This window comes from Acomys russatus, chromosome 27, assembly GCF_903995435.1.
Source record: "Acomys russatus chromosome 27, mAcoRus1.1, whole genome shotgun sequence".
NCBI lineage: Eukaryota > Metazoa > Chordata > Mammalia > Rodentia > Muridae > Acomys > Acomys russatus.
The window spans coordinates 5,883,679-6,024,771 of NC_067163.1; the positions used below are offsets into that span (position 1 = coordinate 5,883,679).

The 141,093-nt window shown below is 50.7% G+C and overlaps 2 protein-coding genes across 8 annotated transcripts; both read left to right on the forward strand.

The window, feature by feature from the left end:
* Nucleotides 1-12,609: 12,609 nt before the first annotated feature.
* On the forward strand, nt 12,610-114,274 carry Arhgef7 (Rho guanine nucleotide exchange factor 7). 7 transcript variants are annotated; one of them, XM_051169937.1, is made up of 22 exons: nt 12,610-12,829; nt 42,350-42,436; nt 63,517-63,601; nt 64,653-64,783; nt 67,802-68,003; nt 74,375-74,463; nt 81,837-81,931; nt 82,134-82,229; nt 85,984-86,106; nt 90,581-90,719; nt 91,498-91,557; nt 92,200-92,346; nt 94,646-94,732; nt 96,791-96,869; nt 97,074-97,213; nt 99,759-99,983; nt 101,552-101,645; nt 103,896-103,985; nt 106,338-106,514; nt 112,739-112,838; nt 112,985-113,039; nt 114,083-114,274. In XM_051169937.1, the coding sequence occupies exons 1-22, from the start codon at nt 12,665-12,667 to the stop codon at nt 114,203-114,205; spliced, it is 2,589 nt and encodes an 862-aa protein (XP_051025894.1). In that variant the 5' UTR covers nt 12,610-12,664; the 3' UTR covers nt 114,206-114,274. The 7 variants fall into 7 exon arrangements, with proteins under 7 accessions (XP_051025894.1, XP_051025889.1, XP_051025892.1 ...); XM_051169932.1 differs by lacking the exon at nt 106,338-106,514 and having other exon boundaries at nt 12,611-12,829; XM_051169935.1 differs by lacking the exons at nt 99,759-99,983; nt 106,338-106,514 and having other exon boundaries at nt 12,611-12,829.
* Nucleotides 114,275-123,656: 9,382 nt separating this feature from the next.
* Tex29 (testis expressed 29) lies at nt 123,657-137,124 on the forward strand. The gene is made up of 5 exons (XM_051169447.1): nt 123,657-123,711; nt 129,237-129,347; nt 135,227-135,296; nt 136,153-136,316; nt 137,084-137,124. The coding sequence occupies exons 1-5, from the start codon at nt 123,657-123,659 to the stop codon at nt 137,122-137,124; spliced, it is 441 nt and encodes a 146-aa protein (XP_051025404.1).
* The last annotated feature ends 3,969 nt before the right edge of the window (nt 137,125-141,093 follow it).

Sequence of the window (141,093 nt, forward strand, 5' to 3'; positions counted from 1 at the left end):
TGTGGTGGCACATGCCTATAATCCCAGCACTAAGGGAGGCAGAGGCAGGCATAGATCTCTGTGAGTTCGAGGCCAGCCTGGTCTACAAAGTGAGTCTGGAACAGCCAAGGATACATAGAGAAAAACCCTGACTGAAAAAAAAAAAAAAAAAAAAAAAAAAAAACCAAACAGGACAAAACAAAAAACCAAAACCAACCAACCAACCAGCCAAACCCTCTGGTCCTTATGCTTGTGTGATCAGAAGTCATTTCCCCAATCCCAAGGAACTTAGATTCTTTCTTTCTGTTGGGGGATGGTCTGATGCATTTTAATGGTAATTACTGCTTGCTGTCTCTGTGACCCACCTTTTGATTAGTAAAAAGCCATCCCACCTGGGCAGGGCAGAGGAGATAGAGGTGTGGCTAAGCTGAGAGAGAGATAGATAGATAGAGAGAGAGAGAGAGAGAGAGAGAGAGAGAGAGGAGAGAGAATCCTGAGAGGAAAAAGAGATTGCCACAAGGAAGAAGGAGAAAGACTGGAGGAGGAGAAGGAGGTGGCCATGGGTTAGATGGAAGAGCAGCACATGGCTGGCGTGGATGGGGAATTCGGCCCAGATGAAGAACATTAACAAGTATTTGGGATTATGAATGGGAGGCAGCTTGATAGAAATTGGTAGAAATACATGACATAGGATTGGGGCAGGCATCACATACCTGCCCCACTATAGGAAGTAGTTTAGAGGATTGATGTCTGCCCTGCCCCAGGTTAACTAAGGCTATTTTAAAATATAACAAGTGTCTGTGTCTTAATTGATTGCTAGCTGGGCCTACTGATACTACTGATAATACAGGTAATTTAAAAACAATACTTTACTTTTTAAGAAATATGGATGTTGTGGTCTACCCAGAAACCACTGTGTCTCGTGTAAGGCTTTACCTCATGACTCAGGTAAGTATTTACCTGATGACTCAGGTAAACATTTTAGCTTACGAAACTTTTACTTTCCTGTTGAAACCCTCCCGGGCTCACATTCTTCCTGTTCCAAACCCCAGGGGCTGGAAGGTGAGATCCACGTCCATTTCTGGAAAGTGTGACCTGCCTGTGTGGGGCCTGGGACTCTCTGAGCTAGCATTCGCTAAGAGAGAACTACAGGAAGCAAGCCACACTCTAGCTCTGCTTCGAGCTCCACACTTGAGTCCCTTCATGTCAAGTCACCCTTATCACTCGTGCCTCTAAGTCCTCCCTCAGTCCCTAGTGTGGCCTGGAGAAACCCCAGGTCTTTCTGGTTATAAAGACATCTCCATTTTGCATCTGGTCCCGCAGCCTTAAGTGTGCTTAAGGCAAGGAACTGTCCCTTTACTGTGGTCCTTGAGTCACCAGGAAGTAGTTCCCAATTGGCCCATCACCACCCTCCTGCCTCAGAGCCTTTCCCCCCAGGACTTTCATGCTGGGGCTCCAAGTGTTAGATGTTAAAAGTCAGGTTTCTCTCAAAAGCCATTAAACAACCCTCAGGGTCAAAGGCTGTTTTCAGGCTTGGCCACTTAGAGGTCACGGTTTACCCTGCTTTCCTGTGACACAGCCTGCTGACTGGAACATCTGGGAAGGAGCGGGCTGTCACTCAAGTCTTAGCCAAGGCATCAGACACATTCTCAGGCTGGTTGATGAGGCCAGTATTTTTGTTATTGTTGTTGTTTTGTTTTTTGAGACAGGGTTTCTCTGTGTGTCTTTGCCTGTCCTGGAACTCACTCTGTAGACCACACAGGCTGGCCTCGAACTCACAGTGATCTGCCTACCTCGGTCTCCCGAGGTGCTGGGATTAAAGGGATGAGCCACCAACACTAGTTGATGAGGCCAGTCTTAAGGGAAGTGTGTGTGTGCGCGCGCGCGCGCGTGTGTGTGTGTGTGTGTGTGTGTGTGTGTGTGTGTGTGTTTACGAGCTCTCCAGTGGAGGTTGGTCACATCGCTAGCATGGATGGGAAGGGAAGAATACAGAAGTGTCTCCCTGTGCCTCTGCTGCTCTTATAGGAGACCCTAAACCCAACGAGTTTCCAAAGTCAGCACCGAGGGCCACAGCTGGTTTGATCCGCTCCACCCTTGTCACCGAGCACCTCTGGACTCTGGATGTTTTCTGATGGGACAAACAAAGTAGGAAGCATTCCTTTGTAGCTTCAGGGATGGTGCTCACCCCTAAACAGACTAGGGAAGCATGGGGGCTCTGTCAGGCTCACCCATGAGGGGCAGGGAAGTGCAGTCACTGTAGCTGGGCTCAGAGGAGCCCGAGGCCAGGAATGCCTGCAGATCTGATAGTGAGCAGTGTCCTGCTGCTGCTGCCTCTTGAGTGACTTGCTCAGAGCCACACCCAGCTGTCCTGGTCCATCTCGGCCTACGTTTTAGTCATTATAAGAATTCCAGTGCAAAGGGAATTGGAGGTAAGTAGTAAGGCCTGGTCCTCCTTGCCTAGGGTGATCCCACCCCAGTGTGAAACATATACTGTTCTCTTGGTTTTCACCTAACCTCCCTCTCAGTCTCCACAAAGTATTCCATCTGCTGGGGGTTTTAATCCTGTCATTTCCTTGGAATTTATTCAGCCTCCAGTATTGTGTTCAAAGGTCTCAGTTAGAGAGTCCGCTGCTGTGATAAACACCGTGACAGAAAGCAAGTAGGGGAGAAAAGGTTTATTTCCACAGCACACTCTATCGTCTAAGGCAGGCAGGGTGGGAGCTCAAGGCAGTAGTTGAAGCAAAGGCCATGGAGGGTGCTGCTTACTGGCTTGCTTTTCATGGCTTGTTCAGCCTGCGTTTTTATCACACCAAGGACCACCAGCTCAGGAGTGGCACTGCCTACAGTGAGGGGTGGGGGTTGGGTAGGGGTGCGGGGGTGGGTGGGGTCCTCCCATATATATCAGCAATCATGAAAATGCCCCACAGGCTTGTTTACAGGCCAATCAAGTAGGGCCACTTTCTCAGCTGAGGTTCCTTCTCCCCAAAGGACTGTAACTTGTGTCAAGCTGACGTGAAACGTGCCAGCACGGCACATAATGATTGTGTATCGCTCGTGTTTTAGTGCTTTGTAAAGGTACTATCAAAGGAGCAGAGTAGCTTTTAAAAATCCATTTTTAAGGCCAGAGTGTGGTGGTGCACGCTTTTAATCCCAGCACTTGGGAGGCAGAGGCAGGTGGATCTCTCTGAGTTTGAGGCCAGTATGGTCTACAAATCGAGTCCGGGACAGCCAGGGCTACACACAGAAACGCTGTCTCAAAAAACAAAAACAAAACAAACAAACAAGAAAAAACACTGGCTGCTCTCACAAAAGCTCCAGTTCCCAGCACTTGTGTGGTGCTCACAACTGCCTATAATCCAGTCTTGGGGTCCTAGTGCCCTCCTCTGGCCTCCTAGGGCACCAGGGACACAAGTGCACAGACATACACACACTCTCTCTCTCCCTCTCCCTCTCTCCCTCTCTCCCTCTCTCTCTCTCTTTCCCTCCCTCCCTCTCTCTCTCTCTCTCTTTCTCACACATACACACATACACAATTTCAACTTAAAAAAAAATTTTTTTTTTGAGACAGTTTCTCTGTGTGACCTTGGCTGTCCTGGACTCACTTTGTAGAGCAGGCTGGCCTCGAACTCAGAGATCCACCTGCCTCTGCTCTCCAAGTGCTGGGATTACAGGCATGCACCACCATGCCCAGCAATTTCAACTTGTTTTGTGTTGTATTTTTAATAATTTTTCATATCGTTTATACTCATTTTTATTTTAATAATGAGGACATCTTTTATTTTAGGTTGTTATTATTGGTGCTTACTAATAAAGTTGATTGTCCCTTTCTGGTTTTCCCGGCAAAGATGTCCTGTGTTTACCCTGTTGCCCTGTTGCTTTATTCATTTTCTTTGTGGGAGGAGATATTCCCATATGAAGAATCGTAGCATTTGCTTTTTTCTTTCACATCTTTTTGGTTGTTTGCTTGTCTGTTTTTGTTTTTCGAGACAAGTTTTCACTGTGTAGTTCTGTCTGTCCTCGAACTCACTCTGTAGACCAGGCTGGCCTTGAACTCACAGAGATCCGCCTGCCTCTGCCTCCCGAGTTCTGGGATTAAAGTCTGTGCCACCACCACCACCTGGCTCCTTTTACATCGTTATGCCTCTTAGCTGCCTGTGTTTTTATTTTGTAATTGCTCACAATCCCTTAATGCTGTGGGATACAGTTCCCCACAGTGAGCCTTTCCTCCTAGTCACATGGCTGCTTTGGCACGGCATCTTTCCATGTCTGTGTGATCCAGCTGGAACACAGACACGCCTTTAATCCCAGGAGACAGAGGCAAGCAGATCTCAGTCCAAGGCCAGCCTGGGATAGAGCAAGTTTCAGATGAAGAAAAGCTTAGGTCTGGGCATTGGTGGTGCACACCTTTAATGCCAGCATTTAGGAGACAGAGGCTTGAGTGTCTGAGTTCTAGTCAGTGCTGTTCAGGCAGTTTGAGAGTGAGTTGAGAGGCTGTGCAGTGGAGCTGCGTTTGTGGCAGTTCAGTTCGTGGAACTCAGAGGCAGTTTTCCTGGGACAGTTGTACGGAGATGGGCTGCAAAGAGAGAACAAGCTGGACACAGGTGAAGACAGAAGGAGCCAGAAGATTAGAACATATGCCACAGTGAGTCTGAGGCCAAGCAGAGCTATTCAGTCAGAAACTGAGAGAGAAGCCGGTTTGAACCAGTCAGCTTGGAGAGGAGTTTGAGCCAGAACAGGTCAGTTGAACCAGCCAGCCAGATTTCAGAAAGAGCTAGAAAGGGTGAGCTTAATCAGCAGTAAGTCTCAGAGGCCTGGGTTAGATTGTTCAGTGGCTAGAAGCTTCCAGGACTAGGCCTAGGTTAGGAGATGGAGGCAGTAAGCTTCCGAAATGACAATTAAATCAGGTGAAATAAAGTTACTTTAGCAGATGTGTCTGACCTCTGGGTTGAGAAAGTCGTCTCTTACTACAAAACAATAAGCACAAGAAACCCAGCACTTTCAGTGTCTCGGGCTACGCTTTCTCTTCCTAGTGGCCATCCGGCTTCCAAAGTCACCAGCTTGGAGGTGGATACTTGGGCAGTGCTGCCCGTCCTGCCCATGCCTGTCTGTGACACTTGAGAACAAGACCGAGTCCGAGGTGCACTGGCCAGGGAGGGAACATCAGAAGCGGCTGAGAGTCCACAGGGCAACACCTGATCTATCTAGGTCTCATTATTGGCCACCAGACATAAACATAGGGTCATCCTGTGGCCACTCCGCCCATGCTGAGCTGACAGGGGAGAAGGGGATGGGGTGGGGACCCTGTCAGACCACAGCGACGGCAGCTGTGGGGTTGCTCTGAGTGCTGGGGCTACAGCCCAGACCTGCAGCTTGAAGCCCACCCCCAAGAAGACAGACTGTGAAGGCCCCTTCTGCACCCCGGAAGGGTCGTACCTGGATCCTCACCTCTGTGCTGGCGTCTTCTGACCTCCAGAACTATGCGGAATAAAACACATTAAGCCCGCCCACCTGTAGCCCATTGCTATGGCTGCCTTCGCCAACCGATGTGATAACCCACTGTAGAAACAGTTTCCAAGCCTGACCTTAGTTTTGCAGGGCTGCAGACTTGATGTCATGTAGGAACAGGGTGGCGTTGTATGCCAAAACAGCAAGAGACCACCGTGCCATCCACATCAGCCAATCGCCAGCCTGTACGAAGAATGTAGTGGGTGCAGAGCTTTCCGGAGGAGATGCTCTGACGTGTCCTCGGGAGAGGGGCTTCCCTTGGGGCAGCTCTGGCTGGTATCTGAAGATCTATCCTTAGCAGGTGTCACATACTGTCCTTTACCAGGGTCCCCAGGCGCTATGCCTGTGTTCCTGGCTGTGGCCCAGTCTAGGAGCCTCATCTTTTGGTCTGTAGACTTCTCATTCAATCAGAACATCTACTAGCTGAGCCATCTTTTTTTTTTAATTGTTTTTTATTTTAAATATTTTATGTATAAGTGCTCTATCTGCATGTACACTTACATGCCAGAAGAGGGCGTCAGATACTATTATAGATGATTGTGAGCCACTGTGTGGCTGCTGGGACTTGAACTCAGGACCCCTGGAAGAGCAGACAGTGCTCTTATCCACTGAGCCATCTCTGCAGCTCTAGCTGAGCCATCTTGCTGTCCTCATTGGTTGGGCTCTTCTTATGATACAAAAATGAGTTCCGTGGGGTTGGGAAGCCTCTTGGCATGAGAGGTGACCCCCCCCCCCCCAGTTCCCCTTCCAGAGTAGCCACACCACTCCCGTTGTCCACCTCAGAGGCAATTCTTGTAAATCCTCTACAAGGCCATGTAAGTTCTCTGCAGGTCATTACCCTGAGTAAACAAGCACTCCCATCCCAGCCTTCCCACCTTCCTCAGTGTGTGTTGTTGCCAAGGCTAACAAAGTCACTGTCACTGTACATCACTGGGATACAGTTCTCAGGGTGGGTCCCACTGCCCATCCCTGGCTGGGTAGGGTGAACTGCAGTGCATATGGAGACCCTTTGATTGAGGCTGCCTTGGCTCTCTGGGCGCCTGTTTGGCTGGCAGAGACTCATGTCTAGCATGTGTAGCACCCTCAAACCTTGTTTTAGAATGTGGGTCCCTAAGCAGCTCTGTGTTAGGAGGACTTAGGAAGGTAGCTCTGTAGCAGGGGCTGAGCACTGAGAAAGGACAGCTGACCTGGTCCCAGGGCTTCAGCCTCCATGTCCCAGCCAGGCTCCGGGCTGGAGTTCCACATAGTCACTGAAGAGCAACAGTCTGCCAACAAAGTTCTTTGTAAATCGTGAGCCTCGCTGGGGTATGGAAATGTGAGTGTGGCCCCATTCTCCCGTTGGTAGACCTGTTGGCATTTTACGTAGGCTGGAGGACCTGGCAGGAACACAGGCCTTCTGGAAAGGCTGTCTCGCCGTCTGTACCAGGTTTTATAACCACAGACATGAGGCTGCGGGTGTAGCGTGGTTGGCAGAGCCCCTGCCTCGTACGCATGGGGTCCTGAGTTCTAACTCCAGCACTGCATGAAGCTGCTGTGGTGGTGTGTGGGGGCAGGAGGAGTCTTGAACTAATGTAGCAAGAGCTCATCCTAAGCACATTCTGTTTCCCTGTCTTGTCTTTGAACCCACTACCGTCTCACCATGTCCCCTGGTCCCTGAGCCCAGGGAGCTCCACCGGGCATCAGTGGTGAGAGGGCAGGGCTCCCACTCTACACACATGTGCTAAGCTGTCTAGGCAGGCTTGAGATTAAATTTAATTCTTGGACAAGCTTCGGAAGCCATGTTTCTTAAGGGAGTGCTGGATCCTCCTTAAGCTGTGACTTCTAAAACCAGGCTCCGATTTTCCAGGCTCATGTGTCGGAAAGACAGAACGTGGGTCATTTAAACATCCTTCTCATTGTGAAATCATTTCTGTCAACAGAGGTGCTTCAGAAAAGAAACTTCTCACGTAATTAACTTCACTGCCTCCCAGGACAGAAATGATCATTTATGGGGTCAGAGAGATTGCTCAGCAGTTACAAGAGACTGTTCTTACAGAGGACCAGAGTTTGGTTCCCAGCACCCACGTCAGGGGGCTAACAATGCCTGTAATTCCAGTTCCAGGAGGACCCCATACTCTCTTCTAGCGTCTGTGGGCTCTGTACTTATAGGCACACACATAACAACAACAATACATCTTTTAAAACTGAGCAGGCATGGTGGCACACACCTTTAACCCCAGCAGTAGAGAGGCAGAGGCAGGCAGATTTCCATGAGTTCAAGGCTAGCTTGATCTACATAGTGAGTTCCGGGGCTGCAAGGAGAGATCCTGTCTCAAAATAAGACAAAACAACAACAACAAAAAGCCCAGATGATGTCAAGTAGGCATAAGGAAAAATGCCCCAGTGACTTGCCAGTTCAGCCTACCGCCGAGATGAAAAAGGTTGAGCGCTATGGTTTGGTCCAAGAATTACCAGCTGAGCATAGAATGAACAAACATACAAACAGCTGAAGCTGAAGGTGGGTATCAGGACAAAGGTCAGCACTCTGAATGAATGCAGGGTGTGGGAAATGAAAAAGCCAGACAGACTGCATGCCAAAGATACATAGATCGCTAATGCAATTTGGAATTCCCAGAGAACGTGACTTAGAAGCATGTCTCTGAGAACTGTGAGATATGGAAGAGGTTTTTAAAAGGCGGGTACCAGAAAGGCAGAGCGTGACCATAGAGCAAAGCTCCAGGGGCCCATGTGCTTATGGAACAGGGTTGTCCATAGACAACACCCCAGCCCCACAACACACCATACACAAACACCGCAGCCCACCGTACATACAACTCCCATGCCATAGGTGCACGTGCACATATCCTCCATACTACACACCATGCCACAGATCCCCCCTCCCCTGTACACCATGCATGCATCCCAAGCTGTACACACCCACCCACCTCTCTCTACATGCGATGTCTGCAAAAGTCTGGAGAGAGCCACATTATACGTGTGGTTTTGTTACTAGCTTCCCACCATCAGAGGCTTGTATTGAAAATGCACTCTGGCTGTGTGGGTGGCGTCCTGGGTGTGGGGCTCACAGAAACTATTCTTGGTACATACTGTGAGTTTATACATGTTTCAGAGGTTCTTTTCTTCTTTAGGCACAAAGGCTTATGTAACATACATTCTCCCGAACAGTGAGCATGCACTCGTGTGCTCATAGACCAGTTTTGGAAGGTGGTATTTTCAGGCCCAGCTGCCTAATCACGTCAGTGGCCAGCAGCCTCAAGTTCTGGGTTATTAAGAAACAGGCTCTTCTGTAGCGCTGAGGCTAAGGAGAGAATTCTAACTCCCTTTGGAAGCAGGAAGAAAGGAAGTGTTCTCTTAGGGAACTCATGGGATGCAGTGAGGGCTCTCCCCAGAGGGAAGCAGAGTGGGAGGGAAAGGGCTGGAGTCTGAGCCTTGGAACAAGTGAGGCATCACCAGGAGTGGCAGGGCACCAGGAGTGCAGCCTTCTGTCAAGTCAGGGCAGCTACCCAGCATCCTGGTTGCCAGAGGAGCTGTTGGTGTGACTCCTGGCTTGTGGACAGAGGATCTCAGAGTCATTCTCTGTAGGTGGCAGGGTCTTCATATTGGCATCTTCCCCTCCACCCTGAGTCTTCAGAGCTGGCATGGGGCTTGTGTCCCCTGAGAACCCTCAGGAACAGCATGAACAGTTTCTCTGGAAACAGTCCTTAGAGGCCACACAAATCTGCCCAAACTTTGTCCTACAGTGTGGTGCTCACGGAAACTTCTTGATACCTACTGTGTGTGTTTTAATTTGCTGGCCAGACAGAAAATTTGCCCTCTGCCCAGGAAAGGAGATAAGATTTCTCTCTTCCTAGGAAATTGCTATTAAGCTTCTTCTTCTTCTTCTTCTTTTTTCAACTAGGCTCTTAATATGTAGCCAGGCTGGCTTTGAACTCCTGATCTTCTTCCCAAGTAAGTACTGGGACTACAGGTTCATGCCCAGGTACAAAACACATTTGAGAGGTGGGTGGGGAACAAGAGCTGTGATGTCACTGGCTGGGCGCCCATAAATGTGAGTATCGTGCAGCAGGCACGAAAAGACAAAAGAAACCTGGGGATGTGGTTCAGTTCGTAAAGTGTTTGCCTAGTGTGCACAAAGCCCTGGGATCAAGTCTCAGCACTGCATAAAACTGAGAATGGTAGTGCACACCTATGCTCCCAGCCCTGGAAAAGCTGAGGCAGGAGGATCAGTTCATGGTTGTCCTCAGCTCTATAGGGAGTTCTAGGGAAGCCTGGGCTCTATGAGACCCTGTCTCAAACAAAAACAAACAAGTCAAATAAAGCCAGATGGTAGTGGCACACACTTTTAATCCCAGCACTCAGGAGGCAGAGGCAGGTGGATCTCTGTGAGTTCAAGTCCAGCCTGGGCTACAGAGCAAGTTCCAAGACAGCTAGGGCTACACAGAGAAACCTTGTCTCAAAACACAGACAGAAAAGAAGAAAGCACGAGGGAAGAACAACAGAAACAGTGATACGTACTCCACGAATCCAGAATGTTCCTCTGCAGCTCGGGGTGCTGAACTGGTGAGCAACAGAAGCAGGTGAGACTCGTGGAGACTCTTCCAGAGAAACCCAGAGTCCGGTAGGGTGACTGGTGGCCCCCGAGTCACAGATGGTGATGGCTGGATTCCGGAAGGATCCATCCAACGGCCACACCAGAGCCTGTAGAGCCAGACACACGCCAGAGGGATGGTGGGAAGCTCTGCCCCTTCCTCCTCCGGTGGGATGTATCTGAGGTGGGGTCCTGGAAGCAACTCAAATGGTCTGATTTCAGGTTGGTTATATCTGAAATCATGATCAAGCCGTAACTTCCAGGACTCGTGTGCAGGACTTTATTTGAAAGAAGGGGGGGTGGGGGTGGGGCAAAACCTTGTGATTGGCATCTGTATTGCATTGAAGCTCTATGAATGGGAGCTGAGGAATATGAGAGGAGACCCTGGGAAGCAGCCACACTGAAGGGAGCCCAAAGGCTGGGTTAGGGTTCTCCAAAGCAACAGAGCCACAGAATATCCCGTAGCAGTAAGGGGTCTTTATCTGTCTGTGCATCCCTAGGTGGCCATATGTATTATGTACCATCTATCAACCCAGCTTTTATCAGTATCAGCCAGTCATCTGCTTGTTTAGGGAACAGTGGTTATGGAGTGCCGGCTGGGAGAGTAGGGAGGGTGGCTACTCCACTCCTTCAGGTGGCTCGGGCTGGAGTGAGGGGTGCTGACAAAGGCATCGCCTCTCCTCAGTCTTAAATTGGAGACAGAGAACGTGACAAGGAGATTGGACCAAGTGCTCACCTTGGACACCAGAAGTGCTCAGCGAAGCACCTCAGAAACAGTTGTGAGCAAAGCGGCTTCTAGGATCTCTCCCAAATAATCGTCTGAAATTAACCTGAACTCTGGTTGAAAGAATGTGGAATGTGATCTGTAAGGTGATCGTTTAGCAGCTTGTGTGTGTGTGTGTGTGTGTGTGTGTGTGTGTGTGTGTGTGTATGTGCGCGCGCGCGCGCGCGCGTGCGCGCCAAAATTAACAGGTATAGTTAACCGTCCATTCTGAGCACTGGCTCCCAGCTTCCTCGGTCTCTTAGGTTAGCCTCAGCCTGGCTTCCTTAGGGCCACTTGGCAGTCAATATTAAGTAGCTATCCTTTGTACTACATGATAAGCCCAGACCTAGTCTAACAGGATTTAAAAATAGCAACGAAAGTGCACTCCATCCGTTCTCAAATCCAGTAGTAAGGAAAGCAATTTCTACCGGGTCGAGCTGATAGACACAGGCGTCGGTTGGTTGTTAGCTGCATTGACACTTTCTGGAAGGCCACAGGGAAGCAGGAGTGGAGGCTGGCTGGCATGCTTGCTGCTCCTGGGGCAGGGTAGTTGAGGCTGCCTCTCATATGTAACCGGGAAAATGGACCCAAAAAAATGAGCCTTGGGTCTGTTGGTGGTAAAGACACAGAAGATGGCCCTCAACAGACTTCATGCTATTTTAATGCTTTGTTTGTGTGTGGAACAGAAATGTAGCCACTTAGCCAGAAGATGCTATTACATGCAATCAAGGGTGGTGATGGAAGCACGTGGGAGAATTCCGGGGAGAGGGTCGAGTCTGTAATTGTTTTCTCTGACAGCACCGCATGGCTTCTAACCTTGGGCAGTTACAGGATGAAGTGTGCGCGCCTGGCCCAGGGGGAAGGTCTCTTGGGACATTGCAAGCTCTATTTTAAACTGTCGTAGAGTGCCAGGCGGCAGGGAAAGCATAGGGCCGAGGGATGGAATAAGTGGAAATCCATGTCGGTTGACGGTGGGCCCCCACCTTCCCCCAGGCTTCTGTCACGTCCTTTGCACTGGAAGAGGACGCCCAAGTTCCGGGCCTAAATGTGGACGGCGCGCTCTCCGCGGACGCTGCTCCCCTTTTCCGCGCACACCCACCCCGCGGGTTGCGATGTGTTCTTGGTCGCTGGACACGTCATCACCAATTTCACGTGGAGTCACGCAAGGTTTCTGGCTGTTGAGTTCGCCTGCGCCTCCCGCCCCCCGCCGGTGGCCTTGCAGCCAGCCGCGCAGCACCGCGCCCGCGTCCCCGACGCTCGCTCTTGCCCGAGTGAGACCCATCTGGTCACAGATTTAAGGAGCATGTGCGTGCCGTCACCGCCGGCTGGCGAGGTGGCGAAGAGACGCCCGCGTCCCGCAGTCAGCGGGTAGACTCAAGAGAGCATTCTGGGAAGCGATTACTAATCGCGCGCAGCCCTACCCACAAAGGCGCGCAGCCCCGGGGCGCGCGGGCGGCGCAGGTGAGCGGGGGGCGCGCCAGCTGTCGTGCGCCCGGGCTGGCGCGGGGCGCGCGCGGGCGGCCGCCGCGTCTTTCTTCTCCGGTGATGTCATCGGACGACGGCGGCCGCGGCCGGGGGGCGGCGGCGGGGGCGGTGCCCGGCGCCCGCAGGTTCCTGCGCCGCTAATGAAAAGGCACTTGACAGCGGGCCAGGGCGCGCGCGAGCCCGCGGAGCCGAGCGGGACCTGCTGGGCCGGCCGGGCCAATCGCCGGCGCGCGGCCGCCCATGGGCGCGGAGGCGGCGGGGGCGCGGGTGGCCGCGGCCCGGGCCGCTCCGAGGTGATCGCGCGCGGCGCCCCCACCGTGCGCGCAGCCCAAGCCGCCGCAGCGATGAATTCTGCCGAGCAGACCGTTACGTGGCTCATCACCCTGGGCGTGCTGGAGTCGCCCAAGAAAACCATCTCGGACCCGGAGGTCTTCTTGCAGGCGTCGCTCAAGGACGGGGTGGTCCTGTGCCGGCTATTGGAGCGCCTGCTGCCCGGGACCATCGAGAAAGTAAGTGGCCCTGGAGCGGTCTCCGGGTGGGTCCCTGGCCCAGTCCGGCGGCGGGCGGCGGGGCGCGCGGGAGCACCTGGCGCGCGCCGGCTCGGGGCCCGCGCGCCCTCCTTTGTGCGCGGACCCGGCGGCGCGCCGGGCGCGGGGACCGGCGGCGGGAGTTCGGGGCGCCATTGTGTGCGGGGCGCCGGGAAGGGGACCCGCCCTGAGGGCACAGACAGCGGAGGGGCCTGTGGCGACGCGCGGGGCCAAGTCGGGGTCACGGGAAGGAGAGTTGGCTATGCGGGTGGCAGTAGGGTTCTGCTCCACCCTAACGTGAAGTTGGGAGGTCGGCTTCGCCCCTAGCTCTCCGTGGCCGATCAGCTCTGCCGCGCAGCTTTCTGCGATGGCTTTGTCTGAACGGTTTTCGTCGCTGGCTTTGCAGTCTCACCCTTGTGTTGAATTGACCGGTGGCTGGGCATGTTTAAAGGATGCATCCATCAAAGCCGAGGGAGGGCTGAGCTGTGAGATGACTACCGCTTGCTTTCCCGATCAAGGGATTCCTCACTGATCCGAGCCTGCAGATCGGCGCACACACGGTGAAGCCCAGACTTCTTTGGGCATGGTTCGGAATTTTCATCTTCACTGCGTGCTGGATTTGAGCAGTCAGCTTGGTGCTGCTGCTGGCTGGTAGCTCCCCGGCGCCGCCGCCGCCGCCGCAGTGTGAACCTTGACCGCAGCTGGGGGTGACCAAAGTTTGTTTTCATCTGCTAGCTCACAGAGCAGGGTCAGGGTTGGGAGCACGTCTAAGAACAGGCAGCTTTTTAATGTTGATAAATACTAAAGTCCTGTGTTCAAGATTTTGCCAATACACAGTTTACAAGAAAACTTAAGACTCAGGGTTACTTAAAAAGTGTTTAAATACAGAAATGGAAGTGTCCCATAATTAGGAAGAAGTAGCACTTCTTAATGGAGTACACACAGACACACACACACACACAGAGTCCAGGCAGGACAATCTGTCGCTAACAAGATGTGGATGAAATGACCTGAATGAGCAAACATTCTAATTTAATTCATAGGTTGGCACGCTGTGGTGTCAGTCAGAAAACATTGAACACAAATTCCGCGCGCATAACCGCAAGTATTAGGTATTTTCCTGAACGTTATTTATGAAAACAACATGTATCTCAGAACGATTAACTACCTCCCTGATGTGGAAAAAAAAAATGCTGTTTATAAATGAGGCAGGTCAATAAAGTTACAATTTATGATGGGAAAACTGAAGAGCAGAGTCTGACTTTCAGGGCTGGGAGAAAAACTGGGCTGTCCTCTTGACACCCGTGCCAGTAATAATAAAAGACAGATGTCTGAGTAAGACACAGGCTAAGTTTTCCAAAATAGGTTAAAAAAAAAGAACCTGGTCCATATCCGAGGCAAAGCTATAACAAGATTCCTGTACTGTGTGAATGAACATGCCCCCCCATCAACGAGCACCATATGTGACATGTTTGCGGTATTAATATGCATGGGCAAACTTCAATAATCATATTCCGTTTTAACTTCTGGAAAGATTTTTCTTAGGAGACTGTAGGGGCCCTCTCATCTCTGAGATAACAAGGAGGAACGAATACAGTGTTTAGCTTCTGGTGTTGTTTTGTCTCTCTGGGTGACATACGGACAGTCCCTGGGTCTTTGGGTCGAAGGTAGGTGTTGGGAGTAAACCATTAGCCACTGTCAGACAGGATCCCATGAGTTTGCATCTGCCATGAAGTCATCTGCGCTTAGCAGTGCCTGCGTGTAATCACGTTTGTCTCAGAGCACATGTGTGAGGCAGCTTTTGCTGCCAGGGAGGAATGCAAAAGTGAGGTCCTTTCTCCTTAAAAAGGAAATGCCTGGGAATGGAGCTGAACATTTGTGTGGCACGAACAGGGTCTTAGCTGGACCCGTTGCTGTGTGGACGGGCTGACACCGGCCAGTTGTGAGCAGGGTGAAACTTCCCTTTTGCAAGTTAAAATGAAGTTCAGGCCTGGGAACGAGTGCAAAACGAAGGCTTTCCCATGTGTCTTTTATTAAGAACAAGTCCTGTTCTGTTTCACAAGGGGATTGGCTAGCAGGGCCGGGACATTCCTTAAGCTCCAGCTCAGGCAAAGAAAATGGTGGGCCCGGGTCCCCTCCTGAAGCCTGCCTTGCTCTGTTTGCAGGGGAGAGGAGGAGAGGGGGCTACAGACCTTCAGTAAGAGGTTCTGCTCCCTGCTGCCCGCCACAGCTCTCTGTTGCAGGGAACAGGGAAGCCCTTTGATTGCCTAGGGAGAGCCTGACCCTGAGCTGGTCCCCTGTCCTGTCCATTCCCTGTTATCCCAATCCTGCCATGGCTGGCGTGTCCCTGTGCCCTGACAGCAACATCCTGTCCCAATTCAGACCTGTCCAGGTTACTCCAGGTTATTTTGTCAAAGGAGGCACACCCTGGATGCAGGAATTCTAGAGGATAGAAAACTGCCAAGAATGACTGACGCTAAGATCCTGTCTTAATCTACTTCTGAATGCAGTGGACAAAACTGCCCAACTGCCACGAAACCCTCCAGGAACTCTGTTCCTCTGTGTGTCCCAGAATGGGACAGGGAGCGTGTGCAGTCCCATGGCATATCTGTAGGAGATCTGGGGTCACCAGGGCTTGGGAGTGTGACTGAAATCAGAGGCCCTGGTCTGGAGGCCTCATGATGCAGGTATGGTATTGTTTCCTGCACGTGCGAGGGCACTTGTCTGGGCCTTTCTCACATGGCCAGGAATCTCCAAGGTTGTGGAAACACAACTCTGTATATGAAGCCTTCATTGTGGCCTCCGTTCTGTCCAGACCACTCTGGGCACCCTACCCAGTGTGAGGGCACCTCCCTAATTACATCCAGAGTGACCTCATCAACAATAAAGCCATATGTGAAGTCCTGGGGTCTGGGACTCCCATGTGTTAATTTTGTGGAACACAGTTTAGCCCACAGCAGTTGAACTCAGTCAGCTTATTAAGGACTTTCTTACTTATTTGACACTGTGGGAGCAGCTAACTTTGGGGACCTTTTTTTATTATTTAAAAAATTTTTAAATTTAAATATATTACAGTCATATTCTCCTCACCCAAATCTTTCTAGATCCTCACCCTCAACTTTAAGATCTTTCTCAAACCCCCCCCAAAAAACCAAAAACCTAACCCAACAACTCCCCTCTAAAAAACCCTAATAAAACAAGATTAAACAATACACCCAAAGGAGAAAAACCCACCAAACTGTAACCAAATGAAGCATGCAGTAAGACTTTGGGATCCCTTATTTGGTCAGCTACTTATGACCATGAGACTTGCTTTGAGTGGTTGATATACCCAGCGTGGTTCCTTTAGAGAAAACTGATTTTTCCCTCACTCAGCAGGTATAAATGACAGTTCGTCCTTAATCTTGACCCTAGTGGCAGGTTTTCATTCACTCACTCAAAAACATATAACAAAATCAAATCTAATAAAATAAAGCAAAAGCCACCACATCGAAGTTGAACAAGACAAATCAACAGAAGGAAAGGAGCCCCAGAGACAGCCTGTGTCAGAGACCCATGCGTCCCAACACTCAGGAGCCTCAGAGACAGCCTGTGTCAGAGACTCACGCGTCCCAACACTCAGGAGCCCCAGAGACGGCCTGTGTCAGAGACCCATGCGTCCCAACACTCAGGAGCTCCAGAGACAGCCTGTGTCAGAGACCCACACATCCCAACACTCAGGAGCCTCATAAAACAAAACTGAAGGCTGTAGTGTGTAAGTGGAGGACCTGTGCCCGCTGCTCGGTCCGAGCATTGCTCACTGTGATTTAGAGGACCTTGTTTTCCTTGGTGTCCTCCGTCCTCTCTGTCTTGCCCACTACTTTTGCCTCTTCTTCTGCAGGCTTCCCTGAGTCCTGAGGTGGGGGAGGGACTTGATGGAGACATCCCATTTGTGGCCGACTGTTCTAAAGTCAGTCTCTCTCTCTCTCTCTCTCTCTCTCTCTCTCTCTCTCTCTCTCTCTCTCTCTTTCCCCCCCTGCCTAATGTATGGATGAGGATCTATATATTTGTTCCCTTCCACTGTAGAAGGAAGCTTCTCTGGTGTTGGCTGAACAAGGAGCTGAATATGAATATAACAGAATATCATTAGGAATCATTTTATCACTTTTTTTTTTTTTTAGACCAGTATTATTTGATTTTACCCTTGGTTCCTGGGCTGTCAGTCTTTGAGTTCTTGGTCAGCCAAGCAGCATCCGGTTTGAGCTCCATCTGGTGGAGTGGGCCCCAAGTCAGATCAGTTAGTGGTCAGTTACACCTGTAAGCTTTGTGCCCTAGCAGAGCCTGAGGCAGGACACCACTGTAGATCAAAGGCTCTGTGGCTGGCTTGTTGTTTAGGTATCTCTTTGGCAGTATGCAGAACGCCTTCACTTACCAAAGACCCTGGAGCTCAGGGGTGAAGGCTTTATGTAGGCGCCAGCTCGGTGGCGGCATCTTAAATAGCAAGTTCTTGAGTTGGAACAAGAGGAACCACAGCTCTAAATGCGAGAACAGTGTGAGGCAGGACAGTGCAGATGTTGCTGGGTGAGGAGCGGTGGGTGGTCTGGACTGGCCTTCCTTGCACGTGACTTGGGCTGGGCTTCGTGTGCTTCTGCTGGAACCCAGCAGCCACGGAAAATCTTACGAAGCCCTGCTCTCTCATCTGGGTCAGGCCGAGCAGCCATTGTTGGGGTAGAAAGAGAGAAAAAAGTCTCTGCCGCACATGGGCAGACAATAGAAATGCCCACTTAAGAGTGACACTTCCTCTGGCCCCTGGGCATACACTCATTGGTGGCAGTGGTGGCAGTGTTAATGAGGTCACTGCTTAGAGCAGGTTGGGTAGGAAGGGAAGCACTGTGCCTCTCAAGAAGCCATGTCAGCTGAGGGATAGTTCATTCAGAGAAAGTGAGAGAGCCCAGCTACAAGCCTGCCCCAGGTGAGTCTCCAGTGCTGAACTTTGCAATAGTTACTTTGTTTCCTTTAAAAGCATGTGCTTTGAGGGTGTTGCCTTCGCACAGAACCTGCCAGTTTAGCAAGTGGTTTTGGGTTTCAGGCCTTGAGATGAGTGACCTGGAGCTGCCCGGTTGGCTTGTTCAAACAAAACAAAACAAAACAAAATAAAAGAAACACACTTAAATTCAGTTCAACCCAGGACCTCTGAAGAGGTTTCCTGAGGGCCAGACTGAAAACACAGTTGTGTTTATGTTGGAATGTACATCATTCACACCCACCTACAAGCGTGTGCACACTTGCTGATGTGCATGCATACACCCTCAGATGCACACAGAGGTGTTCACATGCAGGTACACACAAAAGCATACAGATTACATGTTTATATGCATAAAGGTATATGCATGCTCACTAGCATGCATGTACACTCACATAGACTCATACACACATGTGCAAACTCAGTACACACAGCAGTACACTTGTGTATATATATATATATATATATATGCCTAAAGGTATGTATGTTCTCACTAAATGTGTGTATGTTCACATGGTTGTACACATGCATGTGCACACATGCACAGGTGAGCATGCAGCAGCACACATACGTACATATGCATAATGGCATATGCACACTCACTAGGTTTTTATACACTCATGTGGACACACACACACGTGCACACACAGCCAGCTTGGGACAAGGGAGTGGGAAGCGCGGCTACTAGTGTCCCCAGGGGTAGCACCGTGTGAGCTCTAAGCCGGGCCCAGTGTGTGTTATATTGGTAGGTTCCTTCTATTACTAGAAATAACTAGAGCCTTGGTGCAGAAGCTGCTGTACGCTGCCTGCAAGAATTGCCCAACTTTAATCATGGGCACACAGTCACAGTGTCTTGGTTGCTTCCTCAGCACTTCTCATGAGAGACTCAACTTTGCATAAAGCGACACTGGGGCACGGCCGACATCTTCCCCCAGGCCACCCAGGTGCAGGGGAGATGGAAGAGTCTGTCCCAGGTCTAGGGGAGATAGTAAGAGTCATTAGCAACCCACAGTGCAGTACCATAGAGTGGCCTGGGTGTGACCTAAGGGTTAGGTCGTATGGCATTGTCCTCATTCAGGTAGGGATCAGAGAGAGCAAGGACAACCTGCAAGCCTACCAGAGGGCATCATGGCTCCTCCCACAGATGCCCTGCCTAGGTGCTGTCCTCTTGAGGTGCCTCCTCTGAGGTTTGCCTATGCCAGTCCTCTCAGGCTCCCCCTCCCATGGGCACTAGGAGGATGGACACTACAGCAGGGCAGAGACAGACCTGGACCCCGAGCCTCACTGTGGACCCTGGGAGCTTGCACACTGTGTCAGTGGCTACTGAATTTCTGCACCGATACATGTGGTGTGCACACAGGCGTGAGCAACAGAGTGAAAGCTAGACCTTTGTGAGAGTGAGCAGTTTATTTCCTCAGATGCAACTGGTCCCTGTGAAATATTGTGTGGGGCAGGGGGTGGGGTGGGGTGGGGGAGGGGGCTGCGCCCTTATGGTGTTTTCAGCTGGAATCCGATATACGATGGAGATTGCCCAGTGTCTGTCACTGTACCTGGAGATTAGGGACCACTGTTCCTCTGTGTGTGTAAACCTGACACATGAAAGCAGGATGCTCCTGGTCCCTAGGTCTCTTGCCCCTTCCCGGAGATGTGTAAGACAGGGTTCTTGCAGGTCTTCCAGGCCAGGCAGACTCGGCTTCATGCTGTGGTCCTTTGCTGGGTGACTTTGGGTCACCTCACCTTCTCTGAGTCTCAGTTTATGCAGCTCTTACTGGCAGGAGTGGCCTTTGGGGGCAGCAGGGTGTTCCTGGGGTTAGCAAGGAGACATGCTGGAGACACTTTGAGAAGCCGCTGTTGGGTCCTTGAAGCTAGAAGCTAGGGTGTGACCACAGAACGTTGCAAATCTAGAAACAAAGCTTTATTCTCAGGTGAGGCAGACTCTGGCAACCTTTCTTTTTTGGGGGGGGGGGTAGGTGGGAGTCACCTCCCTCCCTTTCCTGGACAGACCATTGTCATCTTGAGGTTGGGCACAAGGCTCAGCCCCAGGTCCCTGTGTAGCTGCTGAGTGCACAGCCATCAGGGTCCCTGTGCAGATGTTGGGTGCACAGCCATCAGGGTCCCTGGGAAGCTGTTGGGTACACAGCCATCAGGGTCCCCATGCAGATGTTGGGTGCACAGCCATCAGGGTCCCTGTGCGGATGTTGGGTGCACAGCAGTCAGGCACCCTTGATGGAGTTCCATGCAGGCTAAAGGCAGTAAGTCACAGATGGGAGGGGAGGCAGGCAGCTCTGCCTGTACCACAGAGAGAGCACTCTGGGCTGCTGTGGCCTCCTGCTGTCAAGGAACAACTCTTTTCCCTCTCTCACTGCCCAGTTTAGGAAAGACTTTGTGCTTTCAGCCTTTGCCCTGAGCATCTGTGGCATCCCAGCCAGGCTGGTGATGCTCACCCACTGTCCTGTGGCCCTGCGTCTGGAGTGTCTGGATGTCCACACAGAACATGGACAGAATGCCCTCCCGAATGCACAGAATTAATCCAGGGGCTGTGACCCAAGTTGTAATCTGCAGCCCTAAAGTGAAAACTGGGCGAGGTGACACTTGTCTGTAATCCAAGGTCTGGATGGGGGATGGGGAAAAGAGGCTCCCTGGAGGGGCCCTAGCTGAGTCAGCATTCATCACAAAAAACAATGCTGAGTCAAGTAATGATGTTGACCTCTGACTGACCTGCACATACCTGTATATGCAGGTATGCGCACGTGTACACACACACACACACACACACACACACACACACACACAGACAGAGAGAGAGAGACAGAGAGAGAGACAGAGAGAGTCAGAGAAAGCGAGTCATCCAAACCTATGTGTTTGTCAGGCTCCTATCCACACACACACAGCCTTGTGTACGCTGGACCACCGCTGCAGGAGACCTGATGTGGTCTCAGACATACAGTATCTGAGCCCTCAGTGTCAAGGATGCAGAGGTCATCCCATCCGGCCCAGATGTCTTCTTACACTGGGTAGCTGAGGGTAGTCGACTGAGGGTTAGCTACACTGTGAATTTCAGTGTTGGGAGAATGCCTTATGCCAGAGTCTTAAGTAAATGGTGCCCGAGGGACCGTGCTGGATGGTGCCCCTGCGTAAGGATATGGGAGGACAGCATTTCAGGACTCCAAGTAAGGAAGGGTGTGGCAGGGACTCAGGAAGTGACCCCGATCCCCCAGCTCTCTCTGCAACCACATTTCTTAAAATTACATTTTTAAAAATTGAAACTAGGTTCTTTTCTCACACACTACAGCCCAACCACAGTTTCCCCTCCCTCTTCTCCTTCCACACCCAACCCCCACCTTCCCTCCAGATTCACCTCCCCTTCTGTTTCCTCTTCAGAAAACAGCAGGCCTCTAAGAGACAGCAGCCAAACAGGACAAAACAAGATACAATAAGACAAGGCAAGCACCCCGTACCGAGACTGAACACGGCGAACCGTGTCAGGCTTTAAAGGGTCAGAGTCACCCCCACTCTCACTGTCAGGAACACCAGGCTTTTACAAGATGGCTTTACTTAGGTCAAGAGGTGGAGCTGATGTTTTCATTTGAACCTGAGCTGGTCTTGGTGTGTGATGACCACTGAGACTCAGTAACACCTGGTGCTGACTGACTCTTAGCCTGAGTGTCAGTAGTTCTGTGCTCATCCACTTTAAGGGCTGAGTCTGGGGCAGGGGCGGAGGGGGTGTGTGTGTTGCTCAGCAGTCCTCATGTAGGCCACCTCAGACTTGTCAGTCAGAGCTGGGACACACCCCTCTAGGACCAGCACGATGCCCTAGCAGACACCTGTATGTCAGTGAGGCTGCCCAGACTGCAGCTCAGGTGGTGAGTGCTTTCCTCACAGGCCTGCAGCCCCAGGGTTCCACACCCTTAGCACCACGTAAAACTGGGTGTGGAGGTACAAACTTGTAGTCTCAGCTCCCCACTGGGAGGTGGGGGACCTTCAGAACTTGAAGGTCATTGTCAGCTACATTAGCAAGTGTGGGGCCCAGTTAGGATACAGGAGCCCTTTTCTTAAAACAAAACCAACCCACCAAACAAACAAAAACTTAATAAAAATAAATAAATAAACATTGGTTAGGAGTACAGGTTTTTCAGGAAACGCTGATTGCTTTTTGAGCACACAACTAAAGAGTGACTTTGTCAGTCACTTTGGGTAAGAATGTCACAATAATTGTGACAGAAAAGGAGGGAGCTTGGGAAGGTTGTTAAGGTTTTGATTGCCTGAGCATCAGGCTTGCAGGAGGAGGGAGGGCCTCTCTTGGGCGCTAACACTTCCAAGCTGCCCTGATTTCTCCCGAGCTGTTTCCCCGTGGTGTTGAGGAGCTGCTTTACTTAAGATCTGTGATGTTTAATTAACCGTAAGGAACACTGGTTCTGGTCACAGGTTTTTCCTACACAGAAACATGCTTTCTGGGTACAGTCATTTGAAAACAGGGTTTATCCATAGTGTGGGGTCAAAGTGACAGACTTAGGTTAAAGGTTGAACTTCTGGACAGCGCCATGGACAGACAGGAGAACAGGCTTATTAGTATCACAGTATCAGTTGGTGACAAGAGGACGAGCGTGCGAGCTCATCCATGCTGAGTCAGCTGTCCAAGGAGTGACCACAGCTTCATCCCTCATTGTCACTGGCTCTCTTCCAGGTTTGATTACCAGCACGGGGATAGTGGCTCACGATTGGCCGTAACTGTAGTCTCAGGGGATCCGATGATCTCTTCTAGCCTCTGCAGGCATCGCATGCACACAGCACACACACATGCAGGCAAAAGATCCTTGTGCATAAAGAAAAAAATAAGTCTATCAGCATTACGCAAAAGTGGTACTGTTGTTCACCAAGAGGGACCAATCTCAAGAATCATGTTGTTTTCTCAGTTGGAGACTCATCAATGTAACTGACTATGTTAACAAGCTACAAAAGAAAAACCACAGGATTGCCTCAACAGATGCAGGAAAGCATCCAAGACCTTCTGACATCCATTCCTGAGACATTCTGACAGAGCTCAGGTGAGCAAGAAAGGTCCTCCGGCCCACGGAAGGGGCTACTGTGGGACCCACAGCCCCTGGCAGAAGCAGGAAGCAAGGCTTGGATGCAGTTGTCTCCCCTCTGCTTAGCCCCGCCCTGGATGTCTGAGAAGAAAAGAAGCCAAAGTACCCTGCCCATGGAAAGGAAGGGAGACTGTCTTTTCCACGGAGACACCACGCCGCACAGTTGTCTATGTAGAAAACCGAAAGTGTATCACAGAATGGCCCGAAAAGCTGACAAGTGAGCACTGTAAGATTTATATATAAAACCCAATTCCTGTGTCTTCCTGTGTATTAGCAAAGTGATTTGAATCTGAAATAAAAACTACCAGTTGCCATGGCAAAAGGGAAAAGAAAAACCAAGGGGGGGGGGAGGGAGAGAGACAGACAGACAGACAAGAGAGAGAGAGACAGAGAGAGAGAAAGACAGAGAGACAGAGAGAGACAGGCAGAGAGACAGACAGAGAGAGACACAGAGAGGCAGAGAGACAGACAGAGAGACAGAGAGAGACAGACAGAGAGAGAGAGAGGTATTCTTATTGATAAATCTGAGAAAGTAAAGAAAGACCTGCCCATGGATACCACAGAGAGTGGCCCACGACAGTTTCTGACTGTCACCTGCTTCTGTGGGGGGTGATGGGACATTGACTCACCACACTGGCTGTTTCACACCTTTTAGTCTCCTTGGGAATGGAGAAGACACTCACAGGATGCTAAGTGACTACAGAGCTCACGTGTACGGGAGGCGGGACTTACTGCAGAGCGGGTCCCTGGTAGTTTTCTTTCTCAAGGAATCTTGTCTGAGTGTTTACTATGCCCCAAGAATTGTGGAGAATAACGTGGACTATGGGCTGTCTGCACTGTGAAGGAGCCACGTGCTCTGACAGAAGTCGAGACAGATTTCTAAACACGTGCAGCACCGGGACTTGGCTGACCCTTGGCAGATGGGACGGAGGATGGCTTAGGCAAGGCTCTAGCCTCACAGTGAGCTCTGGCAGATGGTGGCTCTATGGAGGAGGGGACACATGCACTAGATAGAGGCCCTGCTTAGCCTGGGGCAGGGCGACCTGGTTCCCTAGACCCATGCGGGGCGGTCCTGGGCTGTTGCAGTGTTGTATGAGGGAGGGAGGAGAGCAGAGGGCCTGTGGGCCAGGTGCTCTCAAGGCTTTGAGCCATGACTGGCTAAGTGTGTAGAAAACACTACTCCAGTTCTAGAATAGAAGACATAGGTGAGCTGGGGTCGGGGGAGGCCAAAGAGATGGGGATGGAGGGGGTAAGGGAGGCGTCGAGGGAGGGCAGTAGCGGCCTCAATGCAGGCTACCTGGGAAAGGCCTCTCCAGTCCCTACGCATCTCTGGAAGCTCACAGGGAGAAGGCACATTGTCCCTGAAGAAGCCCATGTGAGTCCCGGCTGGTCTGTGGAGGCCACGGTTGTGCTGTGGAGCATGGCATGGCAGTGCGTGTGGGGCTGTGAAAGTCTGGGGGTTGGGGAGATGGTGACCAGCTATAACTTTGGGAATCACAATTTGGAGGCAAGCCTTGCATCTGTAGGCAGGTGAGATTTCCCAGGAGCGTTATAATGCAGCTGTGGGAAGGCCTAAGGCCAAGATGGCAGCACGCAGATGAATGACAACCGAACAATGCCTGGGAGACAAGGAGTGAGCCCAAGGCAGGTAGGCAAAGGCGAAATGACAGGAAAGTGGCAGGTGGAGGAGCCGATTACTGCTGGGACGTCACCTTCAGCTCATAAATACACCAGCGTTGGGTCTTCACTCATTAGCCAATGGGCGGCCTTTAAGGGAAGATAGATGCTGCCCCAAAATGCTGGCTACAGTGTGTGCCTTGTAGTTGATACATTGGATCCGGGAGTTCTGGGAGAGGTCGGGCATTTCGGGGGTGCCGAGGTAGAGTCTCCGCCAGGTTCAGGTTCAAGTTGAATGTCATTTGTTATCGTTTCCTCTTCCCACAGATGACCCGCAAGCCTTGTTTCCTCTTTGCGTGTAGTAAAGGCTCATGGCCTGTCACATACCACGATGGACAGGAAAGTGAACCACGGGTTATTTGTCCGGTCAGCACTGCTGAGTACCGTGTTGTGGACGTAAGCGAGGTTCTCAGGCATTATTTCCCCCAACTTAAAGCATTAAACCCAGCTTGGTTCAGCATAGTTCAGCTCCGTTTTCATGCCTAGGGAACAGTCACGTTGAGTTTCCCCTCCTCAGCCCACCTTCTCACGGGAGGCCTCAGGGAGAGATTTAGGGAGTCTCTGTGGGCCTGGGAGAGGTGTGTTGTTGCTGAGTTCTGGGCTGAAGATGTCTGGGTTGGCAGGCTCATCCTCTCCTTTCCACAGAGGTGGCGTAGCGTATTAGGAGCGTTAACCCTGGCACACTAGTATCAGTTAAGAGCCCACGGGGGTTTGGATCCTCCAGTTACGATGACTCCTTCTATTGCGCGTGCCTTTGCTTCAGGTGGGTTCTGGGTGAAAATCTGTGGCAGGGCATTTGATCCCACTGTGATCCCTGAGACTGTGAACTGTAAAAACCTGCGTTGGTTTGGTTTGGTTAAGCCTAACGTATACCTTTCTGTACACAGGTTTTAATAAAGTTAACCCTAGGTCAAGAGGTGGAGCAAGAACCAGCTGACAGGGGTTAAAAAGTAGGAGGGACTGTGAGTTGAGGAGTATTTAAGACAGTGTGCAGAAGTAGAAGGGGCTTTAACGCTTTATTAGCTCCTTGGCCTTTGGCTTTTGGCTTTTTCAGCTTTGAGCTAGCAAGTCTTTGGCCTTGAGTTTTTTGACCTTCTCCTCTTGGGCTGTCAGTTGAGCTAGTGAGCTTTTTGGGCTTTTCCCTCTGAGATGTGAGCTGAGTGGGAAGGTCAGCTGGGTGCTTTCTCTGCCTCTCTGAGCTAGCAGGTTTTCACCCCAGCATCTGGCTCCTGAGTCTTTCTTGGTAAAAATTGAATGACTGGGATTTTCATTTAAAACAACAAAAGCCACCACACGGGCTCATGAAATCTTCGACCACTGATTTTCATCTGCAGAGTTCCTGACCTCACAGGCTTGGGCCAGGCCTGAGAACCTGCATTCTTAACAAGGGCAGATGGAAAGCTGATGCTCTGGGAGCCCTTTGTTGAAATGGCCCATGGAACAAATCACACAGTACAAGGGCTGTGTGCTTCGGGGGCTCTTGCACAGGCAGCTAGTCTCACGCCTGCACACCCTGATGTGTCTCATGCCTCCTAGTTCCTCCCCCAGTGTCTTCTCTGCTTAGACAGTGGGGTCTCAGTGTCTGCTTGGGTTGGCTTCTGCAGCACTGGGGTGTAGAAGCAGGAAGAGGGGAGGAAATCCTGTTTGGGTTGCAAGGGGTTTTGAACTTCTCTGAGAAGAGGGGCCCCTAATCTGTCCATGCATCAGAAAACGTCCTCCAGAGCTGGGAGGTGCACCACCTGCTAAGAGACCACGCTTAGGATACTTGTTGTGGGTACATGGTGTGGGCCACCTCACCCGCAGGACCAAGGGAACAAGGAAAAGAAGGGCCTCTAGAAGCTTCCCCAAAGAAGCAACAGGAGCTGTCTAGGTAGATTCTCGTCTAGTGACACTTTGAGGAAAGCATAAACAACCCTACCACCCAGTCTAGCTGTGGTTTGTCCCACTGTACCATCCATTTGGCTCCTTTTGACATGTTTTTTTTTTCCCCTTTGTGATGCATAGCCAGGCTTCATACATTCTCACACTGCCCCTAGGGACATGAGGCTGGTTGTCTTTGCTCTGGGCCACCCTGGTCCTCTTCAGGTCTGAGGCAGCTAGTGAGGCCCAGCACAGGCATGGACTTCCAGTTCCCACCAAGCCTAAGGCTGGCTGGTGGTCACAGCAGCTCCTCGCGGGCTGTAGTTCAGCCTCTGAGAACCCGTGGACAGAGACACTTGGCAGCGCTTGTCCTGTCAGACCACAGAACACCGTCATGCAGAGGATGATGTGAACCTCAGCTCTGGTCAGCATGGACATCCTTCGAGAGCCCTTGTGGAGATTGTGTGATCCACTTTTATCTGTTGGGATGATTCTCGAGCTGTGCCCCCAGGGATTTGGAGAAGGCCATCACAAGGAACAACAGCAGATGAGAAAAGAACACCTCTGTAGAAAACCAGGCTGTAGAAAACGACAGATCTGAGAGGAGACCCACCAAAGAAAATCTCCCAGGATGGGTTCAGAAGTAGAGCCAAGATGACTGAAGGCAGAACTGGTAAACTGAGGACACCTCTGTGGATATGCTCGGCTTGAGGGAGGATGAGAGAATAGCCAGGCTGTCACCCTCTTGAAGGAGGATGAGAGAGTAGCCAGCTGTCACCCCCGGGAGCTGAGCTGGCAATTGTGAGCAGATGCCTAGGTCAGTGTGGCAGCTGCCCTTGCTCTCCCTCCCCCTCCACCTGTGTCTGCCGCTGTGGCTCCCCATTGCAGCCTCAAATCTGCACGTCCCTCCCGCTGCCACACTTCAGGGTTGTTGGTGTCTGTATAGAGTCCCCACTTGAAACTCAGGAAGCCTTGTAACACGATGCAGGGCTCAGGGGCGGCTGTGTAAGAGGCCAGTGACAGGAGCTGGACCAGGCCAGGTGGTCAGGCCAGCTGGTGGGGAACCCTGAGTGGAGCCAGCGATTTTCCTTAGTGATAGAGGGGTGAGCGCCGAAACCCGAGCTTCTCTGGCAGCACAGGCTGCGCTGATGCCCTGATGCACCGGCAGGAAACGGAGCCCCACACCCAGTGGGTCCATGTGTGGTGTGACAAAACTTTTCCTGGGGAGACACAACGCACGCATCTGTGTTTCCCAGATAGGGAGCCCAAAACAGACCAAAGTACGGATACCACCAAAGTCCCAACGTGGTGAGCCAGTGAGTTTTATCATGGGACTATGGATGAGGGTCACTTAGAGCTGAGCTCAACAGGTGACTCAGTTGCTTTAGACCTCTGCGAGGGAGGACGTTGTTTCTTCCAAGCAGCTGCTCTGGTACTAGAGTCTCCGCTGCAGCTTGGCTTGTCTGAAGGTCTTTCAGCTTAATGGAGTCTGAGGGAGACTCTCAGGTTTTATTACTTACTCTGGCAGTGGCGGTCAGTTTCAGGGACTTCCTGAGTCTATTTTATTTACCCTCTTGCTTAAGGGACTTCCCTGCAGCACGGAGTGTTTCAATCTCAGAGGAAACTGTCACAGAACAGCATGCCCAAGGGGCACCAGCCTCAAGCAGAAAATGTGTGTGTCACAACAGGAAGTGGTTTACCTAAAGACCTTTAGATGAAACCAAGGGAACGGTCGTTCCTGTGTCCTTTGCCCCTTTGCCCCTAGGATTGTGCTTCCAAGGAGATAGGTTAAGGATGCGGTCGTTCTTCCATTAGAATGGTCTGTCATGCGCTGCAGTCCCAGGGGCCCTGTGATGCGCGTCCATTGCGTAGTCCCTTCCTAGCTGCCTGGCGCCGGCGCACATTGATGTTCAGACAACGACAGAGTCACCTGCGGAGGCGTTTCTCAGACTGTGGGCCAGGACTGTTGACTTGTTGCTTCCTGAGGTTACAGCAGCCATCAGCATCACATTCGGAGGCTACAGTGAAGTGGACTGTGGTACTTAGAAACTTTAGACATGGGTCCTTAACTTACTAGTTCGTTGAAAAAATATGTTAAGTGACGATACATATTATAATCAGTTACACTTGTCCCTGTGGCAGCTTGGATGAGAACGGCCCCCACAGTCTTACATATTTGGACATTTGATTTCCAGTTGGTGAACTGTTTAGGGAGGATTAAGAGGCATGTCTTTGCTAGAGGAGGTGACGTCATGGGGGGGTGGGGTGGGCTTTGACTCAGCACCATGTTGGTCATGGAGTCTAACCCTCTAGAACTGTACCCAAGTCCCCAACTAAATACCTACTTTTACAAATTGCCTTGGTCACGGTTTCTCTTCACAGCTATAAAACAATAACTCAGATAGTCTCCAAGACCATTTATTTTTGCTGATGGAGCTTATACTGTCGAGTGCAGAGCTGATACTGTAGAGTGCAGAATTTATACTGTCGAGTGCAGAGCTCCCTATACTGTAGAGTGCAGAGCTGATACTGTCAAATGCAGAGCTGGCTTATACTGTAGAGTGCAGAGCTGCCTTATACTGTAGAGTGCAGCGCTGACTCTGTACAGTGCAGAGAGACACTGAAAAGACCAAATCCCAAGACCAAGTTCTCAGCACAAAGAGATAGATTTATTTTCTCCCGAGGGATGAAGGGCAGGGAATAAGAGACAAAGACAGGAGAGAGAGGAAGAGGGAGAAGGTAGGAACAAGGGAGTGTGTGTGGAGCGGGCTGGGGGGCGGTGGCGTCAGGGGTGGAGGTGGGGGAGGACACTTGCCCAGAGGGAAAAGGACACCTATGGATAGAGAGGAGACAGACATAGCCCATGGGCAAGTGGCAGTTTACAAAGGGAAAGGGGGAAACCTGAGGTGTTTAATTTTCATTGGGCATGTTAATTAGGGCAGCCAAAGGGGGCTCTGATTGCTAGAGTTCAGTACTTTGATAGCTGGACTTTGCTATTCAGCATCAGGGGCCAAGTCAGGGCCTAGGCCCTGGGTCTAGCTTCTGGACGTAATCTAATGGCTTTTAGCAAGGCAGAGGGCGTGGAGGGAGGGCAAGGCTGCCGAGTGTGTTTGTTGTGCTCAGGCTGGCTAGAGCCCTGCATCCCCCCCTTCGAGTCCTTAGGTATTGGGTAACTGGGTGCCACTCTCTCTGGCTGCTTCCTGCTGACATTAGGGTGTCATTGTTAGGGTCCTAAGGAAGCTGGCTTGCTGGTCAAAGCCAGGAAGAGTTGACTGTTTCATCCAATGAGTGAATGAATGTTCAGGTTCTGCAGGCCAGGGAAGGGCATACCCATGAGGCTGGGCTAGGATGTAGATTCCGAGCGAACAGCTGGGGCTGGCGCTGGAGAGGTTGGAGTGGTCTCGAGGTGTTTTGAAATCTTCTGGAACAGATAGAGATGGAGGTAAAGTTAGGGAGCTTCAGGGCCCGTTTCCGTCCTGGATGTACATGTGAAGCTGTTAGGCCCACAGTCCTGGTGGCTGGAACGATGGGTCCCTCTGCCAGAGAACAGGGAGGAGATTTTGCCCTAGGAATCAGCAGGTCGGGTAGTAGCTTGCAGGCTGACAGGAGTCTGTCTGAGAGTTTTGGAGAGGAGCCAGGGAGATTCAGATAGGCTGAATAAGGACAATTAGGGGACATCTGTCATCTGAAAGCAAGAGCCTCTGTAAACCCAGAGCATAACATGTTTGCCAGTGACTAGTGTCAAGGAGGGAAACAGAACAGGGGAGGGGGAGGAGAGGAGGGAAGGGGTGAGTGGGGCTCGGGCCACAGGGCGGTCTCTACCAGGAAGTCAGGGGAGTTGTTCCTGACATGTGTCACTGGAACAGAAACTTATCTGATCACCCTGGAGGAGAGTGATGAGGCAGAGAGGAGAGCAAGCATAAAGGTCTTAAGGGAGGAGGGGTCTGGCCAGGCCCAGGAAGAGCAGCAGGGCCAGTATAAGTGATAAGCGAGGCAGCAGTTGGCTGACATTATCAAGGTGGGGGCCTGGCTGACTGCGTGGGCCAGCAGGCTGGCTGTGGTCAGGGTTTTCAGAGCTCTCCACAGTCCTAGAAACATTGGACCGATAGTACAGAATTCCCGTTGTCACCCACAAGCCTCCCCATCTCAGCATCCCCTGTGGGCGTATCAGGTGAGACACCTGCAGCGATTAATGGCCAATATTTATGAGTGACTGTTGTCTCAGAGATCAATTATCAAAAGGTGCTATAGCCAGGCAGTGGTGGCGCACGCCTTTAATCCCAGCACTTGGGAGGCAGAGGAAGGCAGATCATTGTGAGTTCGAGGCCAGCCTGGTCTACAAAGCGAGTCCAGGACAGTCAAGGCTACACAGAGAAACCCTGTCTCAAAAAAAAAGCTACTGATTCTGGGGATAAAGGTTGCAAAGTTTAAGATCCCAGGGCCACCCTTGGTAAGAGCTTTTGTGTCACGCCATAGCATGACAGAAGGGCAGGCAAGCACCTGAGGGGCAGAGAAAAACAGGCCAGACCCCACCCCCACCCCATCCTTAGAGACCCACTCCTCCTGTGCCGTTAGTCCCTCAGGAGGGCAGATGCCAGCATGAGCTGCAGTGACATTCAGGTGGTAGCGGTCCGTAGCCCAAGTCCACAGTTTCTTAGGTGCCACTTGCCTGTGTCTTGACATGTGTATAATGGTCAATGTCTACTCCATACACAGCATTGCAGGCCAGTTTCCCTGCCTTCTCCTCGTTCTCCTCCAACCACAGGCAGCTCCTGATCCACAGATGTCTCCAATGTCCGTCTTCTGGACATGGCCTAGATGGATGCGCAGTGGTCTTTCCAGGCGTCACTTTCCGATGCGGACTCAGAGGCCTGTCTAACTTCGGTTCAGTTGCTGTGACAAACAACTTGTGGAGGAAAGGGTTTATTTATTTATTTTTTTTTAGAACCCTCAGGTCACTCCATCTAATGGGGAAAGTCAGGGCAGGAACTCACAGGCAGGAACCAAGGCAGAGGCAATGGAAAAGCATGGGTGCGTGGGTCACTGTCCGGCTTTCTCCGTCTGCTTTCCCAGTGATCCCAGTACTCTCTGTCCAGGGGCAGTGCCACTCCCCTGGGTCTGAGCCCTCCCAACCAATACAGGCCCATCTGGTAGAGGCCTTTTCTCAGGCGAGCTTCCTTCTTACCTGGTGACCCTAGCTTTTGTTGAGGTGACAATAAAACAAGACAGCCAGCTTCCCCCTTTGCCTCACGGCTTGATGGCGCAGTTTCTTTTGAAAAGGTCGCTGGGTGACGTTTTGTGGGAATCCCCACTGTTTTGTGACTCGCCTCCTGAAGCACACCCTGGCTGCTTCTTATGTCACCAGCTGCCATTAAGCTGAGGCACGCATCATCTGCAGGCATCTGTGTGGACAGACACAGATACCAGCGTATGCATGTTCTGGATCTTACGGTAAGACTGTTTAGTGTGTAGGAATCAACCAAACAGCTGTCTAAAGTGGTTGGGCCAGTTGGCAGAATGCTGGCAGTGCAGGAGCCTTCTCACAGCTATGGCCTTGTCAGCACTTGGCTGTGTCTGCTCTGGGTTCCATCACTTTGTAGGTGTGCAGTTTGGGTTTTTATCTCCCCAATGATGTGCTGTGGGACATTTTTCATAGGCTTGCTTGTTTCTGTGGCTTGGATCAGTGTCCCTCAGAGCCTGGGTGTTAAAGCTTAGTCGCCGAGTTCTGCTGCCTTGGAAGACTGTGAGTCCTGGTGGCTTGGGGGCGGGGATTGTGCTTCTGAAGACGGACAAGTCCTTGGTTCTTCACTCTTCCTCTTCTGCCTTTTTTGGATGCCATGAATGACCAGCTCCCTCTGCTGTGCAACCCTGTTGTCATGTGCTGTGTTCACATGGGACCAAACACTGAAACTGCGAGTGCAGACAGGCCTTCTTCTTTATGAAATGTGCTGTGTCTCGGTACCATGTCACGCAGTCATGGAAATCTGGCAAACACTTGGCACCCGTGAGCTGCCTGTTCAGATCTCACTCATCTTTTTGTTTCTTAGATTTATTTATTTTATGTGTGTGTTGCCTGCATAGGAGCCAGAAGGGGGCACTGGAGTCTCTGGACCGGTAATGAATACTGTTGTGAGCCATTATGTGTGAGTGCTGGGGCTTGAACCTGGGTCCTCTGCGAGAGCAGCCAGTGCTGTAAACTGCTGAGCCATCTGCTCCGCCCCCTTTACCCATATTTTAAATTGATCATTTTTCCCCCCAATTGTTGAGTTTTTAGGAGTTCTGTATATTTAGGATACCCATCTTTTGTTGTTGTTTTGTTTTATGTGTATAAGTGTCTTGCCTGCATGTGTGTCTGGGCATCGCTTGTGAGCACTGCCCTCAGAGGCCGCGGAGGGAAGGTCAGATCCCTCGGGACTAGAGATGCAGATGGCTGTGAGCTACCATGTGGGTGCTGGGAGTTGGCGCTGGGCCTCCTGCAAGAGCACCCACTGCTCTTAACTGCTGTGCCATCTCTCCAGCCCCGGAACATACAGGCCTTTGATTTGTGTTTCGCAAGTATCGTTCCCCAGTCTGTGGCTTGTCTTTTAACCTCTCAAGGGATTTTGGCTTTTTCTTTTAAGTGCTGTGGGTGCCTTGAGGAATTTTGGGCATAGAAGCGAGGGTGACAGTCAAGTTATAAGCAGTGGGATGTCTCAGTCAGGGAACCGTGGGTGGCAGGAACAGCCCGCTTGTGCACTCGCAACCTTATTTTTAACCACCAAAGCGTGGTTCTTTAGGATGCTGCACTGCACATCCATTCTTTCCCAGCTGTGCCCTTCTTACTTCAGCCGCACTGTGCTGTCGCTGAGTTCCAGGAGTTGGTGGCCTTGTCACTCTTTTGTCCCCCCTAATACTAGCGGTGTCCCAGCTGGCCTTGAGTTCTGTCCTGGAAGGGGGGGGGGTGTTTGCACGCATGCTTGGCTGGGTCACTTCCCACCCTTCTTGCTCTGGCCTTCCTCCAGGGCAGGGTCCGTCTGCTGTTAATAGGGCTGCACTTGCCCCACGTGTCCTCAGCTGCTGCGTCCCCCACACATCCTCAGCTGTTCCCAGCTCATGGCCAGCTGTCTTCCTGAGGGTCTCACTGTCTCTTGTCTACTTCATGCCTGCCCTCCCTGTGTTCCGCTCCTTAGAAGTCCCCATGAGCACAGGCACAACGGGCCCCCTCCTTGGATGTGGCTGTCTGATATCTATTTGATATAAACAAAGCTTCAGGAACAATTTCAACAAAACACACACAGTACTCTCTCTCTCTCCCTTCTCAAAAAATCACGGTAATGATGATAATAAAAGCAAGGAAGTTTCCTCTGTACTTTCAGTCAAATGGAGCGTTAGAAATGTTATCAGCGCCTGCTTAAGATACAATGAGCAAGAGAAGAAAAAGAAGCGAAAGGATCCAGGATAGCCCAGAAGCAGAGGCAGGAAGCAGGGCTGGAGAGATGGCCCCAGGGTTAAGAGCCCTTACTGCTCTCGCAGAGGACCTGGATTTGGTTTCCAGCACCCACATCAGGCAGCTCACAACCACCTATAACTCCAGTTCCAAGGGACCTGACACCCTCTGTCCTCTGAAGGCACCTGTACACACGGGGTGCATACAGATGTGTTCAGGTATGCACGAATACACATAAATAAACAAATTAAAAAGAGGAAGCAGTTAGCCACTTAGGTTCCCAAGATGCTACCCCGTTATTTGTGGGCCAAACCCACAAGTACAGATGACAAAATACGGTGCGAGCAGCTAAAGCTTCAAGGGGAACCTTTGACCACAGACTCAGTTTGACCCATGACTCTTCTCAGCTCCTCTAAAGATCCCCGGAGGTACGACAGTGGCTTCCATGAGGAGAGCAGCGGCTTACTCTGGCCACACCGTTGGGTATTAAAGCAGGATACCTGCTCTTTCCAAGTTGCTTTCACTTGGCGGTCCACACTCCATGGCCCATATATGTTACTCTGGTCATATGGTTTATCTCAAGAAAAAAATATTTTCTTGCCCACCTTTGGCATCAGCACACCTTTGGGATGGTCGCCACCTCTCTGTGTGGCTGGCCGTGATTGTGGATTTGGTGGGATCCAGGTCCCTGGCGATGTGGGTTAACTTAAGCAGTGTAGCCTGAGTCATCCCCCCAGTGTGTCACATCTCTGTTTTTCTGAATTATGGCGGGACAGGAAGCTGTATGTTTCTGTCTGCTATTTCTCATTTTAGTCTGACCAATTTTATCCAAGCAGAAAACATTTAGTCTTCCTCCTGGTGGCTGTCTGGGAGCTGGGATTTGGGATATACTAGGAACAAAAACCAAAAGAAAAATATACATTATTAAAGGCTTACACTTTATCAGTAAGCTTACTAAGCCATGAGCCTTTGAAAAGCAGTTTATTTGGTAGTTAGCAAGCAAATCTTGGAGACTTTTGCTCACTACTTCATTTGCTGCCCAGTGGGTTTGGGAGCTTTGCGTGCAGGCCGAGTGGGAGCCCTGCTCACACGTGTTCACCCCATGCCGTGTCAGAGAGTAAGCACAGCATGCTCGGGAGGAGCGAGGCCCTGGGCATCCTCTGTGGATCAGCGGGGCAGCTTCTGGGCTCGAACCGTGAGCCAGAAAGCGGGGGACAGATTCCAGAGGTACACCTAGCGTTTCATGCTCAGCTGGAGTGACAGTGGTCTGTGGCAGGGAAGGCATGTTGACCTGAGGGGGAGGGTGGCAGGTTGGGGATTGTCACTGTCCTTTCCCTATTTAACAGTGGGGTACAGTCAGTGCACAGTTAGAAGAAGCTTCTGCCCTTGTACCCCTTGGGGGCATCTGCTGTTGCTACGGCTTGCGGCTCCTGCGTGACTTCCTGGGCACTGACACGGTTTTAGCACAAAAGCGAGGGCTTTTCTCATTGTACTTCACGTGTCTGGCCGGCTGTACAGAAAAAAGTAGGGGTTTGCGGTTGGGCAGGGCCTCGCTGTGTACCCCAGTCTGACCTTAAATCAGGACCCTGCCTCTCCATCATGGGCTTGCTACCACCACAGCGCCATCTCTTAGGTGTGCTGTGTGGTGGTGGCCCATCCTGCAGAAGCATCCTAGTTCTTACTGATTGTGTTTTCTGGTGATCTGTTCCCAGCTGACACCAGGACGCTCTGTCCAGCTTAGGGTCTCGGCAGAGAACAGATGACGTTAAAGTGATGAGGGCTGAAGGAGCCCATTTGTGAAGTGAGAGATGAGACTGTGCTTAGGAGACCATTATTCCCCCTAGGCTAGTAGGGGACAGTGTGTTTGTGTGTGTTTTCCTGGAGTAAGTGTAAAATAGACTCCAGGGCTGCCCCTGTCGGCAGGACTTCCAGTGGAAGCTGCCTTCAAAACATCCAGCCTGTGTTGTGAATGTTTACCAAGCCGCTCTCTTGGATGGGGTCTCAGAGTTGTGGTGTTTGATTCCTGGGTACCAGTGTGATGTCGCTAAATGCAGAGCTGAGATGAGATGTTCACAGCTCTGTGAGCTAGCACCAGCACATCGTGTAGCCAGGGCCACCAGTATCTAGAAGGAAGCCGCTTCCTGTTTCCTGCCAGGACTTCCTACAGGCTGAACCCCATCAAGGCCAGAGAGGAGTGGTCTGTGAGGCCGGCTCTCTGCAGAGCCAGCTGATAGGCTTGTGGCATAGTTTGGGGCTCCCTCTGCTGTTGTCTCCAGCCTTTCCTCAGGAGGCTCCTGCACTTACTTCAGCTCACACGTACTAGGCTCATCTTGGCTGTTCTCTGAGGTGCTCACGGGTTGGCATCACAGCTGGGTGTCTAACAGGAGGCAGAGGTGTGCTTGAGTGGGTCCTGCCATGTGGCAGATAGCACAGAGAGAGAGGTACAGGGCTCAGAGCACACAGTGACCTTCCCCAGTCTTGGGTGGCAAGGTGATTGTTGACAGAATTGGGAGCTTGAGTGAGTCCCTGTGGGAGAACTAGAGCGTTTCTTCCACAGCAGCTTAATTCACAATTTCACTCACTCTCCAGGTCCCAGGTCCTGCTATCCTTGAGTACTTCCCAGGAATCTTAGGCCTCCGAGAATTCTTGTACCCAAGCCTGGCTAGACATCATGATCAGCTGCCGGTTTCAGGCACACACAGTGGCCTTGTGCAGTGAGAACCCTGAGAGCAGGGACCCTGGGCAGTGGGTTGTTGCTTCAATTGTGGTTGCTCAGGCAGTAGGCGCCTTGCCTGTCCTGCCTTCTCACACAGGGTGCCCACAAACTCCTTAAACGCTGTCCAGCTGTCGGCCCAAGACAGCCGCCTTCACTGGCACTTTGTTGAGACTCTGGGGAGGGCGGCTCACTGCATCCATCCAGGAGCAGCTGGTGACGGAGAAACGGGACAGCTGTGGAGGTTCTGGACTCTGATTTCGTCATTACTCAGCGGCCAGTTTTCACACCAGACATGCTTTGGCCAAATATCAAGCGTAAAAGCGATTTATATGGAAACCAGAAAGGTTTTTGAGATGATCTCTAGTCCCCGATTAGCTCCCAGTGAAAAGCTTGCAGGTTGCTCTGGCAGAGAACCTGGCACAGCATTCCTGGGATGTGACCTGGGCAGAGCAAGTGGCCAGGTCGCTGTTGTCACTCTGGAGTGCGTGCTTGGTGGCCTTGCTAATTAGAAAGCAAGCAGCTGTGAGCACTCTCACATGGGGCTTTTGGTGAGTATGTTTCCTCCTGGGTGAACAGCTGCTGGGTCCTAGGGTAGAGACGAGTTTAACTTCGGAAGAAATCGCCCGTTTTCCCCAGTCCACTCTCCAGAGTCACGCATGAGACTTAGTTGCTTTTCAGCCTCGTCCACTCCAACGCCACCACTCTACTTGTGCTCCCCTCACTGGGTGTGCAGCGTGAGCTGGGATTTTAATGTTTACGCCGTGGTGGCTGATGATGTCAGTTTTCACCTGTCCACTGACCACGTGCATACCGTGTTTGGAGAAGCATGAAGGGCTCTTCCATGTTGTTTTGTCTCGTGACAGTCACAGGCATCAACTATGGACATCTTAGAGAGCACAGCTGCTCCCCCATCCTGACGTGGTGTCCTGCAATGTTGCCTGGACTCAAGCTCATCAGCTCAAGTGCTGTGCGTGCTGGACCTCGAGCCGCTGGGACCGCACTTCCTATTCATAGTGATGGGGCCTGCTGTGAAGCTGAGGCCCAGTAAACATTGCTGGACCAGTTTATATAATCCACTTGACCCAACAACTCAGCACGGCTATCAGCCTTAAGCTGGAGATAAGGAAATAGGCCTAGAGGAGTAGGTGACTTCCCTCAGTGACACGTTTGCCACAGAGTTAGAGCTTTTGACATCTAACGTTGACCCTTTCATTTTCCAAACAGCTGTATCTGTTGAAGTTCTAGCCACATGCTCCCATGCACATGAGCCAGACTTCCTAAGAGTTACGTGGGCAAGGACGCTTTAAAAGAACCCGTGGAAAGAGCCTCAACTTGTGTGTCCAGGAAAAGGAGCTTGTGACCATGAGGACACATAGCCAGTTTGACTGTCCCCATTGACCTCTCGCCATTGCTCCCCCAGTTCACACAAAGAGGCAGAAGTTCACCCATTTTCTGTCTTCCTCAGACATACTGCTAAAAGATGAAATTCTTCCTTGTCACTTAAAGAACAGTCAGGAGCATGCAAGTATAGGAAAGAAAAGAAGGCTCAAGAAGTGAGGCGCGTAGGGTGTGAGGACGTCAGCAACCCCCAGTGACAACATCCTGCACTCGGGGTTTCCTAACCCCTCACTTCCATGGAGACTGTAAGAGGCTCTAGTGATGCTCTTGACGCCCAAACGTCCCTGAATGTGTAGTAGGCCACGCTTGGGGCTTGGCTCCATCACACATGAGGCGTCAAAGAGTAACTTCCACTACAAGACTTCCATTTCCACGTGTTCGTCTTGATGGATGGCTGCTCAGCACACACATGGGAAGTTGCTGCTCGACAGCATTTCATTCTAGCAAAGTGATACAATCCATGGATCAATAAAGAGCTCTGGGCCAGTGAGAAATCTCAGTGGGAAAAGGTGTCTGCCATCAAGTCTGAGATTGACTCCTGGGACCACACATGGTGAAAGCAGAGAACTGATTGCCACTGCTTGTGCCTTGCTTTTCATGCACACTGTGGCACACACACCCCACACAGGCAAGTGTGACTTCCATGTACACATTGTGGCACACATGCCCCCCCCCCCCCAAGCAAGTGTAAGTTAAAAACCTCCACATTTCACATTAAGATCACTAAGTAGTTTTGCTTTTTATGGTTAACAGTTGTTGAAATTAAAGTATGTTGTTTCCATTATTTTATACACTCATCATATAAGAAAAAATAACAATTCTCCTGTGGTTTCATAGTCAAAGGCAGAGAAGAGATGATTCTCCTTGTGTGCGCCAGTTCCTGTCTTTGGAGTCATTTCAAATATTGAACTGTCCATGACTGCAACCTTGTCCAGGGGAGTCCGCTCATACTGCAGATCTTTTATTTTTAATCTGTACTGGGTGTGTGTGTGCGTGTGTGCGTGTGCGTGTGTGTGTGTGTGTGTGTGTGTGTGTGCGCGCGTGCGCGTGCGCATGCGTGTGCATGGCTGGTCATAATATTCTGTCAACCAATGAACACATGACCTTATTTTGTGTGCATTTTCAGTATATCTGCTGTAAGTGCTATGCATTTACTTACAATAAAACACCATCTCAAGTACAACATTATGTAATATGCCATACCATGGTTGTACTAGTTTGTCACCTGTACACACATATACAGAACAGTCATAGCCAGACAGTCAACACAGCACCGTGCACATAAACTGGGCATTGTGTAGTGGGAATTCAAATAAAGTCTTGAGAAAAGTGCTGTACAAAGATCGTGTGGTTGGCTTCATAAAAATGTTCAAGTTGCACTGTAGAGGGAGCTAGCTGCAAGACGAATGGGCTTTGCCTTCAGGCCTTGACTTGTTCCCTGAGTCCCCAGTAGGACTGAAATTGGTTCAGCGGAAGGGAGGATGTGGACAGGGATGGCTCTTCCTTAGGGGCTGGGCACTACTCAAGTCCCAGCCAGACTGGCCTAAGGCTTGGAACACTGCTTTAGGCTTGTCTGGCTGGCTGGTCGCCTCGTGTTTGAGTTAAGGAACAGATGCAGTGGAGGTGAGGCTGCATCCACGCGTGGCTCACTCCCTCCATGTCCAAGACTATTTGTGGGAAGCACAGCGTGCGTTGTCTTAGTGGCAGCACTCACTCGGGTGCCATGTTTGACCATCATTGCCAGGACCAGGTTGGTAGGTCCTACTGCCTTTCCTATCCAAATTTCCTCTGTTTCTTTCTCCTTCCTGTTGCCAAACATTCTGCTCTTTTGCTGTGCAGTGTTCATATAGTGTGTACGGTGAGAGATTTCCGGTAGTCTGACAGGGTAGTTTCCTCATGGGCTTCTGAGTGCTAAAAGCTTTCCTGAGCAGCTTGCTGAGGTGGTGTGCCTTCAAAGCTTGTATTATGCTGAGAGGCTGAATGAGAGAGATGAAGTATTTGGGGGCAAGAAAATAATTTGTGCACTGGGGTGAACATTTTTGAGTTCGTCACAGAAACGAACGGGGATATTATCTAAGTTAATAATACCTAGGAGGTAAGGTTTTGCCCTGGAAATAGTGTTCATTGATTAGAATGAAGCAGTTGTGGAACCAATCCCAGAATATTTTGGATGCCGCCCAGGGTTTTGTTTTCATCTCCTGCGACCTGCCATGTAGTTGAAGGTTTTCTTCCCATGTGTTCCTGGGGTTTGGTTCTTGCATCCCATAAGGGGCAGCTTATATTTAAATTTTGCCCTTGGTATCTACACACAACAGCAAGGTTGTGTGGTCTCTGAATCGTTTACCCAGAAGTCTGAGAAGCTGTTCTCATCACGCAGGTTTGTCTTTCAACATTCATGCAAATAAGCCAGGCTCGTCAGCACTGGAAACCTGTTAGAGCCCCAGAGAGAATAAGCCAACCATTTTTAAACTCTTTTCCAAACTGTAAGTTGAATTTTTCGTGATGTATCAATTTGGTAGCACACTGACCAGCCAGAACTATCAAGGAAGCTCTGTGTGTTCTAAGTTTCGTTAGCTTTCAGGCTCATAATACTGTCTAATCCTTTATTTTTGGTCATTATCTCAGGAATCCAGTTTGTTGCTTTTTCATCTTCTCTACAGCTTTGTCAGCATCCAGTGCTGCAGTAGCACTTTGTGGAGCAGCCTGGTCCACAGACAAATTTCCTTTTCTCTTGTGTATCTTTTGTTTTCTTCATCCACAGCTAACAAGCTCTCCCCGAATGAAGTTTATCTAACATGGAGGGTTTTTTTCCCCCTTGTAAGACACCATCACTACCTCCTTGCTTTTATGAACTCTTAACTGCACTTTAGCATATTTGGAGGCCAAAAGAAAAAAAGAAAAAAACAAAAAACAAAAAACCCAGTAAAATCACCAACTAAAGGTACACAGCAGACAAACATGGTACAAAATCTGAGAAGATACACACAGAAAGCAGCATGTCAATGAGAATGTGCTGTGTTTATCCTGTGGTAAAGTTCACAAATCTGTGATGACCTGATAGGTGGGTCTCTTGCAAAAGAAAATAAAGGCAACATGGAGGGCCGTTCTGCCCCAGGGACATTTCAGCCCAGGGAGAGGGCTCATTTCTATCAGTGTTTCTGAACACTTGAACCTTTTAGAGACTTAAGCACTTTGCAAAGAGACCACTGTGTTCCTGAGTGCAGTGGATGGGTGCTGTGATTTCTCCTAAAACAAAACAACAACGAAAACCACCTGTAATATTTTCAGTGCTAAGATTCTGGATGATGTAAACGCCATCATTTATATCTAATCCATTTCAGAAACATGTCTTTATAAATTCTTAGGTTAAAAAACCTTAATAAGTAAATTAAAAGTGTTTCTGATGGATCGGGGTCTTCCTTACATTGTTCCAGTCACAGATGCGGCTTCCGTTTCACTCAGTGGCTGGCACAGTCGGGTGTGTTAACATAACACATGTGGCAAGCGTAGCAGGAGGGTGGTTAGGTCAGCACCTCCCCTGGATGCTCAGGGCGCAGGTTAGCAACACCAGCCTTGTCTGATGCCTTACCCACAAGAGCCAGCCACTCTGGTTAATCTTTCATTCATAAAGCACTGGTTAATCTTTCATTCATAAAGCACATGGCCTGTGTTTGGGAGAAGAAATCATGGCACTTTCATGCCGACCTGCAGAATTTATGTTGCTCATTATTTTAAGCCATAGGTTTAGAATTCAAACTGTACTTTCCAGGAGCCTCGGTGAGGAATAACGGAGGTTCTCTCGAATCCCCTCCGGGCTGTTCGAGCAGCACAGGCAGGGTTCTGTGCATTGAGGATGGGTGCGGTCACTAGATTGGGGGTCAGGGGGCGGCGCGCGTGGGATGGGAGCCCAGAGAGGGGCCTGGAGGAGGTGACTTGGGGCCGCAGCGGAGGTCTGGAGGAGGAGGGCGCGAGTGGGGCAGGAGCAGAGGTCTCCAGGAGGCGGCGCGCGTGGTGGAGGGAGCCAGGCCATGGAGGAGGAGGGCGCACGTGAGGCCGGAGCAGGGCCCGGAGGAGATGAAGCGCGTGGTGAAGGGTGCCGGACCGGGCAGTAGGAGGGCACGCGTGGGGCTGGGACAGGGCTGGGGAGAGGTAGCCACGGATAGAGACGCAGCAACCGCGGAAAGAGACAGAGGCCGCGGGGAGGGGGCGCGGTTTGACGCCGTCACTTCCGGTCCCGGGCGCGCTTCCGGGTGCGGGCAGGGGCGGAGATTGGTGCAGCCCGAGGAAGGGGAGCGGATGAGGCGTCCGGCCCGCTCAGCCCCTCTGTGTGTTGCAGGTCTACCCGGAGCCGCGGAACGAGAGCGAGTGCCTGAGCAACATCCGCGAGTTCCTGCGCGCCTGCGGGGCGTCCCTGCGCCTGGAGGTGGGTGAACGCGGGACCGGGCCCGGCGGGGGTGGAGGAGGTCGAGTCCGGGCGGGGGAGGCAGGGTCGGGGTCCGAGGTGGCCGGGGGTCCGGTCGGTCGGGGTCGCGGTAGCTGTCGCTGTCTGGCGCGACCGCTCCACACCGTCGCAGCCTCCTTGCTCACTGTGGGGCGGGGCTCCTTGTCCCGGGAAGAAGCCTCTCGACGTCTCCTCGCGGCCGGCGTGTGGTCCCCACCACACCTTGTGCTGGTTTCCCCGAGAACCGGCTCCTGTGCAGGTGGCAGCACGTTGGTAATCCCCGTTGATCGGGGAGGGGACTCATCTGTCCAGCCCTGAAAGGTGCCCTTCGGAATTCCCCCAGCACCGTATCCAGGTCGGACTCAGCCCTCAGCAGGTGGTCGGGCAAGGTCCAAATTGAAATGTCCAGGGCCAAACCCCTCCTGATTTCACATCCTCATCTGCTGCTTCGGCAGGCCCGAAATCCGGTGGTGTGGCCGGGTCCTCCACCCACAAAGCTTACGTTAGAAAACTCATGAGCTTGAAACTGGGGATTGTAAGACCTGTTTCTGGGGACAACTCGGGATTGCCTTTTTTCCACGGCGCTTGATATTTCCCGCTGAACCTTTGTGGTCCTTCTGTGTCACTTCTCCAGGGATGTCGCTCTTTCCACGTTTTTCTTATTCCTAGGGTAATGCTGTAGATCTGGAGAACTGGCTTTGCTTTTGGGGGACGACGCAAAGGTGGATGCGTTTGCAGTCACGTCTGATGTTTGCAACCTCACTCTGTGAAGGGCTGGTAATTATCACATGCAGTCCAGCCCTGTGATGACCCAGGATGGTTTTCCTTTCTTGAAAGGACAGTCTTTTACTGAACATTTCTTGGGAGGAATTGCTGAAGCCTTCCAATCATGTTTGCAAAGTGTATTTAATTGAAATTGGACACACAGTGGTTTATAGTTACTAAAGTGTTACCGTTTTTGTTAATAATTTATCTTTGATGTCTTCGAGGAAATTGCTGCAGATAATTGGATAGTGGTTGAGGCGACTTCAGAAGGCCTCACAGCTCCTTAAAGGTGGGGTGTTGGCTTCCCTCCCTTGGTATCAGCCTTGCCGTTTGAATGACTGGACTCCTTATTGGGCTGGGGAGCCATGTTTTCTTTGTCTTGGCATTTGTCGTAGCATTTCACCTCATCTTCCTGGGTTTTGTCTACGTTACAGTATTTTTTCAGACTCCTGCTACACATTAAGATAACCAGTGTAAACTGTTGTAAGAAATTGATTTAAAGGAAATTGAGTGGTGCACCCTTGTTTCCAGCTTTGTGAAGGTTGGTTGCCGTTTCACACAGCAGTGACTGTCCTGGCTCTGAGTTTGCCCATGCTGTCAGAGCGTCACATAGACCTGTCCCGGGCACCTGAAGCCTCTGGACACAAAACAGGTTCTTGCTAAAGATTGCTTACTGTACTTGGATAGCAACCAGGTTTCCCTTTGAAGGAGAAAGAAAAGACTAGTTGTGTCTTATTGTGCTGATTTTAAAGAGTAAATATCTCTTCCTTTCAAGGTCAGAATATCACGCTTAAAACTCATCATTACCCCAGGAGATAATAAAAATCAAACACATGCAAACCCCCGATTTGCTCAGCCATCCTGTTTTAGGAAGTCCCTAGAGAAAGACATGGCTTTAACTCACCAGTCAGTCTGTAACTGTGAGGGGAGAGGCCTCTACAGGCAAAGACCTACTCTTCCTTATGTATGTAGAGCCCGGAGGGAAAGGCCTTGTACCTTTGAGCAGTTCTAGGACTTACACATTTAATTTCCACCAAATACTCAAAGATGGGAGACTGAAAACATTTTAAAATTGCAAACAGGAAACAAAGCAGCTTAAACAGCAAGGTAGCTTTTGTTCTAAGTGCTTAATCCCCAGGGGCTTTCTTAGGAGGCTGCTTCAGACTGCCCTCCTCACTCGACTTGAAGCTCCTAATGCTTTCTTTATGGAAAAGAAACTTAACATCTCCATTCCCATAAAAGTGATTTTTAAGCTTCTATTACATGTATCATTTATGCACGTGCGTGGGTCCAGTGTAGTGCAATGCTTGTTTGGAGGTCAGAGGACAGCCACTGAGATACGGTTCTTTCCTCCACCCTGTGAGCTCCAAGGATGGCATTTTTGAGCCTTGGTGGCAATGGCCTTTACCTACCTGCTGAGCCATCCTGCCGGCCTCTTTCTGTTTTTTTACAACTTACTTTTCTACTAACCACTTGCCTTAAAGATTTTGGGTTAGGTACCAGGAGGATGGTTTATTCGGGAAAGTGCTTGGTGTGCAAGCTTGAGGACCTGAGAACAAGTGGTGCGCTGGGGCCCTGGTGACGCGCTGCTGGGATGGAGCAGTCCCTGGGCTCGCTGGCTCAGTAGTGGAGGAGTTTCTGAACTCGCTGGCTCCATGGTCTAGCCAATTTGGCAAGCTGCAGGTGCAGGTGGAGACCTTGTCTCAAAAAAATAAGGTGACTGAGAGAACAGTCAGCGCTTATTTCTGGTCTCCCCATGCATGCCCACATGTGTACATGTCTATGTGAAATTGCATACATTAACATACTCTCACATGCACATATGTATTTTTATTTTCTGATTTGTGCTGAAAACTGGGCACAGCAATGCCAGTTTCTTTCCATTTATATCTAAGAAGTGGCCAAGTTGTAATGACAATGGTGTTGATGATAACGATGACGTGCTTGAGTTTTACAAATGAGCAGTAACTTAGTGAATTGAGAGGCCATTTGTCTGTAGTCCCTCAGGTGGAATGGCTGCACAGGTAATAGAGTTTGTTTTCTGACTTGTTGTTGATGTTCTGCTCTCAAATTTTGGTCCCAAATGTGTAAGGTAAACTTATTGATGGTCACAGTATATTAGATGTCAAGATTTTCTTCTCCAGTAATGGTACCTAATTAAGCTTTTGAATGTATGGAAACAGGTGAACTGCCACTATGTAGGCAGAGGCTGCCTTCCTTGAAAAGGGGCTTTCTTGTCACTCCTGTGGTACTTATACTAGCTTTTTATTCAGTATCTAAATCTGAAATTGGTGTTGGAGAGATAGCTCAGCAGTAAAGAGTACCAGCTGCTCTTACAGAGAACTGGATTCAAGTACTAGCACCCTCAGGGTAGCTTACAAACATCTGTAAGTCCACTTCCAGATCTGATGTCTCCAAACCTCTGCAGTGGGCATGCACACACACAAACGCACGCACGCACATGGTGCACAGAAATATATGCAGGCAAAACACCCATAAATATGAAATAACAATTAGAAAAAATGGCTAAAATTAAGGCCATATGAATCTACTTCCTGTGCTGTATTATGAAGCTTAGCCCATGTCCTGACCCACAACATCAGGGACGTTAGCAATGTTTTGAAATACGGCTGTGAACTTGGATTTATCACCAGAGGACTCTCTGGTGTTGTACGCATTTTGTTTCATATTTCACATTTTCTATTACAAATGGGTGCATTTAAGGTCATTTCCCAAAGTCTAAGTTGGAATTGTGAAGTGGGAGGCATGCGGGCTTGTGAGCCTTCCTGGCAGAGGCCTCCACCCAGATGGCACTGGCTTTTCCAGGGCAAGAGACAACTGGGCTATGATCAAGAGGAATTGACAGGTGGAGCCGCGTGCCACTGAGGTGCTCCCGCAGAAGAACCGATACTGCTTCCCATACAGTGTCTGCTCTGGGAGGAAAATAAGACACAGATGCAATTTCTCACAGTTGCCAAGGTGATTTCAGGGAGTCTGTCAAATGACGCAAACCACAGCTCTCTGCACCAGCCAGTTCTGGCTCTGGTGGTGCGACCTGGAAGGGATGGCGACCCAGCGCCATCAGTCCTTCATTTGTTTCATACACCAGATAATATCAACATTATTTCTTGGCTCTAGTCAAAAACATTAGTTATAAACTATTAACTGTTTGGTGAAGAGGCCATTATCTGAAGGTCTTGGTGATTCAGAACAGAAATGTATCTTCCCTTCCTTATTCTTGGGCACTTTTGGCGAGGTTAAGATGGGGACTAACTGTATTGTGTGCTGTAGCTGCCACCCTGTGCAGTGACCACTGGAACTCCTCTCTGGCTCACCTAGGCTCAGTCCCGTGACCAGCGTCCTCCCCTGCTCTGTCCTTCCTCCAGCCCCAGCGACTGCATTTGTCTTCTGTCCAGCAGCTGGAGGCTTCACATGTGAATGAGGCCGTGCATGCGCTACTGCTCTTGGTGACTGGGGGTCCATCCATGCTGCCAGTGATGACATCATTTCCTTCTGTTTACACTGATAGTATCTTGATGCTTATATATATATATCCTGGTTTTTCTGTTTGTTTGTTTTTGTTTTTACATCTGTCCATGTCAGGCTGTCTCCCTTTCGAGGCTATTGTGAACAGCTCTGTACTGTATAGGGAACACAAGTGTTTCTCCCAACTTTTTCTTAGTTTCTTTGGATACACACCCGGTGCTGGGATTGCTGGACCACAGGGTGACTTAGAGTTTTTGGAGAATCACCGTATGGGTTTCTGTAGTGCATAGACCACTTACTCCCACCCGCCTGTGTTGACGGGTTCCATTTCCTCACCCAACCAGCAGTTAGCGTCTGTGTTTCAACAGCAGACATGCTGAGAGGTGAGAGGTCATAGTTCATTGTGGTTCACGTGGCATTTCCGTGACGTTAGTGGTGTTGAACTTTTTGAAAATAGCCATGGTCATTCTTACACTTTCTAGGAAATGGCTGTAAAAGAGGTTTCAGGTGGTGGTCCCCTTCCTGCTGTGTTCTGACATCAGCTTCTTTGCATAAGCGTGCTCACAGCGCTTTCTGTCTCTCGCCTTGTAAGTTGGGCAGTGCGTATGATGATGTTTTTTGTATGTGCTGTAAGAAACACAAGGGTTAGCAACAAACACCAGGTAGAGTACCAGGCAGGCCTAAAGCAATGTGTGCATGTGAGTGTCTTGGTTACTTTTAAATTGCTGAAATGAAACAAAACATAAGTTACCATCACCAAGGTAACTAATAAAAGAAAGAATTTAATTGGGTTTAAATGTTCAGAGTTTCAGAGTCCATGATGGTGGAGTTAAGGCTTAGCAGCAGGAGCAACCAAGAACTCTTATCTTGATCCACAAGGAGACAGAGAGGATACACTAGAACAGTGCAAGGTTTGGTTTGGGGTGTGTGTGTGTGTGTGTGTGTGTGTGTGTGTGTGTGTGTGTGTGTGTGTTTTCAAGACAGGATTTCTCCGCAACTTGTTTCCCTGCCTCTTCGTTGTGCTAGCTGTGGTGGGATGGCTCCTGTGGTCTCCAGCCTGGTGTTCTACTGGGCTGACTGGCACCTATCATTTGTGCCACTTTCCTAACTGTGACCCAGAGAGATGTGTCAGGTTGGGCCTCTCTAAGAGCTGGTCTTGGTGGACTGGTCTCTGTAAGCAGCATCATGCCATCTTCACTTTTGTGCTCTTGGACTTGCAGTTCTAGTAGGGTCCAGCTGTTGGAGACGCCCATAATGATGGCTGACTTCCTTTCCACCAGTGACTGTAACCTGATAGGAATTGTAGCTCCACAGCTATCAACTTACTGACGCCTCCACTAGCTCTTGTGAAGTGGCATCAGTACCTAGAGACTGAGACACTCGTAGGTCAGGAGCACCGCTGTGGCCACCGGCCAGTGAGGAGTACATCTTCTGGTTCCTGTGTCTGGAGAACCTGCCTTCTAAGGACCCATCTTCAGAGCTGTCATCTGGGCCAGTGCAAACTGTCTCCAGTGCCATTCTTCCCTTCTTTTTGCGTGCTTTGGGCTGTCTGCCTGCCTGTGGGTTCCTTGAACATGTGTCGTTGCTTGTGGATCATTAAGTAAACGTAAATTGAACTGGAAAATTCCACAAAGTGTTCATGCAGGGGCCTTGTGGAACTCTTAAGGGGATGATGTGATAACTAACCAGAGGACTTAGGGTGCTTGTCAGAGATGTTGGGCACCCTTCAGGAACCACGGGGCTCATCTAGGGGTGCTGTCCAAGGCAAATTGTAGGGGGTCGGGATGCATGGCATCTGTGCTACCTCACTTTCTCTTTTCTTCCCTCTCCATACACACCTTTATTTTGTCCTCAGAACTACAGAATTTTTTGTTTGAGTCTTGCAAAGCCTTCCTGCATAAACTGTTGAAGATCAAGTGTAATGGGATAAGGAGCCTTTGTATCTCTGTGTCAGGTGGTTTATGTGGACTCTGACTTGTATCCGGTGGGTGCTGTCAACCCTGACATATGGGGCTCAGCTTGAGAGGACAGGTGGCTGGTAGATGGCTCTGTGCCACTCGCTGGCTTATGCTGACTCCTGGTTTTGGTGTTTGCTTCCTTCTGGCAGAGCTCAGTGGAGGGATGTCAGGTCCTGGAGCCCTTGAGGCCATGCAGACTAAAACAGTTTCAGAGTTGGAGGGCCCGAGCTTGCCTGGGAACTGTACCTGGCACGTTCTTTAAGTTCTTGGGGAAGAGAAACTGAGGAAGGTTGCAGGGCAGCAGCAGGACGAAGGGCCGTGCACTGTGCACCCTTTCCTCTGGCCTGTGTGTTTCTGCTCTGTGGAGGATGGAGAATGCCCAGAGCTGTGAAAGGTCTGTGCACGGACAGGTGCTCTCAGTTCCCACAGTCAGAGGCTTGGTGAATCCTGGGAAAGGCAGTGTGTGCAAAATGGAGGAGTCTTTGAGGAGCTCTGCACTGCTGTCCCTTGCCTCCATTTGGCAGAGCCTGGCTCAGTTGGGTTTGGTGTCCAGTGCATGGGCACGTGGGCAGTTACTGGCTTGGGGTGGTAGTAGGAGATCAGTGCCTGCTGAGGAGACAGGGCAGGGTTGTACCCCTGAGCCTCCGGGTGAGCGAGAGTGTAAGTTCTAGGCCAGGCTGTGGCTGTTCCCTAGGCAGTGCTGCTGCAGGGCTGGGTGTCTAGTGTGGACTGGCTCAGTGGACCACGTGGGTCTGGGAGCCTTGCTGGGAACCCCTCTCTTCGTCTCGGAGCAGACAAAGGTTAGCGCTGTGTGCATGGAGTGTGCTCTTCCTGCATGCAGTTGTTCTGCACATCAAGTGTCCAGCACTGGCCTGACAGTGGGAAAATCCTTCACTGACAGTTTGTGGTTTTGTTTTCTCCTCAGTCCTTGTGACAGATAAGTGGCACGGCTGAAAGTCCTGGGACAGAGTGATTGCTTTTCTAAGTGTGAGAACCCTGTGGTTACTCACAGTGCACTGTCTTTCACCTCCCTCCATTTACTCCTAATTGTACCCTCCCACCCCGGGGTGCTGGGGATGGAACCCCAGGGCTCTGCACAAGCCAGCTCAGTGCTCTCTCACAGAGCCTCAGCCCCTCCTACTTTCAAGTCTAGTAAAGCAGGTTTCTCTTTGATTATCCCTTAGTCACCATCTTTCTGTTCTCCCTTGAAAACAAACCCAGAGAACCCCAGGCCATTTCTGGATGGATGGGGACGCCCTCTCTTCTTGACAGCTCTTGGTCCTGCATCTTTTTGTCTCTTAGTGTCCTCTGTGTCCTGGGAACCAGCAGAGGACAGGTTCCCACTGAGGAAGTAAAACAGAACCCAAGTGTTTGCGTGTGAAGTCTGTACTGAGAATGCGTTACAGGAGCTTCACCCAGAACATGTATTTCTGCCCAAGTTTGTGTTAGTGTGCATTGGAGTCCCCTCTGGTAGTTAGTTAGGGACGCTAGCTGCTGCTCCTTCCGTGCTGTGGCACTGGCTCCTGCCTGCTCTCCTAGGGAACAGCAGGCTTACTGTCCTGGAGAGGCTTCCAGGTAAGGGAGGCTTCAGTGAGTGAGAGGCCTTACTGACACTCTGAGGCCTTGGAAACACGCTTCTCTCCAGCCGTGGTTTACAGAACTGCGCCTGCCTGGCTATCTGTCCATTGTGTGAAGTTAGGGGCATGAGCGTTGAAGACTTTAGGGAGGGCTGTGGGCCTTTAGGATTGCTCACTGTCTGGCTAGAAAATGGATGCTTTCATTTTCCCACCTCAGGAGAGGTTAGAGCCTCCTGACCTGTTCTCCCTGCAGTTTCGTGGGTTGGAAACTTGAGCAGCAGCCTGGGAGACCCCACAGTAAACACCTTGGGCCTCTGCCTGTCTAGTGCTGACACTCTGTATTTTGTTTTATCTCTGCCAGTCTTTACACATGTCTGTAAATTTTATTTTGCTAAGCATTTAAACTACGTTACAGCCCTGTGATGTTGCTCAGTATGTCTGTGTATGTTGAAACTCAGGTGCTTGCTGTCATTGTTTCCCCGAGACATGCAGCATCACAGTCTGTTACTGCATGGCTAGTCCATGTTCAGATGTGCACTGTGTTCCCAAAGAGACATGCAGCTCTCCTTTGAAGGATTGAGTAGAGGCCACACATCGTTTATTCTGTCACGCTTCTTCCGTTTCCTTTCACAAAGACCTGGTCCCTCGCTTCTGTGACTTGGACTCCTTATTTTTCGCTTATACTTTGCCGTTTTACACATAGATATAGTGTACTTCGCTTGTGTCCCCCATTAGCCCCTCTGTCTCCTTTCCCTCCTTCTGAGCCCCTTCTGCCCAGGCAGCCCCTGATCTTCCATGTCTTTGCCCTGTACCCACTGTGTTTAACCAGGGCTGCCTTGTGTAAGTAAAGGTGAGGGGTTACGTGGGAAGGGGTGACTTACAGTGACCAAGCCATGGCGTGAGTCGAGTGACAGTGGCCAAACCACTAAGTACTGTAACTCACGCTCCCCTAGCAAATGTTGCTGCCTATGCGCCCTCCAGGTAGGGCTGAGCCCTTAGGCAACTCTCTTCCCATCCATGATGGGATGTCGATGGGCTCAGTCTTGTGCACATAGCTGCTGGCTGTGAAATTATGGGTGTGGGCAGCCATGTCCTGTTCAGAAGACATCGTGTTGTAGCACTCCTTCCAGCCTCTGCTTACAGACTTACATTCTTACATTCTTTCCTCCTGCTTTCTGCAGAGTCCCCGAGCCTTGGAGGGACAGTCTAGGTGTTCTGTGCAGGGCTGAGCACCCAGTCATCATTTGGTCTTAGCACTTTGACCAGATATGATTCTGTATTACTGGTCACCTAATGTAAGTGAGGCCGAGTGGCACAGTGCTGTGGATGCAGACAGATGTTTAGAAGGCAGTTTGATGTCACGCCCATGAAGCAAGACAACACCAGGAGTTTACTTGTCTTCCCCATCCCCTCCCTTTAGCTATGGCCATCCCAGCCACAAGCTTTTGACCGGGTTTACAGTACCCTGAGGAAAAGGCCTAAGACCCACGTAGAAAACAGTAAGTTATTACTGGCCTGGCTGGTGGATACTCTAGCTTGCAGGTCTATCCCTGAGTAAGTGTTGACAACTTTTCTCTGTCGGCAGCACGCTGGGTACCATCTTTTGTGAACTCCCTCCAGGAGGAAGAAAGCTGCTGGCACAGTTCAGCTTGTTGCCTATGTATTTGTTTTATTTTTATTGACAGAGTCATACTATATAGCCTATGCTGCCCTGCAGCTTGAGATGCTCCTGCCTTAGTCCCTCCCCCGCCCCTACTTTCCTGCAGGTGTTCAGATAACAGGTGTGTGTCACTGTGTCTGCTGACACCTGTACTTGGTGTGGTTTGAGTCTGGTTGCTCAGTTTTGACAAGAAGTCTATGTGAAGGTGTTCCTAGTCTCCCATGCCCTCCATCCCTGGAGATGCTGAGTTGTCACTTGCAGTTTCTCTTATGCGGCAGCCTTTCCCTTGGTGCTGAGCAAGTCATCTTGTTAATACTCTCACGTGTGTGCCTGCCCTGCCACCACATCTTGCAGGTCATGTGTCTGATGCCACTGCCCATCCTTGCTTGAATCACTTGTCATTTGGTGCTCAGATGCTTGGGTGTGACTCTGCCCTTGAGGTATTAAGTTCTGGTCAGTAATGGACACTGGGAGGTAGAGCTGGTGACATCTAGGCTAGAAGGTTGTGTGAAAGAGGAGAAAGTACTACTGCCCTGTTTCCAGAACCAATTACTTGTGCACAAACTCATTCACCTCTGACCTCTGTGTTGCCTTTTTTATTTAATGCTTTAAAAAAAAAAATCAGAGGAAAATCTGTATGACCTAGACTGAAGTTCTGAGCTGAATATTCTACACATCGACTTTGTGTGTAAAAGGAGAAATGTTAATTGACAAGAAGGAGCGTGTATAGGGCACACATCTCTTCTGCATGTGAGAAGGAGCCTGTGTATAGGGCACACATCTCTTCTGCATGTGAGAAGGAGTGTGTGTAGGGCACACATCTCTTCTGCATGTGAGAAGGTGTGTGGGAACTCTGAAGCAGAAATACAACCACCCAACCATGAAGCGCACCAGCTGCCAAGTGCTACCATGGCTGCTCTGTGCTCCTCAGGATCAGGGCTGCTGTGGAACCCGTGTGGAGATGTCGGGAGGCTGAGGGGCAAACCTGTTGACCATGCGCCTATGTCTCCTGTGTGCCTAGTGGTTGTTGACCATGTGCCAGTGTCTTGTGTGTGCCCAGTGGTTGTTGACCACGCGCCTATGTCTCCTGTGTGCCCAGTGATTGTTGACCACGCGCCTATGTCTCGTGTGTGCCCAGTGGTTGTTGACCATGTGCCTGTGTCTCGTGTGTGCCCAGTGGTTGTTGACCACGCGCCTGTGTCTTGTGTGTGCCCAGTGGTTGTTGACCATGTGCCTGTGTCTTGTGTGTGCCCAGTGGTGTTGACCACACACCTGTGTCTTGTGTGTGCCCAGTGGTTGTTGACTACGTGCCTGTGTTTTGTGTGTGCCCAGTGGTTGTTGACCACATACCTGTGTTTTGTGTGTGCCCAGTGGTTGTTGACCACATACCTGTGTCTTGTGTGTACCCAGTGGTTGTTAACCACGCGCCTGTGTCTCTTGTGTGCCCAGTGGTTGTTGACCATGCGCCTGTGTCTCTTGTGTGCCCAGTGGTTGTTGACCACGCGCCTGTGTCTCGTGTGTGCCCAGAGGTAGAGTCGCCATTTTCGTGCCATTTAGAGTTTCTTTGTTGGAACAAGTTACCTGCTCCAGAAGGGAGTGATGGCTGTGCAGTCAGGCAATTGGCTTGTGGGGTTCAACTTTGTGTCTGAATGAGAACCCCACCTTCTGCCCCATAGGTTCTTACACATGACTGTTCGATCTGTAGTTGATGGAACAATTTCTGAAGGATTAGGAGGTGTGATCTTGTTGGAGTAGTTGTTGTCACTGGCAGTAGGCTTTGAGGTTTCAGAAGCCCGTGCAGTTCCCAGTTGGCTTTCACTCTGAGCCTCTTGCTGTGCATTAGATGTGAGTGCTCAGATGCTGCTTCAGGCCATGTCTGCTGCTGCTGCCACGTTCCCACCATGGTCACTATGGGCCATGTCTGCTGCTTCCACGTTCCCACCATGGTCATCACGGGCCATGTCTGCTGCTGCCATGTTCCCACCATAGTCACCACGGGCCATGCCTGCCTGCTGCTGGCATGTTCCCACCATGGTCATCACGGGCTGTGTCTGCTGCTGCCATGTTCCCATCATGGTCATCACTCACGGGCCATGTCTGCTGCTGCTGCCACGTTCCCACCATGGCCATCACGGGCCATATCCGCTGCTGCTGCCACGTGCCCATCATGGTCATCACGGGCCATGTCTGCTGCTGCTGCCACGTTCCCACTATGATCATTGCGGTCCATGTCTGCCTGCTGCTGCCACGTTCCCACTATGATCATCACAGGCCATGTCTGCTGCTGCTGCCACGTTCCCACTATGATCATTACGGGCTCATCCTACAAGCAAGTCTCCAACTAAATGCTTTTTAAAAATAAGTTGCCTTGGTCATGATGTGTCTTCAAAACAATAAAACTTACCTAAGGCAAACTGTATGGTGTGGTTGTGCCTTGTAATTGTTCTTTGTGGTGGGGCCAGTCTGTTCAGTCCTGAGTGCTACATTACAGGTGTGCACCACCAATGCTTTGCTGTAGTTTTTAGTAAATGAGTTGTAGATGATTTGAATACTCCACACGACAGCTTTGGAAGGAAATTTACCCAAGGCGGTTAGGATCTGTTGGTTTTCAGTGTTGCACTGTCACTTTGCTGTGGTGTGTAACAGTGTGTGCAAGGGTTGTTGCACAGAGGAGAAGCTGAGGCAAGGTGCACCCTGGCAGCTTAAGGGTGAGGAATGTTTAACCTGCCGGGTTTGCTCACTGTTGTCTAAGAGTTAAAGCTATATGACAGTTTCGTGACATGCGCTCCTGTGTGTGCATGCGACTCAGGCCAGATGAAGGTATTAGAAGGACCAGGGCAAGGCAGCTTTGGACTGGAGATCTGTAGGAAGGGTTTGGATTTATCTGAATTTCTCTGTGAATAGACCTGGGATCTTCCCTTTCTCCCATTCAGCATTTAACAGCATCTTAACTGGGAACTGCCCTTGAGCAGGAGGGGCCCTAGGAAGCAGTGTGGGAGGCTCACTGACCTGAGTGCTGTGTGGACCTTGTGCTCTGAGACACTGAACACAGACTGGGTCGCGTGGCGCTCTGTGGGGTTGTACAGGCAGCAGTGGTCAGCTCGTGCCTGTTCCTGAAGGAGCTATGTGAGCTGGACTCCTGAGCCACAGGGTGTCAGGTGAATCATGGAAGGATGAAAACAGCATGGGGCAGCGTGGCCGCCGCAGAGGATGCTGGTGAGGCTTAGGTTTAAGAGCGAGGAAGAAACACAAGTGTGTAGATGAGAGAAAGTGTCTGGTTGGCGTTTCAAAACCCATGGCTAGCTTTTGAAAAGGTATTGGGCATAGCTGTGCGGCACAGCTAGCGCTGTTGGGCTGCTGGTTTTGCATGGCACTCTGCCCATGCCCTGGGTTGTGAATGCTGCTGCCTGTGTGTGTTGGGAAGGTCTCAGTGGTGGAAGCAGCCCTGAAGCCGTGGTTGTTGGAAGGAGCTTGGCATTGCTAAAAGGAGAAAGGACCAGAGGGACAGCTGTGCGAGTGGAGTGTCTGCAGCCTGCTTTCTAGAGCGGCATCTGGAGTATTAGCCCCCAGTGCCTACCCTGTGAGTGGAGCCAAGACCTTCAGTAGAGTTAACAGAATCGTGTTAAAAGTTAGGCGTGATGTTTGTCTCTTGCCTTGGTGAGCTTACTCCTAAAGATGTTAAGAAGAAAAGGAAGGGTCTGTTTGTAACCATTAAGCCACCCAGTGACCTTAGCAACAGTAAGAACAGGACTCCAGGGTGGGATTTAGTGCTAGTGGGATTGCAGTAGGCAAGTAAGGAAAGATCAGCCTGGGGTCCGATACTAAACATTGTATGTATGTATGGTGCGTGCATGTATGCATACCACAGCAGCATGGAGTGGTCAGAGGACTGTCTTCTGCCTTGCTTTTGAGGCACAGTCTCTCCTTCTTTCTGCTGCTGTTCTTGCTTGTACTCCAGCCTAGCTGGCCTGCAGCTTCTGGCCTATGCTTCTGTCTCTACCTCTCACCTTGTAGAGTAGTGTGGGCTTATAGGGGGCGAGTCCATGGTCATCATGGGAGGAAGCAGACAGGCATGGTGCTGGAGCAGTAGCCGAGAGCTTTACGTCCTGATACCCAGGCAGCAGGCAGAGAGAGACACAAGGCCCGGCATGGGCTTTTGAAACATCAAAGCTCAGCCCAATGATGCTTTTTTTCAACAAGGCCACACCTCCTGATCCTTCCCAAACGGTTCTACTAATTGGTGCACAAGCATTGGAACATTCAGCCACTACACATAAGTATCTTTTCTCACTGAACCATTCCCCTGAACCCCAGAACGTTTTGAGGGCGATTCATCTTCAAGGGAAGCTGGGTTTATCACCAGGACTTTTCCATGAGAAGTGGAGTGAGGAGTCTCAGTGGAGGAAGGCTGCTTGCTGGTGGTCTGTTGTACTCATGCCCTTGTTCTTGTGGGCAGGCTGACAAGTGTGATGAGACCAAATGTGTTCAACAGCAAGGCATTGTCACACGGTACTTAGCGAGTGCTGCCACAGAAGTGCTGTCACTGACATAAGCGTTATTCTTCTGAAGCGAGCACTTGCTTTTCTTCTACTTGCCGTCCCCCTGCAGCCCATCATTTCACAGCTTACAGGCTTCCTGTGGACTTTGCATGCAGTCTGGCAAAAGCGACACTTGCACTTCTTTCTCGCTGTGGTGTCCAGTTGTCAGGAGGCCTACGATCTGCACCTGCAGCCCCCTTTCTCACCACAGCCCCTTAGCTTAGTGTACTTGTGTCTCCCCCTCTCCCCACAGGCCTTTTGCATCCCAGTCTTCACTGTTTGTATGGTTTTGCAGCCATACTAGACAACTCATTTTGTGGTCTGTGGGTTGGTGGTTTTGTTTCCTCCTCCTCCTCCTTCCTCCTTCTTCCTCATCCTTCCTCCTTCTTCCTCCTCCTCTTTCCTTCCCTCCTCCTCCTCCTCCTCCTCCTTCTTTTCTTGTTCAGTTCTGAGGATTGAACCTGGGGCCTCTTCACACATTGATAGGCAAGCACTCTCCCACTGAGTTACATCCTCAATCTTGCTTTATTATCATTTTATTTACTTTTTCAGATAGAGTTTCATTCTACAATAGAGCCTGAGCTAGCTTTGAACTTGTGACCCTTCTGTGTCAGCTTTCTGAGTAGCTAGGATTGTGGTTGTGTGGCACTACGCCAGGCCAGAAACCTGTATTTCTTGACTTAAGGATGAGGACATTGGTCCTGGGGAGGTGGCTGTCCCCAGCTCCCTGGTTGGTTTCACTGGAGATATAGGGCTACGTTGTCCCCTTTGGTGTTCACTGGGACAAGTGGTTCCTGCCCAGCTGGGCTGCCCTTTCCTGTTACTTTGGGAGAGCCGGCTTTACTTGGGGCTTGTTCTTATTTGGACCTTTGGTGCTTCTGGCTTCTTGGCTGCTTTAGCACCTGTTTGGACTAAAGCATAACTACCAGTGCAGCTAGGGTGGTTCCAGGTCAGGCCCTCACCAGTCGGCGTTGTCTGGAGCCTTCTGAGCCTTTTGCTGCCTGAGGCTTCTTAACTGTTTTCAAGGTGCATCTTCTCCTGCGTTCTGCTTCTCACAGGTGTGCTTTGGTCAGACTTCATTTTTCATGTGGAACTGGAGACCCCCTGCCCCACTGAGCCACATCCTCAGCGGCATGTGAGTGGCAGAGGAGCTGGTGGGAGCATCTGGAGGGCTCTCTAGGAGCCAGGCCTCAGCCAGAGCTGCTCACCCCTACTACTTCCTGTTGCCTCCAGTGCTCCTGAGCTCTGGGAGCTGTGCCTCAGACTGGGATCACATCCCTCATCCTCCCAGCAGCTGTCCCATGAGCACAGGGACATCTCAAGTTGATCTGCTCTTAGGACCCAGTGTAGCCCCCACTTCTCCTTAGAGGGGCCAGGGAGCTGTTCAGCTTCTGTCCAAAGCAAAGGGCTTGTGGGTCCAGCTTCCTGTGTCCCTGGTGTCACGTGGCTTCACAGGCCTGTTCCCAGCTCTCTCAGTGTTCGCAGGGCCCATCTGCTTCCTACAGTGGTCTTCGGAAATCTTATGCCGACTGCTTATAGCCTCTCCCCAGTTAGAGCCTTTCACTTCTCAGGTCAGTGTGTTGTGGGGGGAGGAGAGGGCTGTTTGCAGTGTGTCCTGAAACACTTCTCCAAGTTTTGACACTACTGCAGTGTTCTCACTGCCTTTTAGAGGTGCGAATGCTGCTGGTTCCCTTCGTCCTCCCAGGCAGCTACTCTGCCTCTCCAGGGCCTGCTTGGTTGGTTCAGGTTCTGGTGATGACAGGGAGTGCTTTGCCAAATGGACATAAGGGGCCAAGGGCAGGCGCTGTGGGTGTCTGTGACCTGTGGGACTGTGCCATCTTCTGGTGCCCGCAGCTTCATACTTGCCTCCTCCGGCTGCAGTGTACTGTTAGGAGCAGATTCAAACAGTCTGAGTCAGACCTTCTGCTTACCGACCGCGACTTCCTTTCCCTGCGCGCATTGCTGTAAAGTTTATTTCCGTTCTGCCCTGACTGGGTGCTGCCATAGCTCCAGCTGTGCTTTGTGAAGATGTCTCCTAGACTAGGAAAGGGTGTGCTACCAGCAGTGTGTAGATGAGTGTCATGCTGCTCCCCAGCTGTTCCTATGGTGTTGACTGTTGCTTCTGCATTCAGTAGGCCCTCCTGGAAGTTACCAAAGGAACGGACTCTGTCCTTGTGAATGTGTTCCCTGCCACAGTGTTCGTATGTTGATACAGTGGACCCACAACCGAGTGACATTTGATTCTTATCTTAAAGGAAGCAACTTGTTTCAGGGCACGTTGGGTAAAAGAGCTGTAACTGCTGAAACATGTTAGGAAGCTCTATTTTTATCCCTGGTGAGCTGCAGTAGGTGGAATTAAGTTCAAAGTCTGCAGAAGCCAAGAAGACGAGGAGCCAGGGCTGGATTTTATACTTCTGAGCAGCATGGACCGTTTGCATTAAACTTAAATACCACGATCTGTAAGATTCATTGTCAGTCATTCTTGTTCTGAAATCACAGATTCCATTTGACAACGTGATAAGACAGAGATGTATTTTTAAACTTGCAAGCAACACTACAGAAAAAGCTGCCAAGAGTCATGGTGTGCGTGTGCGTGCGCTGATGTCAAGGTGTTGGGTCAGTTTCCTGCAGCAGTGTCTTCATTCCTATCGAGATGGTGGCATGAGGTGGGGAGAGGAGACAGACACATTTCCCTGGTGCTTTCTGAGTGCAGCCAGCTAGGGACGTCATTTAGGTATGAGTCCCTTTGCCTTGCTTAGGTCAGTATTGCAAGGTGGGTCACATCAGTTTCCCGGCCAGTGATGTTTGGGCTTGTGTGGCCAGGCTGCTGTGATTCTGAGGAGACAGGTGGGCACAGGGTGTGGATGTGGTTGCCAGAACATGGATATGAGCACGTGGGTATCTGGGTGGGCTCTGTTTGTGTGTGGTGCTGCTGCTGCTGCACCTTCTGGGTTCTGAATTACATGCTGTGTCTAGGTTGTTTACTCCTGCGTGGCTCTCCTTCCTGCCTCACTAGCCATTGGCTTGCTTGGCTTGTGTCTTGGTCGTCTTAGGCACTGCTCCCCCCGAAGAAGAAGGAGTGCTCTCCTGCCTGCTGCTGTGCGCTGCACTGATGACTGCTAATAAGCACATGGCACACATGGCTTCCGAGTGAAAGCCACGCCATTGTGAATTTACAGGCCCTGGCTTCCTTTTGCTTGTGTTAGGGCCTTCTTCCTTGCGGTGAGGACACAGGGAATCCGGGCCTCTTCCCACCAGTTCCACAGTGGCCTTCTTCTGTTACTGGGATTCCTAGCCTTGTGAGGCCCTCAGGCTGCCAGATGCCTGCAGCACCTTGATGGCCTAGAGACTGATCCACATTCATGCAGCAAGCACAAGCTGTGGCCCTGCAGGTGTTTGCTGTTGAAGCTGCTGGGTCAGAGAATAGTGTGGGAGTGGCTGGCTGTCAGGTGCTCAGAGGTGCAGCACAGGCCACAGGAGAAGAGTCCACCTGGGTTGTTTGTTCCCTTCTGCCTCACAGTCTGTCACCTACTAAGGACATAGTAGGTGGAATGCTAGAAAGGAATGCTCCCTCACAGCTGCTTTGCATACGTTACTTTCTCTGAGGTTTCTTGCGAAGAAGCTTTAGCTGCCAACAGTATAAAATTACTGTTTGGGATTTGGGGTGGAAGGGACCCTTGTTTGCTAGGGAGTGTGACAGGTGCTTGCTCAGACTCAACCTTTGAGTCGCAGAGCATCCTGAGAGGAGGAGGCGCTGGTTAAAGGTCTGGTGCTTCTGAAAGTCTTGCTTGTGTTTGGAGGTGGAAGGTCTCACCTAGCTAAGCGACACTGTGCACAACCCTGACCCTGTGCCTTACAGCAGAGGCTTCTCTGAGCAGTTCTGCTAGCTGCAGCCAGGTGTCACTCTTGACATCAGCTCCACTTGGGCCTGGCTGACCTCATTTGAAGAACCTGGTCAGAGGCTTTTTGATTAAACTCCTCACAAGGCTCCTGGCACTTAGGCTCCATGTGATGAGCACAGCCTGACAGTCAGGTGGCCAGTGTTATGTGCCTCCAGGATGCAGACTCCTCCAGGGACCTGTTGGGAGGGAAGCTTGGCTTAGAGGAATAAAGGAGGTCTGAAAGTTGTGTCCTGATAGGACAGTTCTGGGATGGCCAGTCCTAGAGCTGTGCTCTGTAGGCTCTGTCTGTCTCCTGTTCCTTTGATCAGACAGTGTTATAGTTTGCTCGTACTTGCTGTATCTGGGGCCACAGGTGACTAGGTATCTCCTTGCTTGCTCACAGGGTCTCCTTGACGGTGCCAACCTGCCAGGCAGACACTGGGCAGTTGAGTATCACATTCTTCTTGTTTCAGGCATCTGTATAAGAGCTAAGTCTGATAGTGCATTTGGCTACTACAAATAACCATAGGACAAGGACTGTGCACAGGCAGAGAGCATTGGAGTCATGGAAGAAGTTAGGGCAGGAGATGGCATACAGGCCAGAGTGCAAAGTCTTTGACAATCAGAATTAGCCCATCTGGGTGTGTGGCCAGTAGTGTCTTGTGGAACCAGGGTCACAGGCTTCTACACCTGAACAGGAGGAACATGGGGCAGGAAGGGGCCAGGAAGACCTTCCTGAAGCAGGTGTGTCCCTCTGGTCTCTGTGGCCACGGCGACTGCAGCCTACTCCTTCCCTATGCTGTGAAAGCCAACTTCCCTGCCAGCCTGTGCTGTTGTATCTTGGTGAAGCCCAGCGTGAGTGCAGGCTGTGCATTCTGTCCTGGCACCACTCGGCTCTGGGGCTCAGTTCCCAGCCACACTGACTGCTTTACTTAGGAGGTGTCTCAGGGGAGGTCCTGGGCCTCGCCTCTGCTTCCTTTAGCATGAACGGTCTCTCAATTAAGGTCGTTTGGTTTTGCTTTCATTGTCTAGATTGCTGTTTGGGGACGTAACAGTCCTGACTGAATGCTCAGGGCTTAGAGCGTGCCTTCTCATCGCCTCATCTCGTTGCTGGCTTTTGTGGGGAAGAAGGTTGAAGTAGGCTCACTGAGTTCTGACGTCACGCTGAAGCCCATTGGCAGGCAGTGCAGCCAGTCAGGTGCTCCGTGGTATCTGGGCAGGAGAGCTATATAGTCCTGGAATAACAGGAAGCATCCCATATTTGACATCCTGTTGTTCTGGGCTTTGTGACTTGCTGCCTTGCCATAATGAAGGTTAGTGGACATTAATTTATGTGTTTTTTGTGGAATATACCATAGCTTGAACTTTTCAGCCTCAGAGTTAGACTTTAGACTGAAGGACAGAACATCAGTGCAACATTTTATACACAAAGGAACCACACGTTTTGCATGAGGAAGCTGAGGCTTAGGCTGGACAACACAAAGACGCAGCTTAACTTCCATGTGGCCTTTAAAGAATCTGAACAGGGAGGTAAGCCTAGACAGAGTTCTTGTTTGGGCTGGCTTTCTGTCAGGCACAGCCGTGAAGGTTCTGAGTGTTCTCCTGGGAGGGTCGGAGGCCGGTGAGGCTTGACACACTTGAGGTTTAGCTTCTCGTGAGCTGTCAGCCATGGCCCCTTCTGAACTGTGAGATACACTCACACTCGTCCTCTCAGCCCAGATCCAGATACGTTGGTTAGGCAGTGGGGAGCATGCAGTTGGCTTCTCTGGGCTTTACCTGTAGGGTGGACTGCGCACATCCACACTAGTTGAGAAGTTTCTTTGTGATGAACATATTAGGGGATTTCTGGGAGCTCAGCTAGGCTCAGGCAGGGTTCCTTCAGGAAGTAAGATGAGTAAGACTCACAGGAAGGAGGTGGGGTGTGGGAAGGCAGGAAGTGGGCGGAGGAGGGGGTTCCTGGCACTGTCTGGGAAAGGCTGCAGAAGGGGTGGGGGCGGGGCACAGAGGTACAATGGCCAGCCCCCCCCCCCCCCATATGCTTATCCCATTGCAGAGGGGCAAGATGGTTCCATTTTGCTTCAAGGAAAGAAGCTATGTTAAAAGGTATACGTTTTTGACATCTAAGGTTTTTTTCTATAATTTGCAACAATGACATTTTTTAGGATAACAGTACTGTGTAATTTGGTTTATCAAAATTGTTTGTGTGAAAGATGACTTAGTGATCAAAAGTTCTTTTGCGGATGTTTGGAAAGAGCTGTGTGTTTTTAGCGCATCTGCAAGAAGGTGCGTGTGCACCCTCCACACAGCAGCCAGGCGCGCGTGCGCCTCCACACAGCAGCCAGGCGCGTGTGCGCCTCCACACAGCAGCCAGGTCAGGCTCTGTGCCTTCTCGCTCCTAGGTTGGCGGGAGGTACATCCACATAACACACACACACGCACACGCACACGCACACACACATCCACATCTCACACACACACACACACACACACACACGCACGCACGCACGCACGCACGCACACACACACGCACACACACATACACGCGCACACACACACACGCACACACACACACACACATTGTGATTTCAGCTGCCTTAACCCAGGCTAGCTCATGGGCCTTCTCTCCTGGCTCTACCGTGCAGTGTGACTGACTCAGTCCTGGAGCAGAGTAGGCTTGCCTATAGTCCAGGTTCTTCAGCGCTCGGCCCTGAGGCCCCTGCCCTGTCTCCCACCTGACCTCGCTCGTCTTCTGTGTATCCTGTGTCTGCACTTGCCTTGGTCTTTGGAGTGGAGTGCGTTTAATATACTTTCCTTCTTGGCTAGAAGAGAGCATCTTTGGCATTTTTTGTCCTGTGGGCTCTCACAGTGTACGGAGCGAGGATCACAGCCACTGTGAGCTTCCTGGGAACCTTTCCTGGCCACCTTTGCCTGCTGACCTCTGCCTGCTGACCCTGCTTCTCCTGACCTGGGTGGGAAGGGAGCAGAGTTGCATTTGGCCTTCTTCCAAGGGCTTGATGCCCCATGAGGAAATGCCTCACGGATTGCACTGGACTCCTTTCCTGGGGGCCTCTCAGGCTGCGCCGCCTTGTGGGTATTGCTGACCACGTGTAGTCGGTCACACCGCTGGGAGAGTCACCATCATTCTCTGCCAGCACGAAACTTGGTTCTGATTCTCTTGTTCCATTTTTTTCTTTCAGACTTTTGATGCAAATGATTTGTATCAGGGGCAGAACTTTAACAAGGTCCTCAGCTCCTTGGTGACGCTTAATAAAGTGACAGCAGGTAAGACTCTAAAGCGCCACACCTCAGAGTGAGAATGTAAAGGCTCATCCTTTGTGTTCTGTCAGCAAGGTAAGATGAGCATTACTGCAGCGAGAGGAGGCTTCTCTGCATTGCACATGCACTCTTCCTGTTGCTGCCGGTGCTCTGTGGTTCTGGGGTTAAGTGCTGGGATAGCACTTCCTGGTGCTGGGAGCCTTCCACTTAGCGTCTCTGAGCCACTCCCCAGCACAGCAGTGGGGGCTGTTGCTTCAGAACCCTAGGGTGCGCTACCACAGGGGAGTGGCTTTGTCTTCACTGGTCCAGGCTTAAGGTTTAGAGGATATGGCACATGCGCACACCTCGCCACTCACAATGTTGGTTTCCAAGCTTCTTGTTTAGTATGGCCTTGAGCCGCATAAGGCTGTGCTCTGGTGGCATGCACTGTGTGGTCCAGCTCTCCCAAGTAGGTGTGCGCACGCGCATGCACATACGTGCGCGTGCTTGTGTGTGTGTGTGTGTGTGTGTGTGTGTGTAAGTGTAAGAGAGATGCTGCATCTGACACAATCCCAGTGCTGTCTTCACAAAGTGCTGTCTTACCATTATGTGACACATGGTTCTTCGTGTGCTGCTTTGCTGATGAGTGGCATGTGGTCCCAGGGACGGGCAGTGTGCTGTGTGCTAATAGTGGCATGTGGTCCCAGGGACGGGCAGTGTGCTGTGTGCTGGAGACTAGGTGCCTGGCAGTGCCCTGCCCAGCAGTTACATTGTTTTTCCAGATGAAGGGAACATTTTACAAACAGCTATAAAATAGTTTGCAGACTGTTGAGAATTAGCTCGAGGAGAACCAATAAGTCAGTCGTCCCTAGAGCATCCCTGGAGAGGTGGTTGGGAAACAAATGCGTCACTTACAGGGCAAAGAATCTGCTCTTTGTTGCCGGGTAAACGGCCTGCTTTGTTGTGGGCTCTTGGTGTGGCCTCCATGCTGGCCCAGTTTGAGAGCCAGTGTGTGTTGAGGGTTCACAGTATCAAGCGTCTTCAGCACTTTTTCTTTCTGTGTTCATGACCTTTTCAGACATTGGATTGGGAAGTGATTCTGTGTGTGCTCGGCCCTCTTCACATCGGATAAAGTCTTTTGATTCCCTGGGATCCCAGTCTTCACACAGCAGGACTTCAAAATTGCTCCAGAGCCAGTACCGAAGCCTGGTAAGTAAGGCGTTTTATTGTTTGATTCAGAGGCGTTTGGGCACGAGAGTCTGCGGAAGTGCCGGGGAGGATGCTTGAGTCATGCAGAGGGAGTGAGGGACATCATGGGCTGGCCTCCCTGGGCAGCTCCCGCTGTGCACCGAGCATTTGCTTCTCACTGGATTCCTCTCCAGACTCTGAGCCAAGTGCTTTTGGAAGCTTGTTTGTCTGGGTTTGTGTTGAAGGCTGCAGCTGCTCATGTAGAGGTGAATCCTTCGACACCCACACCTCAGGTGACTGCTCACCGTGCACACGAGTATGAGAACAAACAGCGTATGTGTGCGTAACCTACACAGGGAGCGGGTGGTGCAGGAGCCTGCTGCCAGGAGTCAGGCGCAGGGCGGGTGCTGGGGTGTGGAGCAGGTACTGTGCCGAGGGTGCACATTATTCAAACTCTCAGGACGTGTTCATCTGTTTCCTCTCACCTCTTTCTGTTTTTAACGTTTCTGTAAAACTTAGTTTTGGTGATGAAACAGCTCAGTGCCGTGAGCTCCTTGAGACCATTAGCAAGCTCTGCAATCCCCATTTGGAATAGAGCACGTGGAAAAGCACGGTCCTGTTAAGTCTTTGGAAGGGCTTCTCATTTGACTCACTACAAGAACGCTTCTGGCTTCACCAAGACTCTTGGGGGATCAGGACTGCCATCCCGCCAGCTCAAAAAGAGGGTGTAGTGGGGGCACCTGTTAGCGAGTGCTGCCCCCCCCCCCCCCCCCGTCAGGCCATTCAGAGGGCCTGAGGATGGAACAGACCCCCCCCCCCCCCCGCCCCAAACCTGTGAATAAACAAAGGCTGGAGTGAGGCAGTAAGTAAGGACAGAACACCAGGGGAGGCGGGCAGTGGGTGCCAGAGTCACAGTGCCCCTGCCTGGTGCTCCTGCTGCAGGGATTGTTTTCTGAAACATCTCAGAAAAAGAAAACCAAAACTGCAGTGATAAAAGTGACAGCAGCTATTTACTCAAAATCCAAGTATGGATTTCTGACTTATTCCTCGTGTGTGTGTGTGTGTGTGTGTGTGTGTGTGTGTGTGTGTGTGTGTGTGTGTGTGTGTCTGTCTCTCTCAAGAACGGGTTTCTCTGTGTAGCCTTGGCTGTCCTGGACTCGATTTGTAGACCCCGGTGGCCTTGAACACACAGAGATTCGCCTGCCTCTGCCTCTGAGAGTGCTGGGATTAAAGGTGTCCTCTTTTTTAAAAGCTGCTTTGCTGCTCTGTGAGGCACTTCTCAGCAGGGGATGCGTGGGCGCCATGGGCTTTATTAGGGTTTTCCTCATGGGTGAGGTGTACTGTCCCTGTCTTCTGGACTCTACTGATGCTTCTAGAGTGTCTGGGTCTGAGTTCCTCCACTGACAGTTAGTACATGGTTGTTGTTCTCATGTGGCTCAGGGTTGGGGTCAGTGTTGCTGTAAGCACTGCTCCTGGCATCCCTTGTTTCTGGCAGGAGCAGCTAGACTGTAATGGCATTCCCTCCTTTCCCAGACTCCTCTGCTCTCCTGACACTGCTTTGGTTCCAGTCTCCTTTCACGAGCTCTAGTGTAGGGAGTGATGCCACATGTTTTCCTACACAGTGCCCATGGCAGATGGCCGCACTGCTGCGTGTATTTCATCCTGCTGGACCAGTTTCTAAAGCACCCGGTCCATCTGAGAGTGAAGTGCACTTTGCCCTGTACTAGCTTTCCTTTCCTTTCATCCATTGATCATCATTCAGTGATCACCCTTTCTTGTTTTTTCAGGAATTTTCTGACTAGAATGAGCTGTGATACACAGTGAGGGATGTCTTTTGTTGTGCCTTTGACACAGTAGTGAGGGGTCAGCTCTGCAGAGCCCTGTGCCAGTCTCCTCCCTGTGGGTAGGTGGAAGAGGAGAAAACACCAATGTGCTCAGAGGGGCTGCCTGCTGCTGTCAAGTGGGTGCCGACCAGGACTCCTGGCTAGTCTTCATAGGTGCCAGTGGTATGGACAGAGCAGCAGGGATGGCCTGTGGCCATGGGGCGTTGTGTCAGCCTTGGCTCTCCACAAGATGCAGGTGCAATGCGACCACAATACGGTGGATGCGTGTATGGTGTCTGATGCAGATTGACGGTTTCTGTGGTATGAGGAGAGGCTTGTCTGGGGTTGGTTTTTGGTTCCTTGTTGGTGGCTTTATACTTGTCAGCCTCTCCAGAGCCTCACCTCCAGACCTGAGCACTGTGCCATCCAGCACTGAGGGGTTGGTTTCCTGGTACTGTGGCTGGAGTAAAAGCTGCTCAGTGTCTCAGGGTAGGTGCAAGTACAGTGGGCACTGACAGGCGTGTGGCTTGGTGTAAGTTTGTAGACCTTTCTTGGAGACCTGTTTAGAAATATCTATTAAAGTTAAGATGTGTTACACATGCTCTGGGACCAGAATTTAACATAAAAACTTACTTAAATTTGCAGTCAAAAGTGGATATATGGATATTTTTAATGGAGCCTTTTGCAAGATAAGAGAAACACTGCTTGTAGCACATAGACAAACATTGGGAGTAATAAAAATTAATGCTCAAGTGTACAGTGGGAAACATGTCCATAGTATACAGAGATAGGCACACGGATTGCATCCAAATGTGTATGTGTGTGCTTGTATGTGTGCACGCCTAGAGGGGTGGTAGTGCCTTCCTTGGCTGTGATCCAACACTGATCAAGGTGCACAGGGAGATGAGCTTTAAGTTTCTGTATTTTAGCCCCTTTCCTGCTGTTTTTTAATTTATTTTTTGGTTTTTTGAGACAGGGTTTCTCTGTAGCCTTGGTTGTTCTGAACTTGCTTTGAAGACCAGGCTGGCCTCAAACTCACAGAGATGTGCCTGCCTCTGCTTCTGCTTCGTGCTGGGATTAAAGGCGTACGCCTAGTACTTTCCTGCTGTTGGAATGTTTGGAGGTTATATCTTTATGACAGTGAGGTGTAACTTTTATAGGAAAGTCAAGCATGCTTCATGGAGATCTATCTCACCTTTCCCCACCTGTCTTGTAGGACATGACGGATAACGGCAACAGCCGACTGGTAGTGCGAGCCAAGTTTAACTTCCAGCAGACCAATGAAGATGAACTCTCCTTCACCAAGGGTGACGTCATCCACGTCACACGAGTGGAAGAAGGAGGCTGGTGGGAGGGCACACACAACGGCAGGACCGGCTGGTTCCCCAGCAACTACGTGCGTGAGATCAAGCCAAGTGGTGAGTGGCTAATCCTGACCGTGAGAGGAGGAGCCAAAGGGTGCAAGCATTCTATGGTCCTGAGTGTTCTCCATTAAGTGCAGAAGACGGTCCTGGTTTGATGGCATCTCAGTTCAGTGGAGTGAACTTCCTCCTTTCCTGTGCTGTGGGATGCTGGCTAAAGGGTCCTACAATTATACACTGCCTCTGCATTACCTCACAACACATTCTTAGGTCTTTACTTGTCTCTTGCTTTCCGAGACAGTCTGTGGACATGTTGCCCAGGCAGTCTTGGACCCTCCTGCCTCAGCCTTCGGAGTAGCCAGGTTACAGGTTTGTGCCCGGCAGCCCCCTTCACCTATTGCTGCGGTCCTGTTTTACACTAAGTGTATGGTTTTATGGTTTGTGTCAGACTGTATTCTTTTACTACTATGGATTTTTTTCACCAGTTAGTCACAGACAAGTAACTTCTGCCATGCCTTCCAGGAGTGTGTTGATTGTCCTGTGTTTCCTGTGGCTGGCGCTTTATTCATGACAGATCTTTCAGGGGCAGCCTTCAGCCCGTTTTCGGTGCTGCTTAGCGGTGGTTTGTGTCCTGGAGCCGAGAGCTCTCTGGCTCAGGGTTTAACCCGAGCATGTCATCAAGGCAAGGCTGTGAAAGGCCTGTCACCCAGTGTCTTGGGCCGCCACCCTGTCCCCACCGACCCAGGCCTTCGTCAGTCATGCCCTTGTGGTGGATCACTGCTCATGTCAAGAAGCCTCCCGCAAATATTACTGCTCATTTTCAAGGGGCACAGGAGGGGGTGTGCGCGGGTGTGCATGAACGTGCACTGTCTTGCTGTCCTGTTATCCTAGGTTAAGACTTTCTTGTTAAATATAAAAGAAGTAAAAAGACGTCCAGGCAGGGCTGTTCGGGATGGTCCCTGTGCTGCAGGAGGGGGGTAAAGACGGGCTTGGGGAGGGCCTTGTGCTGCAGGTGGGGCGTAGAGACAGGCCCTGTGCTGCAGGTGGGGCGTAGAGACGGGCCTGGGAAGGCCCTGTGCTGCAGGTGGGAGGTAGAGATGGCCCCGGGAGGCGATTGTGAGTCAAGTGGCTGTCTTTCTCTCTCTCTCCTCTTAATTGCTGTTGTAGGAGTGCCCCGTGAAAATTGTACTTCTCAGGTATTTCTTGGGTTCTTGGAATTTTCAGTTCACCTAGCATAAGAAATGTGACTAGGTGGACATGGAGGCTTCAGGGTCCTCTTCACATACTTCTCGATGTATTTTCAGATCTAAGTGTTTGTAATATTGTCTTGTAGAGAGTACGTATTGCCTGTGGGGTGGCTGTTGCACTTAGGATGTGGAGTGTGAGGTAGACAGTGAAGCTTCAGGAAGGTCTGTTGTCGTGTGTATGGAAGTGCCAGCTCCTCCACTCTCACTCTTACATTTACAGTCTTATTTCTGAGGACGTGCCCGTGGCAGTTTAAACATGTGTCCATGCTGCACTGTGTCAGAGATGCATATTGGGAGTTGTGGCTATGGCTCAGTGCTATCATTTGCCTAACGTGTGTAGACATGGCTGGCCAACAGCACACCCTTTTCAAGAGTGTTGTTTGCAAGGAGACAGGTTGAATTCACAGTTTTGACATCAGATTGAGGCCTAATTTGCTTTGTTTGGGAACATAAGAAACACCACAGTTTTGCATATTGGTGAAATCTGCATGTCCTCTTTTGGAGGTGAGACAAGGGAGTGCCCTTTTCCGGAAATAGCTCTTGCCTGCAGGGTTCCTTAATGTGAGCCCACTTCGAACACTTAAGCTAGCCGAACTCTGAATGTTGGTGCTTCAGGCAGAGTGGTGTGAAAACACGTTAAAAGATTCAACCTCTTCATAGCCAGCAGTTCAGGGTAAAATCTAGCATGATGGATACATTTTGTATGGTATTTTCTAGTAGTTTACATGATGTTCTAATTGTGGGATTGGATTCCTTTTTGTAATTTATAGCATAGTAGGTGCTTTGTGTTCCAGGAACAAAACTGCTGGTTTGAAAGCGCCTCTGACTGAACTATCGTGAGGGCCGTTACTCTCTGTACAAAAGCCAAGTCTATTTCCTTGGTTGAACCTTTTTCTTTTGCATCCCGTTTGGTTTGATTTACAGCTTTTGTGCAAACAAAAAGCCAAAGGCTGCTTCTGAAAGGAGTTTTCTCTTTCACCCCTCAGCTAGTCTGCCTTTCTGGGAAAGGATACATTGGCTGTTTCCCTCTTGTGGTGAGACTTGGAAATGCTTTCCTCACTTGGCAGTGATGCTTTTGGCCCAGGCATGGCTTGTTTTGAATAGCTCCTCTTTGAAGTCAGGTGCTGTCCTAGTTTGCTTTCTAATGCTGTGATAAAGACCATGACCAACAGCAGCTTGGGAGTAAAGGACTGTTGAGTTACACGTCCTAATCATAGTCCATCAGAGGACATGCAAGACAGGGTCTCAAACAGGCAGGAACCTGGAGGCAGGAACTGAGGCAGAGGCCACGGAGGGTGCTGCTTACTCAGCTGATGGAGGCGGATTCTTTAGGGAGATTCCTTTTTCCCAGATGCTTGTAGTTTGTGTCAGGCTGATGAACTAACTATAGATACCCTCCTGGAGTCTGTGGAAGAATCTTAATTGGCATACCGCACTGTGTGTAGTGTCTGGTCTATACAGTGTTGTAGAGGTGCATAGTTACGGAACTTGCATGTGTACTATTTTGGGATGTGTAGTATGTACAGATTTCTGCTGTGTTTTAGCCATACAGGTAGTATGTGATTTTAACATACCCCAAAAATTCCTCAGTTCAAGGGAGGAGGGAGGAGAGAAGCAAGGGGTTCTGGGGCTCAGGGCGCTGAGCTTGCTGTTGCTGCACGAGTATGGGGGCACGCGTCATGTGTGCTCATCACACGTGTCATGTGTGCTCATCACACGCGTCGTGTGTGCTCATCACACGCGTCATGTGTGCTCATCACACGCGTCATGTGTGCTCATCACACGCGTCATGTGTGCTCATCACACGCGTCATGTGTGCTCATCACACGCGTCATGTGTGCTCATCACACGCGTCATGTGTGCTCATCACACGCGTCATGTGTGCTCATTACAATCCTGTGTACATGAGCACACATGACCTTCCAGGGGCTGACATGGCCTGTTGAGAAGAGAAGTTGTTCAAGTTGTACATGGAGTTGCATTCTTGCCCAGCTGCTTAGGTGCTTGCTTCCCTGTGCTGTGCCTGCTCAGTGTCCTTACATGCAGTTTCTGGTCCAGTAGGTAGACGCATCACTTGTCATCAAAAGGGTCCTGTTTTTGTCATTGTGTTGGGGCCAAGATGAGCCCCCTCCCCCCAGTTCTGTGGACTCTACCCTTTGGGAGGGGCTCTCCTCCTTTCCCTCACACATACATCTGTGCTGATGCTGAGTGTGCAGACACTCCTGCATTTGGGCTCTTCTGCTGTAGACCTCCCTGCTTTTAGCAGAGGTCTTGGGAGATTGGCTGCCGTCTCTCTGGCCATGGGAGCTCCATGGAAGGGCTCATGGCCTTTGAAAGCTGACAGTATGGTGTGTTGGGCACATGGTCACAGACTTCCCATCTACCCTGTGCTTTCTCTGTAGGGCCCATAGAGAGAGAAGACAGCAGACTCTTCTGTTCATTTTGCCTCTTTCTGCTGCGTGTGGACAGCAGCATAGCCTGAGACTTCTTTGTGAAAAACTTTCTCCTGGTTCTCATAGGATATACTGAGTTTTACTGACTAGATTACTTCTGAGGCTGCTTAAATAAAAGAAGAGAGAAGAGAATTTGGGAATTCTTTGCTTTACTGTTACTTTCCAGCCGCTCCTGTGCTGGTCCATGAGCTCACTTCTCACATTCTAGGTTTTCCAGGGTAAAAATCACTGTTTCCACAGGTACAGAGGATCTCATAATTGACTTATTCTGAGTATGGAAAGGTCACACCTCAGCAGGAAGCATTGGGGTTCCTCTTTGACTGTGTACCGTAGCAGATGGTTGTCTCCTTTGACTGTGTACCGTAGGAGATGGCTGTCTCCTTTGACTGTGTACCGTAGGAGATGGTTGTCTCCTTTGACTGTGTACCGTAGGAGATGATTGTCTCCTTTGACTGTGTACCGTAGGAGATGGCTGTCTCCTTTGACTGTGTACCGTAGGAGATGGCTGTCTCCTTTGACTATGTACCGTAGGAGATGGTTGTCTGCTTTGACTGTGTACCGTAGGAGATGGTTGTCTCCTTTGACTGTGTACCGTAGGAGATGGTTGTCTCCTTTGACTGTGTACCGTAGGAGATGGCTGTCTCCTTTGACTGTGTACCGTAGGAGATGGCTGTCTCCTTTGACTGTGTACCGTAGGAGATGGTTGTCTCCTTTGACTGTGTACCGTAGGAGATGATTGTCTCCTTTAACTGTGTACCGTAGGAGATGGTTGTCTCCTTTGACTGTGTACCATAGGAGATGGTTGTCTCCTTTGACTGTGTACCGTAGCAGATGGTTGTCTCCTTTGACTGTGTACCGTAGGAGATGGTTGTCTCCTTTGACTGTGTACCGTAGGAGATGGTTTTCTCCTTTGACTGTGTACCGTAGGAGATGGTTGTCTCCTTTGACTGTGTACCATAGGAGATGGTGTGTCTCCTTTGACTGGTACCGTAGGAGATGGTTTTCTCCTTGACTGTGTACCGTAGGAGATGGTTGTCTCCTTTGACTGTGTACGTAGGAGATGGTTGTCTCCTTTGACTGTGTACCGTAGGAGAGGTTGTCTCCTTTGACTGTGTACCGTAGCAGATGGTTGTCTCCTTTGACTGTGTACCGTAGGAGATGGTTGTCTCCTTTGACTGTGTACCGTAGGAGATGGTTGTCTCCTCTGACTGTGTACCGTAGGAGATGGTTGTCTCCTCTGACTGTGTACCGTAGGAGATGGTTTTCTCCTTTGACTGTGTACCGTAGGAGATGGCTGTCTCCTTTGACTGTGTACCGTAGGAGATGGTTGTCTCCTTTGACTATGTTCTGTAGGAGATGGTTGTCTCCTTTGACTGTGTACCATAGGAGATGGTTGTTTCCTCTGGGTTCCTTTCCGTCCTGTAGGTGTTCTTTTCATCCTAGAAAGAATATCTTTTGTTTTGTTGTTTCTTTTGACTGTTTGGGAAATTTTGGTAATGAGGCTCTGCATGAAGACTTTGGCAAGCAACCCATGGTGCGGGACCCAAGGTTAAGGTGGTGAGCTCTTGTTGGGCATTTTGGGCTTCTGTGGTGGTTGAGAAGGCACCAGGGTGCCAAACAGGCAGTTGTTTGTAGGAGCTATAGCCTGGGAGTGTTGAGTGTATAAATAGCCTTCAGAGTCTGGTGCTGTGAGGGGTTGGTGGTTGGAGAAAGAGGAGAGCCATAGAGAGACTGGACAGGTGCCACCTCACACACAAGGTTCCCCTAGTCAGTGACCAGAACTCACACAGCATGGGCATTACAGGGAGGTGTGGGCTGCTGAGGAGTTTCCCAGGAAATGCTCATCAGAGTGTCTGGAGTGAAAATGTGGAAATGTGTTCCCCCTACCCCCTGTTTATTCTCAAAGCCCGATTGACATTCTGCTCCCGAGGATCAATGACGGTGAGATAGCCATCCCACAGAGCAAGTGCTAGACAGGTACCATCCAGCCATCCCACAGAGCCAACAACAGGCCGACCTTCTACCACAGCCTGAGACCCAATGGGATCACCTCCCAACACATGTGCACCAATAGAAACAGTTGCATGTAGATCTACCTACCCACAGAGCAAGCAACAGGCACATGCATGGAGGCCTTGCTAGATACAGACTAATGGGCTGCACAGAGCACTGATGTTCACATGTCTTCTCTCTCTAGAGTGGGGATTTGTGGCTGGTGTCAGATGGCAGCAGTGCCAGGTTAGACCACTCCCGGATACGCTGCAGGCCCAGGTGGAGTCAGGCTGTGAGGCCTGTCTCTGTTGAGTTTAGCTTTCCTTTCCTCCGTGTCTGCTGTGCACACATGCTGGTTGTTTAGAAGCCTGTCACCTGTCACATCGGTCTTGGTGCTGTGGTGCCCTTACATCCCTGCAGACATCTCTCTGATTCTGTTGGGTAACACTTGATACTTATGACCCCATGACACTGTAGGTGTAGCTGAGCTCTTCTACTTTGGCTAAGTAGACAGGTACCATGGCTAAGTGTAATCTCTCAGACGCTTCCACCCCTGGCTGGGAGAATGGGGTAGGTGAAGGGTGTGCGGTAACTGATCCCATGGCCCCGTGACCTCGTGTGAGGCCCTTCCTTCACCTTCTTGGCCTGGGTTTAGGTGAGGCTTTGGTGCGTAGGCCTGGTATGATTGTTGCCTTGGCTTTGATCAATAAAGCATCCTTCTATTTTTTAATTCCAGAGAAGCCTGTGTCACCCAAATCAGGAACCTTGAAGAGCCCTCCCAAAGGGTTTGATACGACTGCCATTAACAAGAGCTATTACAATGTGGTGAGTACCGCAGGGCAGCCACGCAGTGTCTGTAGAGTGTGAAAGCAGTTGTGCAAATACACAGGGCTGGTGTACCCGAGGGAGTGAGTGTCTGGTGTGTTGAGGTTGTCGCACCTCTTGTCACCGTGTGGTGCTGTGACTGGAAGGCCTAAAGGTGAGACTGAAGAGGTGTAGTGCATGACTGAAAGGGCTCACGTGCCTCAGACTGCCAGGAGTCTGTGCTTGTTAACACACAAGGACTTAGCAGCAGCACCTAGACCAGTGGCTCTCAGTCTGTGGACTGTGACTCCTTTGACAGTCCAACAACAACCCTTTCTCAGGGGTCACCTACGATCATTAGAAAACACATTACGGTTCATAACAGCAAAATTAACAGTTACGAAGTACCAACGAACTACTTTTATGGTTGGGGTCAACACAACATGAGGGGACTGTATTAAAGGGTCACAGGTTAGGAAGGTTGAGGACCGCCGGTCTAGAGTCTCTGAACTGAAGATGGGTTACCTGCACTGCCCTTGCGTCTGCACTCTCTCTTTGCCGCTCTTCAGCTGGCTGGGCTGGACTGATGTGCTAAGTGGTGTCAGTTGTTAGGTCAGGTTCCCACACCTGGACTTTCCCTCATGGTATGCACTCAGCTCTCCACTGGGTGCACTGATGACAGCAGTCCAGCTGTGGTGCAGTGCAAGGGGTGCATGCTGGCTCTCACTGTCCTTGCTGCTCACCCATGATGGCTCAGAGACGAGCTGCTGGCTGTCTGAGCAGTGACTTGACCTGTAACACGAGGGTAATATTTCATCATTGGCGTTGTAATGTGAAAATGTGATGGGCCTTAGGGTGCTTGGTAGAGTGCCATAGACATTCCTGTGGCCCCAGGCAGCACATTTAGAAACTCTGAGAACAGAATGGATGGCTGAGGCCACCATCACATTCTGTTTGCATGCTGGTGTCCTGGTCACTTCTGAGGATGCCCATGAGATCTTAGTCCAGTGACCAGGGCAAGCAGTAAGAGGCGTGCCTGTGACAGGACCTGTCTGTCTGAACTTGATGGACCCTGACAGTGAAGTTGCTGGCTCCACTCTCAGGGCTCCGAGACACTGAGCGTCTAGGCTGTGGCCCCATTCAGCATTGGGGGTCTCCTTACTTAAGAGGGAGCCTGCCCATGTCTAGTGTGGGAGGAGTGCAGGGTGGCTTCTCCTTGACATACTCACACAGACTGCAGGTGACAGGCAGGGGGAAGTAGTTGTAATCTACAAATGTCTGAGGCAGACATATATCTTTGGAAGCTGTGAGACACTCCTGTGCTCCTGAATGGCACTGGGCTTCTTGGGCATCTTGAGCGCTAGGCAAAAGGAGAGAAAGAGGCTGGTGGCGGGGACCACTGGAGAGAAAGGCTGGTGACAGGGACCACTGGAGAGAAAGGCTGGTGGCAGGGACCACTGGAGAGAAAGGCTGGTGGCAGGGACCACTGGAGAGAAAGGCTGGTGGCAGGGACCACTGGAGAGAAAGGCTGGTGGCACGGACCACTGGAGAGAAAGGCTGGTGGCAGGGACCACTGGAGAGAGAGGCTGGTGACAGGGACCACTGGAGAGAGAGGCTGGTGACAGGGACCACTGGAGAGAGAGGCTGGTGACAGGGACCATTGGCCCTGGTTTTGCTTCATCTGATCTTTGTCTTTCACTTTGATCAAGATTTTTTTTTTTTATATCCCATATCTTAAGTTATTTTTCTATTTCTGTGAAGAGACACCATGACCAGAGCAACTTAGAGAATGTTTCCTGGGGTTCCCAGTTCCAGAGGGTTCGGTCTGTGACTGTCATGGTGAGGAGCGTAGTGGCAGGCAGCCAGGCAGGCATGGCAGTGGAGCAACCGCTGAGGGCTTACATTTCATCCCCGAGGAGGAAGGAGGGAGGGAGGGCAGGGGCAGGCACACACTGACTGGCATGGTCTTCTGAAACCACAAAGCTTGCCCCTAGTGATACACCTCCAACAAGGCCACACCTCCTACTCCTTCACAAGCAGTTCCACTCACTGTGACCTTGGGAGCCCTGCAGTGTGACTTCCTGGCCCTCCTGGGAGTGCCCCACTTCTGTGTCCTGCACACAGTTTTGTGGCCGTGGGGCAGCTGCCAGCTCCTCCAGCAGAGCTTCTCCTGGCTGTTCTTATGTAGCTGCTCGCTTTATGTGGGCCGGGGTGACAGGCTGCAGGTTCAGGTGAGCAGAAGCCCCACATAGGGAGGGACTGATTGCTCGGTGGGTGCCTAGCCCCAGGGGATGCTGAGGCACTCCTGACTAAAAAGTCCCTCAAGAGAAGCTCTGAGTGGTAGTCGTGGCGGCTGGGATGTACTAGCTGGTGGGCAGGCAGCGTTTCTTGCTTCCTAACTCAGAATTGTGACAACCTAGTAGGCTTCCTTTATTATTATTATTTTTTAATTAAAGAAGGAAGCAAGCAGCTGGGTTGGGTTGTCTAGTCCCAGACAGTAGCCAGGGTTGGAGTACAGTTGTGTCTGAGTCTACTTACCTAGTGCCCCACTCTGCATAGTACAGAGGGGTGTGTGTGTGTGTGTGTGTGTGTTGGGGGGTGTACCTGAAGACTACTGGTTTTGTTTTGTTTTGTTTTGTTTTCCGGGACAAGGTTTCTCTGTGTAGCCTTGGCTGTCCTGGACTCACTTTGTAGACCAGGCTGGCCTCGAACTCACAGCAATCTGCCTGCCTCTGCCTCCTGAGTGCTGGGATTAAATGCCTGCACCACCCGGCTGAAGACTACCATTTTGACATGGATTGTTTGTACCCACTTTTGTCTGATAAATCTTTTTAAAAGTTATTTTCCTTTTTAAAAATAATGTGTTTTTATTTTGTTTTCATTGGTGTTTTACTTGCATGTATGTATGTATGAGGGTGTCAGATCCCCCTGAACCAAAGCTACAGATAGTTGTGAGCTGCCGTGTGAGTCCTGGGAATTGAACCCAGGTCCTCTGGAAGAGCAGCCAGTGCTGGTAACCCCTGAACCGGCTCTCCGCCCCTTATCTGGTAACTCTTCAACACTTGGAAGGAAGTCTGTCCCAAACCTAGGAGAGTCCTCGAGAAGGAGCTCTGCAGTGGGACCAGGCGCCCCACGAGGCGGGCAGTAAAGTGCACTTGTCTGCCAGCTACTGAAGGGCACGTGCGATCCAAGACGCTGCCTTAGTGTCCTTTGCTGTTCTTGTGGTAAAAATACCTGACAAAAGCAACCTAAAGAGAGGCTTATTCTGCTTCACAGTCCTTCCTGGTGGGGAAGTCAGAAAGCAGGAGGTAGAAGCAGCTGGTCATGCTTCCCTCATTCGGGAAGACACAGTGAACGCCTGTGCTCAGCTCATTTCTCCTCAGCCACCTAGGATTGTAGCTAAGGGGATAGCACCGCCCACAGTGGATAGGCCTTCCCACTCTGTAGCTAGTCTTTGCTACCTGTGGGATCTTCTTTTTCCCAGCCTTTATCCCCCAGTTTTACCTCTATCACTAGAGAGAGAGGGAGAGAAAAAGAAGGAGAAGGGACGAGGAGAAAGGGGGGTGAGGAGAGAGAGTACTGACCCTGTCTCTTGGGGCCCTCACATTTATGTACCCTCTGAAAAGTTCTGAGAATTCCAAACATCACACACCCTCTGCAGCCGGCAGAACCACGCCTTTGCTAGAGCACAAGGCTAATCCTAGTCAGCTGCTGCGGACAGCCCAAAGCGGCCCCACGTCCCACACCTGGGATCAAAATCAAAATACATTCTTATAATATTTCTGTGTTTTAAAAGAACCCCAAATTCCAGAATTGTCACTACATACCTCCTTAACACAATCACGATAATTCCCACAGGCATACTGAGAAGCTCCACATGCACGCATGTACACACATGCAGACTCACACAAACACACAGACCAACTCCATGGCATGGTTGGCAGAGCAGAAGGCTGCTTAGGAGAAGGTACCATTTCACTCGCCCTGTGTGCATAAATTAGGGTGGTACTGTGAACGTTAATGTTAGGGATTAGTTTATGGTAGTCTTGAGGGGCTCTTGAACCAATGACCTGAGGTTTTTGTGGTTCTTACATATAAGTCACGTATTTTATAGATGTTTGAGCTTTTTTCCAGGGCCTCGCACATGCTGGGCAGGCATTCTGTCACTGAACACGCCTCCAGCCCTACAGATTAGTTACATCTAAGGGGCACACAGGGTCAAGTCAGAGATGCCACATGCTCCTTTTACCTGCCTCCAGGAAGCAAGTGTCTGTGTCCATAGTGTGGGAGTTGGTCCCTCTTGAGTTGGTTTGTTTCACGGCAGAAGATCTTAGGGAAATCTATGTGGCTGCCGAGGGTGCCCACCCTCCTGTGTGGCACTATGGTATGACTGGACAGCTCTGTCTTGTGACTCAGAGCCAGCCATGCCGCCTGAGTTTTTCCTTTGACCTTCTTCAGCACAAAGTCTGCGTTTTCCTGAACACTGTGCTATAGTCTGGGTTCCCAGTCATGGTGTGATGGAGCTGTGACCGCAGGGGTGAGGCCCATGGGGTCCTGCAGCAGCCAGCATGTGCGTGAGGCACAAAGAGGAGGAGAGGTGAGGCTAATGCCTGGCAGACTCAGGCCAAGAAGGGTGACAAGGCTGCCCAGGTCAAAAAGCACATAAGGCTCCCAGGTGAGGGGTTGGTGGCTCTGGTGCAGGCAGGTGAGTGGGTGTGTGGCTGTGTGTGTTGTGCAGATACCACTGTATCTATCCTTGTTTTCTGGGGAGCGTTGCAGAATCGTCCTCAGTAGGTGTCTGAAAGTAGTGTGTGGCTCTGCTGGGTAGCCGGAGTGGAGCAGTGTGGTGACCTTGCTTCTGTAGGCAGTGGGCGGTTTGTGGCATTCTCTGGGAAGCCTTGGTGTGCATCTATGTGTGCTCAGGGCTGCAGCTCAGGAAGCCTGCTGTGCCCTGGGGTCTCTGCACTGTGGCTCTCTAGCAGTGCTTTTTCTTTGCTCATTGCTTTAGAAGTCTGTTAGGTTTCTGAGGGTGGGCCCTGCGGAGGTCTCCAGCTGCCCGTCCTCTCCACGCCGCAGCGTTGCGGAGCTTCTCTTCCTGCACATCCTGGGACGAGCCTTTTCTCTTTAGACCCGAGGTTGGTGGTGGCCGTCCTCTTCTGCTGCTTTTTGAGAACCGTGTCTGGTTTAAGTGACTGGAGCAGGGTCTGGAGTCACAGTGTGCTTCTGTCACCAGGCCCTTGACACTTGGGTCCAGTGAGTGTGTCATAGGAGGACATTGTCAACCAGGGTGCAGCGTCCAGATTTCTCCACAAAGGAATGAGCTCCCTGCATGGTCCCTCCCCTCTTGGCTGTCTCCCAGCTGTCCCCCGTGAATAAGTCCATTCAGGATGAAGCCAGAGTTGGGCAGGAGCGGAGACAGAGCTTGTGGTGTTTCCTCTTGGGTTGAGTGTGTGAGCTTCTTGTGATGCTTCATCTACTTAGGGCTCCTGAGAGCTTCACAGAGATGGCACAGAACTGAGGAGCAGTCAGATGATGCACAGGAAGGGAAGTGTTTACGCTGGGTTTAGATTATCAAAAATCATGGTCAGAAAATCCAAAGTGTTGCCATTTTGACCAGTCCTTGAGTCTGTCTGTGTGATGAGTTAGGAGGTAGATATGGCCTTTGTGAGGCAGGCAGTACGGAGCTTGCAGGAAGTGCTCAGAAAGCCCACACTGTGTGACTTTGTTAAACATCCCTGGCTGTCTAGTGGTGGGCTGGCAAGGGTGGGAAGGGACATCCCTCTCTTATGAGAGGCCTGTGGATCTCTGATCTCTGCCCTTGTGGGCCTGGAGCTGCTCTATGGGGCCAGTGACAGAGAAGGATCTACTGTCACTGTTTGGCTCTGCTGTTGACCAGGTGTCCAGCATGGAAGGAGCTAACTGCTCTGAAAAGGAAGCTATGTGTGTATGTGTTGGGGTGGGCTGGGGAGCTGTCTGGAGTCTGGATCTCATAGACTGTGTTCCCAGTTCTCACGTCTGTGCACACTTTCTCCCTCTCCTTCTCCCTCTCCCTAACCCCCCCCCCCCTTTCTCTCTTTTTGCTCTCTTTGCTGTTTGCCCATGTTGCTCATGCTAGCCTTGAACTTGCCTGAGAGGTCAAGCAGCTCTTATATTTGTAATTACTTGCCTTGGCCTCCTGAGTGGCTGAGGCGACAGTAAAGGGTTTTTCAGGGATTAAAGACTGCTGTGCTGGGTTAGCTGCTGGGTGTGAGGACAGCTGTCAGTTCCTGTGGCCCCTGGCCCTTGGCAATGCCACACCTTATGTCCTGCCTGGTCAGGTGCCCATGGTGCTGGTGGGAAGCATTTGTTTAATCTGTTGAGTACTTTGTGCTTACGAGTTCACTAGTTTTTGCTAAATTTATTATACTAGCTTAAGCTATTTGGAAAGGTTTTAATTTTAGAGTTTATAATCACTGCTGCTGTCTTTGAGAATAATACATGCCTTTCACCTTGACTACATGTTGTTCGTAGGGAACCTAGGACATCTTGTTGTCTAAGGAAAGTCCCTGTTTCCCACAAGTTTTATTTCAGTTTCTTAGACTCGGTCAAGAATAAAGTTTATGCATTAAGTTGAGATCTGTCTTACATTCAGGTTAAGTGTCCACTGTCTAAGTGAGTAGATCCAGAGCTTTGTCAGACTTCGGAGCTTGGGCATGCTTTGCATAGACTTCGCTGGTTGAATATTCCTAAACCAAACTCTGAAATGGTCCAAAGGCTAAGCCCCAAAGCATCATGGTAGTGCTCAAAAAGCTTAAGGTTGTTGATGGCTTTGGGTTGGGTTGTTTTGTTTAGGGATGCTCAGCTGCATCCGAGAACCAACAGGTTTTCTTTTGTTCCATGAGCAGCAGGTGTGCTGACCTATGCAGCCCTGTACTCATGGTAAAACGCAGAGCCTGTGTGTCCCCTACTCCTCCGGTCCCTGTCACATAGTCTAGTTTCCTACTAGTCTCCCTGTCACATAGTCTAGTTTCCTACTCTTAGACTAGACTTGGTGCGGTGCGTGGTGGTAGCTGGTTTTACACCACATAGCATTTTAGAGACACTGTCTGTAGGTGCAGTGTCTGCAGTCTGTTCTTTGTAATTCAGGTAGACCCTGCTTGGCTTGCCCAAGGATGGAAGTGTTCTCACTCAGCCCAGGCATACCTCTTCTCTGTAAGGGGAAGTCAGATCTCTGACTGTAATAACTCGTTACCTAGGATTAGTAGTTAATTACAGAGGAGTGATGCCAGGAATGTGTTAGTATACCATGCAGGCAACAGAGTGTGACGTGAGCAGTGGCGATGAGCTTGCTATACTTTATAGTTGGTTGAATCTCTCTTGCTGAGTGGATGACACATGCTGAGTCCTTACTGCAGGTGCTACAGAACATCCTGGAAACAGAGCACGAGTACTCTAAGGAGCTGCAGTCTGTGCTCTCCACCTACCTGCGGCCACTGCAGACCAGCGAGAAGTAAGTGGGCTGGAGAGTGTGCGGACTGGTGCCCCTCGGTCTGTGCTTGTATTTGAGAGGAAGGAGGAGGGGGTGGGGTGGGTGGAGGTCAAGAGTGCCAGGTCCTCTGGCTGCAGCATTGTGGTCATTAGGTTACGACCTTCAGTAAGGCTTCATGGTAGGAAGTCACACCACTGACAGTCTTCTCTGGTTTTGACCTTAGGTTGAGTTCAGCAAACACTTCATATTTAATGGGAAATCTAGAGGAGATATCTTCCTTCCAGCAAGTGCTTGTACAGTCCTTAGAAGAATGTACGAAGTAAGTAAACTGTGGAGCGCTCACAAGTTCATGTGTTCATTGAAAGCATCAAGTTTAACATAATTTTAGAATTAATAGTTCTAAATATACAAGCTAGGTTATTTTTTATTTTGGGTAAAGTTTTGTAGTAGAAGCTGTGAAGTAGACTGGCTGGTTTTTAACGACAGGTGTTTTAGACAGGGAAAGTCTTTCAGAGAGTGATTGTTTAAGCTGATGGTTGGGGACAGCAGCGTGGCCATCAGGAGGTTGAGGTGACCTATGGCTGAACTTGTTACGTCCCACATATTGTGGCCTTTTCCAGGGTGGTTTTCCAGCTCTGTGCTACTCTGGCTTGCAAAGAGCTGGCAAAATGTAGATATGTGGCAGCATGCCGAGGGCTTTCATTAGTAACCACACAGGGCTGTGTTTCACATATGCTCTTTACTTACTGAGTTCCCAACATGTGCCAGGCACTAACCTCAGTGCCGACCTATGGAGGGGGTGGGGACTAAGATAAAACTGGACTAGAATGCAAAGCCAGTGGCCTCCCTCTCCCCCCATAGTGGGAGGTACTGATTGACTCTGAGAAGATGCCCCTCCCCCTCAGTCCCTGGGGCCCCCACTTCCAACTTAGTCTTGGTGGCTGAGTCTCTTAGAAAGTGTTTGTCCTGAAGCCTTCCTTTAACAGATTGTTTCAGTTGAAGAATTCCTTCTTTGTAATTTCCTGTATTCCTATGGGAGAGTTTGTCATTCAGTACCTGTGACACTGGCATGAGAATGTGCATCATGGCTTATCTATTGCTTCTATAGGAAAGGGACTTCTAGGTCCAGAGATGTAGCTCAGAGGGTAGGAATGCCTGCCACCAAGCCTAAGGACTAGAGTGCTGTCCCCAGGACCTACATGGCAGGAGGAGAGAACTGACTCACAAACTGTCCTTTAACCTCTCCACGAGGGCTGTGTGCCCACACACATGTACGCAAGTGTTAAGACCATTGTTAAACTGAATTCTGAGAATCTTTATTGTGTCTTAAAAGGTTCCAAATGAAACATTTATAAGTTTGGATTTCCTTGTGTTTTATTATGAAAAACATCTTACATTCTGTTAAAACAGAACCTCAAATTTGTTTACTTTGGGGATATGTTACTGAGCTAACATTTAGTGTGGTAACAACTGTATGTCTGCTAATAGTAAAAGGTTTCACAACACATAGACTCTTGTTCCTTGCAGAATACAGGCTGTTTTTGTTTGCTTAAATTTGGAGACAAGGGTCTGGAGTTAATAACACTGGCTGCTCTTGCAGCCATTGCCCACGTGGCAGCTCACAGCCATCTGTAACTCCAGTTCCAGGGATCCAGCACCTTTTTGGTCTGCACAGGCACCCATGAGGCACAGAGACACACATGCCAGCAAAACACCCATACACATAAAACTAACATTGAAAAACTGCGAGAAGTTCTTGATGAGGCAGCTGGTTGGTGCTGATTTTCTCTGTAGCACAGACACTTTTTGTGGGTGCTCCTTCTGCCTCAGTTTCCTTTGTAAATGTAGCCTCAGGCTCCAAAGAGACCTTGGTGCTGCTACCTAAAGGCAAGGCAGGGATTTGGGATAAGGTCCCACATCCTGTTAGAGCTGCTTTTGTCCTGAGGCAGGCTGGCAAGTATGCTGTCGGCTGGTCCTGGAGTGTAGTACAGCCCAACCTCATCGAAATAACTGATGGATGGCTAGCAAAAGCAAGATTACAAACATGCCTGCTGCGCTCCACCATCCAGTAGAGCCAGGGACTGTCTGGGAGCAGACTGTTGGTTAAAGTGTGCTGTCTCCTCTGTTCCTGCAGGGACGTTAAGTAAGATATCCAGCCCCAGTGGTGGAGTGCCTGGTTTTTTGAGACAGAGTTTCTCTGTGTAGTCTTGGCTGTCCTGGACTCACTTTGTAGACCAGGCTGGCCTCGAATTTACAGAGATCCACCTGCCTCTGCCTCCCGAGTGCTGGGATTAAAGTCTTCGCCACCGTGCCTGATTTAGACTGCTTTCTATTCTGGGAACTTTCTAGAACTTCATTCTGCTACCTTTTTTCCTGCCATTGCTTTCTGCTGTTGCTCATCCACACTGCAGGGAGTAGACCTCAGAGCCTGAGGGTATCTACCTCATGCCCTGCCTGTGCCCTTCCTTCCTATATGCTGTTGTCACGGCATTAGAGACCCAGCTTAGCCAGGCAGGGAGTGAGGTCATGGCGCTCTCCAGCATAGAAGGCAGGCTAGCTGACCAAGGTACACTAGCTTTCCCACATCAACCTCTAGTTAAGAAAATGCCCTGGACCCCAGCCCTGTGCCATAGATACTCATGGATGGTGTCAGTCATCTTAATTCCTAGATGCAGTATCTTTGTTTCTTTTCTCAGGAGCAAATTATAACTCAAGTATTTTTATGCTTTCTGAACACTATTTAGTCTGCCTTCCTTTTAGCACTGTCCTCTTGTTAGTTTCTTTGGGGCGGGGTGGGGTGGGGTGGGCGAGGGTGGGCGGGGGTGGGGTGGGGTTGTTGTTCGTCTTCCTTGCCTAGTTAGTTCCCTGCCTGCCTTAGTCAGGGTTTCTGTTGCTGCCATGAAACACTGTGACCAAAAGCATCTTGGGGAGGAAAGGGTTTATTTGGCTTACGTGTCCTGAATCCACCGAGGGAATCCTAGACAGGAATTAAAATCAGGCGGGAACTTGGAGGCAGGAGCTGATGCAGAGGCCATCGAGGCTGCTGCTTACTGGCTTGCTCCTCATGGCTGCTCAGCCTGCTTTCTTATAGCACCCAGGACACTAGCCCAGGAGTGACAGCACCCACAGTGGGCTGGCCCTCTCCCGTCAATCACTAATTAAGGATGTGCTCCATAGGCTTCCTACAGCCTAGTCCTACAGAGGCATTTTGTCAGTTGAGGCTCGCTCTCTCTGATGTTTCTAGCTTGAGTTAAGTTGATAGGAAACTGGCCAGCACAGCTGCTCACAGTTTAGACTAGCGCATAAAGAATGCCTTAGCAGTGAGGACTGTGAGTCCAGACTCATTGAGTTGGGTCTGTTGATGAGTTCGGCTGTCAGTAGCTTTGGTCCTATTTTCTCTGGGCCAGAGTCTCTAGGGAGCAGCAAGTCCTCTTTCCTTTCAGTGTGCTAAGAATCGGTGGACGTGGACTACTGGGGGCACAGGGGTGGTGGGGTGTCTTCTCAGGCTCCCTGTTTGTAGCATGATGTCCTGTCCCAGGCCTACAATCAGGGGAGATAGGCAAAGCACCTCAAGCTCTTAAGGACACCTGAGTCTGGCCCACTTGTGCCCCGCTGATTGACAGGCCCGGTCTCACCACCTGCTGTCTACTCTTCATCTCCAGGGGTCCAGCTGGCTGCTCCTTTGTTCTTGACTCTAAGCTCTGTGACCCATGGCTGCTGCCTGGAGGTGGGAAGAGCTGGCTTGCCTCTAGCTCCTGGCACCTGCAGTGAAACCTGTCTTTAATGCTTACACTTGTGCCACCTTCACTGCTACATGGATAGAAAACATCCAGTTAGGCAGCCATGTTTGGTAACTTCCAGCTAGACAGCCATTGTAACTTCTGAGTTTGTGCACAGCATTTGAGGCTTCAGGACACACAGTTCCCTCACCACACAGAGAGCATGGATTTGGCTAGGTTGGTCGGTCACATTGGCATGTCAGACTTGGCCGTCTGGACGCTGCAAGGAGTGGGCACACGGGCAGCCAGGTCTGCTCTCCTGTGTGATGCTGTCTGTCTTCCTCACGCCCACAGGTCTCCTGAGGCCCAGCAGAGAGTCGGTGGCTGCTTCCTGAGCCTGATGCCGCAGATGAGGACCCTGTACCTTGCTTACTGTGCCAACCACCCATCTGCTGTGAGCGTCCTCACAGAGCACAGGTCTGTTGGCTGAGACTCTCAGCCAGAAGGGAGGGGGGGCAGCTCTGTGCCTTCAGAGACGGCATGGAGCAGGGTTCAGACTAAACGGGGGTACCATCAAATACCACTGACATCAAAATGAATGCTGGCAGAGTTGTGTGTGTGTCTTAGTTCAGACTTCTGTCACTTAAAGAGACATCAGGACCACAGCAACTCTTACAGAGGAAAACATTTAATTGGGGTTGGCTTACAATTGAGAAGTTTGACCCGTCACCATCATGGTGGCTGGTGCAGTGGTACAGACAAACTCGATGCTGGAGAGGCAGTTGAGCGGCCTGTGTGTGAACCCTCAGGCAGCAGGAAGAGGCAGTGACACTGGGGCTGGCTTGAGCTTCTGAACCCTCAAAGCCCACCCCACCCACAGTTTTTCCAACAAGGCCACACTCCCTGTGCTCTCTGTGAGCCTGTGGGGCCATGGTTATTCTTGGAAGGATGGTTTACTGGGGAACAGTGCCTGCTGTACAGCATAAGAATTTGAGTTTGGACTCAGCACCCATGTTAAAAATACTGAGCATGAGGGCTGGAGAGATGGCTCAGAGGTTAAGAGCACTGACTGCTCTTCTGGAGGTCCTGAGTTCAGTTCCCGACAACCACATGGTGGCTCACAACCATCTATAATGTGGTCTGATGCCCTCTTCTGGCAGAGGCAGAACACTGTATATAAATAAATAAATAGATCTAAAAAACAAAAATATGGAACATGACCACATGTGGAATCCCACTGCTGAGCCAGGAGCTTGCTGCCTGCTAGATTGGCTTTAGATTAAATAACCTGTGTCATAAGGCTGTGGAGGAGAGTGATGGAGCAGGATACCCAGCATCCTCCCCTGGCTAGTTAATGTGTGCCTGCAGGTGCAGACGTGTCTGTCTGTCTGTGTCTCTGACACATACGCGCGCGCGGGCGCACACACATCACACCCCTCCCTCCCCCCCAAACAAAAGAGGATCCTTCTGAGCTTTCCTTAGTCTGAGACCTTTTCTTTGGTGGAGAACTTGGAGGAAAGCTGGTAAGTGTAGAGGAAGTTGCTGTAAGCCGCTTCAGAGTGTTGGGGCAGCTGTGAGAGAAGTGGCTGTTTGAGGTGAGGACTGTTTGCAGGCAGAGCGTTCAGTTGCAGACCATTCATTAGCCTGAGCCTTTCAACCCCAAACAAAATCAACATGCAGAGTTTCACTTGCTTTCTAAGGCGCCAGCTGTTTCCTTTGAGTTTGGCGAGATCACTGGGCTGTCTCAGGTGTTTTGGGGAGTCCCATTATGATGAGTGCTGGGGATTGAGAGCTGGTGTCAGGCCAGGTGACTGAGCAATGTCTGTCGAGCTCACAGCAGTTTCCGATGCTAAAAGAGGCATAGCATTTTTACTAACAGGCCAACTTTATTATTATGTGCTTTCTTTTATAAGCAGCAGGTCAGTGTTGTCCGAAGCTATTAATGGAAAAGTGTCCATCACATCTGGGCACCTGTCACTGTGCTTTCTATCTCAGCCACGGCAGTGCATTCTGAACTGAACATTGCTCTAAAGCTAGTGAAACCTTGGGTGAGCTGGCCTGCCTGCCTGCCTGCCTGCCTGCCTTCCAGAGACGCAGCAGAGTCCCTAGTCATAGGGTTGAGATGAGCATTGGAGGACCATGCATGCATTGTTCACAGAAGGGCACTGCTTTGTTGTCTGACTTCGGTAAGAAGAGTAAGTGACTTGGGCATTTCCTGCTCCTGATGTGCTCAGGTGTGCGAGGACCACAGTGTGGCTGACTCCATGTTTAACACCTGGTGTGCTCAGGTGTGTGAGGACCACAGTGTGGCTGACTCCGTGTTTAACACCTGGTGTGTTCAGGTGTGCGAGGACCACAGTGTGGCTGACTCCGTGTTTAACACCTGGTGTGCTCAGGTGTGCGAGGACCACAGTGTGGCTGACTCCGTGTTTAACACTTGCAGCTCTGAGTGGAAGCAGGAGCCTTGGAGAACTGTGCAGGGAAGGGGCGGGAGCGCTTCACAGCCAGGGGAAGTGGAAGACAGTGCCTCGGCACGCTGCAGTCTGCTCCCTTCTTCCTGGCATGGGACTGGGTCAGCCTCTTAGTCTCGTTAGCATGAAGCTGCTGTTACTTTAATTGACTCCTTGAGCTTAGGAGTTATGGACTCTTACAAAATCAGAGCACAACTACTGTTTGTGTCTCTAAATATTCGTTAGGTATTGATGTAGTAAAAAGGGAGCTAAAGAGAGTGAATGCCGCACACGCGCGTGCGCACCTGACCCTACAGGGTGGCGTGAGAACAAAGCGACAGGGTGGACAGTCCTAGGCAGAGCCTAATGTCTGGGGAAGGAGGCAGTTAAAGTAGCAGAGCTGCGGAGAGAAGCCTGTGCTCAGTGCACTTCACCTCCACTCTGCTATTACCCAGTGACTGTTTGAGTCCTGTCTCAAAGGCAAGCACAACATCTCAAAATAACCAGGAGGAGAGCGCAGATGAGCTGTTATGTGGGGAGTGTCCCGGTTGCCTGCTCAACGTGGCATTCTGAATGTGGGGTGGGAACCTTAGGGCCCGCTCTGAACAACCTGGAGCGACTGGGTGTGGGCCTTCAGCCAGCTACAGCAGGATGTGGTGTTTGTGTGCCCCTGTGAGGTCCCTGAGCTTTGAGGGTTCCCCTTCAGCCCCCCACGGATCCCATCCCTCTCCTGAGACGTAAGTCGGTGCTTCAAGCCATGAAGTGACTTCGTGTCTGGTCACTTACTTCCTCAGCAGTGCTTTCTGTACTGAGGTGCTGGGCTATCAACTTTGCTTGCTTCCCTCTAGCTCTGACTGCTGGTGAGCTGCCACCGTGCATGGGTGCCTGAGTAAGGGAGTTTATTCAAGTCTGAAAGCATTGCTTTTGCAGGCGGGGCTGTAGTTGATTGGTGGGAAGGCTTGCCTGGAGCATACAAGCCCTGGGTTCAGCTTGTTTTGTCTTCTTAGGTGTCAGAAGAATTCTGCCCCTGAGCTCTCTAGGATTCTATCTAAGGTCACCTTTCCTTTGTTGTGTGATAGTAGACAACATGGTCCTAGAGGCCACCTGTTCTAAACAGTTTAGTAAGTTATCCTATAGCTGGGTGTGGTGATGCACGCCTTTAATCCCAGCACTTGGGAGACAGAGGCAGGCAGATTGCTGTGAGTTCAAGGCCAGCCTGGTCTACAAAGCGAGTCCAGGACAGCCAAGGCTACACAGAGGAACCCTGTCTCGAAAAACTTAAAAAAAAAAAAAAAAAAAGTTATCCTATAAGAACATGTTTTCCACTGGCATGCTTCTTTTTCGTGCCTATATAATGGCCTGAATGAATGAATAATAAGCCTAAAGAACTGATGTTCTGTCAAAATAGCATTAGTGAGTTGTTTTTATTCGATTATGGCTTTAAGAAACAATGCTTTCCTTGCTGTGGACATCTTTCCTGGCACCAGAGAATGCTGTGGGTAGCCCCCATGCATGCACTTGATAAATTTCATTTCATTCTGAGGAGTTCTGAGCAGCAGGTGCTGTGAGTTCCCTGTGGTGACTGTGTTGTGACAGCTCACCAAACCTGGAGTACCGTGGTGGCTGGGACCCATCTTCCCTTAGAGTGGCTCCTATGAAAGGGCAGACCCCTGTGTTCGAAAGGCAGTTTGCTGAGCCTGCACCTCATCAGCTGCTCATTTCAGACACAGTTGGTTGAATGGTGTCTCTTTGCTCACCCCGAGGTGCTTTAGGGTGAGTGCATGGGCATGGAGATTGATCGTGTTCTTTTTTTTTAGATGCAGAAGTTTATTAAATGAGCATGGCGGGTTGGGAGGGGGAGAAGAAAAGGAGGGAGAGAGGTAACACAGAGACAGAGAGAGGGAGAGGAGAGAGAGAGAGAGAGAGAGAGAGAGAGAGAGAGAGAAGAGCTGATCGTGTTCTTACAGGACTCCGAACTTAAAACAAACCCACTGGGTGAGCTGTGTGTAAAAGCTGTCCTCAGTCGAGGACCCTGAGTGACGCTTGTCTTCTGAGACTTGTCGTAGAGGACATTGACCACGCAGTAAAAATGATTATGAAAAGGGAGTCTGGAGTGCTAAAGACTTTTTAATGCTTTCTGAATTTTGGACATGCGTCTATCCCCACTGACTACATATTCTGTGGGGATGAGATGGCATGATGCTGTGACATCACTCCTCCCTCGCCAGAGCCTGCGTGCCTGGCCCTGTCCGACTGTGCTGCTCCATGCATGCCAGTGCAGCTCTTACCTCTGAGCGTTTGTAAAGAGCTCCATGAAGCCAGCGTGCCCAGGGCTCTTTTGTTAATGGAATCTAAAGATGTGTGCTTGGGGTGGGGTGGACTTGGGTGCCTTTCACATTGCGTGGTAACTAGCACATCCTGGTGTGTAAGGCCAGAAACAGCCGTGTCCTGTGTCCCTAACCAGAGCCTCTTCTCTCTCCCACTCTGCCCCTGCTGCCTAGTGAGGATTTGGGAGAGTTCATGGAGACAAAAGGTGCCAGCAGCCCTGGGATCCTGGTGCTGACCACTGGCCTGAGCAAGCCCTTCATGCGCCTGGACAAGTACCCCACGCTGCTGAAGGAGCTGGAGAGACACATGGAGGTGCAGCTGCTCCCTGACCTAAGGCCCCCGAGCCATCCTTGTCAGACCTTTTGTCAGTGAAACCACCCAAAGCTCGTTCAGACTTTATAACTTAATGGTTTTCAGAGAGCCTTGGTTAAGCACGGAGGTTTTCTCCTGCTCTGGCCCTAGGAGGAAGTATCTATCTTTATGTTTCTGTGTGTGCCCATCTGCCCACCAAGGGCGCCAAAAAGCTGCAAAGTATAAGGTTCAAGTAGTGTTGGGTGTCCTGCCAGTGTTTCTTTAGAGCAGCAGTAGCCCGAGCTGCAGGGATGGTGGGGCGTTCATCACAGCCTGGGTAGCAGTGTCCAAGCTGCAGCAATGGTGGGGCATTCATCACAGCCTGGGTAGCAGCGTCTGAGCTGCAGGGATGGTGGGGTGTTCATCACAGCCTGGGTAGCAGCGTCCGAGCTCACACGCTTCTGGCCCTGCTTACCCTAGTCTGGGGTCTGCTGTGGACCGTCTTCACGCTGTGCAGCTCTGCCCTCTGGGGAAGAACAGACAAGAGCTAGCAGTAAACAGGTGTGTGACCCTGCTCTCATGAGGGTTTACTGACAGAACTCTGTAGCTTGCTGACCCTTCTTGGCAGTTTTGTTGCAAATTAATTTTCCTCAAGTCTTTTGGCACCGTGATATGATCCCTTAAAAGATAAGCAGTCCCTAATGCTGAGAAGCTATGGCTGAGCGGTATCAAAGGTTTTAGGCTGCTCTCCATGGTGCCTTCAGTGTGAGGGCTAATCCTGTCTCTCCTTTATCCAAAGGACTATCATCCGGATAGACAAGATATTCAAAAATCTATGACCGCCTTCAAAAACCTGTCAGTAAGTGATTGGGCTTATTATGTTTTCTCAGACACCGTCATGATAAATGCATGTTAGATTAACACTCACTGGAGCAGTGACGCAGTAAGCCAGTGATCATGACTTGAGTGCAATGACAGTGAGTGAAGTAGAGGGCGTGCCGCGGCATTCCAGGGCCACCCAGCTCTCCCTGAGCAGAGCTGCGATGATGGAAACTCAGAGAGGACACCGGGTGCTTTGTGCTGTAGGTGCTGTGAGGCCTTTTGACTCCTCTCCTGTGGGGCCCGGGCTCCTGAGCGACACCCAGGACACAGGTCCTCAACTTGTCGTGGTGTCCAGCTGTGATTTCAATACATGTCCTATGTGTAGCGCATGCTCTTTCCCCCTCTGGGCTTCCCCTCTGGCAGGCTCGGATGCTGCTGGAAGGATGCTTCCGGCCCACTGACCCTTGCTTGTCCTGAGACTGGCAGAGCTGCCTGGAAAGCTTAAGGAGTGAGAGTGTATGTGCGTCTTCCTCCTCGGCTTGATCGCACGCACTGTTGCAGTGAAGCAAGTCAGTCAGCTAATGCAGACCAGCATAAGTGTGCAAGTGAAAGCAGTGCAATGAGAGCATGATGCTGGAAGCTTCCGTCTCTGAAAATAGTTGTGCTCTGTGTCCCACAGGCCCAGTGCCAAGAAGTACGAAAAAGGAAAGAGCTGGAGCTGCAGATTCTGACGGAGCCCATCCGGAGCTGGGAGGGGGATGACATAAAGACTCTGGGCAGTGTTACCTACATGTCTCAAGTCACAATTCAGTGTGCAGGAAGTGAGGTACTGGGGCCCACCTTCACCACTGTGCCTCTGTCCCACTCCTAAAGTTTGGCATTCCAGGCCTAGAGGAGTGGCGTGTGCTGCTGCCAACAGTGTGTAGGAGTCTCACCCTTGGGGTCCACGTTTTATCCTTGACAGATGTGGAGAATTTGTGGTGTAGACAGACAGCTCAGAGCATGTGGCTTGTGGCCAATGCATGTCCACCCAGGACCAGCTTGTTGAAGAGCCCTAGGGACTGAGGGCATTCACCCAAGACCAGCATGCGTCTCACCCTGTCTTCTGGAGACACGCGCATGCTCCTGGCTTAGGCTTCTCTCAGGAGCCTAGTGTTTGACGGCGCTGGGCTGTGTGCTGCGGTGTCTGCTCACAGGAGTCACAGCCTTGCTGCTGCTTTGTTAAGTGACATCCCTCCACAGTGCACATAGCTGTAGATGGTTGGTCATCGTGGGGTAGTCCATTTGATGGGGGGCACTCTCTTGAGCTTCACCTTCTACACACACTGCCATTTGGACAGAGAAGAAGCAGGACTTGCCCAGTGTCCCTGCCACATACAGTGTGGACACTGTGAGAAATTGTCATATTCTCTTTTTGCTACCCTGACTTGAATCATTCAGATAGTTCAAGAAGTTGTTCCTTAGTCAGATGATTGTATGTGTGGGTGTTTTGTCTGCATGCGTGCTTTTTCACAAGGTGTATGCAGTGCCCACAGAGGCCAGAAAAGGATGCCTCGTCTCCCTGAGAACAGACGGTCTTCTTAAACCACAGAGCCATCTCCAGCTCCTTAGCTAAGTGATATTTAGGGTTTTTTTTCTGGATAACTATGCAGCATTTCCAAAACCTCTAAGTCTCCATAATAATGGTGGGTATTACTCCAAAGAGCCCTTAAGAAAGGTCTTCGGCTGCACTCTCAGCCTGTTCCCTGCAAGAGAACAGGACAGATTGTTTCAACAACTTCTTTAGGATACTGCGCCCCTGCCCCCCATCCCTGTTGCACTTTGAATGGGTGTGGATTGCGAAGCCCATGCCTAGGCGAGCTGCTGCTGTACTCACTACAGCTAAAGGCAGTGGCTCAAATGCTGTAGGACTCTTGCCTTTTCTCTGTCTTTAGATTCTCAGGACTTTTGTCTGAAGTGTGTGTGTTCTCTCTGGCTCTTGTTACCTTGAAGCAAATTATTATTATTATTTTTTAAAGATTTATTTATTGTTAAGTATACAGTGCTCTGCATGCATGTATACTTGCAGGCCAGAAGAGGGAACCAGATCACATTATAGGTGGTTGTGAGCCACCATTTGGTTGCTGGGAATTGAACTTAGGACCTCTGGAAGAGCAGTCAGTGCTCTTAACCGCTGAGCCATCTCTCCAGCACTGAAGCAAATTATTTTTAATGTAAAAGAAATATTTTTAGGTTTTTGATGTAAATTGGAAAAGGTTTATCAGATGAAAGTAACATTTACTTAACATTTTACTCTATTTTTCTTATAGCTTCAGGAACCCACCTACCCCCATACTTCACTAAATTTTTCTAAGTTCTTTTTCTCTGGGCTATGAACAGGAAGTTACCAGTTGTCAGAGTCGTTCCACACAGGGATGGAGAGAGGGCTCAGTGGTTAAGAACACTGGGTGTTCATACCGAGGACCTGCGTTTGGTTCCCAGCACATGTGTGGCAGCGCACAACCATCTGTAACTCTAGTTCTAGGGGATCTCACCCCCTCTTGTGGTCTCTTTGGGCTCTGTACACATGTGCTGCACAGGCATATGTGCAGGAAGACATTGACACACATTCAGAGAAATAAACCCTTAAAACTCCTTCATTCATCTATCCACTGATTGATTAGTTCATTGATTGAGACAGGGTATCTGTGTTATTTTACTCTGACTGTCCTAGAACTCAATATATAGACCGGGCTGGCCTAAAACACACAGAGCTCGGCCTGCTTCTGCCTCTCAAATGCTGGGATTAAAGGTGTGCACACTATTATACCTGGCTAAATTTTTTTTTTAAAGGCCATCTTAAAGGTGCTCACAAGCTCAGGGTTCTTGGGTCATTTAGTTACTTGTGTTTTGAAAAATCTAGTGGTCTGTGGTTACTTTTTATTGGCAGCAGTTCTCTGATGGATAAGGTTTAATGTAGACTCTGTTAGTGTTTAGTGTAGATTGGGTTATTTTCTGTTGGCATTTAATACTGCCTGCCTGCTTAGTTTGGTAGAAATCTCAAATAGGAAATCCAGGATGTTGTTCCCTGGGGCTCTGTATGAAGATTGCGTACACGTTTCTGAAGAGATTGTCTTTCACACCAGGAGAAGAATGAGCGCTACCTTCTACTCTTCCCGAGCCTCCTGCTCATGCTGTCCGCCAGCCCCAGGATGAGCGGCTTCATCTATCAGGTAAAGACGCTACGGTGATTTTTTTTTTTTTTTTGTGGGTGTAAAATTGTTTTCAGGATGACATAGGATTCATGTATTTATATGTGCTATTGTGTCACGGCTGTGTGCTTTTCCCTATGTGTTCACTTGTGTTGCATCTTTCAATGTGACTGGCAAAAGTGAGCAACCGCGTCAGGCTCTCATGGACTGTGTTGTCTGCTGCAAAGCATGCTGCAAAGCCTCTCTGGGCTCTCATGTGCTCTTCTGCACAGCATAGGTTCAGCTAGGTGCTGTGGGTAGAAAATCCGAAATACACCGGGCTTAGAGAACCTGCTTATTTACTCTTTTAGGAATTTACCATTTAATGTTTTGGTTTCTAATCATTTCTTTGAGAAAATTTGAGAGCTGGTTGTATGAGAAAGTGTGGGGGACTCTTTTCTGTTGCCGTAGGGACTAGTGGGTGCTTTAGGTAGGGAGTTGTTTTCAGTGCCTTGCCTCAAGGCAGTTACCACCTCAGTTTCAAGTGACTTTTTTCTGATGTTGTGTTTTGTGTTGTCCTGGCAAGGAGTGTAGAGTCCTGAGTGACCTGCCCCCCTGGGAGGGCTTGTCACCACAGTTGCTCCAAAGAAGCCTCTATAGATGACGAGTGACTATATATGGGAACATTCAGAAGCGTGAGGCCTCCTGAGGTCAGGCTGGATGGCTGAGCTGCCTGTTGTTGGCTCCATTCCACACCCCAGAGCCTCAGCTGAGGCTGGCACTTGTGCAGGGATCACCTGCTGTGGCATGTCCTTGATACACCACTGCCTCAGCAGCAGGTGCTGCACTTGTTCCTGAGAGTGTGCTGATGCTGATCAGCCCTGCTGACGTCATCACCCCAGTGCTCGGCTGTGGAACACTGATGACTGGGAGTGTATGTGCACACAACCCAATGCCTGTGAGGAGGCCAGCATGGGCTGCACAGCAAGAGCTGCCATGAAAACAGAGTACCGGATTGGCTCTGGGATGTCGACTCTAGCAATAGGACTAGGGAAGGCACACAGGGGGCTCTGCTCTGCTCTCTGTATGACCTCTGGGAGCTTAGCTTCTTAGATACCCTCCGCCATGGAGGTGTCAGGCAGTCTGCTGGGCTCTCAGCCTGGCCTCCAGCTGTTTGGACTAGGTGATACCTTTTTTCTTGGGCCTGGAGAGGGCAAGGTGGGGAAGCTGTGGTCAGCAGTTGATCTAGTTTGCTCTGGACTGCTGTTTACACACCACAACCAAAAGAAACGTGAGGAGTCAGGGCTTGTGTGGCTTCCATGCCTAGATCACAGTTCATTGTTGAGGGAAGACAGGGCGGGATATGGAGCTGAGGCAGCGACTGTGGAGGAGGCTGTTTGCTGCTTCCTGCTCAGGGAGAGCACTTCCATGTGGGCCACTGGGAGGCTGGCACTGACTCATCAGCTGGAGTCCTGTCTCCTCCTGCTAAGAAAGTCTGTCCTCTGGCTAAGCTTGTTTCTTGGGCCTCAAACGCCCACAGGCTTTGTAAAGATGTAGCCTGTGGCCAGCAGGTGTGATAGCTTACGTTGCCGTAGCCGAGGATAGGTGTTGAGAGCTTGATTTTGCTGTTTAAATGACCTTTGTCCCCTTAGGGTTTTTCTTAGCTGACACTCAGCGCTTCATTGAGAATCCTTCCTGTTTTTACACACAGGTTGACTGGCACTTATGCACCCTATGGCATCTGTCTGACATTGCTGTGTATTTTCTGTTTGACAGAGCACGGCTCACTTGTCTCTCGGTGTATGTCTTTGTCTCAGTTTCTCATCGGTTGGGCCTTCAGACTCCTAACTCCTCCTTCTCTCTGTGGAAGTGTGCCTCTTAAGCAGCTCCTGTGTACCCTGGCTGTCCTCTGTCCTCTGTCCATAGGTCTCACCCCTGGGGAAGGTCCTGTTCGCTTCATATTCTGCCATTTGCCAAGTTGGGGTTCTTCACTGTGGTTTTGGTCTTTCATACGTTTAACTGCTGCCATATGTAAAGTCATTTACTGGTTAACGGCACCTTCTTCATTAGGAAAGCATTCATCCGGGGATCTTTATTTAGGGAAAGCTACCAACAACAGGAATGACAATCACAAAGCTGGAGGACAGCGAGAACCATAGGAACGCATTTGAAATATCAGGTAACAGGGCCGCGCTGTGCAGACGGGGGGGCCTCAGTGAGGAGAGGCAGCCTGTCCCTGATGCAGAACTTCACCTATTTCCAAGGGTGTGCTAAGGTGGCTCGGGGCGGGGTGTGTGTCTGTGTGTGTGTGTGTGTGTGTGTGTGCGCGCGCGCGCGCGCTGTGTGCACGCTGTGTGCACTCACTCTGTTTCCTCTTCTCTAGGGAGCATGATCGAGCGGATTCTGGTGTCTTGTAACAACCAGCAGGACCTGCATGAGTGGGTGGACCACCTGCAGAAGCAGACGAAGGTTACGTCTGTGGGCAACCCTACCATCAAGCCCCACTCTGTGCCATCACACACAGTAAGGCCACACAGCTGCCTCTCTTGGCTCTCACAGTAGTGGTTGGTGTTGGGCTTTCATGGATGCAGGAGTTCTAACTCTTGCTTCCTGCTTCTGCAGGTGTCAGCACAGAGCAAACTGCTGAGTGACATGCAGAGCTACTCCAGAGGGTTCCCACTGCACCCCAGAAGCCACTAGCTCTATAGGTGGTTTTTCTGAGAATTTTAAACTCCATATATGTCATTCAAAAAACAAACAAAAAAACAAAAATGAAATGATAATGGTCTTGGAAAGGCATTAGACACAGTTTCTGACTTATTTAAGAAATGACAGGGTTGGGCCTGGGGCTCATTTGGTAGAGTTCTTCCTTAGCATGAGGTTTGAGTCCCAGCACCTGCTGTGTAAGCTAGGTGTGGTGGTGGCATACAGCTGTGTGTCCAGTACTTGGGGGGTAGGGCTGAGAATCGGAAGCCCCAGGACACCCATAGCTGTGTGCTGAGGCCAGACTGACTCCAAACAGAATCAAAACAAAAGTCATTTATCTTTCACTTAATAAAAAACCTAGCAGTGATTTGGTTTTTTTAGAGATATAAATTTCAAAAGAGATCAACATTGGTATTTAAACGAAGGTATAGACATTTTTGCTTAAGAAGTTGCTGTTATTTAAAATTTTAACCATTGTGTTGAAAAACTGAGCAAACCTTTTATAAGTGAGCTTTGATGACACAGTGTGCAGTTATAAATTCCTGTCCCTTCTTTGTATGACTCGTGGCATAGGCTCTGTCATGTAGGTAATTTTTCCCATCTGTGCCTCCATGTGGACCTGAGATCCCCTGTCCACCACGTGGCTCTCTTTCCACTCTTGGTCTCACGTCAGGCTCCAGTTTTCTGCTCTCGCTGTGTTGTCTTAGCAGTTGGAGCTTCCGATGCGTTTCTGTGGTAGCTAGCACTTCAGTCTATGGTGGCTGTACTCTGTCATGTGTCCTTACCTCAGAAGGTTCTGAAGAGAAGGCTGGGAGTTAGGGTTGCAGCTCAGTGGTAGAGCATTTACCTGACATGCAGGGTACTGTTGATCCCTGGTGCCACCGAAGTAATAGAAACACAAACCACTTAGCTTTCATGGAGCTAAGTTCATCTTAGGCCGCCTGCGTGAGTGCTCACAGAACAGCCTGAAGCCAGGCTTCCAATGCCCGTCACTTGGACTTTGCTGTGTGTGTGAGCCTGGTGTCTCAGTGCTTAGTGGAAGTCAGGAGATAACCCTGCCAGGGCAGCTGTGGAGTCCCGGACAAGGAGCTCTGCCTCCTGTGCTAGAAGCACCAACATTCCCCTGGAATCCCTTGGCAGTGTGTATATTTTTTCTACTTGGGGTCAGTTAATCTCATTTTAGCATCAGGTATAGCTGCTGCTGCTGCTGCTGCTCCTCCTCTTCTTCTTCTTTTTTTTTGAGACAGGGTTTCTCTGTAGCCTTGGCTGTCCTGGACTCTCTTTGTAGACCAGGCTGGCCTCGAACTCACAGAGCTCTGCCTCCCAGAGTGCTGGGATCACAGGCATGCACCACCGTGTCCTACTGCTCTTTGTAAAGTAAGGAGAAACAAGCAGTGTTTATTTCTTACTGTAGTACTGCTATGAAGGATGTGGGGTGCAGCTTTCCTGTCTGTCGGTTGCTTGGTTACAGAAAGCTTGTTCTGTAGCAGTATATTGTTCTGTGATGTGCCATGAGCCAGCAGCTAGTAGGTGACCTGGAGCTCTGGGCTCTGTTGCGCTCTGTGGTGCCATCCGGCTTCCACAGTCTTAGGATGGTGTCCTACTCCAACCTGCCATGTGTTCCATTCCCAGAGCTGGGCAGCAGCTTCAACTGCATCAGCTAGCTACATGGGATCCAGGGCCTCATTGAGTGTGGGTCATTTTATTCACATTTTTGTTTCATTGTCAGTGTAATTGAATTGGGGTTTTCTGAGAATATAAACCTTATTATCATCCCCCATGAAGGATCATATTTCCAAGTACTCTGTTTTTATTAAAGCAAGGTGATATTTTTAAGAGAAAAATATCTTTATTCCAGATATTAACATTCTTCTGTGAAGGCCTAATGGTCCATATTCCTAGCTTCACCCAGCTCTGTGGCACCTGGGTTTGCCCAAACAGGAAAGACCCATAGATGGGTGGTCTGGCTGCTGTGCCCCAAGAACATTGTTCCGTCCTGTCCCCTTTCTGCACAGCCGATAGGCCTTGGTTCCCTTGCCCTGTGTTGCTGGTGATAGTGTATGTCTGGGAGGATGCCCCACCATCAGCCATATTCCAGTCAGGAGTACCTGTTGACTGTTTTGTTTGGTTTTTGGTGAAATTGTGATACTTGAGCTAGTTTCTCATGCACTACAACATAGCAGCTATAACCTTTGCAGAGTGTAGAGCTCTCAGCCCAGCGAAGATGCGGGCAGCCCAGGGTCCTCCCCAGAAATGGATTGCTGGGCTCCCATCCCTGGGAGCGTGGTAGGCGAGGGCGAAGCCGCGTGGTAGGGCCTTGCCCATCTCATGCTCTCTCTGCTCTTGCTCTTGTGCCTGGCAGCTTCCTTCCCATCCTATCACTCCATCCAGCAAACACGCGGACAGCAAGCCCGTGGCACTGACGCCTGCGTACCACACACTCCCCCACCCCTCTCACCATGGCACCCCACATACCACCATCAGCTGGGGACCCCTGGAGCCTCCGAAGACCCCCAAGCCTTGGAGCCTGAGCTGCCTGCGGCCCGCACCTCCCCTCCGGCCCTCAGCTGCTCTCTGCTACAAGGAGGTGAGGTCCTGCAGCCACTCAGACTGCCAGCTACAGTGAGCATGCCTTGACACCTGGGTGCGTGAGGTTTTGCACTTAGTGACTTAAGAAATGAAAGGCTTGTGTTACTGTTTATGGTATAAAGATCCCGCCCATGACTTCCTCAGAACTGAGAAGAGGGTCTGCCCTTCCTCTCTGTCACCCCCTTCTGCTGCGAGGACTGGGAGGTGCCTTTAAGCACAATGGAGTGGGCCTGCATCCGTCTCGTGTTCTGTGCACTGAGCCTGAGCCACTGAGCCTGCCGTGCTTGTGCGGCCGAGAGGGCCGCAGCCTACTGCATGCCATTCTGCTGTTCCCAAGATGTGTCTGGGAGTGCTGAGGCTGCCGGAGGTAAAGAGCAGGTTCTCCAGTGAGAAGGCAGTGCCTCCTTGGCCGGGGGGGGGGGGGGGGGAGTTGCAGCAATCTTCCTCAATCCACTCCTGCTCTTTCCTGCATGCCGAGTGTAGCCACAGTGCATTTGCGTCGTCACTAAGTGTCCGCAGCCTCCTGCGCTCCACCTAACCCTGCTTTTACCTCTGGGAGGCTCAGCGTTGGTGAGTGTGAGAAGCCAGGTTACCAGTAGGTATGAGGCCAACATGGTGGCTTGTGTGAGAAAAAGTGAATGGAGCGTGCATAGGGTGTTCCATAGCGTCCACAGCAGGGTTCTTTTGGAACTGGTTTTTGTTCCAGGTCATTCTTTTTAACGTAAGTTTGAGGCCAGCATGGACCCCTGAGAGGTTTCAAAAACAGAAATCCAGCTGCACCTGGTTGGCGTATGCCTTTACTTTTACCACCCCAGATGCACAGACAGGAGGATCTCTGTAGTTGGGGGGCCAGCCTGGTCTACATATGGTGGGTTCCAGGCCAGCCAAGGCTACATAGACTGTGTCTCAAAACAAAGCCCAACAAAAGGAGAAAAGAGAGCTGTAACAGTTTGCTCTGGCCTGTGAAATGGTAGCCATGTGGAGGCAGATGTTCATGCCTAGTGTGCTTCATGGCGGAAGCCTCATCCAGCATCCTTTGTAACACATTGCATTTTATATTAAAGGACAGGTGGTTGCTGTCAGAGCTGGGGACACATACCTGCCAACAAGTCCTGTCTCTGCTAGTCTGCTTAGCTGTGGGGTCCCTGCCAGCTCCCTTCGATTTTGACTTTGGAGGGTTTTGTATATTTTCCTGAAGGAATCTTTACTTCTGTTCCCTTTTAAATAACTTTATTTCCCTTCAGCCTATACCCAGAATGGACAGCCTGCCCTGGCTATGGGAGCATGTGGGTGGGCCACCTGGTCTTTCTCTTTCTCCACAGAGGCCTTACTGCTATGTGTGCTTGTGGGATGTGTGGGTTCTGGTCCTGTAAACAGGAAGGTTTTTCTCAGAGCTGAGGCATACTAGTGAGGGGTGGTGAAGTGTCCTCTTGGCTCTTGGTTTATATTCATGTTGGCATTACAGAGAAACATGAAAGAGCTGGTAATGGGGGTTGGAGGTGCGTGGTGGTCGTGGGCTGATTTCTTATAGTCTGTCGGCATGTTTGTGTGTTGGTGTTTCCCTAGGATCTCAGTAAGAGCCCCAAGACCATGAAAAAGCTGCTGCCAAAGCGCAAGCCCGAGCGGAAGCCTTCAGACGAGGAGTTCGCTGTGCGGAAGAGTGAGTGCCCACCTGTGCGAGCACGGCCACCTTGTGGGCTGTGATAGCTCAAGGACAAGCAGGTGGCAGAGTGGAGCAAGCCCTCACCAATCTCCCTCTGCCTTTGTAAGGCTGCCGTTCATACCCTGGTCCTGGCCCTGTACCACCTGCTCTTGCAGCCTCGCCCCAGGCCCCCTCTCTGACGGGCTGTCATTTCTTGTCACCTTGACTCCACCCATGAGACCTATAGTCTCAGTCAGACCCAGATTTCTCTCACTCACACGTGGCTTGTCTATTAGGAGAGGTGAGGGCTGGCCTCAGGCCCTGATTGAACACTATTCACCATGAGACCTTCCATGTGACTGTCACTGTGGGGTGCCGGGACACGAATGTTGGTCAGACTTCAGTCACTGGCAGACATGTAATGCTGCTCTGTGTCCAGATGTGAGACACGCTGTGAAGATGAAGTCCACAGCACTGGTTTGGGTGGGTAGCTTTGTCCGAGGAGATGCAGAGCAATGCCTAAAAACATTTTACTTGTCATGGCCAGGTGCTTGTGTTACTGATGTCTGTTGGCGAGACAGAGGATGCTGGCTGGGGGTGAGGTAGGGGGCTGAGGGGGCCTCAGTTGTCTGATTGGTGCAGGGTAGGCCTGTGCTGGGGAGGCACAAGCCAGGAGGCAGGAGTGAGTGGATAGTGGGCCTGAGGCTCTGATGATGAGGTAGGTCTGGACTAGCTAAAAGCTTGTATGTCCTCAGAGCTCAGAGGAGGGGCAGTCTAGTACCTGTATCCTTACCCAGAAGCCCCCGCATATGAGGGATGAGAGGACTTTGCAGACCAAGGACAAGGGTTGAAGAAGTGTTACGCTATTGATCCCACTCGACATCTGGTGCCTGGCTGGTGCTCAGCAAACTGCTTTTCTTTTTTTTGCAAACTGCTTTTCTAAGGCTTCTGTAACTGGCTAAGGTGGGCTAACTTGGAAGGCCCGAGTCTGTCCACACTGAACGGCAATAGAGCGTCTGCTGCTGTGAGGAGAGTGACTGTCTATGGCTGTTCACAGAGTGAGCCTGCACTGTGCTTCTGGCTTTAATGGCTCTCTCTCTGCCTTTGTGCAGTGTGCACGTGCTCACCCAAGTGTGAAAGAAGTAACTGGTTACAGCACCTGAGTGAAGGAGGCTCTGCTGCCCAGAGGGAAGAAAGCCTTTCCCTGCAGTCTCCTTCATGCCTCTTAAAGGGTCCAGGCGTTGTAGGAGCTTGCCTAATGCTTGTTCCAGTGGCCAGTTTAGGTGCCCTTGGGCCTTTCAGCTCTTGGGACTGCAGTCCACTATCTTAAAGTAAATATTTCGTTTGCCTCATATACAGTTTACTTCCTTAATGTTACTGAGAACCGGACATGGTGGGGCACGCCTTTAGTCCCAGAACTCAAAAGGCTGAGGCAGACAGATCTCTGTAGGAGGCTAGCCTGCTACATAGTAAGTTCTAGACCAGTCAAGGCTATGCAGCGAGACCTTGGCTGAAATAAATATATACATAAAAGTTACTGGGGCTTAATTATTTACAGTTGTGAGAATAGCAGAAAGGGGACCTTGAGGGGGAAAAACAAACATAGCTAAGTTTACTTGGGAGAGAACCAGAAGAGGAAAGTATAGAAAACAAATAGCTGTCTTCTGCATGTCACCCTTCTGTGAGCACAGTGGCTGAGGGGACGGGGCTGGCCCCACTGTCTGACAGGTTCTTGGTCTAGAGATGACTCTGGCATCCAGGTGGCTGCATGTAAGGCAGAGCTTTGAAGCACGTCTGTGTTTGGCATGGTAACCTTCTCACAGTCGTGTCTGGGGATCCCTGGGTCAGAAGGAATGCCCCTTTGAAGGCCTGTGATCTGGTGCCTTCCCAGAGCATCCTGTCTTTACTCCACAGCTTCCCTCTGCCCACACTGTGTCAAGCCCAGTCTAAGACCTGGCTGCTTGGCTCTGACACTTCCTTGCTGCTCTCATGAGACTTGATGGCTTCTTATGCTGCTGTCTCCTGTGGGTTGTATGCTCCACTCTCGGCTGCTTCCAGAGTGTGGGTGGAGGAATTTCTTTTCTGAGAGATTTAGAACTTTGCGGAGCTGTGGTGCCAGCCTTTTGCAGTGTGCTAATTTCAAAACTGTAGAAGCTGTTTAGAGAATCTAAATAGTAGCCCACGAGAAAGTGAAGGCTGCCATGTCTGAAGTGCCCGGTGTAACACTGCGCTGTGTGCTCAGTGTGATGGGCTCGTGTGTCTCCACAGGCACAGCTGCTCTGGAGGAAGATGCGCAGATCCTGAAGGTCATCGAAGCTTACTGCACAAGCGCAAAGACGCGACAGACCCTGAACTCAAGTGAGTGTCATGTGTCACCCTGTGGGCACAGTCTGCCATCTTCAGAGGGAGGTTTTAGCAAGTTGTTTAGTAGCGTGCCTAAGGGCTGTGTTCTAGATTTTGTCTACTGTGAGGCCGGCATACAGGGCTCCAACTGTGCAGGTGCTCTTTAATGGTGTTACTGGGACCTTTTTTTTTTTTTTTTCCCTTCCTTTTTTCTTTTAAAAATCATCTAAAATTCAAGCCTAGAGCCATTGTTCTATAATCTTTAGTCTTTACTTTGTTTTTAATATATGTTAATAAACAGTGGTGGTTTTGTTTTTGTTTCCTGCCAGATTCAGGTGGTTCCTCTTAGCTCCCACAGGTGGGAGTCTGCACTGTGGCAGCGTCCAGGAACACTGCCCTCTGATGGGAAGGCGGGAGCCCATCAGGCCTCCTTTCTGTTTGTTTTGCAACTGGCTGCTTGGCATAGACACTTGTTGCTGTGGCTCTCCTGCCTTGGCCCTTCTGTGCCCCAGTTTTTGGGAGAGACACCTCTACTCTTTAGCAGTACCTGCAGGTGGTGGCTCACATCACCTCTTGCCAGCCATGAACAAAGAGAAGGTGGGAGGGACTTCCCTCCACCCCCACTTCTGCTTTTGTTAGGAGATGTGGCAGGCTCAGCCCAAGGTAGCATTTACAGATGGCTAGCTGTTTCTACCTCCACCTGCAGTATTTTGGCAGCACTGCACTGCCTTCTGCTTATGGCCTTGATAAGATCATAAGGTCAAAATGAGGTTCCTTTCGTCTCTCCCGTCTCTGGGGAAGAACCAGCTGTAAGCGATCAACAGAGTAGGAAAGATGTGGGGAAGCCCAGCTGATCTAGCAAGCTATGGACTACATATTGTGGTGATTGAACAATCCATAAATAGAATCTTTATGATTAAATGTGATGTGTTGTGATAGGCTGTAACCATAGCCAGCAATTACATAGTTTGTGGGTTTTGGGAATTCCCAGCTTATATAGTCTCAGATGACGTCTGCAGGTCTCTGAGCTCCTGTGTGTGGCACAGACCATAATTCCGTGTAGGTGAAAGGCAGTGCCTGGGTGAGCTGTGGCCTCCTGCTCAGGCTGCCTGGGCAGGGCAGCTGGAGCTTGTGCAGAGCCTTCCTTCCCAGCTTGGCCCATACTTTGCACTTCCATTCCCTCCTTCTGTGCAAGAAAAGCACTGGCCACTGTGGTGAGTTTGCTTTTAGTTGAAGCTGTATGTCCCAACCTGCATCCTGGTGCCACAGAGTCACAGCCATATGGCTTCCACCTGGAACTTGGAGACACAAGATAGCAGTTTGTGCTGGATGGGTGACACGGTTGATCTGGAGCTGGGCTCATAGAGAACATGCCTCCACATTAAATGCCTAGCAAACCATTCTGAGAAAGCTAATATATCCTTACCTAACGCTCTGCTCTGTTGAGTACATGTTTGGATGCCAAGACAACTCTGCAGACGAAACACAGTTGGCATTGCTTTTTGCCTCTGAGAAGGAATGGCCTTTAGACTTGGAGCAGCCTATTGTGGTTGCTGAGGCTTTCCTGTGGCTTCTCCCCGCAGGAGCCCCACACAGCCGTGCATGCTCACCCAGCTGCTGGCAGCTCACGCTCACACTGCTAACCACTGCATGGAGTTCCTTCTGCCCCATCCTCTTGTCACCTCCCTTTTCCACATGGTAGCATTGCCAGTCTGTGCTCATCCTCCTGATGGTAGAGGGCTCACTCACATCACGGGAGGTGACATAGGGAACACACTCTGCCTGGCCCCAGCGCCAGTGCCAGCTGAGCGGGTGTTGGGAGCCAGGAACCCACTCGGTCCCTTTCTTTGCACTCAGACTTTGTCCACTGACACGGTAAGTCTAGCCTCCTGCTGCTCATGTGTGTTGTCTCAGCAAGGGAATAACTGAAACTAAAAATTTCGTCAAAGTATTTTGTATTTAGTATATCCTTTTCAGAATAGGGGATAATGTTTAATTGGCCACATAATTAGTACCTTTTTAATAAATTATGTCCTAAATAAATTGTTAATGGAATTGGTTAATAACCAGGTGTTTGTAGACTCATGTTTGGACAGGAGTGTAATGTGTAGTTTTAGCTGAGACACAGAGGTAGGTGTCTTTAAATAAAGCCACCTGAAGCAGGACTGTGAGTTAGGCCGAGTTCATTATAAAAGCCCAGCAGTAAATAAGGAGAAACAAACATGTTGCCATTTTTTAACAATATTTTCTCTTTCCCTTCTCTTCCCATCACCTTCTGCTTTTGTTCCATGTTTTGGTTGTGGCTCTTCCTGTCCGTCCCTCCTCATCCCCTCTGCCTGTCGCACCTGTCACTTCATCCCGTCTTAGCATGGCAAGGCACTGACCTGATGCATAATCACGTCTTGGCTGATGACGACCAATCAAGTCTAGACTCCTTGGGTCGTCGCAGTAGCCTTTCCCGTTTGGAGCCCTCAGACCTGTCGGAAGACTCTGAGTATGACAGTGTATGGACAGCCCATAGTTACAGAATGGGCTCTGCACCCCGTAAGAGCTGCTGCTCCTATATCTCTCACCAGAACTAGCGCCCTGCGCCTGTCTTAACAACGCTCGCTGCAGCCTGCTTTTCTTAGACGTTTCTTGCTGTTCCTTGTCTCTCTTATGTGATACTTTAACAGCTCTGGAGAGTGTCTTGGTGTTCCCATTGTACCTAGTGGAGGCTTAAGTGCCAATCTGAGAGTGGATTTGAACTGCTGCCTGTTGGAGGGAGGTGGTAGGTCCAATGAGTCTGTACCTGCGGGGCTTTTCCCATTAGGGAGTGTTTTATACAAGCCCCAGATGGGTGGGTTTTTTTATTCTCCGTGTAGCAATTGTTTCACTTCCTTTTGGATACAGCCGTATGGACACTTTTCTATTTTATGCAGCCACATAGGTCTGCGTCCAAGTGCCACCACGGAGAAGACTCTAGCCTTACACATAGGGAACTAAATGTTTTTATGTCTAATGCACTTGACCAAGTAGCTGTGGAGAGAGTGAGAGGAGTGTCTGTGACCGAAGCACTGAGTCAGCTGGTGGCTGCTCTGGTGGCAGTGCAGACCGCCGTGTGGACTCCGTGCCTGGCAGATGCACACCAGGGATGGTGCCACTGTGCTGAGAGCAGAGTCTGGAATCTGTCTCCACCCACTGCTCTGTGCCTTTCCGTGTGTGCGCCATGGCTGTGAGGTGAGAACTCTCCTTCCCAAAGGTGAGCTCACCATCACGGCTTAGACATCCACTTAACTGTTACACCACACTTCCCTGAACTGCAGAGATGGCCAGTGTGAGGCTCCCCTGAGGCTGCGCGCTCCGAGGCAGAAGCTTTGGTCTCTGCCCGTGCAGCTAAAGTGCGTTCAGAGAGGTGCTTGGTTGAGTGCTTGCCTTGGCCGCAGCCTGGCTGCTCCCACAGTCATACTGCACTGTCTGTGAGAGCCGTGAGCACCTTGCGGCTTTGAACACCAGGTGCAGTGAAACTATTTACAGCAGCCCTGTAGTTCACCCTGGCACTCAGTGCAGCACAGCCTCCAAGACTGCGCAGGTTCTGGCCTGGGCTTTGTTGTAAGTAGTTTTCTCTGGCCCCGAGAAAGAACTGAATGTGACTGCATTCAGTTACAGCAGCAAACCATAACCATCTCCCACATGCTATGGTGTTAAAATGTAACCTTAGGGTTGTATTTTAAGTGTTCACTGACACCTGCTTCAGAAATGGTGCCACAGGAAATGGGGGGTAATATTCTTTCCATCCTTCAGGGTGTGGAGCTCTGGTGGCGATGACCTCTGACCCCCTAGTCCTCCTTGTCAAGCTAGTGTTAAACAGTATTGTGTCCCCTTGACTCCCCCTCTGGGAGCTGGGTCCTGCTGCTGCTGCCAGCGGAGGGGCTGTGCGCGCAGGGAGGGGTGGCCTGGAGCCGCTGGGCAGCATGGCTGCCCACACCAAGTCCCTTCCCGTCACCGTGGAGCTGCTTGTGCCCCCAGAGAGTCTGTATTTTCCTAAGAAGGTCAAGGAGCCAGCCTTTCAGACTGGCACCCAGTATTGATTTCCAGGTGAAAGGAGTTCGTGTAGATGAAGCCAAATAGCAAATGGGATTTTTGAAAAACAAAACATGAAATGTCTGTATTTTGTTCAATTTCATAGAGTGACAGAAACGGCTCTGTTGTCACGTCCCATGCGGAGGCTGCCTTTACTGCCTCTGCCTCAGGCTCCTTGCCCCTGCCTCGCCTTAGCATGGGTTGCCTGTCACCGCTGTGGTACTAGAGGGGGACCCAGATGTTGTCCTTGGGGTTTTCTCACAACACCAAGTGACATGCCATGGCGTTGCTGCGTTCAGCTGTTCCTGACAAATCGCCCTTGCTTCCCTCATACCAGTCAGGGCCGCTGGGGGGCTGAGGTTTGTAGAGGCCAGTGCTGTGCAGCAACAGCTCAACCTTCTCTTTACATTTGTTTTGAATGTCTGACATTAGTTTTGTGACCTGGTTAGAAGTTTGTTAGTGCCACAGGCACAGGAGATGGTCCTCATGTGGCAGAGGGGACACAGCGTTGGAGGGGCCATCGTTTCTACGTTTGTGGAACTGTAGTCAAGCTGATAGTACCTAACGTTTCTGCAGCGCTGTAAAGCCCTGTGTACAGTGAGTGTGATAACGGAAGGATGCACACTGAGCGAGAAGGTAGGTCCAAGCCATCCTGGGCCTCCTGCAGGTGCCCGGCAGTGTCCTTTCTAACCGATACGCCACAAGTCTTTACTAAGCTACATTAACTCTGTTTTCGGCATAAGGTTGCCAAAACACAATAATTTGTATATAGTGGTATAAGATCTTGGGGAAATCTATATATTGTGCTCTTTATCTGTGAATGGGAAAAGCCATTTTAGTACAAGACTCCCATTTGAAAACCTACTTGGATGTATATCTGAATGTTGCATTGTATTGTACAGTATGCTTATTGTCTGTGGTTGCATATGGCAATGAAGTGTCTGTTTTATATTAAAAAGACATCTGTTCTGTACAGTTGAAATAAATTTTGCATTTGTTAGCCCTTGGCTTTTATATTTGTTACATGGGGGAGGGGCATAGTGTAGTGAAAGCTGTGTGTGCCATGGCCATTCTCTGAAGCTGGCATCTTCCGTGGGCGTGCCTTCTGTCTGCCATGACAATGGGTGTGTGCTAAACAGTACCCGGCAGGGTCTTTTTGTGTAGCCCTGGCTGACCTGGAACTCAGAGAGCTCCACCTGCTCTTCTCTCCTCTGAAGGGAGAATCAAAGTGTGAGTCCCTAGGCCCAGCGTTTTTTGTTTTGTTTTTTGTTTTTCTGTTTTCCTGCTACAACAAAACTTGTCCTCAGAAGCAGCATTTCCTTCTCACAGGTGAAAAGAAGCGCAGTTTTAAGTCCTTCATTTAGACCAGGGCCAGCGTTTCCCTTTTGTTTCGCGAAGTGCATGCCTAGTTCAGAAGAGAAAGCCCTTCCTGGTACCAGCTCTTCCTTTTCCTAGGGTGCAAAGGCTAATCCAAATCTCAGGGCCACAGGCAGTGTAGCCTGTGTGACTTGGATGCCACTCTAGATATCTCCAAGGGTAGTGTTTGTTTTCTCCTCAAGGTAGGACAGTTGAGTGTAAATGATGCAGAGGTATGTCACAGTGTGTCAGGCCACCGGCCTTTCATGCCAGACTTAGTCATTGCACTGGGTACAAGCTAACACAGGTGTGTGTGTGTGTGCCTGCATGCATGTGTGCCCATATACTTAACATTCCTCACACACAGTGTGAGTTGGACAGTTGACTTGCCACAGCTGTATGTCATCCCATGGTCCCTGGTATGAGGGAGTACCTTGGGGTGATCACCCTGGGGTGATCTTGGCTATGGCAGCTTAGAGTCTACTCTAAAGTGGATTCCTTAGATGTGTTTCTCAGCCGAGACCCACTGCCTGGTGGTTTTGAGCAGGGCAGGGCAGGGCAGGGCAGGGTTCCAAGATAACTAGAGTCTGACGCTAGTTTGTGTTTCTGATGCTGTGAATATGATCTTAGTTTTGAGTCATACCTGTGAGTTGGTGTTGCCACAGGACCTCAAGCCGGCCAGCAACCCCAACATGACTGAGTCCCCTAAGAGTGACCTTGTAAAATTGTCACTGAGCACTCGAGTTGCCCAGCCACACTTGCAGGCTTGTTCCTAGGGAGCCCGCGTGAGAAGTGCCAGGTTGAGACTGACTGTAGTCTGCTCTGCTGTCCATGTGTCTTTTGCCCTGCATGCACATGGAAGTCGCAGTAGGGAAGGCAGACTGTTAGGCTCTGTGGAGGCTGTGGTGCCTCTCATGCTCTTACCTGTGACAACCACAGGAAGCTGATGCTGGTCCTGAGACTTACCAGGTCCACTGCGTAGATGAGGAGCCCCAGGCGGGCTGAGGCACGGTGCCTCCCCAAACCTGTAGGTTCTGGAAGTGCACTGTGCGCCTCCAGGAAAGGACTACATGATGTCATTCAGGTCCTGACTCCCATCTTCCCAGAGAGCATAGTTTGGAAAACGCAGCTCTACTGCAGAGCCTTCAGGGTGTGCTAATGTAGCTGAGCTCCTGGGATGGGATTTTTAAGTAAAAAACTAGAACATTCCCTAGTTCTGTGATTACACGCCTTTTTCAACTTGGGGATTGAAGAAAAACTGTGCTGTGATGCCACTAAGCTTAGTAATACCTCCGTCACACTGTAGTATGTCATTGCTGCTTTTAAAGTAGTCCTCTGCCTTAGAACCCGGCTTTGCTATCCTTCACTGTTTGGTTGAAAGGCCACACGTTAAACATACCCCTTTAGCAACACATGTTCTGTTGAAAGGTGGCGTGAAGTGACCTGACAGATGTCTGTCCCGGTGCAGGCCTAGGACTTACCGTCAGGGCCTGCAGCAGCTGCCCTCCTGCCTGCAGAGCTGAGCCATTAATACCTTTACAAGGGACATACGGCCAGAACTCAAGCCTTTGAATTCTTGGGTGCCTTGTGCATGCAGCAGTTTTATACCCAAGGCCCTGCCCTATGTTTTGAGTTGACAGCTGGGGCCATAGAATTTAGTTCCTCAAATCCATTGAGTGACTCAGTGGAACCCGTGGCCTTTACGGCGACTTCATTTGGTAAGAGCTGTCTGTCAGACCATACCTCTAGGAACAGCTCGGTAGAGAAGGCTGCCCCTTTTGACTCCCAAGTATTGAATGGAAACATGGTAAACAGAAGGGTCAGCCTTCAGGGGCATGTCCTTGGTGAGTGTGGTGACACCCTTTGTGTCACTTACATAGTCTGGAAGCTTTGATGCTAGAAACAGATTTTCCAGTGAGAAAGACTTAAGAACTGGCAGGAAGTGCATGGAGCACACTGTTTGGTAGTTACGAGGGTCTCAGCTGCTGGTCCCTCTCAAGCCCGTATTAAGTTTAATGTGACAGAGTAGTCACCAAGAGTTTTTAATTTGGCATTACCGCCGTCATCCCAAGCCACAGGGTGACAGTGGAGAAGCTGGGAGGCACCCCAGGCGCTGCTCCCTGCCTGCCCCGCTCAGGCACCCGAAGCTTGGGAATTCTCGTTCTTCTGGGCACATTGTGCATGCTCTAACTTCTAAAGGCAACCTGCCCTCGCGCGGGAAGCACAGGTGAGCACGCGCCTGGTGCTTTCTCTCATGTTTCCCTGTGTGATCCATGTGTGCATCAGTGCTCAACAGGAAAGGAGCTTCAGTATGGGCTGGTGCTCAACCAAGGAGCGTGAAGGTCCGACCCCTCCCAGGGTGGGGTGGCCATCTCTTGGGATAGTCTTTCACACTAGCATGTGGAGTATACTCAGATGTTGACAACCTAACTATTCACATGGGATTCAAGGCTGGAGTACCCCACCATATACACACCCCTCCTGTCACTGGCAAAAATTGTGCTGTGTGACATAATCTGCTTGCTTGATTGCCACTCCTGAAGTCCCTGAGGTGTTTCGAGCCTCTGATGTTCTGGGTTTGATGCAGCTCTTGGCAGGGTGGCCTGGGGAGATGTACCTGAGGCCGTAGTCTTCAGGCCATAGTTGCCCTGGTGGACAGTTAGCTCTACACGCCAGGGACATCTCATGAGTCCTTACTATCAGCTTAGAGAGCAGTGGCTCATCTCAGTTTGTTCAGAGAAGCACAGGTTTGGGACAAATTGCCTGCCAAACTGCTCTTCACAGTTCTGTGTCTTACTTTCCTAGGGTTTCCATGCCAGCAAATGTGCACAAGAAGTGCTCCTTAAAAACAGATGTGTTTTCAGGAAGACATACAAAGGGCACCCCAGAAATACAAACGCAAACCAACCTCACTTCCGTAGTCATCTTACACTGAGCTACCAATCCAGCCCTAAAGCTTTTTTCTAATTGACGGACTTTTTTCCTTTATAAGCTTGAGAATTATGCCTTCTTTGATGGTCTGATTGCTGGAATGCTAAAATGGTTTAAGTTTTGATTGTGTGTTGAGTGCAGTGTGGTCAGGTCTTTAGCATACTTGATGGAGATTTCCATATAAAAAAAGAGTTCAGTAAGTCGGAAAAGAGGCAATTTTTACTTTGTTGTTGTTGCCGCCTTTTTCCCCCCCCTCTGTAATGTTTTGGCTGGCCACACTGAACAGACAGCTGGAGAAAACTGGTCAAAGATTTTAAAATGCATCACTGGCGTTGTGTGTGTAGGTGCTGTGTAGTGCAGTAGGTGCTCTTCTTCAGTCCTGTGTCGCTCACGTGGGGCTCTTGTTTTTAATGACCCAGGTTCACGGAAGGAATCTGCTCCACAAGTGCTGCTTCCAGAAGAAGAAAAGATTATAGTGGAGGAGACCAAGAGCAATGGGCAGACGGTGACAGAAGAAAAGTAAGATGTGCTTGGGGTTAGCCTGAGGTACCGGGGGCTGCTCTGAAGTTACGGAGTTAGACAAGGGGACCGAATAGGTAGAGCTAGGCCTCTCTGCTGCCTGAGGCACACCACCTTTCATGCGCTTGCTCTCCTTCTTGTTCCAGGAGCCTTGTGGACACAGTGTACGCGTTAAAGGACGAAGTCCAGGAGTTAAGACAGGTGTGCTGACCAGGGTCAATCATCATCAGTCATTTGTTTGTTCTTCTCAAGACAGGGTCTCTGTGTAGTCCTGGCTGTCCTGGGCGTACTTGTAGACCAGGCTGGCCTCGAACTCACAGTGATCTGCCTGCCTCTCCCTCCCGAGTTCTGGGATTACAGGTGTGCATCACCATGCCCAGCTTATAATCAGTTTTTTTTTTTAAATAGGATAAAAAGGGAAATACTGTTTTAAATATAAAGCTTATTATATACTAAAAGGAAATCACAAAGCCAGCAGCCTTAAGAACAGTAGGCGAGGGCTGACAAGATGGCTCTGTCCAAGCTAAGAGCACATCCAGAGGCCGCACGTTCAATCCAGCATCACCTGGCAGCTCATCTGTTAACTCCAAACCTGGGCTACCAGATGCGTGTGCAACAGTACAGTATTTTGAACTTTGAAGTTGTGTTTTATATTTTGTATGTATAATGTGGGGTGGGGCACATAGCATAGTACATATGTGGAGGTCAAAGAGCAGTGTATAGAATTGTTTCTCTTCTGCTTGTATGTAGGCTCTGGAGTCAGACTCAGGGTGCCAGGCTTGCCCTGAAGCCACCCCACAGGCTTCACCTGTGGAACCATTGTGTGCGGTAGGAGTGTAGGTGCTTTGGAGGGACAGGGCAGGGCTGTCCTGAGGGTGAAGTAACTGGCCACGTGGCAGTGCCTGTCTCCCCTCCCACACATTCAAGGCAGCACATTCTCCTGTCCTGACGTGGTTCATTCGGCCACTGTTGGTCCCACTCTGCATTTGAATGGACAAGGGGGTATATTACAGCAGCAGGTCTGTAGGCCTTGTCTTGTCATGGACACCAGCCCCTTCCTTCTGGCACGTTTTTACCAGGTTGTCTGGTTCATGAGTGTGTGTGGGAGAGACTGCCCAGTACTCCTTAGTGTGCTTTCAGTACTCAGCCAACACCCCGACCTGGGCTGCCTAAGGATGCAGTGGAGATGGAGGACGCTTTAGGTGCCGAGGTAGTAACCCTGCTGTCGCCTGCTTGCCTTACAGGATAACAAGAAGATGAAGAAGTCCTTAGAGGAGGAGCAGAGGGCTCGCAAGGACCTCGAGAAGCTGGTGAGGAAGGTTCTAAAGAACATGAATGACCCTGCTTGGGATGAGACCAACCTATAGGCCGACCTCATTCCCACAGGCCGAAGACCAGCAGTCCCAGACAACAAGCACAGCGACACCGAGAACTGAGGATGGTGGTCTTCATCAGGCGAGTGGCAGTAATCAGGCTGGTGCTGAAGTGGTGACTTGAGCACTGAGGCTGGGCTGACATATCTCTGCTGACTTCTCCATGCAGTGACTGTCCAGAGTCTTCTGGCTTTTGGACTTCAATTGAATCTATAAAACATATACCTGTGTACTTCTTGTAAATACTGAATTCTGAACATATTGCTGACACGTGACTGGGCTTGCTAGGACTTCCTTCTCAGCCTTTCTGGCCACAGGGATCTGAAGTTGTGTTTATCAAGTGTTGGAAGCAGAAGGGTGAAGAGATGCCTGGGCAGCTAGCTCCAGGTGCCGGCCGGAGCCCACTCGGGCACCGTGAGCTTTTGTCACTAGGCTCCAGGTGCCGTCAGGAGCCCACTCGGGCACCGTGAGCTTTTGTCACTAGGCTCCAGGTGCCGTCAGGAGCCCACTCGGCCACCGTGAGCTTTTGTCACTAGGCTCCAGGTGCCGTCAGGAGCCCACTCGGCCACCGTGAGCTTTTGTCACTAGGCTCCAGGTGCCGTCCGGAGCCCACTCGGGCACCGTGAGCTTTTGTCACTATTACCTTCTTCACTGCAGTATTCCAGTCTCAGGCTGTGGCTGTGCCCAGGGCATGGAGTCTCGGAAGATGACATTGCTGTCTGCCTGTGATGCCCACTCCTGATGCCCTGTCCTGGCTGGGCCCTGGGTTGCAGGAATGTGTCACAGTGTGGAGAAGTGGGTCAGCCAGTGCATCTTGGCCCCTGTCCCCTGAGGGAACTAGACCCTGTACATAGATGTTATTTATTCCATATTGTGTAGCCGGTGCTGCCGGGCAGGGCTTGGCTGCAGTCAGCATTGTCCAGGCCGCTGGAAAGCCCTCTTTCCCCTCCTTGAGCAAGAATAAAAGCAATACACACCCACAGGTGAGCTGCACAGTGAAAGCCCAGAAGGACTGCGCCCGCTGTGCCTGTGCCAGACTCTGCGGCCTCCCCAGGCCCAGGCAGGCCTGGAAGGCTGGTGGTCTGAGCTAGAGGCCGTGGTTTCTTTTGGGCCAGGACTCACCTCTGGTTTGGCAATAAGTGACAGTAACCTCAGGAGCTTAGCTGTCTGCTTTCTTCCTCCAAAGAGGTTGTTTTGAAGTCAAGAGATTCTTTTGCATAGAAAGGTGTTTGTCTTTAAACACTGAGTAGCAGTGTGGCTATCCAGGCCTCAGCACAGCCTCTCCCCCTAGGACGGGACCAGGCCCCTGCACACCCGGAGGTTTCTGGGCAGGTGCTGGGAGGCCCTTTGTGTTCTCGTCTTCCTCCGCACTCTGGCTGGGTGCAGTGTCTGGCTTGTGTCTGTAGGCTCTGGCAGGCCTCACTCTGACCTCTCAGCAGCTCCTCCTGCCCCTGTTAGCATTTTACCCGCGTGTGCTGGGTGAAGAGTGCCCCTGTTCTCTTTAGTAAGCCCTGGTTTCCAAGCACTCTGCTGACCCACAAGACGGTGCGATTGATGTCACAGTAGACCTTAACTCAGGAACAACACTCCTTGCGTCTCTGCCAAGCATAAGCAAAGACCATGTTTGCCACTGTCCTCACCACTGCTGAGGTCGCCGTCCGCGCCCAGGACGATTTCTTAAGAGACCTGCCTTAATGATTCGCTCGGAGTATTCCATGAGTATTCATGTTCCCAACATCCACGCCTGGACAGGGTGGCTAGAGGGTGCGTGTGAGCACGCTTCCTTTTCTTTCTGTGGATCCAGCGTCTTCCAGGCTCTCCAGGGAGCACGAGTCTGTGTCCCAGAGCAGTTCCTTTTAGAAACCGGCCCTGTTGTACACACCCGTTTCCCTCCATCTCTGCAGGTGGGGCTTTGATACCAACCACACAGGGCGCCATTCACTAACTGTTACTCCTCTGTTTGCTCTAAGGGATGAGGGGGATTAAGCCATTTCCCACCCTGTAGATGTGAAGCACTTTCCGTTCTGAACCATGTTGCGATGTGGCAGCCCCTGATGCTCCACTGTCCTCTCCCATCTGCTGTCCCGCGCTTGTGTGCACTTCATGCCAACCGCCCGCCCCCCCACCCCCCACCCCTGGGATGCCTGGGGCATCCTGACACTACAGAAAGCCTGGTGCTGGCGACAGCACCCGGCGGTGACCACTGCAGTGTGTGCTCTACCCGTGGAATTATTAAACTCCTTATTTTTATCTCAAAATGTGTCCTTTTATCTGATTTGAGATGGTCTCCATGTATGTGTAGGAAAATACCGTGTGAACCCTTGAAGTCATTTGGGAGCATTGAAGGACGGTGAGAGTGGAGGAAGAAGTTACAGTGGGAGCAAGCCCCTTCCATCATACAGGAGAAATAACTGGTGTTAGGACATGGCCCAGTGAGAGGATTGAACAAAAGGCAGTGGTTCTAAAGCAGTCTCGGGCCTCTGCAAGAGTCAACCATGTGCCATTCTGTCAGAGCCCTACTGGACTCCCTGGAGGGTGTTGACTATGTCCCTGGTGAAGGTGCTTCTCCTGACTAGAGGCTTGGAAGACACCATCGAAAGCGACAAAAGCTGCCACAGAGAACTGTATGGATGCACCCGGCTGTAACTGGACAAGTGAGACACTGAGCCAAAAAGATAGCACACTTGTCTGGCCTCATGTTTTCAGAGGTATTTGCCCCTAGTGGCTCAGCTCTGTCACACTGGTGGTGACACATGTGTGGTAGTGAACAGCTCACTAAAAGAGGCCAGGAGCCAACAGTCCCCATCAAGGACATACTCGAGTGACCTAACTTTGATGGTTTGAGTGTCTCCCAGCATTGCCACTCTGGGACCAAGCCTTCAGCATCAGGGTCTTTGGTGGCATTCAGGATCCAAACTGCAGCACGGGTCACCTTTCTCTAGAAACCTTATTCCTGCCAAGGGAACTGAGTTAACCTGGCAAGTTGGTTACTTTTCTATTGCCGATGAAACATGATGACCAAGGCAGCTCACGGAGGGAAGGGTTTAACTGGACTTACGGGCTTGTGGGGCTAGAGTCCATGATAGCGGGCGGACCTCAGAGTATGCTCCCAGTGACACCTCCTCCAAGTACACACCCACCGATGCTGCCTGACAGTTCCACCAAGTGAGGGTTAGGGGGGAGGTCATCTCAGGAGTGTGGACTGAAGGATTTGGTCAGAGACACATCGGCAGGTCTTCCTGGGCGTGACTCCCTGTCTGTCCCCCAAAGCTTGATGGCTGTCAGCCTCCTCTACCAAATTGCCTGGTCACCCAGAGAGCAAGCCTGCATGCAGTGGGGACAGGTGTAGGTCAGACATCCACCCCACATATGGGGTAGAGACAGACCTCAGTCCACGCCTAGTCAGTAGGGAGGAGCAACATGAGCTGGGTTGGTGGTTGCAGCTCCTCTAAGGGTGCCCTCTCTGTCCAGAAGGATGCTGTGTCGCCACAGGACCAACTCGGGTGCTGTTAGTACTAAGGTGGCCATGTGGAGTACCTGACCAGCCACCATTCAACTCAGGGAACCCAGGGAGAGTCAGAATCTAAAATCTCAAGGGTCTCAGTTATTTCAGGTGAAAACGGCTATAGATGTGTGTTGTAATAGGCTGCTGCTCTGGACACTTGGAGTTTGAACTGGCCTGGTTTAAAGCACATTAAGACTTTGTGGGGTTTTGTTTGTTTTTTTGTTTTTGTTTTGTGGTAGTGGCTTTAAATTCTAGAAATCCCTACTTGTGGAGCAAGTGGGAGCAGCATACCAGAATGTAAGTCACAAAGACCTGCCCAGGTCTGCAAGGGGGAGGAACTAGAGCACTGCTCACCCTGGACTAAGGCTGAGGTGTGCATTTGTGCCGTCTTTTTACCCCCAAATAAGCGCATGCTGGCTTGATGGCTCATCTGAGGGCTGCAAGACAGCTTCATGGGGGTGGGGGGCAGTTGCTGTTGTGAAAGTGTGCTAGCAGATAGCCATGGCTCTCAGACATGCTGAGGACTAAGGTATTAGGCTTCTCACTTCCCCCGCTACACCCCCCTTGTGTCTGCAAATATGCCTCTCAGACTTGCTAGGTTTGGGGTGTTGGGCTTCACACTCCCCTGTGGGCTTGCGAACATGGCCCTTGTTGATGTTACACCTCATGTTTTGTGAGCACCCATGAGGTTGTGTCACCCAGCCGTGCCTTGGGCTTGGAGCAATCCTCCTGCTTCTGCCTCCTAGGGGCTGGGATTAGTGTGCACCAACTCTGTGTGGCTTTTTTGTTTCTTGTGTTTGTTTTTGAGACAGGTGCTCGCTCCTGGGCTCCAGGCTCTGCCCCTGCCTCTGCTCCCTGAGTGCTGGAATTAGCAGTTGTGAGTGTCCGTGATTGTCAGCAGAGGTGTGGCTGTCATCTAAAGCCTCTTCTCTATTCCCAGCACTGGAAACTGCGCCCAGGGCTGCTGTCCGTGGGCTGCACAGGAGCTGTGGTTTGTCCGTCTGACTCCTGTTCCTTTAGTGGCAGCACTCATCACTCTGTAAGGGACGAAGTGGCTGTGGGTGCGCAGTCAGCCTTCGCACAACCTCTCCGGCCTCAGCTCTCCACATCACTTATAAAGCACATGGATATTTCTTGGGGTGAGGGCTGGGGTAGACAGGCTGCCCTCTGCCAGTCCCCAGGGTCAGCTTCTAGTGTGGTTTGGGGAATTCTGTTGTTAAAAGCACCATAATAGCAAAGTCAGGGCTTCAGGAGATGGTTATGCACCAAGTGAATGGGCTGGAAGCTCAGTGGAGGTCACTCACTCACTGTCTCCATGGCCTGCAGGATTCTCAAAGCCAGGCACCCCTGCGCTGCACCTAGTCTCCCCGTGTCAGGTCCTGGATGGTAAGTGGGCCACTGAGGACAGGAGAGCTGCTGCCCAGCAGAACCATAGTGTCTCTGAAGCTTATGGGTCCAGGGATGAGTGATGGCAGGACATGGGGCTTCTCAGACCCCTCAGATGGGACCTCAAGTCTCAGTCCCACCCAGTGGGTTTGCTACTAGGATGGTGTGTGCAGTGGGAGAGCTGCCACCCTTACAAGCAGAGCCTTCTGCCTTCTGTCCCTTCCTTGTCCCTTCTATCTCCCATTCCTGCCCAGCCTGTCCCATCCCTCTGCTTCTGGCTTACTATCCACCAAGTGTCCCCACCTCCCCACCCCATCCCCTAAGCAGACACGCCTCCCCTGACCATTCAGTGGTGCCATGCTGATGCTGGCTTCTGGCAGCAGATTCTGAGCTTGTCTAAGAAGCAGGAATGCAGATGGTAACCTCTCCAGAGCATTGCGTTCCAGGCAGGGTGGCTTGAACTGTCCCTCGAGACTGAAGATCGGGTTACAGTGTGAACCTGACTGGGCTCACTGTGTGTCCAGGGGTGTTGAAAGCCACGGCCAGCATTCTTGTCCTCTTGGTCCCCAGATGCCTGGAGCTCTGGCTTCTGTGTGGATGTGCCTTTTTATCCTGTCTTTTATTAGTGTGTTTTATATATGAAACAATGGCTCTCACACAGGTATTTTTGTTGTGTGCTCTGAGCGTGTTCCCACCCTGTTACCATCATCTTTGCTCTCCTCCCCCATTTTTGATGTAACTGTGCACACACATGTAACCTTGGTTGCACATGTGAGAGAAAAGCATGGCCTGTTTGTCTTTTGGGGCCCTGCCCATTAGCATGCTAGTCTCCCGTTGCTGTTCATCTTCCTGCCAGCGACAGAGTTTCTTATTTAGAGTTGAATGAGATGCCACTGTGTAGACACACCACACATCTTCTGTATTCCTTCCTCTGCTGAGGCCACCTAGCCTGGTCCCTTCTCTTGGCTAGTGTGGACCACGCAGCAGGGAGCATGGATGAGCAGCTGTGTCTGTGACGTGTTTAGTTAGACTCCAGGCATGCTATACTTGGCTCAAAACAAAACAGAAACCTCAGAAGGCATGGAATACTCTTAGAACCTTACACTCTGAGATGCCAAGATACAAGTGGGGCATGGAACTTTCTGGACAGGACAGGACAGCTCTGGAAACACTAGTGTCCAAAGCATGACATAGAGACGGCTGCACAGCAGGCCCTGGTTTTTAAACACTTACACAGCTGCCTGGATTCCCCACTCCTGCCTCCAGCCTGTCTAATGTGCCCACACGTGCTCATCTCTCAGTGCTTACCCCATTTCTCAGTCTGGCTCCTGCACCCAGTATCTGCCCCTGTAGCAATGCTGGGGAAGCCCTGTTCCTGTTCCTGAGAAGTTCAGTCTCATGCTTGCCCCATTTCCTTCCATCCTTGTCTCTACTCTTGCCCCTCCGCACCCTTCTCAGTCACAGTGGCAGATGATTGCTTTGTGAACTGCAAAGCTCCCTACCATACAGTAGGGCCTACTGCTGATGCCTCCTGGGGAGGGCATGGTGGGCGAGGAGCAGGCCTCCTGCTCCATCAGCACTTTCCTTCCCATCCCTCCTCCAGGGCGCTGCTGGGGAAGGTTTGCACTGGCCTGCGAGGCTCCTGTTCTATCCACAGTGTGGCCAGTCATAGGCCAGGCCTCAAGGTGCCTTTGCCACAGTTCACCCTGTGAAAACACTCCTTAAATGGGTCCAGTTCTGTCTCGAAAGGTACTGTCCAAGGGAGCTAGAAGGCAGTTGCCCCCAAGATGCTTTAGTGATGTTCCAGAAGTTCTGAGGGCAGGAGACTGGGCAGGGAGCCCTGCGGTGGCCACATGGGCCAGCACGCTAACTGTCCTGTGGTCTGAGCCCTCCCCATTGTCTGGTAACTGTCAGGCACAGAAAACATTCAGGTTTCAGCCTCCACCTCAAGAAACAAATAGGAGTGACCCAAGAACAGTCGCATGGACACCCACAGTCCCACACAAATCCAAAGTGAACACAGTGCCCTGAGCAGTCCGCTGGTGGAAACATGGTTGGGGTGTCAGTGACACCGTGACATGACATGCTCAGCTCTAGGATGTGTGGATGACGGTGGGATACTGATGTACCACAAAAGAGTTTACCTGGTAGACACAGGAATGTTGGGTGTAACCCAGAAATGGGGCCATGAATGGCTGTTTAGGCACTGCTGGCTGTCCTGGGTTGTTTGCATGTGGGTCTGCAGCAGCTCTGATCAGCCGTGTGTGCGCACATGTGTGCATGCGTATGCCTGTGTCACGAGCGTCTTTATTCTGGGATTTTGGGCTTACTATCAACACATACCACATTGCTGACAACGGAAAGGCTGAGCTCTACTGATGAAAAATAAAGAGGGCCTCATCCACCTGCTGACTCAGTCCCTGCCTGGCATGCGAAGGCAGGAAGGCACAGGGATGCACAGGTCCTAGAAAGCCCAGTGCAACACCTACTGCTGTCAACAGTATTGTTCATATAAAAAATGTAAAGCTATGTTAGAAATTGTGCAGGATATGCAACTTGTATAGGAATCAATTTCCCATAGGTCAGGAACAATATACTTAATTTTTAGTAGTAACAGAAAATATTAAATGGAAATACAGTGAAAAATGATGGACCAAAAGGCGTTGGAAGGAACCGGCGGTCGAAAGCAGATGGCTTAGGGACTCAGCACTAAAGGGTGGCGACTTTTCTCTCCGTACTGATTTTGTCCTGTGTGTTGGGGTGGGTTGGTTGCTTGCTCATCCTGTTCTACGTCTCAGAGAAAACATTGTGCAGATTTTGAGGGAACGGAAATCACCAAGAACGGATAAGAACTGAGGATAGACACAGAGGGAAGACAAAGGGCAAAGCGAGGGGGCACACAGACCTGGCTGAACAATGACTCTGCCTGTGGCACTTTGGGCTGGGAACACACACACTGAGTCCCCACCTTGCCTTGCTGAGCCCAGACGCTTCTGCAGCCACAGCTCAGCTTGGCCCTGGGTCAGGGTGCTGCTCTTGGTGAGCTGGAGCAACAGAAAGAAAAGGGAGTCCTCCTGGGAACCCCAGCTTCTCTGCCCTCCACACTCAGGACAGCCAGCCAGTTCCTGGGACCTGGCTGCATTTCCTCCTTGAGTGACAGCTGATCACCAACGTCACCTCAGGGAACAGTAGGTCCCATGATAATTAAACCTCATATTGTGCAGCCACCAGCTTTTAATTTTTTGCACAGTTGCCGTATTTGCAAAAGCTACTTCATACCCATACCTTCTTGGTTATTAAGTGCCAACCACATTTGTTTACAAATAAAAGCAAGTTAATTAAATACTGCATCTACGCTAGCTAGAGAGTAGAGCAGCCTAGCTTCCAGTTGTGTGCTGCAGAGAGTGTCCTGGCAAGGCAGAGCGCTGTGCTCAGAGGGGGGACCATATCAAGCCACTCGCTCCCGAGCCCTGACCTGCTGTTGTGAGTGGAATTCCCACAGCAGGGAGGCAAAAGGGAGGCTGTCCACAGTTGCAGCCCCTTCCAAGGACACATTTGGCCAACGGCACGCAGAAAGGACCTGCTCTGGGGATGCAGGCAGAGGGCACACAGCACCTTGTTCCATCTCCTTCCACAGATAGATGGGGATTGGGGGGGGTCTTTGTTTTGTTCATGGGTGTACCTTAATAGTGTCCGAAAAAAACAGATGCTCCCAGAGAAAAGTCACATGGCAAGATTTAAACACCTGATCCTGCAGCAAAGGTCAGGATTCTTCATGGTCGCTTGCAGGACGGAGGGACTGGGACCTTAACTCTAGGCTTCAGGACAGTACCTTGCACCGGGCATCCTTCCTGAGGGGGCCTGTTAGTGTGCATGGACCCACCTCCGTGCATCTGTTCCATAGAATGAAGTGCTGTGGCGCCTTTGTGACCTCGGGCTTCCAAATGATGTCACAACCGGCAGGGGCTGGTTCATTGTTGTTGTTTCTTTTCTTTTCTTTCTTTTTTTTTTTTTCTTTTTCTTTTCCCCCCAGTCCACCCTTCCCCTCCAGCTGGCTGTGAGCAGTGGACAGGAGGAGTCGCCAGTTGCTGGTTTAACTAAAACACTGTTCCTACTTAGAGGGTACGAGTACTCACATCTGGAAGTGATGGCCAGGTGGGTGGCTACACCCTCTGCCTCCAGGCCAGGAAGAGCCCTCAGAGCCTCACCCGTTGCTTCTCTAATGTCATGCAGCACCCCAGGAGATGGCCACTGTGCTTGAGGTGTCCCGCCCTTTGTCAGGTGTGCACACCGAGGCCCCTGTATGCGTAGGTGTCCTGTGCGAACTCCCAGATGTGCCTGTCCTGTACCCCCTGCGCTGAAGTGGCCTGTTTTTCAGGTGTGGACGCTCTGGGTCCCCTGTGCCAAGGTGTCTTGTCTTCCAGGTGTGGACGCTCTGGGGCCCTCTGTTCTGGGGTGTCCTGTCTTCCGGGTGTGGACACTCTGGGGCCTCCTGTGCTGAGGTGTCCTGTCTTCCAGGCATATTTGATCCCTGCATCCCTGTCAGCTGCTACCATGAAATACGTCCCAGAAATGAAGTCTCCACCACACCTCCTGAAGAAGTTTGCAGGTAACATGGAAGAGGATGTTGGGACTGTTTTTATGGAAAATGTGACCTAGGTCACCTGGCTTATCTGATCAGAGGAGGCAGGGAAGTGTGTTTCCAAATGAGCAGAGGAGCCACCTTGAAATCTCTGGGTCCTCAGTCTCATTATAGGGCGAGCAGCTGACTTGGGGTCTCTCACATCAGTAGAAGACACAACAGGAAATTACACACTTTTCTGTCAGTTATACTCTGCAGTTACTTTAAAATTGTTTTCAACAAGAACACACACCTTGCCTCCTCACTGGGTCTGTAACTGGTATCAGACACTTGACTCCTGGGTATGGAAGCCATGCGAAAGTCTGATTTCCTTCAAGGCAAGTGAGTTACAATGCAATGTTATAATTGCATTTACTTTAAATCATGCAGGAGAAGCTTCTAGAATTGCATGATTCCCAGGAGGAGTATCTGGGGACTGGCAAGAAGGAACGGTCACCTTCCCTGCCCGTACCTCAGTGTTTGAAACTTTTTTTTCCTCCATTGAGCCTGTGTTCAATGTACTGCCATTATGCTAAGTGACATGTTTGTCTCTCTTGGAAGGCAGGCAGGGAAGCCAACTTGTCCCCAAGGCAGAGTTAGCCCCAGAGGCCTAAGGTGTGAGGGGAAGCTCAGCCATGGTAGGGCTGGGGAGGCACTCCAGCACCCCACCATGCCAGGGCCACGCACCTCCACAGCAAGAAGATTCTTTTTTTTTTTTTTCAAGAAGATTCTTAAGAGGACGCTTTGTGATGTCTGATTCAGATCAAGCAAGATGAGGTGATGTAGGCAGACTGGGGCTGTAAGTAGCAGGGACAGCTGGGTCAGCACTCTGTATACTTGGCTAGGATTGAGGGCCCCCTCCCCCCTCCCCACCCTCCAACCCCCTGCCCCCACCCTCACCTCCAGCTCCTCTCCACCCCACCCCTGGCTCCCCTCCTCACCCCTCCAACCCCCTCCCCAAACCCCCATCCCCTCCCCCTGCCCCCACGCCCGCCACCCGAGCCAAGTCTCCCAGTGGGGAAGCAGTGGCTAGAACAGGAGGGGAGCCTTGTCTTAGGTCCTTGGGAGCAGCCCCTCTTGGTGTCTGTATAGCCAAGAGCCTGGGGCGCTGTCTGGGTGGGGCAGGAGCAGTACCTCCCTCCTACTTCTGCAAGAGGTTTCTGGGAGCCTGTTGGACTCTAGCCCTGAATACATAAGCTTAGGGCTGGGACATCCCACTCCAGCTGTGTGGGGCCAGGTAAGAGGAGATCTCAGGTGAGCTGTGTCCTGGCTGTTGAGCTGCATCCTGGGGCCAGGAAATGGTCCCTCCTTAGTGTCTAGCTTTCCTGATGTTTCTAAGCTGGGGGCCTGTGCTGTGCCTGTCTGCTGGCCTTTAGCTTGGACCGTGATAAACAAATAGGACAACACCCTATTATCTCCTTCAGATGGGGGTTGGGGCTGCCTCAGAGGCTGTTGAGAAAGATGTGAAGTGATGAAGGTAGGTTGTCTTTCCACAATCTCAGATTTTTTTTTTTTTTTAATAACAGTAAATTCACAAATTTCAACAGTTTTGTTGGCAGACTTTGTCCAGAACTCTGTTTCCTAGCCAGTTGACACAGATTGTTATATTTCAGTTTTTAACTATTATCAGTTTTCATATCATGCATCAGACAGTAAATGCATCTCTCTACATATGTGTGCGTGCGTGCTGCGTGCATGCGTGTGTGTTTGTAGAAGGCTAAAAGGGGCTCAGAGTTTTTTTAATGAATAATATATTTTAAAGTTAATTTTCTGTGTGTGTGTGTGTGTGTGTGTGTGTGTGTGTGTGTGTGTGTGTTCATGCACTCTACTGTAGGTGCCCATAGAGGTCAGAGGCATTGGATCCCCTGGAGCTGGAGTGACAGGTGACTGTAGCCACCTGATGTGGGTGCTGGGAATTGAACTCAGGTCCTCTGGAAGAACAGTACTTGCTCTTAACCACTAAGCCACCTCTCCAGCCCTCTCAGGAGAGTTTAAGGGGTTCCAAAGATGGGTGAAAGCAGGATCTGGGGTGCTGATGGAGATGCGGAGTGCCTTGGGAGTGGGATCTGGGTGCTGATGGAGATGCAGAGTGCCTTGGGAGTGGAGTGGGTAAAGTGATGGACAGTAGGGTTGGAGTAAGGAGTCACACCCTTCCCTGTAGTATATCCAGTAAGCTTCTGGTCTTGGTTTTCCTGCTATGATTTTAATGCACCCATGTGCCCCTTTCATCCTAATTTCTTCCCACAGTCCGTGCACGTACTACCCCGGACACACCTGCTCTTATCTCATTTATAGAATGGTGTCCTCTCTGCTTTTAGGAATAAGTCTATCTGTACCACATGGGTAGCGCCTGTCACATGGTGCTGTTCACCTGTTTCCAAGGTTCATCCTTCATCCTCAACATGGAGTCTCTCAGGACAAGGCAAAGCCTGAAGGACCACTGCTTTACACAGTGGAGTAGCCCAGAGCAGGGCAGAGCCTGACTCAGCCCAGGTGAAGGCAGTGAGGCTGTGGTGGGACACCCAGCAGCGCAGAGCCCAGCTAGCCCACGCTGGCCCTGTTAAGTGTTCCTCCAGACCCTCATCTTACCTGGCCTCCTGTGTGGTCCCTCAAAAAGCATCCTCAGAGGGATCTGTGGATGCCAAGTGGCTCCTAGGCCAAGTGTGCATAGCTTAACCAGCTCCTAACCACCCTGACTTGAGTAAGATGTGTTGGGTCTGAAACAGCTGTACATGTTAGTGTCTTTCCCCAATGTCAGATTAATTGATTGACAATACATTCACAAGGGACGCAGTAGCTGCAATGACAGCCATTTGCCAGCTACCAGCTTCCCTGAGCCACCCGGTTAAGGTGAACCTCACACCACACATTCCTCAGTAAATATATCGCCAGGTCTCTATGTATTGAATGCATGTGGGTTACCGAATGGCAAACAAAGGTTAAAGAGGCCCAGGCTCCAGAGGCTTCTGGAGAGCCCAATGGAATTGTGGATAGAGTCTCTGTTGACAACAACCCCAAACCAGCTTCGGGGAAGCCGCTGCCATGGGTCACGAGCGTCAGAGCTGAGGGTGGAGTTGAGTCTGGCTGCAGAGGTAAGGGGACAGACCTGACAGGTGGGGGTTCTCTGCCTGTCAGTCCTTGCCCCACACAGGCCAGTGGGGCCACTGCTGTCTAGTGTAGGGTTCCTCTTCACTGTGGGGTGCAGGGGAGAAAGTTATACCCGTCATCGGGTCTGGTGTGTCCCATAAGTTCTTGGGCCTCATTTCTGTGATAAGATTTTAACATGTCCATGTGCCCTTTGCAGTCCCAGATTCACCTCAGTGAGGTTTTGAGGTGGCACACTTTATATTCTGAGAAGTAAGTCATTTGTCTATCAGTCTGTGCCGCACGGGTGGCACCAGACAGAGGGTGGTGCTCATCTCTCTGCCCAGGAGCATGGTCAGCTTCCACTCTCAAAACAGAGTCAAAAGTCACTTGTAAAACGAGTCTCTCTGGGCCAGGTGGCCCGAGAAGACAGCCTTACAGAGCGGAGTGTGAAGTGAGAATGGACACACCCTCGCCTCCGAGGGATCTGTGCACCTCCCTGCTGCCCTGCTGGCTGTGAGCCCCCATCCCCATGCCCAGGCACCCACAGTCTCTATCCTCCCTGTGTGCTTGGTGGTAAGGTCCTGGCCTGCCTGACAAGGTCCTACGGGAGCTTTGTGCATGCCTATCCAAAACTGGAAGCACAGGAGAGTGGAGATGAGGTGTTTCTGAGACAGGCCAGGCAGAAGCCCCATGCGTGTGAGGTGGGGAAGGGGCCGCTGCGCCCTGGCCAGAGGCAAGGCTGAGGGATGTGTGCCTCTCTCATGATGGAGTAGACCGCTTGTCTGCCTCATGAGTCTAACCTGCCTGTTGCCTGGCAGTGGATCTGCATATTCAGTTAGTGTCCCTTCCTTTAATGTTGCCGTGACAATGAAGCTGTTTCTGTAAATGGCAAAGCACAAGGTCCAAGCTCTCTTCCTTCTTGGAGGGCTGTGGCACGTCGAATGGACCCAACTGACTTGTGCTGTCAATTCCAAAGTGACTGAGCCCAGGGACACAGTGTCCACACACAGGACACGATGGCCTTCCATGTCCCCAGTTCCCTGAGAGTTCAGCTAGGCCTTGCAGCTCAGCTCTGTGCCCTCGGAGCTCCATATGGGAGGGCAGTTCACACAGACCTCTCTGGCACCTGTGTCTGTGACTTTTTAAATTATTATCTTATTTTACTTTTTTATTTTTTGTTTTTTTCGAGACAGGGTTTCTCTGTGTAGCCCTGTCTGTGAATTTTTTTTTAATTTTAATTTAATTTAATTTTATTATTATTTTTGGTTTTTCGAGACAGGGTTTCTCTGCATAGCCCTGGCTATCCTAGACTCGCTTTGTAGACCAGGCTGGCCTTGAACTTCACAGCAATCCACCTGCCTCTGCCTCCCGAGTGGTGGGATTAAAGGCACACGCCATAACGCCCAGCTTTGTGTCTGTGACTTTTAACCAAGGAGACACCACACTGATAGCATTTTGCATGTGTTCATGTGAGCACATGTGAGCACAGACACTAAGACAACCTATGCCTAGATCTTCTCAGTTCTGCTAGGCTAGCTCGTGACCCCAGGACCCTCCAGGCTTTGTCTTCCCCAGTGTGGGGCTTGTCCTCGGGCCTTGCCCAGCATAGTGACGTACCTCTGCCCTCAGGTGGTACACAGTCCCCTTGTTTACCATTTGGTCCAGTTAGCTGCCACCACCACTGAAGAAAGGACCACACTTCCCAAGTCAGAATCATGGAGACTCCTGTCTCCTCTCTTCAGTCCCCTCTACAGTACAGGGTCGCTGTTCTCCCTTTCGGGGGGAGGGGTCTAGAGCTCTCTCATTCAACTGTCTGCCTGGTAGTTTTCTTTATGGTTTGTTCTATTTTTAGTTTTGTATCTGTGTTTGTGTGTGGCTGTATGGTTTGAGTACGGTGCCCGCGGGGGCCAAAGGTGTCAGACCCTCTGGAGCTGGAGCTGGGGGTGCGCTTGAGCGTCCCGCCCAAGTGCTGGGTCCCTGTGAGAGTAGATGCACCTTTCACCTCAGAGCCATCTCTCCAGCCCCTGACTTTTGGTTTTTTGGATTCACCTTCCAAATTCAGGAGCCATCCTCAACCCACCCATGCTGCTAACCGGAGCTCGTGCTGTGCCTCTGTGTATACATTGCACATGGCGACCTGACCCCCCTTCCCCCAGTGGCCACGTGTGGAGCCCGTGCCTGGCTTGGCCCTGCTGAGAGGCCTTATCCTCCCAATCATCAGAGGCCCCTGTCTTATGCTCAGTAATTAACTTTATATTATTTTGGTTCAGAAATTTAATTCATCCTAGTTTCAAAGTAAGATTTGCAGGACGGATAACGGAAGTAACAAAACCACAGTTAAACCCGGCAGACTCCCACCCCAGAGCACTCCAACCCCGTCCCCACCTTTTTTCCGCCAAGTCAGTGCCTTTGTCTGTGCCTTGCAGTGTGCGACATCCCTCTGTATGACATCTGTGACTACAACATCACCAGGGACCGGTGCAAGGAGCTGGGGTGCTGTTTCTACAAGGGCGTCTGCTACGAGAAAGCTGTTCCCGGTGAGTGACCCAGTCCCAGACATTGTCTGTTGTCTGTGTCATGTCCCATCTGTCACTGCGCAGCCTGCTGTAAATGCACGGACTGCTGCCCGTTGGTTCACAACCTCACACACCCGTCCCTGCTCTGTGCTGAGTGTAAGGGTGGGACTGTGGTGGCTGGGTATGACACTGCCCCCACTAAGACAGCTGCTGGACAGAGGGTACAACTGCTGGCCACAGTCAGCTGAGAGTCTGATCGGGCCCAGCTGGTAGTGTCTAGCCAAGGACTGTGGGGACAGCTGAGTGACACGATGTGACTGGGGTTCTCCAGAGATCATTTTAGCCCTACACTGGAGCACAATAAAACCCTGAGGCCAGGCTTGGGCTATTCCAGGAGCTGCAGGCCTGGCTTCTCTCTCACCTGCCTGGCTCCGAAAGAGCCATTTCTAGACGTAGCAGGTATTCGTGGGGAGTGTGAAGGAACAGCAGGGCCATAGAGAGCCAGCTTGCAGCAGAGAAGGGCTGACCGTTTCTTCAGATACAGTGCCACATGTCAGTACTTTGATCTTTGGAACGTCTACGATTTTCTACAGCAATGCCTCCGAACTGTTATTAAATTACACTCGGAGGCAGCTGGGCGTGGTGGCGCACGCCGTTAATCCCAGCACTCAGGGAGGCAGAGGCAGGTGGATCTGTGTAAGTTCAAGGCCAGCCTGATCCACAAAGTGAGTCCAGGCCAGCCAGGGCTACACAGAGAAACCCTGTCTCAAAAAAAAAAAAAAAATGTTTTTCACATGGAGGCTCGTGTATTTCCTCATTCTGTCGATAGCTTTCAAAAGAGTAGTCATGGAGGCGGAGCGGGGCACACACACTGTGAGGGGTTCTAGGCACTTTCGATGCTTAAATGATACTTAATCTCAGTTGTCAGTGTGGAGAGAGTTCTTGACTTGCCTGGGAGGTGGGCTCCTTACATGTCGGCGGGGGACAATCTTGGTTAGGTTCATTGGTGTGTGAGACTGACGGACTATAGGTGGCAGCATTCTCTGGGCTGGACTCCCAGATTGTATAGAAAAGAGAGAGCGCGCTGAGCATAACCAGCCGTCATCGTCCACTGTCTGACTGTGGATCTAGTGTGACCTTGGCCTTCCTGCTGTAATGGATTGCATACTCCATTGCTTTTTTCAGAGTTTTATCTCAGCAGCAGACAATAACTAGGAAGGAAAACCGGCACCAGGAGTGGGGCTGTTACCGTGATAAACCCGACCGTGGACAAAGCCTTTGGGCTTGTTTGTGAGAAGAATATGGAATGTTGAGCTAGAAAGTTCTTAAAACACCACAATCAGATCCTAATGGGTCACCCTGGAGGAAGTTTGAAAGACAAGAATTCCGAAAGAAATGCAGACAGTGGATCAAGAAGGTTCAGATAGCAGGACATACGCAAACAGGAACTGAGATGGGGCTCTTATTTTGAACAACAATCTAGTTTCTTTTTTGCTGAGTTCTAAGAACCTGAGCAAAACTGAATTAAAAAAAAATGAACTAATTTGTTTGGCAGAGGAAATTTCAAGATGGGAGGGCATTGAGTCCAGTGCTGAGAAAGCCGCTGTAATTGCTGAAGAGATGGGCACTACAGAGGAGAACCTCTTGGGGCCTTGGGACAGTAAGAAGCTACCACGAGCATAAACCTCACCCATCAGAGGCACCATATTGTGAAGATCCTAATTCATTTGAAGGAAGAAAGTCTAAAATAAGGACCCTCATGTCCCTGAGAGTCAGCACACACATGCGGATCCAGCCGTGGTACAAGGTTGGCCAGGTTCCAGCTTGAGCTGTTGAAGAACTTGGCAGCATCGCCCACATGGTATCTGCTTTGCAGTCATAGAAAAGGGAAGACTGAGGGGGTCATGGAAGTGTGCGCCATGGTTTGGGAGAGCAGACGAGGGCCGGCAGCACGTGGCAGAGTTGGCATCCATGCAAGGAGCTCCTGGGAGGTCATTGTGTGAAACTGTAAAGGTGAAGTCTATGTTACAGTGGACACCCTAGGATATTGGAGACACCAGGATTGTGGCACAGAGGCCAAGCAAAGCTGCCGGCACAGAGTAGGACCAGCCTAAGAGAGAGGACATGTGTGTTTTGGGTGGTGTAACTGGAGGATAAGGCTATCTAAGTCCCCCAGAACCAGCCAGTTTCACCATGAGTCCCAGATGCTGCACATGGAGTTCAGGATTTGGTGTGTGTGCTGCTTGAATTTCATCTTGGTTTGGGCCTAGTCATTACTTGATATACCCAGATTCTTTCATTTTGGAATGGACATATTTATTCTGTGTGGTTATGTTAGAAGCATGTAACTTGTTTTTGTGTTTTGTTGTTGTTGTTTGGTTTTTAGAGACAGGGTCTCTCTGTGTAGCCCTGGCTGTCCTGGACTCACTTTGTAGACCAGGCTGGCCTTGAACTCACAATGATCCACCTGCTTCTGCCTCCCTGAGTGCTGGGATTACAGACGTGTGTCACTGCACCCAGCTTTTTCTTTCTTCCTTACTTCCTTTCTTTTCTTTCATTCTTTGTTTCGTTGTTTCTTTCTTTCAGTAAGAGCTCACACTTGAGAGATTGTCTTGAGTCTCAAATGATCATGTGGACTTTAGATTTTAAGCTGTTTGTAATTGTTATAGACTGTGGGACCTTTTGAAGTTGGATTGCATTTTGCATTCTGGGATTCACATGAGACTTTGGGGCATGAGACTTCACATGAGGAAATTTACAATTTAAAATGATGTGTTTGGGATCGTGACAGTCACCTGGACGGTGGCACAGGGTGTGCTATGGGTCATTGTGATCACATTCGTTCCATGGGAAGCCTTGTCCTCGGGGTGGCACTGTTCCCTGGGGTGGGATGCTGGGCTGTGGGCAGAGGTGAGGACAGAGCTGAGCACGGGTACTCAGTCCTGGATGTGGATATAGCACAAGTGGCTTCTGTCTTCTTCACCTCCCACCATGATGGGCTGTACCCTTGAGCTGTGAGCTGAAATAAAGCATTTCTTCCTTACGTTGCTCTTGTCAGGATATTTTATCACAGCAACGGGAAAGTGACCAAGAGCAACACTTCCGTACCTGAGTGTGTGTCTGCAAAATTCTATACTCAGAGCTCCTGAAAAGTCAGAGAAATGAGCATCCAAACAACATTTAAGATGTGCTTTCAGCCATTGCACATGGGCATGTGGTGCACACTCAATTTCTAGTCCAAGCCGAGAACCCGAGTCAGTATCTCAATTGCTACAAATCCAATGAAACGGAAACCCACCACTGGGAAGCGGGGAGCTGATACCTCAAGACAGATCCCCTCTTTAGAGAGGCATCCAGAACATCACTGATTTTTTAATCTGCTGTGTCCTCTGGACAGTTTTCCAGCAGGTTTTTATGAAGACACTGTTGATGCTGTGAGTGTTGCGTGTGTGCCACCCAAGGCTTAACCTACAGCTGGAGAACTCACTGGAGAACAAGCCATGGTCTCTATGGCTTCTAGGTGTGGGTTCCACAGACTCTCGGGAGCTTCTGTTGTCACGGGGCCACAGCATTATCTCATGGCAACAAGATGGGCCTCTGTCCATCTTCCCCATATTAGTAGAGTGCGTGGGCTCTGCTTTTTTCTTTTGATATTTTTCAAGTTAAGAGGTGGGGCCATCTGTGGGAAGATTCTGGGCAGTGAGCCCCACATTTCGGTTCTCACTGTGCCCTCAAATTATTTTTCATTTCTTTGACATCTTTCTCATTCAAGGCAGCAAATGAACCTCTGTGCTGTGTGAGCTGTAGGATTCGGTGACAGGATATTATGAGTTCTTTGTGCGTATAATTCCATGTTATGAAAACCTTTCACCAACTTCTTAAATAGGCTGGTTTGAAGCGCACATTGTGTTAAGGCATAATCTGTATTATTAAGAATACGAACTTGGGGAATTAGCATTAGATCTTTCAAAAAGAACAGGGAACCAGGAGGGAAGACTTGCCTTCACTCTGCAGTCTTGATTCAGGGCACATTATTTAACATGTCATGTCTTCTAAGTATCTGACTTCAGTTTCTTCATGGGATTTGCTGAGAAGATTTCAAAACTTTTGTTAACTGTGCTGGGGAGACGTCACCGAGGATTTCAATAACCCTTTCTTCTGCTCTTGCCGTCTGGGGAAGAACAGTCACAATACATGGCTCCTGTGAAACCACACATGTGGCTTCTCACAGCCAGGTGCTGCGCAGAGGGACCCCGAGTCCTGTCTCGTGCTTTTGTTAGCTTCACTACAGGGACTGAAGGCTACCTCATGTGGAAGGTGCTCACTATAAACATGAAAGCATTGTGTGTGCCGTGCTCACATCCTGAATTTATCATGGGCAGAGACTCCGGGACACAAGGGTTTTGGGGGTTTTATCTGAAAGCCCTTAAGTCCCTTTCATTTGGCTCTGTGTGTGCAACATCATGAACGGGGGCAGGGGGTTTCGCCCCAGTCGTGATGATCTCTTATTAGTCGCAACTGATTTTCCAGGTTTAGCCTCAGTAGCAATCACAGACTCTCAATTCCAAGTGTCCCACAAATGGTGCCTATGGAGTGTTTGAAACCTTGTAAGCCAGGCCTCCACGGTCTGTGCCCCGCTCAGCCTTGTTTTTCCAAGCTCCCACAACAGCCCATTAAGCTCTGAACGCTCACTAAATTTTGTAGCCCAAAGTTCCAAAACCTTCAACAAGACCCCCCAAAATATTATAAAGAGGCATAAGTACTTGCATGGTCAGGACCATTATAGCAACATGCTACTTAAGTCCTGGTACCAGTTTCTGTTCTAGTGTCCTTTCTATTGATGTGATGAAACATTTCCCAAAAACAACTTAGGGACATAAAGGGCTAACTTGACTTACACTTCCAGGCCACAGTCCATCATTTGGGAGGAGTCAAGGCAAGAACTTAGAGGCTGGAACTGTGGAGAGCAGCTCATTAGCTCGTTCAGATTTACACATGTCCTTACACAGCCCAGGACTACTCGCCTAGGGAATAGAACCACCCATGGTTGGCTGGGTTCTCCTGTGTCAACAATCAGGACAGCCCCTCGCAGGCACGCCCACAGACTGCCTTGATCAAGGCGACTACTCAATCGAGATTCTTTCTTCAAGTGATTCTAGGCTGTGTCAAGTTGTGTCTCAGGCTAACCAGGGCAGGAGTCTCTGTAGGTGTGATTTAATAAAGAGGTCGTCACACTGGATCACGATGACCCCCAACAGGCCTGGTGTCCTCACAAGAAAAAAGGACAGAGAAACACAGAGGGGCAAGAGATCACCAGAAGTCACAGGGAAGTAGGCTGAGGACTCTCAAAGCCTTGGGTGAGGATCAGGTCTGGAGATGCCTTGATATTGACTTGTGGCTCCAGACCTGCACAGCAGCAAACCTCTGCTGTCCTAAGACCCCCCCCCCCCCCCCCCCCACCCCACCCCCCCCCCCACTGCAGAAATGACATTACACCCAGCAGAGGTCTCTCTGGCTGCTTGAAGTCTTAGCCCTTGGGTCGGATGTGGCCAGCAAGCTGGTTCCTCTCCCTTGAGTGGATAGAATGCGGAACAGAGAACGTAGTGATTAGAGCGTCAGTGAGAGTTGTGCCCCACACATGCGCGTGCTGAGAGCTTTGCCCTCACACGGATGGCCCCACGGAGGGGAGGGACGGTGGCGGAGCTGGAGAGGCTCTTCCTGACGGTCAGACTTCACGACATTGACTTCCTCTATAGAGACCTGTCAGGCTGAAGACCTCTTAGCCACAGCACCCTGAGCCAATGGGCTAAGGGGCTGGCTGGTGGGGTGGCACACCCGGCCAGAGTCTGGGTGGGGCTGGCCCCCTCTCCTGATGACGCTGAGCCACGGGCTTCTCTCAGTTTATGTGCAGCTGTTCACCGCCCTGATCGTGTTCTTTGTCGTGCTCTTCTTCATTGTCATCATTTACAGGTGGGTCCTTTGAGTTCATTCGTCTGTGTGGGAGGAGTGGTCTGAGGCAGGCATGCCAGTCCTGGTGCCACTCCCTCCCTCCCTCCCCCTCCCCTCCCTCATCCCCTGCCGCTCTGGGTATATGTCCTCTTTAGTGATAAATGAGTCCCCAGCATTCAGTGGGTGTCTGAGGCCCCGAGAGCAGCACGTAGTCCACTGCCTCTGCAGCCACAGGTCCTGGGACCATACTGTGCTAGTTGCAATCGAAGACAGCACCCAGGAGGTCTCCTGGCTTGTGCTAAAGTCCAGCTGGGCTTTCCGTTGTCCTTCAGCACTGTTGTTGTGACAAGATAGCCGAACCGTCACCTCAGAGGAGGAAGGGCTTGTTGCGACTCACAGCCCCAGCGATGGCGCTGCCAACAGTTAAGGCTGGTTTTCCCACTCGTTGCTTCGAACCTTGAGTTCTGTCAGACATACCCTGTGGCCTTTTGTTTCAGTGATTCTGGGTCTTCTTACCCACCACGAACCCCACACAATGCTCTGAACCCTGGGCACAACAAGTGTACTGCGTGTGGGAGGTCAGTGTTTGGGTGTCTCAGAGTGACACCCTTCCTGTCATTGTCCTGGAGACAGTGACGCCTCAGACCACACAGTCGGCTTCTGTCTGCAGGGCAGGGCCATGTTCAATCCAGCACCCACCTCTGGTGTGCCTGCCGCCATTAAAGTATATACCTCACTTAGCACCTGCCCATAGACGAACTGAGAGTGTAAAGCAAAGCACATGAGCCTTGTCCCAGGGCCTGGGTGTGGAGCTCTGGGCAGTGCTAGGGGCTTCTCTCTCTAGCCGCCTGGCTGTGACCAAGCCTTTCTTCCTCAGGGTTGTACAGGAGACTAAAAGAGAGATAGAGCTCTCCATGAGGCCCACATCATCAGTCAAGAACACTGAGGAGCCCGAGCAACTGTCTGTTCAGGAAGTAGAAATCAAGTCAGTCAAGCCTTCCAGTGCCTCCTCCAAGAAAGAGACTGGGAGCCAAGTAGAAGGTAGGCCAGCTTGATCTGTGTATGGCTCTGCCCGCATGGTTCTTCTCTTCACTCTCGGTGTCTTTGATGGCCCTCAACAGAAGTGGCAAGCACTGTTTCAGGCTGGGCAGGATTCTAGTGTACTGACGACGATGGAGGGCCAGGACCCCAGGAGGCTCCCTTTTCCCTCCCTGACCTTGCTTGGCATGTATCAGTGCGTGTCCTAGGGGCAGTCTACTGACGCTGGCAGGTTTCTTCAGGTCCTTCCTTGGGGCCATGCAGGGTGAATGTGGCCACTGGGGGTGAGGACATGGCTGAAGAGGCACAACGGTTCACTGCCTGCTGTGGTTCAGTTGCTTGTCAGTGACTCTCAGGAGGCTGTGCCGACCTCTTGTTGCTTCTCTGGGCCAGAAGAAGGCCAGGTTAGAGAAAAGGATGTCCTAGCGTGGCAAATTGTTACGGGGTGTGGGACGGAAGTCTGCCTTGCTTGACATTTCAGCCTCATACAAGCCCCAAGAGAAAGAGGGACTGAAGAGTCCCTGCCAGTCATGACTCTGAGACTGCCTGTAGGACACGGGTTCGTCTCTTCCTTGATGCCTTCCGTGCTGAGGCAAAGGGTATAAAGACCTCCTAGTGAGGCTCCAGGCCTTGTGACGTATTGGCAAACAAGGGCAGTACAGGCCCCTTGCCAACTGACTTCTGGAAAAATGTCTGTCCTTGAAAAAAAATCCCCTAAGGGTGCTGCATGTCCCCTCAGAGAAACACTCAGATTTCCCCCTGTAATCCAGCTACACTGACGATCTCCGAGCACGAGGTGACTGAAGATTGAAGAACCCAGGGAGGGAGTGGTGCAAAGATGTCAGCGACATGTCCCAGTGAACGCCTTCAACGTGCGTGATGGAAAATAATGTGTGGTTGAGAGGAAAATAAAGGTATTTTGAGTGTTGTGTCTTACGCTCTGTTGCCCCATTCCTGGCTACGCTTCATCCTAGGAGAAAGAGCATGCCTTTGGGTGTGGGCGGGAACTAGAGTTTGGTTTCCATAGCTCTGCCTGTCACTAACACTGAGACCACAGGACAAGGCGCCAGCACGGATGGGCCACACAGGCCCCTCTTCAGAAGAGAGAGACAGGTGGCCACACGGATTCAGGGACTCCATGATGCCCCAGTAGAAGCTTTGTAAGGGTCAGAGGAGGAAGCAATCCTGCCACCAATCCTCCAGCCATCTGGAGCCATTCCCCTGCGAGGGCACCCGGTCTTCTCTGACGGTAAGCCCCTGCGGTAAGAGCTTCCACCGGCCTTCATGGCCAGGGGCCCAGAATGGGAGACTCAGAGCACACACGAACACTTCTCTGGGGTGTCTGGCTGCCTGGGAAGGCCTCCATCTTGTATACTGGGCTCCTCCCTTGGAAGGGAGCAGCGTCTACACAGCTAGGGCCATGGGCCCTGAAGAGCGGTACACAGGGAAGGCAGACCAGACTCGGGTCCCTGGAGGGCCTCACGTGTCTCTTGCTAATGTTCCCTCCTGGCTGTGGGTGTGGGGGGTAGCCCTGCTCCATAGAGGCTTCTGTGGGAATGGGGGCAGCTAGCTTCGGCTGGCCCTTTAATTCCAGCCTCTTGGGTACCCAGCATGCTTTTGGAAAGGGACACGTATTCTAGGCCTTGCCTGTTGCAAGACCCCTGTCATCTTAGAGTCTGAACAAGGGTGAGCAAGTGCACTAAGAACGTATCGAGATCCAATGGCCTTTCAGGAACTCACAGCAGATTGAACTTAACTGGGAGCCACAGGCCCTGCCTAGATATTAGCATGCATTTGGAGGCTACCAGTGTAGCAACCTGATGTCTCCTTCAATCACAGTGTTGTAGAAGGGGGGCACCTTCCCTGACAGAGGGATCGTTGGAGGAAGTTTTCAGCCTTTTCTGCATTGTTTCCACAGAAGTGACACTTGAAACATCACAGATTGGCTTAGGGGGTACCTACATAAGTTTTTGGGGGCTGTCCTGCCGTCCCCAGGTACCAGTCACAAGCACCCTTTGTGGTAAGCCCTCCTCTCTGTGTAGTTCTTAGTTGGAACCATCAGGGATCTGAGCAGCACAAATGAGTGGACACTCTTCAAAGATGTGCCTGTCAGTCATCCAGAGGCTGCCTCCTAGAGGGTCCTCGTGGGAGGTCCTTCTGCTGTGTGGTGAATGTAGAATAGGGTTTTCCCGTATTAGGCCCATAACACCCACTGCCCTTTCCATAGCACTCCAGGGGCCAGTGAGGATGGTGGGGTAGAGCTGCCAGGCCAGGAAGCAGTCTTTCTGGGTACCCCATGGGGAGGTGCCTGGCTCAGCACATGCAGGTGGGGTGGCCAGTAGGCGGCCTGTGAAGGGTGGCCTGCTGGGTTCTGCTGGGTTCTTGCCCTGTGCACAGCTGTGCTCTGCCTGTGGGAGGGGGTTGACTCCACCCCCTCTACAGTGTCTGCAAGGGGTGTGGAAGCTATGGCCTCCGCTCAGGGTAGAAGGAGGAGGCCATAGGAAGAGTCAGAACTACTGATGTGGTTGAGGCCCTGGGCAGGAGTCGGGGCACCCAGTGTCACTGCCAACTAACATGTTGTGATGGCTAATATTGTTAATTTGATGGGGTCTAGGATTGCCAAATAGCTAAGCCCTGGTCACGTCTGTGAAGAACTTTCTAGAAGAAGCCAAGCAGATCAAGTCTAGATTTTAGAGGTGTGTGTGTGTGTGTGTGTGTGTGTGTGTGTGTGAGAGAGAGAGAGAGAGAGAGAGAGAGAGAGAGAGAGAGAGAGAGAGAGAGGAGAGAGAGAGAGAGAGAGAGAAGGGGGGGCAGGAAATCTTCAGAGTAGACAGAGAGTGCAGGTTCCTATGTGGATAGTCTGAGGAACACTGCTGTGCTGTGACCAAGGTGGGTTTGCACTAGATTCTGTCCCAGGAAATTATACAGACACAAGTAATGGTTGGCACACATGTGATGGTTGGCATACATGTGATGGATGTCACATGTGATGAATGATACACATGAGGGTGGGCACACATGATGGATGGCACACATGATGGTTGGCACACATGTGGATGGCACACACATGGTTGGCACACACATGATGGATGGCACACATGTGATGGTTGGCACACACATGATGGATGGCACATGTGATGGTTGATACACATGATGGATGGCACACATGATGGATGGCACACATGATGGATGGTACACACGTGATGGTTGGCACATGTTTCCTGTGTGGTGCTGTGTTTTTGTCCTATCCACATGATCTTTTATAATCCACAGTGAGACCTTAAGGAAGACACTAGCCCCTTCAGTAGTGCGGCTCCTCAGCTGCCTGCATCTTTCCCTTTGCATTTTCTTTTCAGGGTGATCCAATTTTGAACAAAAAGGCTTTGCACATTTATGACTACTGCACCAATTACATTCATGCTATCTTTTCATATTGATGAAGCTGATAAAAATAGAAAAAATTAAGTCTTGTATCAAAGACTAGAGGCCCTTGTGCAGAAATTCTTTTGTGCCTTGGCCTTTCTCCACTATTTTGCTCATTAACGCATCAGGAATCCAAATCTTCCCCAAGGCCTGAAGAACCTTACCTCTCCTTTTCCAAGCTCTCTTTACTTTCTTCCGTGTCATCTCTGTGCTGATGGCTTCACATTTGTGTCCCTACTGGGAGGAGCTTCGTTGTCACCAGGTTTATGATTAAATGGCAAACTGTGTGGGATGTTGGGGACAGCGTCCCTGCACTTCTCTCGGGTCATGACCTCTGGTGTTCCTAAGCACATGTCCCCCTCCAGCCCCATTCCTACCCTGTCCTCACTCCATATCTAACCCCATGCCTGCCCCAGGCCCATCACTTGCACACCACCCCACATTCCTTCTCCTTTCAGCTGGATCCCCAGGGCAACCATCCCTCTTCATCCTTGGGGACATTTGCTATTGAGCCTGGTAGTTCCTTGTGTGATCTGTTTCCAAAATTATTCCCAGGGAACTCAGAATAATCAGACTCTTGCGTAACTCCTCTTTTTCCTTTTCTTTCCCCGAGATGGGGTTTCTCTGTCCTGGATTCGCTTTGTAGACCAGGTTAGTGTCGAACTCACAAAGATCCGCCTGCCTCTGCCTCCCTGAGTGCTGGGATTGCAGGCGTGCACCACTGCACCCGGCTAATCTCTTGTGAAGGCACTGACTTGGGAATTTTACAGATGTTAGCCTTACAACGCTTGATCATGGCAAAGCATTTGTTTATCCCCCAAATCCGTGTGGCTGCTGCTTTCTTTTCGTTGCCGTAACCAGGGTACCTGATAGAAGCAGCTTACGGAGGTGAGGCACATTTATCTGAGCGCCCATCCTAGCGCTTCAGTGTGTCATCACATCAGTGGAGGGGCAGTGGCAAAGATGGCAGCAGTTGGCTGCCGCAAAATTAAACCTCAGAAGCAGATCGGCAAGTGGAGGGCTCAGGCCGGCAGTGAGCGCAGACTCTCTGTCAGCCATGCTTTCCACCACAGCACCACCCACTGAGGGGCAGGTGTTTAAATGCAGGTACCTTCGGGAACGGTTCACATAGAAACCTAAGGGGCTTTCTGAAATGGCGCTGTGCTGGAAGACTGTTCCAGTGAAGATAGATGCGGGGAGCGATTGCCGTGTTGAGTGATGAGAATTCTGTTGCAGTTAGCTCCTGCAGCTTTACAGACTGTCTCTAAGCAGTGCACCAAAGGCACACTTGGGACTGAGTTCTCACTGTCTCCCTCCCCACTCTTACCGACACCTGCTAGTGAGCACACAGTTCCTT

Coding starts and splice junctions, on each gene's coding strand:
- Tex29 (XM_051169447.1), top strand. CDS start 123,657: ATGAAATACGTCCCAGAAATGAAGTCTCCACCACACCTCCTGAAGAAG. Junction 129,348..135,226: donor CTACGAGAAAGCTGTTCCCG/GTGAGTGACCCA, acceptor GGCTTCTCTCAG/TTTATGTGCAGCTGTTCACC. Junction 135,297..136,152: donor TTCATTGTCATCATTTACAG/GTGGGTCCTTTG, acceptor TTTCTTCCTCAG/GGTTGTACAGGAGACTAAAA.
- Arhgef7 (XM_051169937.1), top strand. CDS start 12,665: ATGAATTCTGCCGAGCAGACCGTTACGTGGCTCATCACCCTGGGCGTG. Junction 64,784..67,801: donor AGAGCCAGTACCGAAGCCTG/GTAAGTAAGGCG, acceptor CCTGTCTTGTAG/GACATGACGGATAACGGCAA. Junction 103,986..106,337: donor GCGACAGACCCTGAACTCAA/GTGAGTGTCATG, acceptor ATCCCGTCTTAG/CATGGCAAGGCACTGACCTG.